Source organism: Nipponia nippon, unplaced genomic scaffold, assembly GCF_047370975.1.
Source record: "Nipponia nippon isolate SJK-2023a ecotype South Korea unplaced genomic scaffold, ASM4737097v1 scaffold_25, whole genome shotgun sequence".
In the NCBI taxonomy this organism is placed as follows: domain Eukaryota; kingdom Metazoa; phylum Chordata; class Aves; order Pelecaniformes; family Threskiornithidae; genus Nipponia; species Nipponia nippon.
The window spans coordinates 5398872-5536417 of NW_028262342.1; the positions used below are offsets into that span (position 1 = coordinate 5398872).

A 137546-nucleotide genomic window follows, 5' to 3' on the forward strand; every position below is an offset into this window, starting at 1 on the left:
CACATTTTTGCGCTTGCTGCAAGGTGCAAAGTGAAATCATGAATGAAGGAAGAGCAGAGCACCCTTAAGACAGCAGCATCAGTTGGTGCGTGCCATTGCTGCTCAAAAAGATCCCGCAAGCGTTTGAGAAACACCTTCCTTTTGCTTCTCCTGCCCTCGCACGTTCTTCCTGGGGCAGCAAGAGGCACAGCAGGGGTTTTTCACATTCTATCAGTTAATCTTTTCAGCCAGTGGAGCAATTACTTCTTTAACTGCTTTGCAGTGACTGCTCTATAGAGCTTCCACCCAGAAGCCAGATTTTTGTTCAGATTTGCTGTTGTGATGCTGGCATCACTTCTCTTAGCCCAGTCTCAATACAGTGGGAAAATTAAACTCTAGTAATAGATTTTCTAAAGGTTTCCTTGGGGTGGAACCAGCTGAGGCCATACTCCCATACGATGGGTTGAATTATTCCAGGCTGCATGTAAGATGCTCAGCAACCCAGCATGAACGGGCCGGGCAGCTGGAACAGCAGCACGCGAGAGAGGTGTTCGCCTCATGTATTTCAGGGCCAAGAGTTTCAAACCACGGCGTGCGATTTGGAAAGCTTAGCTCCACTTCTAGGTCAAACATTAGCCTGAGATCTTGGCCCAGTTCTTACAGATCCTGTAACGCTTATCTAAAAGGAGGAAGCGCTCACCTACACATTCTCCTATTGTCCAACTTAAATAATTCACACACCCACTCCGGTTTAGCTGGAATCGATGTGCTTCCTCCTTTACTGCACTAAAACTGTGGCAGAGGAGGGCGGGCTGCCATGGAACGACCAGGCTGAGCCTCCTGAAACGCACCCATAATTTAATGACACACCAATAATCTTGTGGAGGGCAGCAGGTATCGCCCCCGCTTTGCAGATACGCTGAGAGACCCGGGGAGCGATGGGTGACCTGGCTTGAGCATCCTTGTGAGGCAGGAGGATGCCCTAAGGGACACGGGGCAGGGAGGTCACGGCTATTTGGGCGGCCGGGAACATCCAGAGGCCAGTCGGGTCCGCGGGCGGAGGATGCGGGCTGGGGCAGCTCGGCAGCATTCCCCTGGATCCAGCGCCGGCAGCTGCCGCCGCAGTGAGACTGGAGGAATGAGAGCGGCAGATGGAGGAACTGGTTTCACAAACAGCTTGTTACTGGGGCTCTGCCCACGCCAGTGCCTGAGCGTGACTCAGGCAGGCTGGGCGCTGGCTGGAGGTGCAGCCCGGGGAGGGGAAGGGCATTGCCCCCTTCCCTAAACCAGCCGCCCATCGTCTGCGGGCTCACACCATGGGTCTGGCCCTAAAGATCCCACAGGTCCCCCCGTACTCCATCTCTGGCTCTTCCCAGGTCCCCCGGACCCGGGTGGCTGTAGCTTCTCTTCAGCCCTGATGGGCCAGAGAGCAGGAATATGTAAAGGGCACTGCCGTGCTGAATAGCTCTGGTCTCAGGGAGATTTTTAGCTGCTAGCGCTGCGGGAAACAGGGCTCCCCTGTCCCTTCCCCAGCTCTGCCCTTCAGCTGCTTTGCAGCCATGGGCTGGGCATGTCAGCTCTCTGCGTTATTTGCCTGATAGGCTTATGGCAATATTTGTTTAGGGCCTTAGGATCCACACAAGGGACCACAGAAACATTTTCCTATTGCGCTCAAGTTCTTAAGGTCTTGTGTTTCAGTCCCCTGCAAAGGTCAGGTAGTGGGCAACTCCTTTTGCACTAAGTCTGTGTCTGGGAGTTTACCACAGCCAGCCAAAAAACGCCCTGCTAGCAGGAGTGAAAAGGAAAGGTGTCCTGGAGCCGCACAGAAAGCAGCTGTGGGGAAAGACTCTGTGGGAAGGCACAAAGACGGCACGGCACGGGACGGCACGGCACGGCACGGCATGGCACGGCACGGCACGGCCGCGGTCCGGCAGCCTGCCTCCCCTGCGCGCCCACCACGGAGCAACTCACCGCTCGGGAGCCTGCCAAGGGACCTGCGCGCCTGAGACGTCGGTGCTACCTAGCTGAAATTCAAAAACAAAGCGGATCCTTCTCCTACCAAAAAAAGAGAAAAGAGAAAAATTATATCCTGTACAAAACTATCCTGTATTCAGTGAAGTTTATTGTCCAATCTTGGCTTTGGAGCATTCACAATACAACTGTAATATAAGCCTTAGCAAGAAAATGAGCACATCCACAAAATAGTCCATGTCACATCTGAAATACAAAAATTGAAATACTCTTATAAAACAGACACAAGACTGATAGATGGATACAATCTTTTATTCTTTTTTTTTTTTTTCTTTTTGTACCTTTCCATTTATTCCAGAAAAACTTTCTATAAAAAAATCATTGCTTCTTTTGGAATAAATCTTTAAAATAATTTCTTTTAAAATGCATGTTTCATTTGTACAACACTAGTTAAATATATTATTGGTATTCTGCAAATGAATCACACCAGAGAACATTCACAGTATGTGTATCCTGGCCGCTTGGATCTATTGTTCCTGCTGTAGGACAAGCATGATGCTGAGGATGAAAGAAGGCAATGAAGAAACCAGAAAGGGGGTTTCATAGTGTTTGTGGCCAGGCACGGCTAGCGGGGCGTGCTGCGGGGACATCCAAACGCCTCCCTTACAGGATGGAGCGTACAGAGACAGGAGAGCGGCGCGGTGCGGCGGGAGCGGCACAGCCAGGCAGGCAGCCGCAGCTTTTGGCAGGTGAGATCGTGCCACTTTTAACCTCACGTATTTCAGGATCAAGACCCGATGACCCTTGCAGGACCCGCTCGGCCATCGCTGGCTCTGTGCTCTGAGCAAACCCGGGCTTGCGTGGCTGCGAGACGCCAGATTTACACTGGTGAAAGCAGAGTTTGGCCGCCTAAGGCTGGGCAGGCTCCCACCCCCAGGTCCGGTCCCTTCCCCGTGCCCGGGGACACACACACTAAGCCTTTCGCGTTACTCAGCCCAGCGGGTTAGGCTCCTTCTCTAATGTTTTCCCACCTGCCTGTTTCTAGCCTGCTCCTGAGAGCTCTGGGCTCCCATTTTATGCTAGCCTAATTTCTGACCGAAGATAAGTCATGGGAAAAAACCAAACAAAACATTTGAGAAGCTTGGGAAAATGGCCTTCTAATTTTTTTTTTTTTTGTCATGTGTAAGGGAGAGGAAAAAATCCACTTATTTTGTCCTTAGTCTCCAAGAGACAATGTACTTTTGTTATTTAAAATCTTAACATAGATCTGGCAACGGGTTGGGCCAGGAAAGGCGTGTGCATGTCTGTACGGAGAGGGTGAAATTAAATAGCTCTGCCTGTAAGTTTTATTGTTGTCCCATAACATGGACCGACCTTGCTTTACACATTATTTACTTACATTTCTTTAACTACCCATCAGCTGGAGATGAAAGAATACAGCCTTTCCTGAGGGCACAGCCAAAACTCCATTTTCTACCCAAACTGGTAAAAAAAAAAAAAAAAAAAAGGCAAGAAAAATGTCTGGAAGACAAAGCAACAGTTTCCTTTTGTCAAAACTCCCCATCTGCGAGGAGTGCCAGCTACTCCGCAAAGCGGCGGATGGGAGAACCCACAAAACAAAAAAAATGCCGGAGAGCCACAGACATTCCCAGCATTTTCATTAGCGCTACTTTAAAAATCCAACTTAGGAGCCGGCTGGCGCTCCAAAAGCCGGGGAAAGCCTGCCCGGGGGATGAGCTGCCCGAGCCCCGCTGCAGGTTTCTCCCCTTGCAAGCAGGGAGGAGCGGGGCACGGCTCTGCTCGGGGCTTTCATAAACTGGGGGGTCCAAGGGATGTTGGTCCTCCTAAACCCAGCCAGACCCCGTGGTCCTCAGGGGAACCGTAACTCCATCCGGGAGATGGAGAAGGGGGATTTGGCTCCGGGCTCTCATCGCTGCCAACCTGCAGCTCCTTTTCTTCGCAGCCGGGAAGGCTTTGGCGGGCAGCGTGCCGTGGGAGGTCAGACGCTCGGGGCTCTGCCAGCCGACACGTGCAAGTGCAGCAGCGACGGGAGCTTATAAATCAAACCTTGATCAGCGGGGCACCAAATATTTACACACGCTATCGCCCTCCTGAACAGGAATCAAATATCCACTAAATGCGGTGGAACAAAAGGGGTTATCTTAAATTCGGGCTGGCACAGGGCTAATAGTGTCTCCTTTAGGGAGGATTTGTAGGAGGAAAGGCAAAGGCTATGAAAGAATAAAGAGCAGCTAACAGGCCCTTTGTCTTTGCTATCTGATCCTGGGTAAGGCAGTCCTGTCTACACGGTCATTGCTAGGTCTTTTCCCCAATGTTTCTCCCCAGCGGTTTCCGTAGGTGACCTTGACCTTCAGCAGGAATACTTCTCTTCTGAGGGGAGAGCTGAGACCACACAGACCCGGTGTGGGCTGCCTCCATTCTCCCAGTGTGGAAGCGGGACGGCTCAGCTGGGCACCCCGTGCCCCAGCAAGCTTTATGCCCAAGGCAATCTCAGTGCATGGGGATGGTAACGCCAAGCAAGAGAACTGCACAAAGACAGGGCAAACATGTCCCGAACGGGCTTCCCAAGAGCGGGTGGAGGGGTTTCCTGCTCCCCCCGGTCTGATCTGTGCTCACGGACCGCAGCGGGGGCTCTGCCCCCCGGGCACGCCTGCGCTCTTCGCCCCAGGACCTGAAGGTGCTGCCGCAAGGGCACGGGAGACGCTGCGTCCGTGGGCTGCCTGCTGAGCTGCTAATTCCTGACGGGAGCTGGCTGCCCTGGGAAGCGTGAGTCTGCACCACAGATCCCTGCCATGCCAAGGAAATTCCTGTATAAAATGCCTTTGTGAAAGAAAAGATGACAGTGCGAGAGTTCAGCCTTACTCCAGCCAACACCTCCCTTTGGGAACCTCCCTACTGAAAAGCGCCGTGCAGCGGGAGCCGGGTGTAGGAAACCAGGCAAAACACTACCCTGGCATCAGGGCGAAATGCGTCACTGGTGGCTGATGGCTATTCATGCTCTTCCCTATCAAATGGAAACAATTAATGAACTATTCAGCCTGCTGTATGCTGGACATACTGAGAAGGGAACCGAGCAGGGATGGGCAAACCTCAAACAATGCAGACGTCTGGATGCTTGTCTAGGACAAACCCGAATTAACAGCTTTGGTCTGATGGGGGAAGCTCAGAGGGTGCAGCGCATCAAGCACCGGCACAGGAAGGGGTCGCCGCAGAAGCTTTGGGGAGCTCAAGGGTCTCCTCACGTATCCTCACGCTTTGCATTTTCTGAGGATGACAGAAGGAATCCTGCACAGCAAAGCACAAAACGGAGCCCTCACTCCTGGCTCGATGGGGAAACAGCGGCATGGAGCGTTACCGTCCCCTGAGCAATGCCTCCCAGGCTGGAGCGCGACGGGTTAAGACATCAGCACGTCCTGCCAGTCCCAGCGCCAGGCGACAGTCCCAGCGCCTGCCAAGTCCAGAGTCTCCTGGCCACATCCATGGGCTGGAGGACCAGTGGGTGAGAGGACTAGTCATCCGGGACAGCCAAGAAAAGGATGCGAATATTATACAGTAGAGAGACTTCTTGCAACGCTCACACACTTGAAGACGTTTCAGGCTGTTTGCAGGCTGTGGGGGAGGTGCAGCAGGGCCTCTTTGCTCAGGATGGATTTGGCACGGTCCTGAAGTGTACGGAGGGGAAAACGCACCAGGAGCAGTCCTCGTCCAGCAAAGCACGCTCAGGTCTAAGCATGCACCTCAGTCCCATGGCATCGATCTGAGTCAGGGCTGGTATGATCTGGCATCAGCTACAAATGTAGAGGCCAGACGATGAGGTTTGAGGGATGATTTGCTTCTCTCCGGGTCTATTTCTGGTCCCCACAGCTGAGCTGTGGGAGGTTTGGCACCTCTCCCCCTTCCTCTGGGTAGAAATGCACTGAGGTGGGTGTGTGCAACACTTTGGTACGGAGCGGCTGCGCGGCTCGGGCTCTGCCACATCGCGTGGGGCTCGGCGACGGGACGGGGGGAGATGCGCTCCCGAGATGCCAGCTGGGAACTGTGTCCTGCCCCTTGTGACGGTGGCAGAGAGGGTCGCGGGCTGGGGGGGCAGCAGGCTCAGCAAGGAGAAAGGGTCCGCTCCATCGGTGCCTGGGAAAGGCTGTCCAAAGGGCTCGGCACAGCAACGGGAGGCAGAACGGAGCCAATGCTTGTTTGGCCCCGCTTCTGCACAGCTCTCCCAGCAGGTACCTGCATCTCAGGCGGGGTAAGCCAGCCTTTGCCCTCAGCTCAGGACATCTCTGGGGAGCAGCCAGCTGACTGAATTTGGAAACGCAATGGTGGCAAGGAGGGGGAGATGCTGGGGGAAGCAATGGAAAGCCCCCTCCTCCCAGCTGCTCTGTCCTTGTCAGGATTCAGGTACCAAAGATGGGGAGAGAAAAAGGGGTTATGCAGGCAGAGGCAAGGGCAAATAAGGGCACGCTGCCCCGGTTTTTGTGCTTCAGGTGCAGTCTCTCCAGTGCCAGGCTGGGTCGTGCCCCTGACCCGTAACGTGGCTGCAAAGTGTCTCCCCAAGAACCAGGGGGTGCAGAGCAGGTTGTCTGAGCAAAGGTAACGTTTTCAGAAATGCCTGCCGGGGCCAAACGCTACGACCCACCGCCCAGCTTTGGAGATACCACCCTCTGCTCACAAAACCTCCCCGTGCCCGGCTCACCCCCCAGGGCAGCGAGCGGCTCCCTGGGGCAGCACATAATCCCGCGCTCCGGGCAATGCCCAGGGCAGCTCCTCGCTAGGGCAGTGGCACAGAGGGTGGCAGCTCACGTCTGATGGGGGCAACATGAAAATAAGAGGGGAAAAAGGCCACAGGTCCATCAACAGCAGCTGCTAGGGGCTGTGGTTGTGGGGACAGGCAGGGGAGAGTCTGCGGCCGAGGGCGTTTCAGCATCGTCCTGCTCGAGTCAGTAATTCTGCGGTGGGTCAGGTGGGAGCGTGTTGCCATCTCCTTTCTCAGTGCTTTGATCTCCATGGTGACAAGGGGAACACGAGATCCAAGTTTAAAATATACTCTGCCTCCTGTTCTTCCCTCGGGCTGAGGAAGAGAGAGAGAGATGGGTCAGAGAGGTCAGACGGCGAGCGGCACTTTGCAGAGAAGCTGTGCCCCGCGGTGCTCTGGGTTAGGAGGTTACAAGCCCACGGCGTTCGGAGAGGAGGGAGCTGCACCTCAGGGCACCAAGATGTGACTTTGGTACCAGGGCAGGTGACAAGCAAGGATGCCCAGGGGTAATTTGTGGACTAAAGCAGGGAGCAGGGAGCAAGTTTGGCTTTTTCTATGTGGGACCCACTGAGAGTAACCCCAGTGCCAGCACGGTCCAAGGCACCATCTAGGAGAGGTCAGCATGATTTTCCCCAGTCCCACCTGAGTGCTGAAAGGCTGAGCCTCGGTAGCCAGGGTCCTTTTGAAGCTGGATCTCCTTCAGGGAGAAGATGGAGACGTCTAGGCAGAGGGGGCAGAGAGAGAAGCATCAGTCCAGCTGGCTGAGCCGGCAGCGGTCTGCAAACCCAGAGCCAGGAGGGACGGCAGCGCCCAAGTGCAGCACAGCACCTCATCAGAGCTTTGCTTTCACATTCCTACTCCTACTCGACATTGTCCTACCCAAATTGTTTCTTGCTGTCACAGCCACCAAGCTCCCACCCCACCCTGCTGCAGGAGCACCTCTGAGTGAGCAAAGACAAGAGGCATCCAAAGAGACCCGGCTGCAAACCACCACCCTTGGGCTGCACAGCAGCTCTGTGCTCCACATCCCCCAGGCAAGGAGAGCGTGCACTTACTGTCGGGCAGGAGATGCACCCGCTCTCCCAGGCTCTTGAAGTAAGCGTGCCGGAGGGCTGCCTCCGCCGAAATCCGGCCCTTGGCTTCGTACTGCACAAAGCCCCAGAGAAAGGCAATTATATACAGTCTGCACGTGCGAGATGGCATTCAGTGGGCACAGAGGCCCCATGCAGGGTGTGCGCACATTTGTGCGCCTACACACATGTAAGTGCCCAGTGTTTTCGTGTGCTGCATGGGTGACAGTGTGTCCAAACACTGTGCACACCGTGGGGCTGTGCAGGCAGTCACCAGTGCCATTTGCATGTGCGCAAGGGACAGTCAGCACACACTGTGACCAAAGGAGCGCACCGGCCACATCGTACCTTACGGATCATCAGGTTTGAGTCCTCTCACTTGTGTGAGGAGACACAGGGTGAAGGATGGCTCACTGTCCTTAATGGGTGGTGGTTTGGGATAGCATCTACAACGCCACAGCTGCAGGGCCATGGCTTATTCTGCAGTCACAGCTCCTCTCCTGCCTGGCTCCAAAATCAGCGTGAGGGCAGGCAGAGGACCTTCACTGCAAATCCCTTTGCCATCCACCTGAACTGCTCTACCACTCACCAGAAGGAGGTTCATCAGCAAGTCAATGCCTTCTGAGTCCAGCCTGAGAGAAGGAGGAAATAAAAAACGGAGCATTATTGCACCCAGGAGACATTGCCACCACCAATGCAGGGGACAAGTGGCAGCTGGGGCCTCCAGTGCACGGCTGCATTCAGAAGCTGCCAGCACCACAAGGAGGAAATGAAACCGGTCTCCCCAGGCTCCCGATTACGGCCAGCGCAAGCCCACTGTGCCGTACGTGTCCCTGCTCAAGGAGGTACCTTGGGGCGTGATTTATTAACGGCTGGGCTCGGTACTGCGTGAAATTGTAAGCCTTAAACTCCTCGTTGGATGTTATTCCAGGCCAGGTGTCTTCTGTTGGGGTTCCTGGGAGGGGGAGAGAGGGAAACCTGTCACGCACGTTTGGTGCAGAGAGAAAAGCCTCATGCGTGCGAGTGTGCGCCCTGCCCCGGAGAGAGGGCCCGAATTTCCCCAGCGAGCTGGGACTCGCCCGCGCATCCCACGGGGCAGCCGGCGAGGAGCTCCGCGCCCTTGCCCCTCTGCTGCCCGCAAGGCTGCGGGGGGCTGCGGGGGCTGCGGGGGGCTGCGGGGGCTGCGGGGGGCTGCGGGCAGCCTCTGCCCACGCCTGCCCACGCCACCGCAAAGCTTTGCCAGCCGGCTCCCGCCAGCTTTCCCAGGCTGCGCTTCGTCACCGCTCCTGCAGTCAGCCACTGCCCTCGCGTGGGGACCGGGGAGACGGCAGAAGGCTCACCCAGCAGCCTGAAGATCAAATGCAGCTCTTCTTTCACGGTGGAGCCGGGGAACATGGGCCGTCCGGTGACCATCTCGTAGTGGATGCACCCAACACCCCTAGAGCAGCAGCAGAGGCTCTGGGATTAGTGAGGGAGAAGCCCTGTGGATGCCCCACCACCCCTTGGCCAGGGCTGAGGTTCCCGCAGAGGGAAATGAGCTTCGGGAGCCGTGTCCCTTCTCTGCTACAGGTAACCATTCACCCCTGATGTGGACAGTGTGCTCCAAAGACCCTGAGCCCCAGGGGACATGGAAAACAGCACGGCCTCTGGAAGAGCCCACCACCCTCAGGTGTAACCAACACTGTGGGCATGTATGGTGCTGCACTGGCAGAAGGATGGAAATGCCCAACCCACCGCCTTGGAGACCCGGGAAGCTCGGTTTGGAGCCGTGGCTCACCACATGTCGATGGGTGTGGAATATTCGGTAGATCCCAGCAGGACGTCGGGGGGCCGGTACCACAGCGTGACCACTTCATTGGAATACGTTTTCGTAGGGACTGACTTGGCTCTGGCTAGTCCTGAGGACGAAAGGGATGGATATCAAGGAGCTGCACCTTCTTGCAATGCTGCATCTTCCCCAGAGAGGCCCACCTACCAAAGTCAGCCAGCTTGAGCTCTCCTCTCTCGTTGATAAGCAGGTTCTGGGGTTTGAGGTCTCGGTGCAGGATCTTTCTCCCGTGACAGTAAGCCAGACCACGCAGCAGCTGGAACATGAAGATCTGTGGGGAAACGAAGGGGTTTGCATCTAGCACTGGGACACAGGCACCAAAAATGAGTCTGTCTCAAGGGCTCTCAAAGTCACGGCCAGGAAAGAGCCCTGCAAGCTGGCCTGGGGTGAGACGCACTGCAGGCAAGCGCTCAGGCCCATCACCAGCAATCCAGAAGAGGGGCTGAGCAAAGTCTGCACGCACAGCGATTTTATTTAGGGTGGCAGTGACTTGAGAAAAGCTGGTGGAACATCAGAGCAGGCTGAAAAAGGTCAAAGAAGAGTAAGAAGGCTGAACTGAAGGGAGAAGGGGTATCCAGCCTCACCCAGCCCTGCATCACCCCGGACTGCATGCAGGGTGAGCTCCCCGCATGCGAGGAGAGGCAGGGGTACAGGGTCGCAGGCAGCACCGTCTTACCTTCACATTGTGCACGCTCATCAGGTTCCCACAGTTATCGAGGTACTGTTTGAGGTCGCTGTCCTGCAACGGGAAGCACACGTCAGCCTCTCCCTCCCTCGGCCCCCATCACCTGCCCGCAGAAAGGCAGCCGTCCCCCCGCTCCCGCAGAGAACCCCCGCAGACCCACCAGGTACTCGAAGACGAGGGTGAGGGAGCGCTCCGTGTGGATGATGTCGTGCAGGGTCACGATGTTGGCGTGCTTCAGGTTCTTCAGCAGCGACACTGCAAGGAGAGGAGAGGGCAGGTTGGGGCAGCAGGATCCGGGCACCGCGCGGCAGCGCGCTGCTGGGACTGCAGGTACACGCGTCCACCGGCACCGCCCGTCCCAAATCCACCTGTGACCCAGCACTGCTCACCAGGGCTGTGATGGGGAAAAGCCCCTCCTGCCCTCACCTTCCCGTATGGCTGTGCAAGGTGCCCCTTCCTCGTGCTCCAGGCGGATTTCCTTCAGGGCAACGAGGTTTTCGGTCAGCTTGCTGCGTCCCTTGAAGACAGTGGCGTACGTGCCCTGGGTGGGGAGAGAGAAAATACACGCCATGCAGACCATTTGCCAGGGTGGCACAACATGGATATACCCCATAACATTGGAGGAAGGATCACTTGAAGCTACAGGGCCAAGTCTGAAGTCCACAGAAAAGCTTGGTCTAAAAATTGCTAGATATTGAAGAAATTTGGCTACCGTCTGCCTTTTGCACTTAAAGCTGCCCTTCTAACTTAATTTAAATCCTTTACAGGGGTTTCACAGTCTACTCACCTCTCCCAGTTTGTCCAGTTTAACATAGGTTTCCAGCTTCCCAAACCCAATATCTGACTGTAAGAGAGAAAGGAAAACATCACTGGAAGGGATCTCATCCAGGGATGGCTTCACCTCCAGGGAGAAGGTCAAGGACACTGGGCAGTAACAGCTTTGGGGGCAGATCAGTCAAGGCAGGTGTTTGCATGCAGGAGCCCAGCGGATCTAAGCACATAAAATCCGTTACTTTCCTGGAGAAGCCGTGCAGGCGACCAGGCAATCGATCAGAAAACCTTCACAACCGACACCGGCTGCTTCAGCACCTGCACCCCGCACCCCAGGGCGGCCGCAGCCTGCACGCCTGCCCCTTCCCGCTGCAATTCCCCCTGCAATTCCCTTCTCCCCCCCACCGCCCGGAAACGCCACCAGCAGCGGCCGAGTCGAACAGGAGCGGTGATTTGCAAAAAGCTGATGCCCTTTTTGTTGGAGAAGCCTCGTGGGAGCCTACTGCCAACACCCAGCCTTTCCTGAGTGCTTTCCTATGTCCCGGTCTTTACTGTGACGCCGTTCGTTTCTCTGTGTGCTGTTCAAATCAAGCGTGAAAGGGACATTTTCCCATTTGGAACGGTAACTCTTTAACGTATTGCTGAGACCTGCTCTCATGTACCCAGTGAAAGAAGGGCAACCACTGCAAGGCCACAGATTTAGGTGTCAGCCCTAGCAGACCCCTGAAATTGCAGTTTTCTGTGGGGACAGAGACGCCTCCGCGGTTAGTCTGGATTATCTGTGTGCCAGGGCAGGGGATGGTTCCCAGCACAACTGGGCTCAAGGCCCAGGGCAAATCGTTGCTCCTTAAGGTGAACAAACCGGTGTAATTCTCCCACAAAATACGTTTGCATCGGCGTAGTCCCAGGCCAGCAGCCAGCTCTGACTGCAGCCCAGCAGCACCGCTCCCTCTCCCGAGCCAAGGGCTCATGCCATGCCGCTCGCCATCAGCAGATGGAGCTGGATGGACAGCTGTCAATCAGCAGGCAAAGACTCGGGCTGTGCAGGGAAAGGGTCCCCTGGGGGAGGCACCGAAGGAGCCCCTTGCACTGTGCCCAGGGCTCAGCCTGGAGAACCAGCAGCCCCAGGTCTGGGGTGCTCCTGCAGCCTGCCCTGCTCACCAGATCTGCCCCACGGGAAGGTTCTTCCTCACAACAGGCACTGGGCAGACCACCAAGCTCTCACAAGCTGCCACACGCAGCGGGGAAGCCGCTTTCTTGCTCACGCAGCAGAATTTGGACCGGCAAATCCCAGGGGAACACAGTGGGTTTTTTTACTCCATTTTGGCTTCCCCAAGGCCTCTGCGTACCCCGGGAACAGATGTGTCTTGAGCAGGGAAATGAAGCTGCTGCTGCAATCTGAGGTGCTGTACACCCCCAGAGCCACACTGCAAGTTTTGCAGGAACATGCCTTATTCATGGAGGGGACCATGAATATTAATGGCACATTGCTCTGGCTGTGTCTATTTTATTGATTAGACAGAACAGGCAGGTAAATGCAAGCTCTCCTTTTCTCCTCCCTCCCCCTGAATAGGCATGCCAGATCTGAAGACGCCTGCTGAGACCTTGCCGTTGTATCTGCATAGCACGGAGCACTCCTGGGCAGCAGGACACATGCTTGCACATTTGTAAACAGGGCACCGGGTTTTTGCTCCTACATATGCTGATGCTCTGCAGTAAAGAAACTGAAATGCCAACACTAATGCAAAAGCTAATTCATTATTTATTGGCATTTGCATTTCAACTAGCAGAGGCTCCAGCACTTGCTAAACCGCAGGAGGTTTTCCACCTCCTCCCGTTTGGAAGGAGCCAGGCCAAGAGGAAAGCCAGGTATGCGCAGAGGTGAGTGAGGGAATGTGCAGGCCTGGGGATTTGCACAGCAGTACGCAGATGTGCATGTGTAGGAGCAACATGGGGGAAGAGATGCCTGTGTGCATGGTGGGGGGACGTGTACTGCTGCGAGTGTGCAGAAAGGGATTTCTATGGGCAGGGACGTGTGCGTGCGTATCTCCATGACACACGGGGGGTACGAGGGAGCTTGCACAGCCGGGCACGACTGCACGGGTGGGTGGCAATCAGCACATGCATCTGCTGGCTGGGACTTGTGTGCATGAAGCGAGATGCTGTGCCCAGCACTGCTCGCTTTGCACGGTGGGACTTACGAGGGAAGCCCGTCGGGACATCCTGCTGAGGGGCTTGGGGAACTCCGGGCTCTCCATCTGCAGCTTCTGCAAGAACTCGGGGGGCAGGCGGATGTCCACGGGCAGGGAGAGACGCTTGCTGACATCCTGCGGAGAGGGCCAGAAGAGCGGGTGATGAATGCATCTGATGAAAGGAGGACTGTACAGAAACATCCAAGGGGAAGTGCTCTCCAACCAGAGCTGGTATTAATGGCGAAGCACCGGGGGCAGCATCTGTGGGACCCTTCGTCAAAGGAAAAGGGAAGGTGTGCGTGCGTGCGTGCGTGCGTGCGCATGGGGACGTGCACTGGGCTCTGTCAGGTACCATGGGAGTCATGCTGAGAGCACCCAAGAGGACACCAGGGCTCGTGGCTGAGACTGCCAGGTCCCCAGGAACCAAACACCGGCTTTTCCAGCCAGCAGGCAGGTGACAACCAGAACTTGCCACATCCCTTCTGCCGGCTCCAGCCTGCAGCAGTACTTGCCTCCATGGAGAAACGGCGCTGGTTGTTGTTGCGGTAGCGCACGGCCATCGGGGACTGGCCTTCCACCTCGGAGGGGGAGATGGGGCTGGTGTCTGCTCGGAAGTCCCTGCCCAGGTGCCCCAGCTGCAGGTGCCCTTGTGCCAGGTCTGAGGACAAGGAGAAAGGAGAGCAAGCTGCTGGAGTGATAGCAGAAGTGCCAAGGCCTAAGGCACTTGCTTTGGAGAAAAGAGAGCGAGAGCAGGGCAGGGAAGCCCAGAGATGCTCTGGGGTCACGGGCAAGTCTTCTTCCTTCTCTGTATCCCGGAGGCAGAGGGCATACCTGCCTTTTGCTCCAGACTCCTGGTGCATCGCCACCCACGCAGCTCTGCTCAGCGGCACCCCCGAGGCGCCCGCGGGCAGCCCCTGCAGCGAAGGTCTCTCTTGACAGATGGGCAGGGGGATGCAGAGAGGGGAACTGCTTCACACCCAAGGCCACCCACATCTCCCACATCCCCGTCCAGTGCTCAACCCGCCAGGCAGCTTTGCCAAGCAGCTCACCCCTCTGTAGCAGCACCACCGGGTTTTGCATGGGTAAGTATTTATCTTAACTTCCCAGCCTTATCTTCATTAACGTCACATTAGACAAAACACGATTTGCACTTTAGTAACACCTAGATGTCTGGCCATGGCTCTGGATCCTGTTGTGCTAGGTCTGTACAAAAGCAAAACAGAAAGAGAGCCCTGCTTCTGGGGAGCTCACAAGCACACGTACCTAATCTGCCGCAGGAGCACCAAAACCAACAGGCATCAGGGTACTTTCCTCCAAGGATGTGACCGTTTCTCAGAAGGTGTTTGGGATTAAAGGCTGCAGAGTCACTTATTGCAAAACAAAACACTCCAGGCTTTCCTGCCCCAACCTGCTGCACTTAGCCAGAGACACAGTCCCGAGAAGCACAAAAGCTCTCTTGAAAACCAAAGCAGCTCAGAAAAATAACTCTTCTCTCGGGACTCCAGGTGTGAAGCCTCACTGAGCCCAAGAAACCCTGAAAGGAGCAAGAAATCAGAACAAAATGAGCCATTGAGCTCCCTCTGGTCTCCAGTTTGAGGCTTGCACTTAAACCTCCTCACTCTGTAATTAACGGCTGGTTGGTAGGAACACCCTGGCACACACAGACCCAGACAGCGGCACAGCGAAACACTGACGAGTTCAGTGCAGGTTGCCGGGACCCCAGGGAAGCGGATTCCCCCGATTCGCGCGGATGCTGTTTCCAATGGGCTGTGCAGAAGGAGGCAGCGCTAACTGGATGCGCTGGGAGGGAGGAGGCAGTGCTAACTGGGTATGCGGGGATGGAGGAGAACCACCTCCCCAAGGGAGGGATGCATCTCCCTCTGAAAAAGCGTGGGGCCAAGCAGGGACAACCGTTTTGTCCCCTTCCCGGTGGCCATACAGCTCTCTCCCTTCTCGTCTAAACTTTGCAGCTACGCTCCAAGTTAGCAAGGCCTCCAGGGTCCAAGGGCCCTGCCATAAAGCACCGGTGTCCTTCACGCATCCAGGCACCCTGCAGCTATTTCCCCAGAGCAAGGAGGAACGTTGCAGGAGGGAAACTCCCCAGGGAGGACCTGGGATGTCCCCAGCTCAGCCACTGAGCCCTGCCCCTCGTCAAGCCCCTTCCCTGAGCTGCACAGCGACAATCCCCTGCTATGTCTAATGCAGATTTCGGCGCACAGATCCCAGTGTGCGCAGGCAGCCAGCGATGATCTCATTGCTGAAGACTGGAGAGGGAGGGCTGGCTTTCACGGGGTGGTGAGCAGGGCTGGGACCTGGCTGCAGTCTGCTCATCTGATGGATGAGAGGTGGCAGGCAAGTGACCTGGGAAAAGATGCGGTTTCGTGCCATGGTCACCGGGGTACCAGGGGACCTGCGAGCTAAGGGATGCAGGGTGTCCTCGACAGACAGCCCACACCTAAGGGACAGGTTCAGCCCATGCCACTGGGCCCGGGAGCATCTGAAACAGTGCCAGGAGTTTTTGGGCAGACAGGCAAGGAGGAGGCTCAGAGCCACCCCTTCTCCCAGGACCGCTGCGGGACGCTGGTCCCTGTCCCTTTCTGGCCATCTGTCTGCAGGAACAGTTAGGAAACTTACCCTGAATTAACCACAGGTATAAAATTAATGTAGATCAATTAAACTGAATCAAATCTTTTTAACTTGCTCACTTCCTAAGCAAATTATCTGAAAAAAAAAAAGAAACCATTTAAAATCTGACTGAACGGAGTTCAACTAATCCACTTTAAACGACAGTTCGGGTGAATTTGTGCTGGTTCCCATAGGTAAACAAGCCCAAAGACTTGGCAAAAGATGCAGCCTGTCCCTGAAAGGTGCAAACCAGCAGCACTGTCTCTCTGACCCGGCAGCCCACCAGGTTAGCATCAATCTCTCGTCATCTACAAGGGCACCAGATGTAAAGCCAGCGGTACGATGACAACCTGGGCATCCTAGCGCACGCAAAGGGGAATGGGGTACGCAAAGGATGCAAACTACCACATGATGGGAAAAGCACATAGAAATACACAGAAGACTTGCAGAAATGAGGGGAAAGGTGTTTTGGCTGCCCTGGGGCCAGGGAGTGCAGGTGGGGTGGGCCAGCCCAGTCCATCCTGCGTCACCGCGAGGTGCCCGCAGCACCCAGGGATACTCGGTCCCAGAGCAGAGCTGCTCTCGCAGGGCTGGGGTTGCCCCCGGGCTTGGAGGACTTTGCCGGGTGCTTGCGGGAGGAGACACGAAGCTGTGGGCGTGCAAACGTGAGGGCCTGTTTGATTCTGCTCGGCATTTCATCTGGATGACAGTGAGCCCTGACACTCTGCAAATAATAAGGCTGCATGGGATATCAAAGCAAATTAAAGTGAGACCGCAGACATGGTGGCTGCCTTTGACGAGCCTCCCACCTTTTTTTATAAATATATTTAAACACTGCCTCTGCCAAAACAAGCTTTGATCTCCCAAGGAAAGGGGCCAGAACCCTTCACTGCTTGCCTGACTTACAACTTTTAATTACTTTGCTAAGTGTGAACTCTCTTCTCAAAGCTCTGCTACACTCATGAGGCAGGGCTGCACTCAGGTCTTGGATTATTCATCCTCCTTCCTCCCCCTCACCATTACTTCTTTGTGGCCTTTCACTCCAAAGGCCAGATCTGGCTCTGATTTATGCCATTGCAAACTGGGAGTTACGCAGGCTTTGCAGCCTGAATACTGAGACCTTATTTGGCCTCGGAGGACAGAGCAGGCAGTAGCTGTTGGCATAGATAGGAGCTGTCGCTGAATGCCACCAACTCTTATCAAAGAAAATGGTAGACACCAAGACCCGATACCTCTGAAAATCTGGAGTATGGAGAGAAACGCGTGACTGGGAAAGCCCAGGAAGAAAGAAAGGAGCCTTCTTGCCTTCAGCCTTAACGTGAGGGTGGAGCAGCCATCTCTGAGGATGTGGAGATGGTGCTGGCCTTTGTCAAGGATACCAGATATTGCCCAGAGACCAGCCAGGGCTCTCCTTACCCCGGGGGCTTTCTGCCACCTCTGCCTCTGCAGCTGAGCAGCTGCCACGGCCGAGGAAAGGCCGTGCTGCCCAGGGCAGGGATGCGCGGCAGGGCGGAGGCGTGCTGGACGCCCCAGTTCAGGCTGTGAGTGAACTGGGCTCTGACCGCAGGCACCCCCTGTCCCTCTCCACATCGTCAGACTCCATCAAGGTGACATTACTGGTGACGGGATGTGTCCAGGCTGGAAAGCTGTTTGCTTTTCCATTTGCCAGCTCGGCTTTTCTCAGGCCTCGTTTTATCAGCCTCTGCGGGTGAAGTCATGAGAATTACGGGATGAAGAGGACGGAGCTGGGGATTTCCCACCGCACCACCAACAGACGAGGCAGGTTTCTACCCACGAGAGGGCCTTGCCTTGTCCTGTTGCCAGAGTCAGAGCAGCTCTGCACGTGCTTTTGGAGCATCTAATGGAAAGGTCTTCTGGCCTCTGCATCGCCCTCCTCCCCAAGGACAGGGGGAGGCACTCACAGCCACCGAAGTGAAGCGTTTGCAGACTGCCATGACCTGTGAATGCTGATAACCTGTGATTTCTGATGCTGGAGGGAAAATAAAACCTGCAAGCAATTCCCTGAGGAGCTGTGCGAGGTGATGAAAGAAAAAATGACATGCTGATCTCTGCTGTGATTAGCACTCTTTTCTGGAGCGAGCGATCACAGTGCCTGAACTGTCCTGGGCCATCTGCTCACCAGGCGAGAAGCGCTCACAAGCACAAGCACAAGAGTGACTGCCATGGCTCTAGTCTCAGCTCTGCTACCAGCTTTCTGCACAACTGTAGCAAAGTCATTTTGCCTCTTTGCACCTTGCTTTCTCCATCTGTGAAACGGAGCAGACCAACATCTCAGAGAGAACTGCTGCCTCCCTAAAGTCAGAGCCCTCTCCAGACCAGGCAGCTCCCACGGGGTCCAAACCTCACCACCAAACCCCGCAAAAGAGCAACTCGCACATAAACACCCTTCTCATCCCCTCTAGCACCACCAAAACGATCCCGTCCCCCTACACACCTGAAGCTCACCCTCCCACGCCATGCCCTAATGCCTCCTCACCCCGGGGTGCTGGGGCTCCTGCCCCCCTGCTCTGCCCCCCGGCACCGGTGCCTCCACCTTCCCCTGCCGAGCCCCGGCCAAGTCCTCTTGGCACAGGGCTGCGGGCAAAGAGCTCCCAGCCACGAGGGCTTTATTAAACGGCCAAAGAGATGCCTCAGACAAATGTGGTTGTCAGGGCTCTTCATAAACAACAGCCGCAGCCTGCAGGAGACGGAGATTAAGGGCACTGTGGAGGTGACTTCTCGGGGTTGTTTACAATCCCCGAGGGAAACTTAATCAAGAGATCTTGGGCAGGAGGGAGCAGGCTCGGGGTGGTGGGTACGGCGGGGTTTTGCCTGTCCTGCGTGGGAGAGGGCTGGGGTGCAAACTGGGAACCGTGCAGCAGGGAGCAGGGGGCACCAGGGAGGGAAAGCTGTGGCAGAGGGCCAGGACGTGCCGCATCCAGGCAGGGAGGGACGTACGGACCGTGGGGGCCGGCACCGGGGCATCCCGCAGCAGCACATGAGGAGCCGTACCCCACGGGGTGGTGCTGGCAGACCCCGAGCCCCTGATGCATCCCAGGTCCAGGCGGGAGGATCTCCTAATCATACCATGTCACAGTCTAGTACTGGTCCAGCCTCTGGTCTGGTCAGGAACACCCTCGGTCCTGGCCCCAGGCTCAGTCTGCTCTGATTTTGCTCTTATTCTTTCCTGGCTACCTCCGGAGTGAGACCAAAAGCAGGGGGGGACAGGCAGATGCTGCATGCACTGGTTTGCCATTCAAGGGCAAAGGAAGAACCGTGACCGAAGCTTCATTAAAGCAGAAGAACGGGGAAATCGCCTCTCCGAGAAAGCCTCGGTTTGCTCGGCGGAGATAACGAGCCCAGGCTCAGACATCCCAGAGCAGAGGTCCCCCAAGGAAGGCAACAGCAGCAGCAGCTGTCAGCGCCCAGGACTTTCTTAGTCTTGCACCATTTTATCCCCACAGCTCCTGCACATCTAATTAAGGGCTCAAGTCTAATTATAGCCCTCGCTGCTTGCTAGGGTTTGAGGGGAGGTGTGGGCAGGGGGGAGCAGGGAAGGAGGCTGTGAAGGGATGCTGTTCAGGGCAGCCTGGGTGTCTGGAGGGATAAAAGCAGCGTCAGGAGCTGCAGGAGTGAGGAAAGCCAGCTCTAAATTAGGTTACTGCATCTCTTCTTTCAAGCAGGTTAGCTGGCAGAGAGACGATCCCTCCCTGCTGGGGCAGAAGCGAGTGCCAGGCAATTACATCACGGCCTCAGCCCCTGCTTGCAGCAAAAGTTTCTAGCAATTGTGGCTGCAGGGTGAGGGGAAAAAAGCCTGAACATGACCCGAGTGGAGCTGAGGGCACTGACACATGAACGGGCTGGCCTGCGGCAAAGCGAGTTGTTTTGGTAGGAGGCAGCAGCAAACGCGTGACGTGATCGCCAGGAGCGGTTCAGCCTTGCACCCGCAGCAGCGAATTCACCCTTGGATGAATCAAGTCTAACTTTATCAGGCTTCCAAACGCCTGCCTGTCAGCGGCTCTGCCTGCTTGTCCATGCACAGCCGCCTCGATGCGATCTGCTCCCGGTTTCTGCCTCAGGCATTGCCTCTCCCTTGATATGGCCATAGCCCGAGACAGCAGAGCCTGCCCCAGCCTGCAGCGAGGCGGCTGCTCTGTTTTCAGAAGGGATGTGCCCCATTCTGCTCATGGAAGTGTTAACCCTAAACCTCCCTGCTCCCTGGGACCTTGAAAACTGCATGCCAGGAGAAGGCTGGGGGTCCCGGAGCCAAGGACGGTTCAGCGAGCCCCAGGTGCTCCCCTGAACAGAGAGCAGCGCCTTTGGCTTGGTGGAGGTGTTGCCTGTAGCCCGGGAGAGAGGGCCCAAAGCGCACTGGCACTCTGGGGCAGGCAGGAGGAGATCCCACGCTTTCACACTCTCTACCTTAACCACAGATGTGCCATTCCTCTCCGGTTTGTGCAAATACCGTTCCCTCCTATAAGGCTTTCCTTATGCAAGTATAAATCTCTTTTCAGATCAGATTTAAATCTGCCATTAATGGCAAGGTGTTATTAATCCTGCTTGGATAGATGGGGAAAGCAACACTGACAAAGGGGCAGTAATTTTCCACACATCAACACACCCAGAGAGGCCAGGGGGGCTGGAGTGGACATGCTTGCTGGCAGTGCTGACCCCAGATGCTCCTGACCAGCCCCAGCACCGTGGCAGGGGCCCGGGGGCTCCTTACCTTCATTCCTCCGGTTGTTGAGCTGGTTGAACTGCTCCGTAAACTCCGTCAGCGACTCCTCGATGGTCTCTGTCCGAGGAACCGAGAGTGAAAACCTCCGCTTGAAATTTTTCATCTTGTTCATTTTAGCTGGTGCTGCGAGGGACGGCAGAGCCCTGCGGGGAGGGGGAGAGAGCGGGCTGAGAGGGCTGGGCGATGCACGGCCCGGTCCCCAGCCCCACAGCTCCCGCTCTCTGGGGCTGGCAGCACCCCGACCCGAACGAGCCCCGGGGACATCATCTTCTCCAAGGCACCGCTGCTGCGTCGGGGCAAAAGAGGAGCCACATAGTCACCAGGGGAATCAGGTTCCTCGTGAATTTAAGAGCTGAGGTGCAGGGGGCTTCTTCTGAGCTAGTTATCAGAGATGAGCCCAGGGCCGGGCTGTGTACACTGAATCACGAGTACCAACACAGGCTGTGCCTTACAGCATCCTTGGAAACTCCAGGAATGCCTGGAGCAGGGAAAAGACAGGGTAGAAATAGAAGGAAAGCAAGAAAGAGTAAACAGTCACAGAGAAGATTCAATACCACGCTCCTCCCTGCGCAAGGAGGCACCTCTGCCCCGGCAGTTTGGGCTCTGCTTTGCCCTTGCAAGAAAGACGTCCTGAGCCAGCAGCAAAATGCTGAGCGGAGCCAGAGCCGGCCAGGGGATCCCCGAGAGCCACAGCACGGGGAGATGCTTCCAGCTCACAGCTTGCTCACAAGCTCCTGAATGACTCATCCTGTATGGGCATTAGAATCGCCTTAGCCAGGGATCTGATTAAAGCAATAAAACCCTTAAATGAAGAAAACCCTCAAGGGGCACACGGCGAAGCGTGCCGAGTCTGAGCAGCCACACGAGCAGGCTGAGGGAGCTCGCTCTGGGCGCCCCGGAGCCACACGCCGCTTTGCCTTTCCTACCTCGGCTCTTGCCAGGCCTGCCTGTAGCTCAGCAGCGCCGATGGGAGAGGGCTGCAGGAGCTGTCTGTGCAGGGCTTGGGCTTCAGCAGCAGCCCCGCTGCACTCGGGTGTTATTCCTCCTGCTCAGCACAGACCTAGCAAACAGCCAACGCTCCCCAGACCTGCAGACATCAGCATCTCACCCCCAACCAGCCCCAGCTCTGCCCCTTCCAGTCCCAGGCCCGAGGAGGTTTGGGTCTGTCCCTCTCCCCTTCCCAATCTGATGAGCGTAGGGCTGCTCCTCCACCAGCCTTTATCGTCTCAACCCTCCAGCCTGTGTGGCGGGGGCTTTCCATTTAACAGCACTGGACTCTAATACTACCCTCAGCCACCAGCCCAAGGGAGGATCTTAAAGGGAAAATCATCCTTTGGTACCAAACAGGCATCAAAAGCTACACAGAGCAGTTCTTTCCTGCACCAATGCACACATCCCATGGCTTCTCCTGCACCCCTGGAGCAGGTCGGCCCCCCGCTCCCGGGTGTCCCCACTGCAGCCGAGCAGCCCCCTTCCCTGGCTCTCCCCGCTCCTTCCCAGCCCCCTCGGGGCTTATCCGCACAAACAAACGGTGATGGTGATCGCATTCCAGACCGATGCGATCAGACTGATGCGATCAGACACAGCATCCGGGAGCTAATGCATCGTGTCGCCAGGGCAACGGGAACTCTTGGGTTGACATGCCTGCATCTGAAAGCTTAAAAGATTATCCGTCAGCAATATAAACACTCCGTTTGCGTGTCTGCCATGCTCTGCTGTGAGGCATGGCACCCTGCTGTGGGTGCAATCCCCTGAAAATCCCTGGGATTCACCTGAATGCTGGGGACTCATGCCCCTCAACCATCCCCACCCATCTCCCACCTTTAATGCTGCAGAAACCCAAAGCTGAAGGCTTGACTGGAATGCTTGTGTACACAGAATCAGGGCTGGGGTACTTGGCTGGGGGTGGGAAGGGAGGCTGGAGGCTGCTTTGAGTTGCAAAGCGAGGCAGGAGGATGCTAGACACAGCCACTCCAGGCTTCAGACATTCAGATGTTTTCTCAGCACTACAGAAACATGCTTTGACAACAAAGATGCTGGCACTAGTGAACGCTGCATTAACAAAGTCTCCATGCTGGTGCTTTCCTCACGGCCAAGAATAAAGTCTCCAAGCAGCGCCATTCCTTCTGAAGGAAAGGCAAAGCTTGACACTTGCTTTGGAGACCATTTTCCCAGCCCGTGGCTCCGATCTGGCTCCCTACCTTGCAAGCTAAGCGAGTTTTAACGAAGCACTGCTGATGTGTGGAAATGCCGCTAGTGTTGCAGGCACCCAGGGAACTAAACCCGCCTGCAGTGGTTTGCTCCAGCTGTGCATGCGGACACTGCTCCAGTGGCACTGGTAAAAGCTATGGAGGCTCCTGTGCCAGGCACTGTTTTACTCCCAAAGAGGAAACAGGAGCCCAGGGGAAACCCGCGATGCTCCCAGCAGGTACATCCGAGGCTCAAACAAAAGACAATCTTTCAGCATTAATGTTCAGATAAGCCCCGGTGATTATCCTTTCAAATTAGGGCATGAGCAAGTGTGCACACGTCTATGGTGAAGGCTACACTAACGAGCTGCACGCTGGCGGCATCCTGAGCCACCCTTGCACACGTCCGTAACCCAGCGAGCGCCGGGACGCGCTCGCAGCAGCCCTCCCCTCCTGCCGGCACGGCATCCCGCGCCCGGCGCGCTAGAAGGCTGCGGCACATCGCGGGGGCAGGCAGCGGGGGTCCCCAGCGGGCAGCACCCCGGGGTGTGAGGGCTTCGTCCTCCCTCCAGCTCCGTTTCTGCTGAGAGAAGGCATCCCCTTTTACAGCCAAACGGAGCAGCCCACCCCTCTCCCCAGCCATGGATTTCAAAGCAAGAATTGCTCGCCACTGCCTCTTGTTTTCCACCAGGTTTCGCAGGAGTGTACCGAAGGAAGTGGAGGCATTTATTGACTTTCCGAGAGAAAGTGACACTTGCTAAGCAAAGCCATGACATCACTTGTTTTACAGCCTGAAGGATCTCGAAGGGAATTACAGCAACCCCTGAGCTGTAGTCATCTCCGGGATGGAAGAAGCCGGCTGATTAACAACATGCAGAAACATGACGTTGCATGGTAGGACACGACGGGAAGAAGCAGTCTAAAACGGCAATAAGGAATTTAGGCATCAACAGGCAAAAATGAAATCACTCAGGCTGGAATTTGGCCAAGGAACAGGGACTAAAGCCAGCAGTGTGAATGATCTGCATTTACTGTAATACAGTCACATAGTAAATACTTGGCTAAAACACTTCAAAGAGCCCAAAGCTGAATCCCGTCAGGAAAGCTCATCACATGATCAGGACAAGATGTTAACGATTCTTTAAACTGCATTCAAAGCCACGTTCGCTGCACTAGCAATAACCGCCCTCACTATTTTTCAGTGAACTGTTCCCACAGGCATTCGGGCTGCCACTATCCACACGAAGCTCTCTTGCATTTCTACAGCGAAACCCTCTGGCTCTCTGCTGTGGAATTCAAGAGACAGGTATTTTAGGCACAGACAAGCCCTCGTCAGCATATGAAACTGTCCCCTTTCTCCTTCAGCATATTGCAGGGGCTCGGAAGCAAGGCTTTCAAGCAATAACCACTTTATTGCTTTTCACAAATGATAAGTGGCTCCATTTTTTTCTTACCATCTTAACAGACTCCTGCTCCCGTTTCCCCGCTGAAAGGGTGGAAGGCTTGGAGGGAACAGTATGCTTTTTTTAAGCTTTTTTTTATCCCCAGAGAGATTAACAGTTGTGTTTACAAGGCAAAATGAACAGTCCTATTCAGCAGTTACGGCTCACGCTTCTAGCTATTAGGTAGCATTGATTCACTCCTGCAAGTATCAGAGAAATGGTGAATTCTGCTCGTAGAGCCTTATTTGCTCTGCAAACACAGCTATCATGCAATGCTGCACGCGGCTACAGGGCTAAACAAACAACGAATCGAGGCACCCGTTGAATACGTGCCCCTCCTCGCATGGCAAGGCATGGAGACAAAAGTCAGACCCAACACAAGCTCACCAGCGTAGCCCATGTGCCAAGCGGCCCTCGCCACCGGCCAGCGGCAGGTCCCTGGTTTGGCCCGCTGATGTGCTCCCTCCCAAGCTCCAGCGCCGAGGAGGGGCAGAGAAAAGTAGCACGAGCTGCCAAGACGGCTGCGCGCAGGCGATGGGAGAGATTTCGGCCCCTCCACGGTGCACATTCCTGTGCAAACAGGAGCTCAGCACAACCCAAATTCCTCCTCCCCTCCGAAGTTCCTTGGCAGGGCCAGAGCCGGGTCCTCGGGAGATGTACGGAGGGGACGGGGAGAGATTCGGGGCTGTTCTGGTGAGTCAGAGGGAAATTACAGCATGCCGGGGATGACTAACATACACCAGGGGCGATGCCGAATTGTCTGCAGCAGCTGGGAATCCTACCGGGGCAAGGTCGGAGGGGCAGGGAAGGATATCAGCCCCCGACCACCAAATGAACATCTCCCCGGCTGCTCAGCTGTCGGCATGAAATCCTGCCTAGGGTAACAAGCTCCTGGCCGCTCCTTCCCCATGACAGATGCTGCAAAGCACAGTCCGAGTGCCCGGGCAGATTAGTTCAGCCGACAGAGGCTGCTCGGAGCTGCAGCGAGGACTGGCATGGCCCTGCAGAGCTGGGGCCGCATCCTGCTCAGCCTCTGCGCAGGGCAGCGGACCCTGCCCATCAGACAGAGCACTCTGCAGCAATTGCTGTTCCCAAAAGGTGAGTGATGACGGGAGAGAGCGAGGCCAGCTCTCCTCCCTCCACATTTGCCTCCCGCTGCTCAGCTCTGCTATTCAGGGGGCCCGACATTTCCCTCCTACACAGGGAGCAAAGCCCCTGCCAGGAGGTCAAGGTCCTGCGGGGAAGGGAGTGCAATCAATTCATATTAATCTACAGGAGCCCTGTAGCAAACAGCAAGACCATCATCCCAGGGCAGCGACTGTGCTGGGCACGATTGAAAAGGGAACTTTGGGTCTCCAGGGAGTCAGTCCATCCTCCCATTGCAATTTTTTTTCCTCCTGTACTGCTGGCTTCCACGATTACAACAAATGCAGCACACCAGGAATGTGATTACTGCAGCCAGGAGATCACTGTCCTCCCTTCTCACATCTGCAGCTCGGAGGAGGCTTGGGAGGAAAAATGATCCTGTAGCATATGTGCAAGACTGGCTTCCACGCCGGCTCTGACCCTCTCGGCATGCCTCGGTTTCCCCAGCTATAAATGAAGAATGATGATGCGTCCTTCCTCCCTCCCAGTTCGCTTGCATTTTCCTCGGTTGCGAGACCCTTGCAGGCAGCAGCCTGGTTTGCGGGGTGTGCAGCGCCCAGCACAGCGGGGCTTCTATCCCTCATTTGCAGCACCACAATTACTCCTTCGAAGTTGTTGTTAAGAGGCAGCGACGCAGGCAAAGCACAAGCCACAGGGAGCACGTATAGATCTCCGAGGCTCAAACAGACACGAAGATAGCCTGGGAAGGGCAAACGCTATGGAAAACCTCCTGCGAGCCCAGCCTTTGGAGACTTTATAACCTGTACTTGATGCACGGGTGAGAGTGGGAAGGAAAGCCGTTTTGCTAGATGCGCATTTCCACTCTGGTTTGCCCCAGTCCTGACAATGAGCCCAGTAACAAGAGCACACAAAGGAGGTTTGTTCTGCCTTTGTATATTTTGCCTTTCTCTGTGTCCACAGCCCTGTGCGGTGCAGTCAGCAGTTCCCACTTGGCTCTTCCCTTCCCGGCTCTTGGTGAGATCAGGGCAGCTCCGAGGAAGGCATTAAAATGACGGTCATTATTCCAGCAGCCTCAAAACACTAGGCACTTATTCCTCAGCCGAGGCTAACCTGAGAAAAGTGTCCAGTGTTCGGCTGGAGCAACAACAGACTGCTAATAGCCAGTCTGTCCACCAGCCACCCTAGTCACGGGTGGGAGCTCAGTGCGCACATTGTCTGGGAGCTGTGCTGCGCCGCCCTGAAGGTGGTCGTGTCAGCGTTTCTATGGTACGGTCATCGTCTTCGGGGCATGAGCGGTCTGGACCCGCAGCCGCTGTGGATCAGCGGATCCCCGGCTCCAACTCATCCGTCACTGCTGGTTTACACCAGGAGGGCAGGCAGCGGGAAACGAGTCTCAGCAAAAGTGCACGACACAACTGCGTTTGGCTGAGACAGAGACGCTCCCTTTGACACTCTATTTTGCTATGGCAGTTATCTAAGTTATTGAGACTTAATTTACGATCGCTCGGGAATTCAGGGCGCGTGTCCTACGGGCAGCGCTCGCCGTGATGGCAGCGCTGCCTCGCTCCTGCGGCGGTGCTAGACCACGGCCCAGGACAGCCGGGGTGCAATGAGACGCTTGGGAGCAAAGAGCTGTGCTGAGATTGCTGGGACAGCAGCACTTTACAGCTCAGGTATGCTCCTGGAGGTGCTGCTGATCGGCTGCATGCTATTTAGCCGTTCTCACCCCTTGTCCATGACTCACTTTCTCCTTTCATCCTTTTATCACACAGCGGGCACCTCCTCCACAACAAGCATCGCACTACGTGTATACCAAGCTCCTAGCACAGCGAGTAGCTCCTGCAATATCAACACAAGTAATTACTGAAGAGGAACGCTACCAGCAAAAGCCAGCCTGGTCCTTGCCTTTTATGACACTCCACCGATTACTGACTGACAATTAACGAGCACAGCCCAAGCTGCACCTGAGGCAGATTGGCCCTTGCTGCTCCACGGCAGGGACCTCGCTGCGAAGGCTGCCTGCTCTCCACGAGCGCCCTGGAGACCCGATGTCCTGTGCTGCCCTCTCCCCGCATCACCGCCCCGTTACCTGGCTGTCATGTCACGCCCCAGAAGTGACAGAGGCTCCTGACTATGCAAGCATAACCAAGAAAGTGTTCACGGATCCTGCTGAATGCGAGACACTCCAGAAAGACAAACCAAGCACTGTCACCCCCGCAGCTGGCAGCCGGCATTCCCGGGTGGCTGGGAGAGACAGCAAGGAGGGTGCCAGCTTCCAGCTGCCAAAGAAAGTCATTCTCAGTAACACAAAGCCACTTATTTTCTCTCCCAGGAGTGTTTAACCTGTGGCTGAGGCTGTCAGCACCTACCCTTCCTTTATTGCTAGATGGGAAGGAGGATCCACACTATGGGAGAAGATCCCTGGTGCAGGAGAGACCGAGTCCCGCTGAGCCTCTCCCCGAGCCCCGTCCCCGGCACACCTGCAGCTCCGTCCCGCTGCGTGAAGCTGTGCGACGCTCTCACCCACACGCTCACACAGCATGGCGTATGTAGGGTCTGCTGGCTTCTTAATTGCTATTTTCTTTCCTCCTTTTCCTTTTTTTTTTTTTTTTTTTTTTTTTTTAAATTAGAGCTTTCGTTCTTTCCCCAGCCCACGCAGAGCTCCCAGAGCTGCAAGCTTGTCTGCGATTGCCACACAGATGAGAGCTCATGGAAAGCCAGGATTCACTTTCCCTACAGTGGTCAGGAGGAGCCAGGATAAGCTGTTTCCTTCTCTCTTTAACAGAAAATACTGGAATTTTCCTCCTGCGACCCATGATTTCATCCTCCACCCAAGACCTCACTTCTGGCACGTGAGAACAAGGCTGAAAGGATGGTATCGGTGCAAAACGAGGACCGGGGGTAATTCATTTCTTCAGCTGCAGTGTGAAAGGCAGACAGGGGAGTCAGCTTCGACCGGCTGCCCAGGGCCGCGGTGACAGCTCAGCTGGCACCACGCTGCCTCGGCTCCGCAGGGACAGCTGAGCAGGGCGATCACACAGTTCTGCTGCCCGAGCCCCCTTTCTAAAAGCATTCCTAGGGATGGTATTTAAAGAAACAGAAATTACATCCTGTACCCCCGACAGTCACGTGGAATTTGTGAAATGCAGCTACCTCTGGTGCAAAGAAAAGGAGGGGGACAGCAACCAGCGCACCACGAAAAGGTCAGATTCTCGTGAAAAGTCTTACCGGGGGACCCTGGTATCGAAGGATCTTGACAGGACCAAATTTCCCAGAAAAACAGAAAACCCTTTTAATATAAACAGAAGCGCAACATTTATAAGAAGCAGCACCACCACAAGCACTCAAAGCAATTAAAAGCTCAGCTCTTCGCCACGCATTTTCTAGGAGACTAGAAATACACGGGGTCCAGCTTGCCCGGCTCTACCCTGATAAACCGCACTTATAAAAGGGCTGAGACCTCTGCCAGTTATGCTCTACAATCCGTAAATACCTGGATTTCTGTGCCACGCAACCCTGGCAATGGGAGGAGGAGCTGGAGAGACTGTACAAACCCCTTCATACGGGATTAATGCTCCCTCCTCCCCCAGCAAGCTCCCAGCTCAGATCCAGCAGCTCCTTGGAGCCAACACCACCAATAAACCAGCCCCCCCCCCCGGACAGATCTTTCTGCAGTAACAGGAAAAGACAGGAATGAAAGGGGACGGTGCTCCCGACCTACTGCTCCCCACCCCAGCACAGTTTACAGTACCAGCTACGGACTGGGTTTCTCCCCAGGACTGGGCTCTGGAGCAGCGGTACCACTGTTTGGCATTAGGCACATAAAACTCTTTGCAGCAAGGTTTCCAATCTGATTTAAAGCTCTGGAATAGTCACAGGGTAGCAAGGTAGAGAGCAAACACTGCAAGTCTACTTCCCTGACAAGGACTGCACTAATCTGGTATTTAATCTTAAATCAGTTGTGCACCCATCCTTGGAGGGCTTGGCGCACGTGTGTGGATGTATTTCTCCCTCAGATGGGAGGGAAATGCAGGCACACAGGTAGGGAGCATGATGAGCCAACGCTTGAGGAATCAGAGCATTTCAAAGCACAGCACAAACAGTAATTACTTTTGGCATCCCCATCTCCCCCATAATGGGAATATCTTTTATCCGAACCCTTCCTTATCATGATTACCGCAGCGGTGCTTAGAGCCGCAGCCAGGGGCGAGATGTGCAGGTGGGCATCCGTGCGATCCTTCTGGCTTGGCTTTGCTTCCCAGATCCAGAGCCCACACCTCATCCTCACGATGAGAGAAGGGATTGCTCAAGCCCTCGCTCCAGCTGGCGATCAGGGACTTCTGCTCTACTAGGCTGCTGTCAAGGCTGGAGGAAGGCAGGAGATGTAAAAAGCCTCTTGAATCAAGAAGCGGCTGCCAGGGATCCCAGTGTGATAAGAGCACTGTTTTGGGGGAGCGAACTTGCAAGAGCTCCGTGTTGCTGCCTAGCTGCCAGGTTTTGAGACACCCTCGCACCAGCATGCACAGCCCCCAGGGCCGGTCCTCCCTCGCCCCTGGCCTGTGCACATGCATCACCTCGAAAGCCCGGCAGCGCTTTGCCTGCCGCGGGGGGATGCACCACTCGTGCCCTTCCGCTGCAAACGCTTCAAGCTGCTCCTGTACAGCAGGATTTCACCTGCTCTCCTGTCCCCCGCGCTCTCTCCCCTCTCCCCATTTCAATGTTCAAGTTTTTCTCCGTAATCTGAAGGGAGCCAAGCGTCGCTGCCGTTCCTTCTCTGGCTTCTCAGATCTCAGCGCTGATACCGCCGCCAATAACACTACACTCCTTATTTCTGCACATGAAGCATTTCCACTTTGCAAAGAGCCAGGGGTTGGGCAACACAGTGAAAACCAGACATTGTCTGGGCCACATGCAGGGAAGGCATAATGCAGAAACAAACACCAAAAGAGATTTTCTCAGTAGCAAATGTCTCAGGGAACAACTAGTGAAAGCAAATGAAGCGGATCCTCAAATAGTCCTGCTCCACTTAGGATCTGACTAGCGCAATCGACATTAAATGAGGGGCTCCCCCAGATGTACGGCAGCTCCTGGGATCTGGGGGTTGCCAACCAGCTTGGACGTGTGCTCATATGGCAAAAAGCTTCTCAATAACTGTCTTGCCTCCTCCACCAGCTTCCGTAGAAAGAGCTGGGGGAGCAGAAAGACAGGAGCCTGGTCTGAGCTGCAGAGACGCTCCCTCCCCTTTGCTCCTCATCCTGATGTCTGCCGCCGTACCTGCCTGCCCCTGGGCAGCCCGGGACAGGGACGTGCTTGCAGATCAGACCGTCCTGCTACGTCCGTGCTGTACCGCCTCTGCTCGGGAAGCTCTCTATCAGGTATTTTGCACCAGCAGCACCATTTTCCTTAAACACAGGGGTGCTACAAGGAGGCTGTGGGGTTGCCCAAGAGCCCAGCCCAAGCCCTGCGATGGTGCAAGCCCTCCAGGATCCCAAACCCGGCGAGATGCTGCCTTCCAGGAAACCTCTGTCCCTGAGAGAGCAGCACATCTTCGCGGGGCATCCTCAGCCGTCCTTCTGCACTGCCTGGAGTCACCACCTGCCTGACACCCTTACCCCACCGCAGCTAAGCACCACCACGACTGCGACGTTTTCGTGTTAAACCAAACATCTGGATACCAAATAGAGATATCCTAGATGAAACACGTATAAACAGATTAAGCATGCCTCAGTGCCTGCAAACCTCTGCTCACTTCCCTATGGAGGGCAACATTTCATGCATATCTGGGAACCTGGCAAGCGCACACTGTTTAGATAAACCTTGTGCCTTGTTAAACTGTAAATAACATCTGTTTTGCCAAGCCGAGCCGAGCCCCAGCTCGCCGCTCCGTGTCCTGAAAGCTGCAATGTCAGTCACGGGAATGGCAGACAATGCAAGTATCTTCGGTGGGTTTTAAAATAAAGAATTTATCTCTTTTTTTTTTTTTTTTTTTTTAAGCTCATCTTTCCACTTCTCTCTTCACTCCCAACCCACCTCCCCCCTGCACTTTAAAAACTATCGCAACTCTCACTGCATACCGGTTGAGTCCCCCCCACAGCTGCCCGCAGCTCTGGTGTCCTTGACAAGCGAGGTGGGTTTCTGCACGAGCCTTGGAAACTGGGGGAGATAACAGAGCCCAGCATGAGATAAACAGCGAAAGAGAGCGAGGGAGAGCGATCTCTTGCAGGAAAACACATGGCTGGACTCACCAGTCCTTGGACACTGGTAGGAAGAGATAGCTGCTGGGCTGCAACGCGCGCTGACCCGTGGCCTACCGCCGCCCCTCTGTAAGGCAGCAGAAGCACATCTGGAAATAATTCCAAATATAGCCCCCCCACCCCCCAAATCAAAACACAGACATATTTCCACGTGGTTTTCAGTAACAGGCCACGAGAGGCAAGGAGGCTCAAAGCTCAGACAGCGAGATGAAAAGGGACTACGTCACGCAGGGCTGTTCAAAGCTCACTTGGTTGTATTCAATGCTACTCCTGCCTCACGAGCTGATAAGCTGTATGCTTCATGGGAAATGCTCCAGATAAGAAAGGATTATAATCCTGAGACCCAAAGAGACGAGCGATTTGGCCTACGTTCACACAGCAGATCATCGGCAGAGCTGAGATGCCCCCCTCTCAAATTCTTATCTGGTTTTATACTGGTGGGGTCGCTTGTACGCGCTGCAACGAACTGCGCTTGCAATGCTGCTATCATAGTGCGATTAGTTGCACAATTAATCTTTAATAAGAAGGGATTGAAAGGGATTAAGTACTTAAATAGAACACGTGCTGCTAATGTAATTTATAAAAACATGCCTTCTCCCTCAGATACTGCCACATTTTCCTGGAATGAAAATGACTCAACTGGACCTTTCCTCTGCACCTCCCGCACAGAGGAAAGACCTGTTTCCATCCCTGCGGAGCTGCAGCTGGGGTCCGAGAGGAATTCAACAGCGCGACGGGCATCCCTGCACATCCCAGCCATGGCTCCCCAGGGACAGGGCAGCAACAAGAGCGACGGGAAAGCTCCTCACTGCTATTGCTCTTCCCAGGGGCTTTGAGAGTTATTGCTAAAGCAAGGGGATCACGGTGGAAGGGAAGGATGTGAAGGTGGTACTGGGAGGTGCATGCTGGGGTGTTGTGATGGCTCATTTAATGGAAGGAGCAGTTTGGGGACACAGAGGCACTCCTTGCATTTTTTCCTGTCTTTTGGACGAGACACAAAACAACCCCTGGGTATGCCCAAAAAGAGCATTAAAACCACTAGTTCTGCCTCCTCTTCAGATTCCCAGGCAGGTAATGTTGCTTCTCTGCCCCACACGTACCAATTTACATTTCAAATGGTGTTTGCAAATTCCTGCCTAAACCCCAGGTACTAGGAAGGCTGCCCAGGCGCCCCAGACCTTCAGCAGCCTTTCGGGGACCCTTCCAAAGAGCTGACCTGGCTCTGAGGCGCCTGGGCAACGCAAGGACTGTGGGGCTCAAACTGCTGCTCCTGCAGCTTCAGTTCCCGTGTCCCCATCTCCCTTCGGCTACGGGCACAGCAGCAGCTCTTGATGCTGACGATGATTTGCGACGGCCCCGACAGCCCATCCTCCCCCACCTCAGACCCACGTCGGAGAAATTTTCTGCCTTGAATCACAAACCAAACCAGCGGAAAAATAAACCCCTTGGCTCCTCTGACCAGGGCAGTCCGAGGCATCCCTTAGAGGTTTCTTGCCTTGACCACACAAGCCTACAGTGAGACTTGGCCCTGCACAGGTTTCCTCTGCGCTGGGCAGCACTTCAGACTCTAGCTCTTCCTTGAAAAAGAAAACACGCCAGCTGATGGGCTCAGGCGCTGTGCAGGTTCTTCCCCTGCTCCATCTGAAGCTGCTGTGAGGGGTGACATGGGCTCTGCGCTGTCCCCCAGGTCCCACGGACCCCACTGACAGGCAGGTCTGCTCAGCACCCCCATCCCCAGCGGGCCCTGGGGACCGACTCGGTCACATCCCGCGCAGGAGGTGCCTGCAGCCCGCGGCACTCCGGTGCGGCACTGCTGGCAGAGCAGCTCCCCGCCCGTGCCGAACCTGCTCCTGGGATAAACAGAGGCTTTCAGTCTCCAGGGTTGCTAATTCACCTCCTCTGGCCAGTGCCATGCTCAGGAAACACACAATATCAATGCCTTTACTGTAGAGGCGGATCGCGAGGGCTGCAAAGGCTCGCCCCTAGATGTGGTCTTCTTCAAGCAGGACAGGGAACATTGGCAACCTGCAAAAGAGGTCCCCTCACAGCCACAGTCCGGGACGTAGCTGCTCCCTGCTCTGGGCTAACACTGGCCTTCAGTCCCCTAATTGCAAACATGAAAAGCAAACAGCACACAGAGGTACCCAGCCACAGGCTGACTCGTTACGTCCCTTCTGAGAGCTTGATGGGCAGGGCTGTAAGTCAGATATAACCACGATGGGCAAAATACAAAGGACAGATAAGAAAAGGCTGGGATTTGTGAAATACAGTTTGTTCCCGACTGCCCATACTTCCTGTATCCTGTGGCACAGCGATTACTGTGCAGTAATTAGTTAATAATTACAAGCTGACCAACCCTCAAGAATATCTGTAGCAGATGGAGCAATATATGCTTTAGGCTGAATGCAGATTTTTCTGACTGCTTCTCCCTTGCCCTTAAATCGCTGCTTCAATTTGAGGCATGGAGAACAGATGCCAGAAAGGTTATTATGTCCACAGTAACACAGGAACAGTTCCTCGCCCTTCTGTGATCACTGTTTGTTCAAGGATAGCCAAGCATTTCACTAATACCAACTGCACCTCAGCCTAGCAGTGAATTTGGCTGTTATCCCCCCCCAGGGAGAGGAAATACAGAAGTGCAGAGACGGGATGGGACTCACCCAAGGTCAAACAGCAAGTCAGTGGCACAGCCAGGAGAAGAGTCCCCGAGATCTGGCCCTGGGTCCTACCTCCAAACCACTACTGCAGCACCATTGCCTTTGGTCTGTTGTTTATAGATCACCGCTGCCCAGATCTACTCTATCCAGACTGGATCCTGAATTTCTGAAGCACACTCTCTCCCAGGTCACCAGTGATGCTGGACTGCAGAAATGAGCTATAGTTTCTAGCCCTCTGTGCTATCTGGGTGACGGCAGAGATGACACAAGCACGCATTACAGAAGAGATCCTGCTAGGAAACTAGAGAGGATTTGTGACACTCACAGCCTTGGCGGTGACAAACTTGCCGTGTCTTGAGCTGCGGTGGGTCTACGACTTCAGCGGAGCGATGCTGACTTACACCACTTGAGCATCTGGTGAAGTAAGGCAGAAAGTGGAATTTAACCTACCAACATGGGCAGATGCAATAGGAGGATGCATTTTCTGGGTGAAGAGAGATCACTTTAGCTGCTATTATACCCTTCAAACCAGATTTTTAAAGTCCAAAATAAAAAAACCCAAACAAACCAACGTGCTATTGAAGATCCCTGCAGGTCCCTGGCTGCACCTTGGGTATCTACAGATCAGCAGCGTTTGCTCCAGCATAGGCTCGGTGCATAGGCTGCTAGTCTAAGAGGTTTTCCATCAAATAATTCAAGTCATGCTAGAAGGCATAAAACCAAGCTCCAGGTGATGTTCCACCCTGGAATACAGAAAAAAACCCAACGCCGATGAATTTATATGCATGTGCATGTTCACAAGCGCGGAGTTAAGGCTCCCGTTCATAAACCTTGTCTGATTTAGTAACTAAAAAAAGCTACGGCTTCAAAAGCGGGCAGTGCTGGGGAGAAGCGGGTGCGAGCGGGGGGGTTTGCAGCTAAATCTAACGGGGGTCATGAATCATAACCCCTGAGTGACCAGCATATTAACACTTACCAAATAATTAAATAGACCGAGTAAAAATAAACTATTTAAATCAAAATAGAGAAATAGCAGAAATAAATGGAACGTTTGGAATGTTTCTGCTTCCCAAAAAAGGCACATTTTTATTTCCTCAGAGGTTTCAGTGTCTATGGCCAGCTTCAACAGCCTCTCCTTTTTAATTTAGCAATTCAATTAAAAGTCACCAAAACAACAGCAGCACCCCACGAAACTGGTCAGATACAGCCCCCCGCCCCGCTCCAAAGCCCCTGGCTGGGGAAATTTGGGTTGTTTTAAAGGAAAAAGCTGAGCATTTCAGAGGTTGGGGAAGAAAGAGAGGGAGGGGGAGAGGGTTCACGTAGAAGTATTCAGTAATAAAAACATGACTGCATGGCAGGTCATGAGCAAAAACTGAAAGGGTGCCCAAAAGACAAAGAAAATTCATGTCACCGCAGAGCACAGCGGGAGACGGGCTGCTAGCTGCAGACCGGCACAAACAGCACATGTTGGAGAGAGTATCGGACCGCAGACCCGGGGATGGGACCTTGCTAACACCAGGAATACGCTCCTTGCCTCAGTTTCCCACCTGATAAATGAAGATGATAGTACGAGCTCCAGGGTGGTGCGAGGGTGAATGGTTTGGGTGTAATTAACAAAATTAAAAAGTAAGAAAAGAATTGGATGGAATGCACCATTAATTGGCAATGAAGCGTCTTCATTAGCAGCGCCCTTCCTTCCAGGTGCAGACAGAAGCTGGGCACTTTCCCTTCCCCAGGCACGGACGAAAGGGCAGCAAATGCACCACCGCTCCATCCCGTTTGCTTCCTCCTCTATGCATCACAAGCATAACAGCTCTGATGATACCAGGTGTTCCTGCACCTCTGGCAGAGGTGACTGGTACCAGGCACTGACAGCTCTGTAGCAGAAATTTGCTGCTCAAATAATTTATTATTTTTGTTATGGTAGTGCCTGCTGGCCCCAGAGACTGAGGGCTCGCTGTGCAAAAGGCAGCAATGAGAAATTGTCCCTGTTTCAAAATGCCCCTGATTTAAACCCGCAAAGGAAGATAAAAGGGCAGCAGAATACAGGGCCAGGCTCACGGCGGGTCAGCGTCAGACCCCGGCTGCCTGTGCACAGCCTGAGATGCTCTGAAATGGCTCCACCTCAGCTGCTCTGGGAGACCTGGTTCCCAGAAAGCAATGAGCATCCATCTTTGAAAACAGCAGGTCAAACATCCCCCCCCGTTCCACAGCGTGAACACTTTTAGAGTTATTTATCCTCCCAGCACCCTGCTGTGGCAAGGATGGTACCTGATGTAAGACGGGAGCACAGAAAAGCCACAAACAAAAGCAGAAAAGCTGGTGCTGGCATCTGAAGCCGACTCTCTGAAGCAAGTGCCCCAAAGCCTGGAGCATCCTTCCGCTTCACGAGCTGCCTTCCCGCAGGTCCTGCCTACCCTTGAAACTGTGCTGCATTATGCATTCAGCACACGAGGGAGAATTTTAACAAGAGCCCAGCTGCTGCTCAGGTGTGAAAAGAAATGGTCAGATTTTCAGCAGAGATCAGCCCTGTGGGCAGGCATGCTGTGCTGAAGATATGTGGACATTTCCCAGTGGGAATGTGGCGTGCCTCGCCTCCCTGCAAAAATCTAGCCTTAATTGTGGTGGCTTGGAGCTCATCCCTGAAACAGCGAGGAAACCCGAAAGGCAAGAGAATACAGATCTCAAGTTGTGACGGGAGATACAGCAAGAATAAGCCGCACGAAAGGAGGGAGGCAAAGAAAGCACAAGAGAGATGAGAGATTGCAGCGGTGTCAGCAGCACAGATGAACCCCAGCCATCTCTGAAGGCTTGCTAGCTCTGCTCGCTGGCTTGAAAATAATTTCACACCAGCTTCTTTTCCAGCCAGGCTGGCTAGACAAAGATACGAGCTAAGATTGTGAGCGACTGAGCAAACAGGCAGCAGATGAGCAACACTGGCTGCAGGCAAAATGCTACCTGAAAAGAAACCCTGATTAGAAATGTAAAGAGAGAGCAAAAGATGCTCCATCTGATTACAGATCGACTCTGCAAAGTTAATTGTTCACCAGGTTGTAATGTGGGCTTTCGCATCCATATTAATCAACAGGTTGCTTTCTGCTATCAGTTTTCCCTTTACAAACAGCAGAAGCAAGTTAATTTAGAGAAAAGCAAACCCAGCAGGCCAAACCTCCGCATGGACAGAGTTTCCTGAAAGCAGCTGAAAGGCTTTTTTAAAGAGAGACCTTTTATTGTTTTCCTACCTGTAAAGATGCAAACTGAGACCATGCCATCAACCAGAGCTGACCTTTCCGGGCTTCAGTACACTGATTACCCAGAGCAAAACTCACTCCAGGCTGGGCTGGGATCTTTTCTGAACTCTGTCGCTGGCCCCAGAGTCAAGACCCCCGTCCTGCTGCCTGGAGAAGCTGCTTTCAGTTTGCCTCAATTTCCCTGAGTGTGGAAGGAGAATTTGGGAGGCTCTTATTGAGTATAAACCCTCCTGGAAACTCTTACTATTATTTGGACAGGACTCCAAACACGCGTCCCAGATTTTCTGGAGATTCTCAGACCTCCTGGCCCAAACCTCAGGTCTGTATGGAAGCCAGAGGAATGTCTCAGGGTTTACAAGGATTGACCAAACATTCATTTCTCTCCAGAAGGCCAGACCAAAGGGATGGCCTCAGTGGAAACTGCAACGTGGACATTATAATGCATACACAACATATGGAAAGTACATATATGGGTTTCTGTCTCACCAAGCGGCAGGGTGCAGCACGGAGGGATCCTCGTGGACTTGGGAGATCAAAACTCAATTCCCTGTGCTACCACAGGCTCCCTGTAGCACCTTGAGCAAGCCATTTTGTCTCTCCACTTTCCCATCTGCAAAATGAAGCTGCCTTCATCTATCTTGTCTAGTTACGGTGCCAGCAACAGAAGGCAAAAGCTGCCTGCTCCTGCACCGTGCTCTTGGCACAGCGGGGCTGTGCCCCAGCCCGTGCCTAACTGCGATGCACAGGACAGCAACAACGGCAATACATGCATACGAAAGGCAGCGGCTAAAGATTTAAAGCAGCTGGTTTGGAAGCCAGGACAAAGCAGCCGGGCACGTCTGCTGCATTTCAGTCACCTGTAACGTTCCAATACGTGACACCACCCCTTCACTCTTTGTCACTCGCTTGCAGCGAAGCCTATCTGAAGGGTCCATTCACGGACCACAAAGAGTGCTTGTGCAGTGAAAGGGGCCTTCACAGCATCGAGACAAGTATTTTAGTGCTTCCACGCCTATCTCTGCCAGCATCCCAAAGCTCTGTAGATCTCAGGGAGCAAACCTCTGAGAACAAAGCAAGGTCAAGTGTTAACAGATGGGGGAACGCAGACGTGGGGATATGGTGACGTGTCCAAGGTCAGACAGAATCCATGGCAAGGCCAGGGACAGGGTCAGATCTCCAGAGTCCTGTTCTTTAGTTACAAAATTTCCTCTCTTTTCCAAGCAGGGTAAGAGAGGAGGAACTCCCAGCCATTGCTGGGGAGGTTGTTCCACTACTCATTTATTAATTGCCCTCATTTGGACATGGTACCAATGCTTTCCTGCATTAGTGAGTAAGCCTGGGCTCTTGGAAACAAATCTGTGAAATCTGCAAAACCTCCCATCAAAAGTGGTCCTGCCTGGAGAACGGGCACCAAAACTTGCACAGCAGTCTTCTGGCATGACAAAGAGAGTCTAAAAATCAGCAAACTGCGAGCTGGATGCCTCACACGTACACACACAGATGAAGTTTCATGGACGGGGTACCAGCGGGTGAACCAGGTGCTCTCCTTCTATTCCTGCCTCTGTTCCTTCTTTGCACCAGGCTCTTGGACATGTCACGTCCCATCGATGTACCTGTATCTTCTCCAGGGAGGAAAGGATGCTCTAGACTACAAATGCACTTTGAGATCTCAGCGTGCCACCGCCGATGAGTTCCCGCTGACGCTAACTGATCTGATGGCCTGCTGTTTGCATCAAGGGAATCTTTCCAGGATCATGGGAACTGCTTTTCATGACCTCTCCACAGATGGGGTGACCCAGATGCCCTTGTCAATGCCTGGTGAGGCTGGAAAACAAGACTCTGCTTGCATTTACCACATTTCAGCTCTGTGTGTTAGCGCATGTGGCAGATCTACACGCTGCCCCATGACCACTGAGGAAGAAATTAATCCCATTTCCTTGCAGAAGAGGGTCCTGTCCGAAGGCACTTGCCCTTTCACAAATCTCATCTGGAGGCACTAACTTTCTGCCCGCCGCTCGTTCAAAGCGCTTCCCCTTCGGGCGCCTTCCCCGACCCCCAGCACGCACACATCGCACCATTCATCTGGTTGATGCAGAGCACAAAACCCCGATGCCAGCAGCCCCAGGCCTGACCCTGGTGCTTTCTTCTTTTCAGAGCTAATGCCACCATTGTGCCCACCAGCCAGCATGCTCGTTCCAGTTTGTTTTCATGGAAAGAAGAGCCAGTTTATTAAAGCCTGGCTTTAGAGGAGCTAGTGCTGGCACGGCAGGGAGACCAGCTCTGAGTGGGCGGTCTCGTCTGGGGAGCTCCTTGCCAGCGAGGAGGGGGACAGGCATTTTGGGGGCAACGTCTCCACACCCCTGGGAACTTGTCAGAGCAACAGGCGCGTTGGAGAGACGCAGCTGATACCGACACCCACAAAAAAATGCAGCACAAGGAGAATGCCACGCTGCCGGCCAGCCAGCAGCAGGACTCCAGCCTGAGCAGGGGAACCCACCCGACAGACCCTGGGTGGCAGCCCCCCTGCAAACTTTCACGCTGGAGACAGAAGGGTCCCCCCAGGTCCTTCACAGGGGGACTCCTGCCAGGGGTGTCTACCAAGCAGCACATGCTGGAGAAGCCGATAGTGAGTAAAGGGCTCCCTAAACCACGTTTAGGACCAAAACATGCGCAGGGATCTCCTCCACCAGGGAGAAGACAGGTATAAATTCTCGCTGCGTTCGGTACAGAGCTGAACCCTCCCTCACCCCATCTCCAACTTCAGCCATCCCCTCCCCTAGCACTTTCTGCCCAAAGAGTCCTAAAGGCAGCCGCAGTCCCCGACCCAGCGCTGCCCGGCCGGCGGGGCTGCGGGAGGGGAGGGCCGGGGTCCGCCAGCCCGCTCGCCCCGCTCGCCCCGCTCGCCCCGCCGCCCCGGCACTCACCGGCCGCCGAGCAGGTTCGCTCCGCTCCTTCCTCCTTCCTGCCGCCGCCACGCCGGGGCCCGGGGAAGAGCAGGGGCGGCGCTCCGGGCTCCGCACCGGGGCCGGGCTGGGAGCGGGGCCGCTGCTGGTGCTGGGGCAGAAGCGGTGCCGGAGCCGGAGCGGGGCCGGAGAGGGTCGGGAGCGGGGCTAACGCCGGTGCTGGAGCGGGGCCGGGGCCGGAGAGAGTCTGGAGCGGTACCGGTGCCGGAGCCGGAGCAGAACCGGGGCCGGAGCGGGGCCGGAGCCGGAGCAGAACCGGGGCCGGAGCCGGAAGGGGTCGGAGCGGTGCCGGTGCGGGTGCGGTGCGGATGCGGGACCCGGCGCGGTGCCGGCGCTTCTCTCGGTGCGGCTCTGGCTCCTCCCCGCCGCAGCTCCGGGATAAGGAGCCCGCTCGGCCCCGCTGCCCTCGGAGCCGGCCCCGGGGTCGCGCCGGGACGGCCGGGAGCGCTGCGGGCAGGAGCCGGCCCTGCTCAGGCTACACGGCGGGGAGCCGGCCTGCTGCGGGCTGGGGAGCCGCGCACAGACAGACAGACAGACAGAGAGACAAACACACGAGTCAGGGGAGTTCCCTCCTGTAGCTCTTCCTCCTCGTCCTTGAGGCTCCTGGCAGATGCATGTGAGCAGCCCGTGAAATGGGCGCACTGGGGAGCCGAGGGCTGCCCGCAGCCCTTGGGCAGCCTTGGAAATTTCAGCCTCTGCCGCTCCAGTGGGGTTATGTATTTAGCAGCAGCTTCACCATCCAATCCAGCTATTTATTGTCTTATATTTAGCCAAACATTCTCAGTTTGCCAAAAATAGACCAGCCATGGAAATAAATCAGGCTGACTGGAGGTGCCAACACTGTCTGTCTGAAACTAATTAATTTCTTATATCCCCAGCTATATTAATCCTCGCCTTCCCTCTACAGACCATCCTGTCTGTCAGTAGAGTTTTTGTAATTAGTGGGTATTATGCCTGAATCTGGGGGATGTGCAGGAGGTTTAACGTGGCCGGGGGAGGCAGAGGGGTGCCAGCAGGACGCCTGGGCAGGGAAGGAACAAAACCCCTTTGCACAGCGTATGGGGAGTGGGAACCCGGGGGACACAGCAGAGCTGGTGAGGAGGAAAGGGGGCACAAGCTCTCCGGGGGGAAATCCTATCGCAGGGTAACATATAGGATCTTCTCCTTTCCAGACATCTGAGATTCCACAAGGAAGACTGTCCAGAAGACACAAATTCAGGCTTCCTTAGTTCTGCTGCTGCCAGAACTCCTTTTTCCCTTTTCCTTTTCGAACGTGGGAGTCTCGGGGGACTTGCTGACTCTCATTTCTTATATTAGAACCATCAAGTTTGCTGGGAGACACTGCGAGGAACAGGGAAGTGGTTCACAGATGGCATTGCAGAATCGTAAAAGCTGAGCCCCCGTGGCGGAAAGGGACCTTTTACCAGGCTCCATTTTATTTGTTCACTTTAGCCTGTCCCATGGCAACACCCAGCCAAGACTCGAAGCCCTTAGCAATGCTTGTCTGCTCTGTGAGTGGGGTAAACCATTCGATACCAGCTCTTCAGTCAACTCAGCTAGCAAGCACGTGAGCGAAGACTCGTCTGAGCACACGGGGCTGAACGGACGGGCTCTGAACTGGAACTGCCCCTCCAGAAGCAGACGTGGAGTTCGAGCTTAGGCACATTGCCCCAGCTGGGGCACGGTGACTTTGCAGCAGGGCTAAGACCCGGTCCTCTGTGACACAGGGCAAGCAGCTCGTTTCTCACTGCCCTGAGCAGCCTGCTTCTCACCTGCATCCTGCGGATTTGCATCCTTTGCTCTGCAGGGCTCGGGGAGGAGCAGCAAAGGGTAAGACCCAGAGGCACGATGTGCAGGCTGGCTCTCGGCTCGCGTGAACGACTGCCCTGCCTTAACCCCTGGTCAATGAGTACCTGGTCATGTGGGCTGCAAAGTCAGCGGCAGCTCCGGGTGACGTTAGCCATCACGCTCCCTTTATGCCACTGGCCGCAGAAGCTGGCACGTTGTCTGCAGCCCAGCGGTCCAGCCAGCCTCTGGCATGCCTCTGATTTCCATCCTCCCCCGACCCCTCTATTTAAAGGGGAGATGTCTCGAACACTTATGTGCTGTTCGCAGCACAGTGCCGCCCTCGGTGTAACAACTACTGCCACGTGCCACAGCTATGAGACCGCCTGGCACTGTAAGTCCATTTTAAAGCAGAAAGCAAAGGAGATCCCCAGCAAAAGCTATGGCTGCTTAGGGAGAGGAAGCCCCCAAACTGGAGATGGACAGAGAAACCAGCCCTAAGAGAAAGAGCAACAACGTGCAAGGGGCAAGAATGTTATAAGCGATGAGCAGACAGACACGAGCTCAGTGGCTGTGTCACACAAGCTGCTTATGGGTGCGTAACATTCCTCATAAACATGAATTACAATAATCAGCATGCCAAGGAAGGGATTGCTGCAGGCCTGACAGGGATGGCTTCGGGAGGAGGATGTGGAGAGGGAGAGCACCCAGCTGCTGCAGCCAGCAGGGAGTCCCAGACGTGTGTGTCCGGAGACCGGGGGGGGAGAGGAGCCGCGTTACGGAGCGATGGGCATTCGCCAGCATGTGGGACAAGAGCACAGAACATCTCCCTGGCAGACCGATGTGGTACTAATGAGACTCTACACTGTGTAATGGGGCTGGGGCGGTTCCACCAATAACAGCCCAAAGCAAACTGTCCCTTAATGTGTGCTCTGTGAAGGGCAACATGGGCTGAGGTCGCCCGTGTTGAACTTGGCACCCACCCGTGGATGCCTCTGCAATAGGGAGCAGTGCATTTGCAAGGCAGTGCCTGCAGGGCGTTTTTCAAACATGCCAACTTAATGGCTGAGCAAAAGGCGCTTGCTTTTTGTGAGTTTTTTCTGCAATTACTTTGGGTTCTGGGGTTGTTTTTTCCCTTTTGTATTGTCACAGTGAAATCACATAGCCTCATGGAGTTCCAGGGGAAATCAGGTGTGCAAATGGGCTCATTGTAGTTAGGAGTATTTAATAAAAAAATGGGTCTGGCTGGGACACTACAAGACTTTGCGTAAGTAAGTCCGTGGTTGTGTTGACCTCAGCTGGTGCTGGGGGAGACTTTGCTCAGCAAATCCTTGTCCTCCTCCTCCAGCGATGGAATTCCTAGGGTGTCCCTTGCCTGGTGCAGCCGGGGAGCGCTGGTTGTGGCCCACAGCTGTTCTCCCTTTTGATATAAATGGCATCTTTTGAAGATACACAGGCTGTGCTTCCTCACCCCGGGCCCATCTGCTGTCACCTTCCCGCAAACAGCACCTCAGCCCAGCTGCGCGTTTGGCTGGAGAGAGGGGAGAAGGGGGAGGTGTGGAGGAGAGAGGGCTGCAGCAAGCAGGGGGTCAGGCCTGGCAGAGGCGTGCGTGCTCCTGTCCGCCTCTGTCCAAAGGGGCACCCCTGGCTGGGTGCTGTAACCGAGCAGGGCTGTGATGTATGTAACCCGGGATGAGGGCTCTGAGCTGTCCATGCCGTGGGCACGGTCCTAGGACTTCCTGCAGGTAGAAGCGATCCTGATTCTGCTGTACGCCAGGACATCACGCACCCTCTTCACCCCTCCTGAAAAGCCACCCGAAGAAAGACACCGGCCAGAGCTGCTGAGCTGGGCCCCTTTGCTAGGCCAGGGGAAAATGGTACCTCTGTTTCACAGGCTGCAAGCAGGCTGGAGTGATTTTTCAGGAGCAGCAGGGAAGGCTGCAGCATCCTGAGCAGCATTTTAATCACAGACCCAAGGGGTTTGCTAGGGCTGCTCCTCTCCAGAAACTTCCCTGTCAGCCAACACGACTGCAGAGATGTGAGAGAGGGACCGCAGGATGCCGAGGGGTCAGCACAGCCGCGGGGCGGTGGGGAGAGCAGCCCCAGCGCCACGGCCGACGCGAGGGCGCGAGACTCTGCTGTGCTCCTCTTGTCCCTGGGCAAACCTGTCCAAGGACGGAGCTACGGGAGCAGTGCATGGACTGACATGGAGCTAGAGCCCAGGCAGTGCCTCTCTTGTAAAACTGCGCCCTGCCCCAGGCGTGCTCCCTGCGTGGCTCCTGGCCAGACCCAGTAAATCCTCCCGTTTCTCCTGACATGGTGAGGCCCCGGTGGGGACACTGCATCCAGCCCCGGCGCCAGCTCCAGGAGAGTGCCCAGGGCAGCTCGGGGGGGACAGCCAGAGGGCCAGCAGACCTGCCTGCAGCAGAGACCGAGGCAGTTCAGGCTGTTAAGCCTGAAGGGCAAAAAGCTGGGCAGAGGTGGTAGCAGTCTCCAAATGCAGAACAGTGGAAGGAAGCAGCCTGTCCTTTGTCACCACGGTGCGAAGCATCCTTTGCAGACAGCTGTAAGAACACCTAAGTTTTGCTGTAAGCTGCTGGCCCCCGTTTAACACCCCTCCCCAGATGGGGGGCAGCCCTGCCCGCCTGTCCCACTGCCGGCGCCCCGTGCGGCGCCCTGCAGAGAGCCCGGAGCTCACCTAGGCGGTCTCCAGGCTGGGGGGGCTGGAGTCAACGCCTGAGCGGGAGTCGTTTGGATGTGCCTCGCAGTGAGCCGAATGGAGCGAAGATGTCAAAATGCACCAAGCCATCACTGTCTCCCTGGAGAGAGGTCTGGAGCGCCAATCTGCAACCCAGCGCTCTCACATAAGAGTCCTGGCAATCCCAGTAAATATAGGACATATATTAAATCTGACAGCCTAGACTGGAGTGGTAGAGAAACGGCAGCGACATGAATGTGTCTGACTTCTCAAGGAAACGCAGGTCAGCTCCAGGGGGGTTTCACCTCTTTTCTTCCTGCAGCTCCTCCGGCCTCGTGCCCCTGCCGCGCAGAGCGGTGTCGGAGCTGCAGATCCCTCCAGATCCCCAGCAGCTCACAGGCACGTTTTCTCCACTACTAAACTCACATGGGCATGCATGTGTGCTGCTCCAAGGCAAGCGGCTGTGTGTAGGTCTGCAGGGAATATTTCACAGTCACTGCATCCAGGCAGCAGTTCCCTTCCCTGCTGCCCTGACATTCAATAGTAACGCAGGCACCGAGTCATGGAAAGAAAATGTGTTCAATGCCTCCCCTGCCCGTGGACAGTTCTCCCTTGTGCACACGCAGGCATGTGGAAATCATTGCCCGGAGACCAGCGCTGCATTTCAGCAACAAGCGGAGTGCTTTAGTTTAAAGGCTGGCTGCTCAGTCAAGGAAAACTGGCAAATGGGCCCCGTGCTTAACTGCCCAGCTCGGCACGTCAGGATCTGCTCATACCGAGTGCTGGAGAGGCCAGAGGCACCCGCGGCTGTCACTGGGAGGGTGGCTGCCACTGCCTCGCAGGGCTCGGCGTGGGCCTGTGGCTGTGCACGGTGCTAACGAGGGGTGCAATGGCTGTAGGTCACCCCCGTTTAACAGCACCCCCCACCAGTTACATCTCTGTTGGGCATCTGCAACTCTACTGACTCTGAACGTGTAAATGGGCAAGACAAAAGGAATATTGTTATTCCCATTTTACAGGCAGGTGAACTGAGAAGCAGGAGAAATGGAGACAAGGTCAGATCCCCTTGTTAACGCAGACTCGTGCTTATTCCCAGAGCTGAGGGAGTTCCTCAAGATCCCACTGCAGATCTCTAACAACACTGATAACCGAGCCCAGACAAACTGCAATCTGCTCTTGTCCCACACAAGGACTGACTCCCTGTGAACACCAATCACCCGGAAACCAAACTCAGTGTAAATCACTGCAGAAGTCAGCGTGCTGCATGCCAAATAAAGTCACCATCCACAAAGTACAGCTGGCCAAAGCACGGCTGACTGTGGCAACCATCAGGCCAATTGCAAACCAGTGAATCCAGCAGCATCTCCTCCTAATTTTGCCCACGGAGCATCACCATAACAACAGATCCACCAATCCACACCAGAGATTCATGCACTTAGCAACCAGAAGCTGCCAAATTATTAAAAAAAAGTAAAAATTATGCACAAAGTATTTCCTCCGCGATCCTACTGTAAGTGTGCAAAACTCCAGTAGCACGATGGGCAAAGCCAGAAAAATGCAGAGAGTACAATGGGCACCAAAACTTCTCCCCCAGCAAGTAGCTCTGGAACAGAAGCATCCATTGCCGTGCCAGCGGTATCTCTGGAAGGTGAGTTTGGCCTTTGGTTTTGGCATTTCACTTAGGGCTGCCTGCACCCTCCTCCTGGTCCACAGCAGAGGAAGGCAGCCTCAATGCAAAGGTCAGGCTGGCACGCAGAACCAGGGCTCACGCTCCCCAGCAACGCTGATCTTCACCCAGCCACGGGACCTGGAGAAACCGAGCAAGGCTGCTCTGCTTGAAGGCTTCCAGGGGGGTTTAGCAGTTGTTTCACAGGGGTTAAAGCACCTCATCTCTGCAGAGAGGAGCCCAGGCGCCAGTGCTGCCATTCAAAAGTAACCAAACGCCGTCCCCAAAGGAGTTTGCTCCTGTGAGCGGACCTTGTCCCTCATCGCCCTGTGTGAAGCAAGTGCGGGGAGGAGATAAGTTGTTTTTCAAAGAGCAATCCATCTCTCTCCCACTGACTCACTGACAGGCTTCCCCTTTCCAAGGCAGTTCACGGGGTGAGCTGTAGGCTGAACAGTCAGTCCTCTCCACTGGAAAGAGGTGAGTAAGTGCACCGAGGGCTTCAGTCTCTGCTTCCTCGTGGGAGCAAGGAGCACCGGGGTTAAAGTACTGTAGGGGAACGTGCCTGGGCAAACCTAACAGACCACATGCTTCTCTTCATCAGCACGCACCAGAAACACCAGCAAAGTGTCTGGGGCTTTCCTGCCGACAGAAAGCGGGAGTCCCTACTTGGACCAAGACGAAGAAATACCCAGTAATTAAGAACAGAGCATCAGATGGGGTTTTCCAGCCCAAACCAGTAAGACCCCTATTACCAGGATGCAATCCTTTGGCCTAAGCAGTGCAGGAGGTCTGGCCTTTGGCCACAGGGAGGGAGGGAGGGAGGGATGGATGGATGGATGGATGGATGGATGGATAGAAAGGGAGGAGCCACAGCAGCGGGCTGGCACTATTCAGCAAGAACAGCTTGGGTGGCACCAGAAAGGGACTCCCTCACTGCTGACTATGACAGCCTCAGGATGCTAAGCCAGGATTTGCTGCCTGCCTCACAGTCTGTTAGCTATTTTCAGCCCAAATGAGGAATCCAGCCCAGCTTTGGCTTCCCATCAATGCAGGCGGAAATTTCAGCGGGTGTTAGAGGGATGATAAATGCGAGAACATTTCCAAAAGAGAGAGACAAGAAGGAGCTTGAACTGCAGTGCTGGACGCATGCAAGGTGGGGCACAGAGCAAAGCATCCCTGAGAGGGCAGGAGGGGTAGGGATATGCCCAAGAAAGATGCTTGGCTTAGCTGGGAGCGGAGTGGGCGCAGTCCCACCTTCACGCACATGCCAGCACTTGTGCCAGCCGGGCTCGCGGCGTCTGGGAGCCTCCCCAGCCCACACGGGTCTATCGAGGCCGCTGGAGCTGATGTTCACCCCACACCGCCTGCTAACCAGTCTGACATCCCCCACCTCTGCTGTTATAATTAGGGAACTGGAGCAGATGGCAGCAGAAATAGCTGAAAAGAGGAAAATCTCATACACAGCTGCCACTTGCTGTGAGCCAGTCCTTCCCTCTTAGACAAGTCAGGAGGATGACAGCTCCTGTGATCAGAGGGGGAGCTGCTGGGGCAGGGTGCTGCAGCGACAACATCCCCCACAGACTCCCAGCTGGGTGCTGGGGGCTGCTGGGAGGGCGAGCACAGGGTGTGAACCACAGCGTGGCCAGTGACAAGGCACCGGTGGCACCGCAGCAGCCCCAGGCTCCTCTTGCTGCCCCTGAGGGGCTGTGTGGGCTCCTGCAGGTCCACGCACCTCTGTCACCTCCTGTCTTCATCCCAGCAGGCTTTATGGAAACCTGCACTTGAATACAACACGGCTCCAGTCTTCTGACTCCACAATAAACATTTGCACGCTGCTCTGTGCTGCTTCTCCCCTGGGCGAAAAAAAAAACCCTGGCTGGCACAGGCAGGGCAGACAAGGACCTTGCCCCCTCCTTCCCAGCTAGCAAACATATGTGCGTGAGCAGCAAAGGTTATGATGGGCAGAGCGAAATTCCTGGAGGTGAGACTCAGTGGCAAAGCCTTGCAGGACAGCCTGCACCCCAGGGAAAACCCTGGGCATCCCAGGGGTAGCACACAGCACTGTGGGGGACGGCAGGGGTCCTGCTCCAGGCTGTGCAGGGAGGGGAGATGGGCGGCCTTTAGGGTGCTTTAACTGGTGCTGGGGCATCTGCCCAGGAGGAAACCACCAGCGGGCTGGTGGTACGCAGCCCCCTGCAAGGCAGTCTCTGGGGAGAATCTATAGCACAAGCCTCTTCCTAGCTGAATGCACCTATTAGTTCATTAGCGCTGTAATTCCCCAGCCAGTAAGTGCTCTAATGGCGTGTTGAGTCTCCTCTTCTGCTCACATGCTGCACACCTGCTATAAACACAGCCCAAAATCATCTTCCCTGACAGGCTGCAGAGCAGAGAATCTTTCTCAATGACTTCTGGCTGGAAGAGGCTCAAGATTCATTCTGACAGATGCTGAGTGCTCTGTGGGCCACAGCCCAGCATGCTCCATGGGTCTCAGCCTGATCCTGCCCTCAGTTGGTCTAGTTTTCTGAGCGCTGAGCCTCCAGCATAGTGAAATCCCTGGAGCCAGGGCTCCTCACCTCAGCAGCCCATCCACAGCATCACCAAAGGGCTGCCAGGACTGTTGATGTTCTGCTTGTAGCTGTGGGGCAGCACTGTCTTCGCAGTCATTTCTAGCTCTGGGGTAAAGCACGAGCCGGTTCCGTTGCGCACCATCCCTGCCTATCAGATAACTTGACCAGGAACCTTTCTAAATCCTGAAGCTCAGAAAAAGGGCTCTGGAGGCTCATCCAGCCATGGTGCTTCGTACAGTCTAGATGCTCTGAACCAGAGCAGGATGCCCTAGGACTGGAGGCTGCACTTGGTCATTTAAAGCCCTGCAATACAGGCAAAGAGACCACCACCCAAGAGGCCTCACAGCAGGACTTCGGAGGACCCCACATCGCCTCTCATGCAAGCTCTGCCGGATGGAGCGGGCTGGAGGTGGTGGGTGGGATGGTACACGCATGGCCCCTGCCAGTGCAACCCTTGGGAGGTTTCAGAAATCAGAGCAACCCTGGTGCTGCGCTTTGCCCTCCCTCCCCTGGGCCTTGGAGAGATCCAGCACTGACCCACCATCTGCCAGCACAGGCATTCCTGTAGGCCAGCCACCGATGCCACTACTTTTGACTATGTACGGCACTTCCAAGAAAGAAAAAAAAAAAGTGAAATACGGGTTTAAGGCAGGACTGTTCTGGATAAATCTGCTCTCTTGTTGTCTCACAGATTAAACCAGTTAGCACCACAGAAGAGGTCTGCATTTGCAGATGCTGAGGCTGATTCTCCTTGTGCTCTTGCTGATTCAAGTCAGGAATAAATAAAGTCCGTAAAATTACTTTGATGTAGAAGTGAGAGGAAAATACCAGGTCTGTTACCCAGCATACAGCCTTTGCTTTCTTGGTTTAGTGCTACTCAAAAGCCCCTTGGGTATAACCAACTTATTTTTAGCTGTTTACTTATTAAACAAACACAAGGGAAGGCTAAATGTCAAGGCATTTTTGCATACCAAGTGGGACTCTGCACATTTATTCTCTCACATACAGGGATGCTGGACCAAACTCCTTCTCTGCTCGGGAGCTGGGGGGCAGCAGGGCCAGCCAAGGAGTGTGGGTCCTGCCTAGAGGCTGGTGCTGCTTGTAATCCCCCCCAAACATCTGGAAGCCAAGCATCTCCTGACTGCGGGAGCATCTGTCAAAGGAGTGTAGTACTCATCTAGCTGGCTGTATATGTGATCTCCTCCCTGGTTTTTACCATATTTAACCCCTCCACACCCGCAGCTAACAAGGAAATGTCCAACTCCAGAGTCGCAAGTGGAGAAGAGGTGAAGGGACTTGCCCAAGGTCAATGGGATTGTGTGGCGGAGCACAGCACGGAACAGGAGCCTTCCACAACAGAGGCAAACCTCAGTGCTGTTTCACTGCTGCTAAGTCCTTTATCCTCTCCGTGCCTCACTCATAATATATTTCAGGGAAATGTGTGCTTTCAGCACGTACACTGAGGTTTTGCAGGAGAGTGGAGTGTAGTTGCATGGGCTGACGGTCATAAGAAATGACATTTACAGGGGCTCTGTCCAGCTTTGTGCTGGACCCTGGCTGGCAGCAGCAGAGCTCTCCCGGCTGGGGAAGCACCAGCCGGCATCCCCCATGTGCTGAGACAACCTCCCGGCGTGCCGGTGCCTGGTGTTCAGCGGCGTGCCAGCGATTCCTGCCCGGCCGGGAGGGCTGAGTGGGCCGGAGCGGCTGTCTGCTCACCGGGCTAGATAAGGCACAGCTGATCAGCCGTGACTCAGCACCCCGAGCCCATGTCAAGCATGATGAACAAGCCTGACACCGTGCCAAGTGGCAAGCCCTGCTCCTGACTGTGATACCCGGCCACTGCCGAGCCCAGATGAAAGCAGTGGTCCTCCCAAGCAGGCAGGGGCAGGTCCTGTCCGTGCTGCCTCCCTGGGGCTGAGAAGCAGAGAGAAAGCGAGGCTTGCAACCTGGGGGATGCTGGTTTGATCCTGGACTTGCTGGCTCGGAGCAGCAGGACAGGGTGCGTGGGGAGGCAGATAGACAGGCACCTGGATATCTACGTTGGCCCTCCCGTGAAAGGGAGTAGGGAGTGGGCTGCACAGAGCTGCCCCAAATTCAGGTGCCCAGGAGTTGTGTTTAGAGGAGGGAAAAGAGGCGGCTGGTCACCTCTCCAGGCTGTCTGGGCTCAGCATCTGGGGCCCAGGAGTTACACAGAAATGACTGCCGGGCAGGCCATCTGCACGGAGCAAGCATGGGGGGTCCAGAGCGTGGTGCATGGCCCTGCGCAGGGGGGGGCATTTCTCCTTCCGAGGTGCAGAATACAAGACATTTTTCCCTGGGTAGTGGGCAGCTAACATCGGGGATAGTTGCAGGAGCCTTTGCCTGGAGAAGGGGCTTTTCCCCTTGTGACCCGTGCCCCTGCTTGACCCCTTCTCAGCTCTTCTCTCCAGGACACAGCCACCCCTCAGCTCCTGGGCTCCCCTCTCCCCCCTGCTCAAGTCAGAGGCAGGTTGCCCCCAGGCTCCGAGGGCACCGCAGGAGTTTTTGGAAAATGCCTCCACCTCGTGGCCCTCTGGAGCAGCGACTGGCCGGGAAGCGCCAGCCCGCACCCACGGCGCCCCGCCGCGACAGGCAGGAACGAGCCCACGCCACCCTTTCTGCTCGCTCTCTTGCCATCACCCAGGCTGAACTGGGGTGCCCAGTACCCCTGCTCCGCCCTGGCACTGATGCGCAGACCACGCCGTCAGCGATGCACACGCCAGCAGCGGAGCAGGCAGCGGAGCCCAGGCTTCCCAGCGCGCAGGGACCAGCCCTGGCGTATCCCATAGGATAAGCACGGACTTCTCCAGGGTTGCCCTGCTGCTGCAGGGCTGAGGAGGAGTTAAAGCAGCCCACGGTCGCTAAAACACCGTTCTCCCAGCCCACGCGTGCACACGCGCAGCCACACAAGTGCTTGCAAAAGCACCTGAGGCACCGGAGCTGCCGAACCCGTTCTGCCGGGGGACAGCATCGCCACTCCTGGTTCCCCTCCAAAATCTGCCTGAGCAGGCAGGTGGGGTGGGGAAGGAGTGGAAAAGCCTCGAGCGCACGGTGGTAAGCGCCAGGCACCTTGCGACATTTAGGGCTTCCCCACGCAATCTTCCCTGGCCAGTGGGAAACACGGCAGGGAGAGGGGATCGCACCCCCGTGTGGGTCCCCATCCCACTTCTGCCACCAACACCGTCTGAACCGCTGGGCAAGTCACTTCTGCGCCACTGTGGGAGCTACCTGGGCTCTAATGCTCCAGGAAAAAACCATCAGCTTGCACACAGATTTCCCCCTAGGACACAGAGGTTTGGGCTGGTTATTGCACAGGATCAGGGTGACACATCTGCGGTTTTCTTCTGGGTCACAACTGTTACACTTCACGTTAAATGTTTTTAAGACAAACAATCCCTCTCTTGCAATTCTCAGGTGACATCTCATTTCTGCCATAAACTGCCTCTCGTCCCGGTGCCCGCTAGTGGGTGAATTTTGGAAAAAACACTTAAAAACCTGGCAGCGCTTTCCCCACGTGCTGCTCCAGGAGCCAGGTGGGCCTTTGTAGGAGCACTGTGGTTTAGGGCAGCTGCATCTCCCTGAAATATCCCCAAGGATGGACAACTATCCCTCGTTTCTGCCCTCTGTGGAGCTCAGCAAGTGCTACAGAAATCCAACTCAATGTGTGTATTTCAGAGGATATAACCACTCTTTTACAAATAGTTTCCTCAGCATTAACTACAGCTGAGCTGCACCTCTCCCGTAGCTTGCAAGGCTGTAAAACTCCTGCAGCTAGGGCTGCATTGCTCGGCTGTGCCGGTCCAGCAGCAAACACAGTCTGACCACGTTACCGATCGCGTGACTGTCGGATTTCTCGCACTACACTGCAGTGTTGCAGGAACTCACCATACTGTTCATCCAAGTGCTGTGCTAATGTGATCTGCCCCTCACGAGCAGCATCAGAAATGGCTGGTTGTCAGCAGCTTTCCCTGCTCGTGGAGGTTTGCCTCTGGCCAGGGCACCAAGGTCTTTAACTCCAGGAACAGCGTCCCAGGTCCAGAGGTGCTGCCAAAGTCTTCGTCCTGTGCATCAAACAAATATCAAAGTCCTTAGTTCCCACACAGCTAGCGGGATGCTCCTGCAGCTTCGGGGTCTACTGAAGAACAAAACAAACAGAAGGATTTCCCCGATGGCATCTGCTGTCCTAATGATCCCTTCTTTGCCTGGACAAAGGTGAGTGATTCAGTGTTTGCTAGGCATGAGCGAGACTCAGCTTTGTTTTGTCACAGCAGCAGCAGAAAGTGATTACATTTTTAGTAGTTTTTGCTTTTGTTAAGAAACAAAGTCCATGAAGATGGCAAATCCATTTGCCATGCTCCTTATGTGCAAAACGCAACGCTGTTTTTCCTTCTAACGCCAGCGAGAGGACCAGAGTGCCACGGCGATGCTGCAGCGAGACGGCAGAGCTGGATTAGAGGTGAGAAGCGTGCGCGTCCTCACCGAGGCAGCAGCCGCTTCTCCACAATCCTTCATCGACCACAAGCCACCAGGCGAGGGGCTCCCTGCTCTCCGGGCTGCCTCTGCACCCGGGACCACACGCAGAAGCTGTAGGGCCTTGCTGACAGGAGATGGAGTTAGAGCAGCGACGTTCCTGCTGTCGCAGCCAACACCGCACACGTTAGAAACCTTTCAGTGGCAGAGACAACCAGGCTGCTCGTTGCCCATTTGTGCTCAAACCCACCATCCCCGACCCAGCCTCAGTTTGAACAGCTATTCCCCTGAGGAATCAGTAATTAATGCAGAAGAGTGAACAAACCTGTGGCCAATCTGCAAGCACAATACATGTTGTTGCAAATGGTGTCTCTTACCCAAGAAACACGGAGCAGCTCCTTGTAATCATGCAGGCATTTGTCAAAGGGGTGGACTAATTTCTCATGTTATTAAGGACCTCAAATTTTGCAAGAAAAGTGGCTGGGAGGAAGCTTTCCCAGCAGGACCTGAGTGAGACTCAGTGACTCCACCTGTGTTTGCAGAGAGCCTGAGAGAGCAGCCCTGCAGAAAAGCTGGATTCTCGCATTGCCGCTGATTTAAATGTTCAGCTATTTCACTTGGCAAGATCGATCCTGCACGGGGCTGACATGTAACAGGTAGACAGGGTTGGAAAAAGGGTTATAGCTGGGCCGCTCTTCCCAGCAGCAGATCTCACCTGCCATAACATGGGAAGAGGCAGGTTTGAAGGCAGGACGCCGGTCTCGCTGCCCTGGCTGGGGCTCAGATGAAGAGCTCCCTGTTAATGAGAAGGAAGTAGGGAGCGGTGGAATTGGGAAGCGCTTTGTTCTGCCCATACGGACAGTTGGCACGTAAGGATCTACCGGGGGTTAATCAAAGGCCTGCTAAAGCGCGATGAGAAACCTGCCAGTCACCATACGAGCCGCCGTTCCGAGGAAATTAAAAATCACGCACCATATGCCGCGCGGCACGGGGAGGGAGCGGGGCGTCTCGAGCAGCGTTTGCATCTGCCCGAGCGGCCCCGTGAGGGGGCAGGCGCGGCTGCCGCGGGGGGTTCATAACCTGGCAATAACTCGCCGCCTTCCCCCGCCTTCCCGGCACCGAGCGGGAAGGACAGTGATGGGGAAATAAGGGGAACGGAGGGGAAGGATGACACATGTTCAGCCCAGCCCAGTGGCAGAGCAGCCGGGGAGGCAGAGCCAATAGCTGCTTTTCATGCTCAGTGAGTCCGTCCACCTCCACCCCGCCTCGAGTCCTTAAGTTGCAGCTTTTAACTACCTCGGTGTTCAAAGAAAATATGATGCTCAGCGTGAACAGAAGGAAGAGCCTGCTGACAGGTAGACAGCATGGACACTGATCCCGGCAGGGCCGGCTGCTGAGAGAGGTACGTGCCTTCCAAGGCAGGGATCCGAAAACAATCACATTTGGGATGCAAACTCAGAGCAGACTTTAATTTTCCAGCAGGGGGAATATGGAAATCTGTCTGCCTCGAAATGATTCATCCCCCCTTCCCACCACCGCCACCTCCCCTCCCCCTGCGTCCTCTCCCCATCCCTCCCAGCACAAAACACTTCACTGCAGTCTCTCCATCTGGGTGCCTTAATGTTGGGTGCCTTAGTGTTCCCGCGTGTGCCGAAGTCGGGAGTGGAGGCTAAGCGAGACCTGGGGAGAGCCGCAGGAGAGAGCGGGTGGTTCCCGCGGGGTTGATGGGCTCTGGACCCGGGGCACTAGCAGGTTGGCTCGTGCCAGGCGCTGAGCAGGGATCCTGGCTGGTAAGAACCGTCCTTGGGGAGCCGGGCACTGCCCTGCTCAGCACGCGGGTGCTCGGGATGCAACCGGGGCTCACCCAAACGGGTGCCTTTCCCCCAACGAGTGTCAGGCGCCTGGTGCTCCCAGGGGAGGGAGGGAAGGGGAGTGGGGGAAGGCAGCAAAGCAGGGACATCGGCAGAGTTAGGCTCCCCCCTCCCGGGGCTTTACACTCAAGGAGGACCCTGAGCCAGCACTGCGCTCATCTCACCCAAGGCCCCTGCCCCGAGCAGGCACTGGTTTGGGGAGAGGGGAGGAAGAGAGGCCTGAGTGAAGGGTGCCTCTTCCATGCACTATTGCTGGTCGTGCAAGCCAGGGCTGCTGTTTGCTGCGTCGGGGGAAGACCCCCTCCGTTGGGCTGGGAGGGCGTCCGACCTGCTGCTTGCCTATTGCACCTGCAAGGCCCCGACAAACGTCTGGGTGGCACCTCTCTGGGGAGGCAGGGGGAGGTGGTGGTGACACCGGCGTGGCAAAATCCCTTGTCTGGCAGTAGAAGAAAGTGACTTCTCTCCCATTGCTCTGTGGGAGGTGTTCAGGGCTTGCTGCCCCCAGGATTTCTGTGTAATTCAGTCTCACGCTTATAAACACGGAGCTGTTTTCTCAGGCACGTCAAGGAGAATTCAAAAGTGGGGAGTTGTGGGGATCCCCCAGCTGGGGCTAGCAGGATCTGCCTGCCTCCTGGGTAGCTTGAAAGAACTTTTGTGGTCTTGAGAAGAAGAGAGCAGCTGGCGCATATGTTCGCTGAACTCAGCTTTGGTCTGCCCCATCCCGGGGACGAGCATGGGCAGGGTGCTGAGACCAAGGCTGCTCTCAGCCAGTGGCCCTGTTTTCCTTTTCCACCCTCCCTGGTGCCGGAGCTGGTTCCTGTGGCTGTGCCGGTATAAATATTGTCTCACGAACCCTTTCTGGAGATGATGCCGTCAGGTGGCGCTTGGGAATAGGCAGCATCGCTGCGGGAGTCCGGAGAGCAAACACTTGTTGCTGCGCGCTGCACATTGCACGGGGCAACGTGGCACCCAGAGCGGCTGGCCACCCGAGCCGCTGGCCACCCAGTCCCATGCCTCTGGCCCCGCCGACTGCTGGGAGGCGACGCAGAAAGGGAGCAAAGACTTTCTGCAGGCGCTGGGAGGGACGTGCAGAGCAGTCGTGGCTGCGGAGATGGGGGGATAAGCATGAAAAGCTTTTTCTCTCAGATCTGGCACTGAAAAGCGTGATTTTAATTATAGACTATTTCTTCAGATTTAGCCTTGTCCGGCATGTGACTGCAGCCCTGTAACCTCCTTGGCAGGCTTTGCTGGTGCGAGTGGCTCTGTGCACGCAGTGTGACACGGGTCTCTGAAGGAGGCTGCCCAAGATAAAAGTTTCCGTGCAGGCTAGAGAGCTTTTGTACACTCGGGGACAGGTTTATGGTCAGCTGGATGCATGGGGTGCAGAGCAGAACTTGTCTTGATAAACTGCTGCTGGAGTGGGGCTGCCCCAACCCGATAACGCCCAGGACAAAACCTGCAGCTGGGCCAGCCTGAACCATCCCGAAGGCCAGAGCAGAACTGGGCTTGGGCAGCCACCCGTCCCAGGGCACGCAGTGAAGTTCACCAGGAGGGTCCGCACATAGCAAGGTCCCGTGCAAAGCTCCCCAGCCCAGGAACGGCTGTGGGAGCACGCAGCGAGGCACGGTGCTGCCCGGGTTTACCTGCTCCTTCCCACGTGCCACCTCCCCACACCACGGGAGAGAATCGGCCCCGGTACTTGGGGACAGCATCAGGCAGAGGCAGCTGGGTGGCACCCAGGACGGGAGCAGCTGGCCACCTTCCAGTCGGGTTATCTCTGTAGGGGGCTGCTCTCTGCTTCCAGGGTCAGAGAGAGTTTGCCATCCCCCAGGGCAGACACAGCCCAGAGCACAGCCCAGCCCTCCTAACCTCAAGGATAACCCTCCCACTGGCTTCAAAGACCAGGCATGCTTGAGAGGACAAAGAGAGGCATTGTAACTGATAATGCTTAGGGACAGTATTAGGTACATAAGTTGTTTTCGGAGATCCCAAATGCAACAGCATTTTTGCAGCCTAGCCGAAGTGTACAGAGAACAGACAGAAGCTGAGGAAGAAAAGAGCTGCTCAAACTCAAGTAAGAGCATCCACATCAGGGTTTGCATCCAGTTTCACTAAACTAGATCCAATGCAACTTCCACTTGCAGCCAAAAAATCACAGGCACGATCCCAGCTCAGAGGTTAGAGAAGACAGTGGGGACTGGGCACAAGAGGCTTCTTGCCTGCCACAACCGAGCCATGCAGCAGCTGAACCAGCACCTTTTGGGGCCCTTGGTGTGGTGGAAACCACGGGGCAAAGCTGCCTTGCTCAGGCAGGGCCAGCTCTCGCTCATCCCATGGGCGCGAGCAGGCTGGCGGCATCGCCCGGGCTCTCTGCGGAGTGCGATGTTACCAGCAGCAGCCCCGGTTCCAGCGCAAGGGAGCACGTCCCCTGTTAATCAGCATTTAATTAAAGGACATGCTGACATTTGGAAATCAGAAACAACTCTCCTGTGTGGGCTGCCTCTCTCTGCTGCTCGCCTCTTCTCTGAATCACTCCCTGACATTTTGCCAGATTAGGATGTGACTCTCTCTCTCTCTCTCTCTCTCTCTCTCCCTCCTTCCTTATAAAAATAAATTGAAAAGGAGATGCAAAGCCACCGCTGCTCCTGAGGAAGAGGACGTAGGTGACGGGGTTTCACTGGGGAAAAACTCCCGTTATTACTGATGCTGCATTGGTGTCCTACAAAGACCCTGACTGCGGGGCAGGTTTTTGTGTGGTAGGTGCTGCGGGGATGCTGAGGCAGGGGGTACTGACCGTGCTGGTGTGGGGCAACTGGTCCTCCCTCTCCAAAAGCACAGAGAGTCCTGCGGGCATCTCGGGTCCCCACACCAGCCCCAGGCGATGCGCCTGAAGGAGCCAAAAGCAGATGGTGTGAATGCTTTGCAGGGGAACAGGGAGTCCCTGGCCGGCCCAGTGGGAGCAGGTTGGACCCATGGGTGAGGCAGGATGGAAAGCCAGGGCCAGGGAGGCATTCGGCATCTCGGCCTCGGAGCGGTCTTGCTGACACCGTTGCTCCTCAAAGCGGGAATGACTGAACCCAGGCTGAGGGCAGGACCGCTGTGCCCTGGCATGTCTGCGCGGGGAAAGGCAGGGCACCCCTGCAGCCAGGTGTGGGGGACCCCTCTCCCCACATATGGACCCACCTGCCCCCAGCGGGACCCCCTTCCCCTCACGTTCCCACCCACCTGCTCCTCATGGCCGGACCCACTTTTCCCTCGTGTGTAGACTCACCTGCTGCCCCCCGCAGACCCCATCCTGCGTGCAGCCCCCCTGTGCCTCCCCATGTACCCCCCGCGGACCGGGGTCCCTTCCCCGCCCCGGCTCCGGGGGTGGGGGGCGACCCCTCGCCCCTCCCTCGCCCCTTGCGTTACAGGAGCCATAGCACAGCAGCATCCCGCCTGCGCCGAGGTGCCCCCCGCCTCCCGCACCTTCTGCTGCTCTTGAAACGGGGCCAGCCATTCTGTTTATCTGTTAGCCCATGCCAGAGCTGGTAAAATGCAAACAGCAGTGAGGGATGGGGGAGGAGGAGGGGTAGTGGGGGGGAACCCTCACCGTTCGCTTCCCCTTGGCTGCTCATTTCAACCTTCTTTCAAGCAGAAATTACTCACATTAATCAAGAGTGAGAATGTGTTTGCAGCCCTGCAGATTTGGCAGCGCAGAATCAAATTCCATCAGTAGCAGCAGGAGGACGGGAGCCTGTATCTCTGCTGTGCACAGCCTAATAGAGCCATTGCCAGAGGAAATTGGATCTGAGAGCTCCCCTAAATTAATCTACCCTTTAAAAAAATGCCAGGAGATCTACATGACAAATGAGCGTTTGCAACGGAAACTGATGCAAACATCCAGCACATCAGATCAGGATGGATCTGCCCCTTGGCCAACATCTGCATGGGAAGAGGCACACGAGCAACCCCAACGAGCGTGGGTTCCCTGCAGCCAGGGCACGTGCCGGGCGGAGGAGCCCTGACAGGCAATTCGGGCCACGAGAGCTGCTGGGACAGGGGAGAGGTGCGAAGCAATGGTTGCCACTTGGCTGCTGCAATAAGCCCCTCTCCTCCTTCCAGCAGGCAGGAGAGGTGCCAGAGGCTCAGAGCTGCACGTGCAGCCGTGGCTGAGCCGCGGGGCAGCGAGGAGCATCTCTGGAGAAGCCCAGCGAGACAGAGCCGGGGCCTGGCAGGAGCGCGGGGCTGTGGGGCAGCAGCCGGTGCTGCCGGGCCGGCTCCTGCCGCCATCGTGCCGCGGCAGCGGGGCAGGTGGAGGCTCCCAGGGTTCTGGCTCGCGCACGCCGCGGAGCTGGGGCGCAGGTGCTGCAGCTCGCTCCGCTTTAATAGAGCTGCTGCTGCTCCAAGGTGATTGCTACTTTATTGGCTTATTTTTAGCCACGCGGCTGGGCTGAGAGTAAGATGGATGGGTCTTGTCTTGGGCGAGACTTTTGCTTGCAGTCGGAGCCTGGGTGCAGGGTGGAAGTGACCGCTTTGAAAATTGCCTTGAAAACAGCCAGGGCGAAGCTCCCCGGGGCAGAGCAGGGAGCTTGCCGGGCCCCCGCTCCTGCCCGGGAACGGTCCCTAGGGTGGGCATGGACTGGGCCATGCCGGGTATGAGGCCGGTATGAGTTGGTGTGGGCTGGCTGCTGCTGGGCAGTTACCTCCGATGAGGGACCCCCAATACAGTTTGCTTGCAGCATCCCATGGTAAAATCCAAACACCCATGCAGCAGTCAGGGTCTCGTCTGCCCTGAGAGTCTCAAACCCCAGGTCTGTCTTGTCCCCCGTGTTTCTCGGGAGCAATCAGACAGCAGGAATGCCACTGAGCCCTGGCTCTAGGTACAGCCACGCACTCCCTTGGGAAGGGCATCCTCCGGCGATCCCTGAGGTCGATCGGGTTAACCCCTCTGCACCGCACACTGCCTCACTCTCCGTCGGCTCTGCTCACGCAGGTGTGTCCCCTGCGCCCCTCCGTCATTTTTCAATCATGGACAATTGAAAGCCTTAGCATCTTTGCTCTGCTCTCAGTAGCACCTGATGATTGAATCTTGACCTTTATTTCGTAGGTTTATTAATTCCCTGCCCCTGTACGTGTGGACTGAGCAGGGCCAGGCGGCGATGAGAGAAGGAGCATTTCCAGTGCTGCCTCGGCACTGCTGGGAGTTTGCACCGGAGAAAAGCAATGCCCAGCTGGGCTGGGTGCGAGGGCTGGGTGCGAGGGTTGGGTGCGTTGGGCACGAGGGCAGGTTCTGGGTACTGAGCACTTTGGCCAGGCTGGTCCAAACTGCGTTGAGGAGCCGAGCAATGTTCATAGCAGAACTCCTCACTTCTCTCTGCTCTAGAGGGATGTCACTGCAGAGGGAAGCGCCTTTCTCCGTGCACGGGCTCTATTACACTGCGTGTGAGTTACGTTTGCAATCTAAGTGGGGTTGTGTGATTGCACTGGGCAAATAAGGCTTTCTGTAGTGATTTTTGCTCCCTGAATAGATGCCCTTCTGTGGGGTTTTGTTGCAGGAGGTTTGCTCAGTTGTCTACAGAGAATAAGCAGCCAGGTGTCAGGATATTGTGGCAAGGGGAAAACAAAATACCTGGGTAGCCAGATGAGAAGGAGTGTGAACTCGTTTAAAAAATCATCAAGCCTGTGTAGAGAGTGTGTGGCAATAACTGGGTGTCTCTGCGCCCCGCAGTGCCGTGGGGAGCCGTGCTGCCCAGGGAGCAGTGCCCGGGTGTGCCAGCACACGCGTGCGGCACACAGCCCGGCGTGCCCCAGTGCCCGCCCCGGCTGCACGGCTGCCTGCCGGCATGGCGGGAGCTGCGGCCAGCGAGGCCACAGGGAATATTGATTAGTTTTACAGTGTAACCTGACAGAGCCTATTCTGGTGATGTAATGAAGATGGATGATCCCATCCCCTCGTAGCGGTGCTTTGGGGAAGGGGAAAATTATTTGCTGCATCCTGGAGGGATGCTCTGCGGTCCTCCATGCCTTGCTCCTGTACCTCATCTAATTTCCACCTCTCTCGCTGTTTTTTTCTACTTTCCATCCTTATGGCTCTCTGCCTTCCCTTGTCCCAGCACCCCACCGTCTCAGTGGGCGCCAGGAGGTGGACGTGGTGCTCATGCTGGGAGGCAGCTGAGCCTGGTCTAGACAGGCTGGGGTGCAGACCTCACCACTGGGACGACCTGAGAGAGGACTTGTTGCAGATCTTGGCTGCCCATGGAGGAAAGCTCTCCCGCTGGGGCTCCCCGCAGCCAGAGGCGTGATCCAGACTCATGCCACAGCTCACCTCTCCCTCCTCCTCTGCTTTCATTCCTTGTCTCTTGTTCTTCACCCCCTGCTTTTGCTTCCCCCGCAAGCGCCCATCTGCACGTGCGTCTCCTCCTTGGGGCCGCTGCCGTGGATGAGGCAGCCCAGCAGCCCCCAGTGCCCGCCTGCCAGCCCAGTTTGCTGCAAACACATCCCACCTCCGACTCCGACTCGGGCGAGACCTCCGCAGAGCAGCCCAGCTGGGAAACCCCATGCGTGAGCCAAAAGCCTCATCCCAGGACCTGTTAAATGTCAATTAAGCGCAGCTCGATGAGGTTGACGAGCTCCTTTCACAGCCTGATCTGAGCATTTCGGAAACTGCAGGCAGTGCTTTTTCCTCCACTGACCAGCAGTTGTGAATCCATCTTTACGGTAACACCAGGCTTAAGCATTCGCATGCCAGAAGGCAGTTATGTACAGTCATAAAAATGATTTAAAACTCGTCAGGGTTTTAACAGGAAAAAAAAAAAGAAAGCTCATATGTTATCAGGTCTTTATTTCTCTTCTAGCTTTTACCCTTTAGGATTCATGTTTTCAGGATTTTCTCAACAAACAACAGAGTTGGAAATGCTAAAGCCTTTTTATATAAGAGCTGAGAATCCTCCAGAATCACAGGGCTGCGGGAAGGAAAAAAAATACCAACTGCTGTAATGCACGAGATACGCTCTCCAGAGCTGCCAGCACCCTCTGCAAAGTAACCATCTCCTACTACGTCTTCAGAAACCTAACGAGTCTTATTGCTGTCTTCCATCAGATCCAAACCCCATCGCTTCACAGACCTGCTCTTCAGAGGGGATCCTCTGGTCTGACCCGATGTGGGGGTGATGACCAGCGGCTCCCTCGCTTCCAGCTGAGCTCCAGCCTAGGAAAACCTCCCATCCCGGAGCGAAGGTCTCCAGGGATGCAGAGCCCCAGCGATTAATTGCAGCCTCTGTTTTAAAACTTTGAGCCTGTTAAGGCTGATTTGGGGTGGGATCTGTGGCGTTCCCATCGGGGCCCCGTGCACCATCCAGCCAAGTTCTTTGCGGTGATAAGTAAATTCTTGCAAAACCAAGGGGGAAATTGTCCTGTAGCAAACACGTGGTGCCTTTCCAGCCTCATGAGTCCCCTTGGATATTCACAGCAGAGCGATTACTCTTTTTCTTAGCTAAGGGAACTACTTTCATAAACGGTGCAACTCAGCTGCGAGTGGAGAGCTGGCCACAGCGTTAGGGAGAGGAGGAAACCACAGTGCCCCATAAGTTTGAAGAAAATACATCTAAAATTAAGGCACCCCAGATACCTGCTTGGCTGTTACTGGATGCGAACACACTACGAACACAGCGATGAACGTTTCTGCGGTCTGCAGTCCTTCCACCAGCACTTCACCAGCCCACTTTGGGGATGACTGTTGGGGAAGAGCTTTGGAGGACCAATGGGGGCAAACCCCAGGCAGTGAGGAGCACGTCCTCGCGTTTCGCAGCCACCTTTTCCTCCTGCTCCCAGCTCACAACTTCAGCCTAAAGTCTGGCAAAGTTGCGTACCACGGGCAAAGCAAACATCGCTGCTTATGGCAGGCCAGGCTGACGGTTCCCGTGAGATCAACCCCGTGAGCATCATTTCTTGGTGATAGCTCGCTCACAAAGGAAAGAAATGGAAGCAAATCTTACATGACACATTTATTTTTGTCATCTATTTATTAGCTCTGAGCAAAAGTCCTGCTGCGCTGCATTATGGGGATTATGCAAATGAGGGACATCAAGACAATTAAAAAAAAAGCCCAAGTGAGCACAATGTCAGAGCCGAGCAGATGCTGAGAGACGGCGCAGCCCTCCCCGCCCGCTCCTGGCCTGCCGCAGCCCGGTGGCATGGCTGGACCGCCTGCTCGGGCAGCCCCGTGCCCAGAGCCAACGTGTCGCCCTGTCCAGATGCTCCTGCTCCTCCTCCAGCTTGCGCAGACAACCCAGCCGAGCAGGTCATTAGGCCGTCAGTTAATGAGCTGCCCAACACATCTCCCGGAGCGCTGTCCTCCCACGGGGCTTCGTCTGCTGCCTCTTCCCTGTTCGGGGGAAGGATGCATGGAGCGGACCCTGCTGCATCCCCATCCCATCACAGGCGCTCGCTGCTCTCACCTAGACCGATGCAGCCAAAATTGATGGTTGGACTAATCCCGGGCAGAATTTGGATTTACAGGGTTGCTGAGGGAGCTACCCACGAGGCAGAGAGCAGAAATCATCCTTGCTCCCTGCAAAGGACCTCCCCATGGGAGAGCAGCCCAACGCCCCGTGTCCCGGCACGAGGGGACCGGGTGCGGGGTGAGGTAATGCCGTGCTCATGTTCGGTCAGGCGCTGCCACGGGAGGAGGATCTGGCTCGCTCCACGGGTCTGAAGCCTGGCTAAATCCCCACTGAATCACCCGTTGTTACACTGACAGCTTGGGATTTATGAGAGCTAAAGTGGATGGATAGCAATGAGCGGGGGGGGGGGGGGGGGGGGAAGTCCCAAATCTGACTTGTCTTTGCTTCTGCAAGCCCCAGAGGACTCGGGATGTGTGTTTGGGGATTTAATCGTGTCTGAAGCCCTCTATTTTGAGACAGAGGCGGAGGGAGAGCTTAAGGCAGCTGAAGTGCATGTCGATAGCTGCATCCAAGCACAGCTCCTGCCCCGGCAGCTCCTGGAAGTGGAAAAACGCCATTTCCCAAAAGCCTGTGGAAGGGCACAGGCAGGCTGGTGCTTGGAGACACAGAAAGATGCAGGCAACAGCAAGGGAAACACGCTTCCATCCTCGCTCTGCTAATTACACTCATTAGGGAAGGAATGCTGCCTCTGATTTTGAGCTATACCAGCTATTTTTAATTTCCCTGCCTGCTGAAAGCACACACCGGAGCACTCGGGTGGGTTTTTTTCTGGAAATGGGTATTTCTCCTCTCAGGTCAGAGGCTCTTTTGTGTCTGCCTGGCTGGGAGACGGGGCTGAAGACAAAGCAGAAAGGGAGAAAGCGGGAGAGAGGCGAGATGGGGAGAGCTGGCATCCCTGCCCCAGCTGGGGGGCCCGCGGGGGGCCGTGCCCCGTGGGTACCGGGCATCCACGGCGGGCTGTGCGGGGAACGGGAAGCTGTCAGCGGAGCGGAGCAGCGGGGATGCAGACGTGTGCGCGGCTCCGCGACCCAATGGGGAGAGCGCGAGAGACGGGAGATAATTTATGCACTAACCTCAGATTGGGGTTGCGGGCGGCCGTCCCCAGCCGGCGTGGGAGGGAGGCCTCTTCCCATCGCCCCTTCCACCCGCCTCCTCCCGCCCTGCAACCACACACAGCCACACAATCCCCTTACAATTAGGAAGACACCTATTCAGCACCGCTCTGGCATTGCTGGGCTTTTGTTCCTTCTCTTCTCTGCTGGCAAAGCTCTTCGTCCCCTCCGCACGGCTGTGCGCGGCGCTCGGCGGTTTGTTAAGTTGCTTTTCATAATCTCCACCAAAGAATTGCAGTCCCGCTGAAGTCCTGCGATTGAGGCGGCGGGGAGGAGAGAGGAGAAAAAAAACAGGAGGAAAAAAAGTAAGACAGCATTGTTCTCTTTCTTTCTTTGTTTGAAGTCTTGCCTGGAGGAGTTGTGTGTGAGGGAGGCAGTGAAGAGGAGCGGGCGCGCAGGCTGCACGCTCGGTCCGCGGTGGGCATTTGTAACGAGCACATGCAAACCACCCGCAGCCACCTGCAGCCCTCGGCCCCTCTGCCTGCGTTACCTGTTCAGCTCCGCCCGGGGACTTAAACTCTGCGGGCAATGCCTGCCTATCTCTTTCCCAAAGACATTCAAGCCCTTTATCTGTTTATTGTGTATGTTGAAAATGTGTTTGTGTATGTGTGTGTGAATATATATATTTACATCTGTTCACACTGTGTTGTAGCTAATGTGTGGCATTTGCTTGCAGTAGTTACATTCTTGTCGATATATATGTGATGAGCTGAAAAAAAATAAATTCTCTTTGTTTTAGGTGAGAATAACCACCAAATAGTCAAAATTCATCAATATATGAATGTTTGTGAAGATGCATATATATATATTCACGTGTGTTCACATTACTTATGTTGACACGCAATTATGTGCAACACATGTTAACGTACTTATCAGCTACATTAAGCGTAAGCTCTTTAACTGTTGAATTTCAGTATGAAGTGTGCACTCGTACGAGTGTTCCTGTGTATGAATATAAGTTCGTTTACACACAGGCTAAGTTTTCTGCCTTACTCAGGTAGCAGACAGGTGAAGTGGGGGTGTTTGTGGAGGACTGGGTATGCCTGCGTGTGTGCAAACACTTTTGCATTGTTTGTAACATATAAAATCCATGCATCACCCCCGATTGCAGGCAAAGAGAAGCTCTGCCTGGTGCAGAAGTGTATTTTCCTTTCTGATGCGTGCGAACTGAAGGGCGAAGAGCAGATTTCTTAGTGCTTGTGCCTTGCTGAATATCGCTGAATCCTGTAAGAAAACAGCACGGAGCGCCGGTGGGGTCGGAGGAGCGGGGTGTGCTGGTGGAACCGCATTTGAGCGATCCTTCCTCCGGCTGCAAACTTGCAGCTCCCACAGCAGTGCTGGTATTCGGCACAGTGGAGAGGGAGGCTCTCCGGGTTCTCGCCGATGAGGTAATCCCGAAGACAGATAAGGGAAGCGGTGCATGTATTAACCTGAACGGTGATGTCAGCGAGGGGGAAGGAAATTAATTACTTTGAGATAGGAATTGTCTTGATTTCCGTGTCATTTGATTCCTGCCGTTATTTCAGACGTGCTGGGGTACTGAAACCAAAGGGACTCTGGCGATGGGGTCCTGAGGGCTGGCGGGGTCTGGGGAGACCAAATGGTTCCCGGTGGCTTGTGCAGGGATTTGGGTAGCGGCGTGCAGAGACTGTGTGCGTGCTTGTGTGTGCGCAAGTGCCTGGGTGCACTCGCCTGTCTGGACTGCGATAGCCCATTACGGAGAACAATAATTTTTCTCTGCTGGAAGCTTCAGAGACAGCGAGGAGAGGGGAGGGCAGCAGAGCCCCCCGAGCCCCCTCCAAGGAGCAGGCTGGGGGTGCCCGAGGGACCCGGAGGGATCCGAGGGATGTCCCCTCCTGGTTTGTGCAGACGTCTGTGTGTCCCCAGGGAGCGGTGGCAGACCTTCAGCAGCGGGGCTGGGTGGGACCAGGGCTGGGATGGCTCCAGGCAGAGAGAACAGGCTCGGGTATGGGCTTGGGGCACCTTCACACTGCGCTGATGGCGCTCCATGTGGGGTTCTGCCCCCCAAGCGTGGCTGTCCCTTGGGAGGGAGCGGTGGGACCCCGGTGCCCTGTCCAGCAGGGTGAGCAATGGAGGAGAGGTCTCCAAAGTGGAAAAGAGACACTTTCTCCACCTGAATTTCTCCTCATGCTAATAGGTGTCACATTATGTCACGAGTCCCTGACGACTTGTCAGCAGAACATGACAAATCACTGGTGACAGTGAACAACAGGACCAGCAGCAGACGAAACGCAAATGTCTCACGTCTGCATCACCTTGGACCTGCCACGGAGGATGCATCCACGATGCTCCCCAAACCCCGCCACTCAAGCCGTACAAACCTGCCCCTAGGCACAGATGCCACCATTCCCTCTCCAGGGGCTAATCCATGTGCTGTCTCTTATTCCAGCCCCACATTTCCTACTCTCAGGGTGCACTGCCCTTGCACACTGCCCTTGCACGCTGCCCTTGCACACTGCCTGTTGCACTGAGCTGCCGATGCTGGCAGAGGACAGCCCATGGGCTGGGGTCAGCCCGAGCTCGGCTTTCAGGAGGTCTTCCCTCCAGAGCTGCTAGCTCAGCACGACCATGGCAGAGACCCTGCAAAGCCCAAAGCAAGAGCAACCTAGACCTCTCGGTGCCTAGACGTGGTTCACCAAACCCCGGGAGGGCGTGAATAGCTGCATGGGGCTTAACCACCCTTCTGCCTTGCACACGCACAGGCGCACAACGGCAGCTCCCATGTGGGTAGACCACCAACCCATCCCATTTCGGTCCCAGTCACCCTAGCTTTGGCTAATCCTCTCTAAACGGCAATGGGGAGCACCAGTGGGGTCATGCAGGGAGGGTCAGCCCAGCCCCATGGCTCTGCCAGCATCCCTACCACTTCTCCTTGCCCCACTGGCCTCACCCGCGCATCCAGAGGGGAATCCCCAGTGGGAAGCACACCAGTGTCCTGTATTGCAGCCGGACAGGGTTGCACAGGACAGCCTGGATGGGAATACCTCCCAGGAATCCTCCGTTGCATGCACAGGTTAAGTCAGGGGAGCTCTGGGGGCCAGTGCCGCTGCTGGGCAGGAGAAGGGAGCACAGCGTGGGGCAGTGGTGTTTGTAAAGGAGGCTGCAATTTCTCTTGCTTGTGCCAGCACAAATGCCCCGTGCCAGCGAGGAAAGAGCCTCGGTGGATACGGGTGGTTAAACACCCTTGAAACACGGTGCGAAGCTGTGGTGTGAATTCCAGCTGAGCGCTGGCGGCTGTCTCTGCTCCCGTCCCAGGAGGGAGCCAGGTTTGGGCTTTATAGGAGCTGTTTGAGCTTGTGTGTGTGATGGTGAAGCCACATGCAAAGGGGGTTGGGGGGCTGGTCTGTGAGGGGAGGGGAAGGGCACCTTAGCGTGTCCGCTCCTCCCAACACTGCCTGTCGTCAGTGGATTCAGCCCTGATTTATGATGGTGGGAGATGGGTTGATCTCTTTTCTTCCCGGGCTTGTGCCCAGGGTGATGTCCCTGAAGTCACTGGAGTCACCCGAGGCAGGTTTGAGCCAGGAAAGTGGCTCCCCAGGGGAGTCGAAGGGGCCACACTGGTGCAGAGGTGATGGATATCCAGCCGTCACTTTCTACCTCTGGACAAAGTGACCCCGTACCCCACGGGGCTCCTTCCTCACCTTCGCCCGTTCATTCCTCCATCTCTTTGTTCCCTCTGCTCTAGCTGCTGCCAATCACTGAACCGTCCCCTACAGCCCGCCGGTTTCCCTCTCCCTCCATTACCAAGTCCAAGTCGCTGGAGATCCCAGGGAGCAGCACTCGCCCTCCTCGCACGCCTCCGAGCCCCTGCACCATGCGGGACGCTCGGGCTGCAGCCCCCGCCTCATCCCCTGCCTTACACAGACCATTGCTCATCAGCCCTGCGCGCTCCGCCGACAAATCTAGACAAATCCCCCCCCGGCTGCTGCAGCATCTCCTGCCTCGCAGCCCAGATTTAATTACAGCTGGGGCTGCGGGAGCTGAAATATCTGTGACCAGGAATGTGCTAAAAGGCCCTGGAGGATCTTGTTAGTGAGTGACTTACCTGGATTCCTGAGTTGCATTTGCCCTCTCTTAATGGGCTGTGTGGCAAATTGATGGCTAGTTTGCAGGAACAGATCTGGGTCATTATCTCGTCCCTTCCCTCTGCCTCTCTCATCCCTCCACCTTGAAAAGAAGCCGGAGGAAACAGCAACGCTCCGCGGCGTGCAGTGGGGCTGAGCAGAGGCAGAGCGGAGGGGTTTGGGGTTCGGCAGGATCATAAGGCACACACAAGGAACCGTCTTGGGGTCCTGCGGCCAGATGTCCCCCTCCAAGGGTGGCTTGGTTCAGATGCAGGTCCTCTGCGGAGGACTGATTTGTTGGTTTGCAGAGCACAGAAGCACCGAGGGGTCAAACCAAAATGAATTTATTCTGAATTTTTTCAGCAAGCTGAGGAACAAAATCATCTGGGGCTGGAGAACATTTTGTTTCACCTGAAGAAAAACTTATCATTACATTTCCAGTCACCTAAAATACGTATTTTTGGTAAGAGCGAAGGAGAGCTGGGAGTGGCATGCTGTTCCAAATGGAAAAGTGGGAAGGAAAGGTTGCAACTTCTCAGAGCTGGTTTTGTACCCAAAGCCGACTGCTACAAACTAACTGGATTTGCAAAATTTTCCTCCTGGCTCAAACTTGCCTGTTCCAGCAAGAATGTTTCTGCTTGCCAAAGCAACCTCAGGCACCCATGGAAAAGCCAGTCCTTCGGGAGCCCAGTGCCGGGCTGAGCTGTGCCGGGGCAGCCGGAGCCCGGCTCTGCACGCCCTGTCCCCCTCAACACCTCGCCAGCCCCAGTTTTCCTACCCGTGTCCCTGAGTTAGGGAAAGCCAGGTCCTGGAGCACTGGTACCCACGGGGAGGGGAAAACACAGCTCAGGGGCTGCCAGGGGGTTGGGGAGAGGCTGCACGAGCGATGTCTGCTGTTCTGGAGCGAGGTGGGCTGAGCATCCCTGCGGGCAGAAAGCAAAGTGCAAAAGTAGCCAGAAAATGAAAGGATTTCTTTTCTCTCCTTAAAACCAATCAGACCAGTTTTATGCTGTATTCTGTGCTTTGGAGGGAGTGTATGATTGCGTGTGCACCTGCAATATTAGGACTATTTTGGACCTTCCCAGGCCTGTGGGTTTTCTGTGGCTGCCAGAGCATCCTGTGAAGGGAACCTGGGCTCCGTCTGGCCTCTCCTTAATGCAATGCTGCAGCGCTCGCAGCCAAGCGGCAGCTGCTGTGCACAGGCTGCGATGCTGCGATTGCTGTTGTTGCTGCAAACACGGGTTTGTTGAACACATCTCTCCGGTACGTCTTGATAAGGGTGTTGTAGACAGCGCGGTCTCATCATCAGACGCCCGCTTTGGGGAGTGATGGGGAAGCAGATCTGCGTTGCTTTCCCGAGCTCCCCATTAAGGATGCACTGCGTGAGCTGGGCTGTCGCTCAGCTTACCTGGCCTCCCTTTTTATTGCCTGTAAGAGTTGGGGGATTTATGTAGTATTCTGGAAAGATTTGGGTTATATCTCTTTTGTTAAAGCAGCTATCAATACAAAATCAGGTGATGAGAAAGCTGATTAAAATCCATAAATAACCCCAGTATTACCCTATCCATGGGACGTACGAGTGACAGACAGGGTGCACCGTTAGCTGTACAGAGCACTGATACAACAAATACATTTGAGCCTCCTCTTCCCCAAGCAGATATTTCTATAAAGCCAAAAAGTCCAACCATAACGACTTGGAGGGCAAGGTAATGCACGCTGAAGGCTGGGAAATGACATTGTTACAATGACAAATATTCTCCGAATACCCAATTCATGATCCTGGGCGCCTTATAAATGTGATTAGTAGATCTAATCTTGCTGTGCTGGAGCCAGTTGTCAAGACAGCTTGAAAATGGATCGTTGCCCAACTCTGACTTCAACTGCTCCCCAAGTTCTAATAGTTAATGTTTAAAAACTGAACAAGAGTTGGGTCCCGCACGCCCTGCCCTGGGGCACGAGCCAGCCTGTAGCTGGGGAGAGAGGGGCTGGGGAGGGGGGACCTGCAGATGATCCCCTAAAAGAAAGGCTGATTGCACCTTCTTGGGATGCAACTACTATGGATCTCTGTGGAAAACAAAATCATTTAGGGGTACTCAGCTTGGCTGGTCTCTGATCTTGAGTAGCTACCCATCCGTTCGTCCATCTGTCCATCCACCCTCTCCGTTTCAGTTGTTGGTGTGTATTATTTCTCTCCACCTTGCGGCAGGGATGGAGGCAGCCCTGGAGAGGCTCTGTGCACGTCTCAGCTCTCCCCGCACCTGAGACATGAGCAGGGAGCCGGGGAAGGAGGGGATGAGCCCTGGGAGAAGGCGAAGCAGCGCTGAGAGCCCTTGCCTACAGGGAGGCTTCCTCTTGTGCTGTAATTTTGGGTGTGCTCCCTTTGGGTACGGTCGTGTGGGCACCCCAGGGGCCTGCCTGCTCCAAAGGCGATGCCCACATGTGCCTCTCTGGGTGCTGGTGGGAGCTGCCAGGCGCAGGTTTTTCTGCAAACCAGCTGGAAAGGCAGGAGAAGAAGATTTCCAAAAGCACTCAAGTGCTTTTGGGTAGCTGGGATGGTTTCCAGACAGGTTGTCACAGCATCCCAGTGCCCCCCGGGACTGGCAAAACTGGGCTAAGCCCCGAGTGCCCCTGGCTCCCGGGGGAGCGAGGCAGGCAGCTTGCTGAAGGCAGCAAAGTACTTTTTAAAGCACCACTCTAAGCACTGTGAGTCTCTAAGGTGCGTCTGATGCCTTCACCCAGGATCTTCTGGGGGATCCTGGTGGGGACGTGGTTTCAGAGCAAGCAGGTGCTGTTCAAGCTTTTGCATTTTTGGGGCAGCCTGGCCGGGGCGAAGGCTGCAGGGACGTCGTGAGAGAGTCCCCAAGCTCCCACCCGCCTTCCCCACCACCCAACCTGCCCAAACGGCCCCCACCTCCCACAAACCAGCGCCTGGGACGAACAGCACGGGGGAGGCTTTGAGCGTATCCAAGATACAGCGGATTTGGGCACCCTGTCAAATGTTCTCATTGTCTGACCCTTGTCCAGATGCCAGTAAAACCCTTTGGGAAATTCCCCCTCCACCCAGCACACCGGCTTTAATTACAGAAGAGGAATGCGAGGCAGAGCCCTGCTCCTCCCGCCTCTACGCTCGGCTGAGCCGCCCAGGGCAGCGCTGGGCGCCCGCATGTATCCCCCGAAGTTTGGGGTCTGGGAGGGTGTCGGGGCTGGGGGACGGAGGAGGAAGGCAGAGGGGCCATGGGGAAGGACAGCGGCGGAGGCAGGCGCTGGGTGCCCCTGCCCGGCGCTGGCGGGATGCTTCCCAAACCCGGGGTGACGAGCGGGGGCTTGTCCCCCCCGTCCCACTCTGGCAGCAGTACCCGAGCAGCAGGACATGAGTAATATACATCCCACTGGGGGAGTTAGATCAAAGGCAGTGAAGTAGATACAAGAGGTTTCTGCTTCACAGACCAGAGAGGCTGCAGTTCAATAGCGCCTTTGTTACCAGCTCTCCAGAGCTGGGGATGGAGAAATACCTGACCCCCCGCTCCCTCCCTCCGCTCCCGGCCCCTCGGTGCACAACCATTTCAAATATGCGACCGTGCAGCGAGGCTCGGCAGGGACATGGGGACAGGGCGCTGGGGATAGCAGCGGGAGCAGCCTGCAAGGGAGGGATCAGGGCTTCAAAAATGAGACCCCCCCGTAGCCGGCTGGGGCTCGGAGGCAGTGGGGACGGCCGCCCCGGGCAGCGCTGGGCACCGCTTCCCTGAGCATCGCTGCGGCACCTGGGTTTTGCTGGCGGGGGCCAGGGCGGCGCGGGAAGGAGAGGAAGGTGTGGGCGATGCCACGGCAGCTGCCTTCCCAAGGCCCGTGCCGGCTGGCATGGTGCCCTTCCCATGGAGAGGATGCCACACTGCCAAAGGTGAGGTCAGCCGCGCTCGGCCGGCGGCTCCGGGCTGTCCTCGGGTCCCTGCGGTGTGGTTTGGGGCTGGTGGTTCTCGGACGGGCACGTGTCCTCGTGCTCCAGTGCTGGGGAGAGCAGCCTGGTACTGGAGCCGCCCTGCATTGGGTGCGACCTCCTTGGGAAGGTCTTGGGTGCCATAGCGGAGCCACAGGGCCATATCCCAAAGAGCCATTAAGTCCGGCTTGACAGATTTACCCCTCGAATGTGCGATGCGCAATGCAATTGGGGCTGTCTCCTTAGTGCACCCCCGGGACCAGGGGTTGGGTTGGTGCAGAGCTGGGGGGCAGAGACCCACACGGGGTTCCTGGCGTGCACGCAGCGCCCACGGGCACGCACCGGGGCATTCGCCTGCAGACCTCCCCAGCGCAATGCCTGCACCCAAGGGCATAACACTGGGGCCAAACAGTGCTCGCGCAGAGCTCGGTGCGGCGGGCTACCCGCGGGGTGCACCGTCCTGCGGCTGCCACCGGCAGAGCAAAAGGGCCGGGAAGGGAGCGTGACTGCGTCAGAAGGTGGGGCACACCGTGGCCTTTTTTTCTTGCCATTCATATATGGGAGTTAAAAGAGGAAAGACCTTGGGAAAACGCCAGTTCAGAGCCACCCGTGTGCTTCAGAAGTTTGGTTTATAGGTCAAAGTCGCGCTCACTGCTATTACGAACTGCAGGGTGCAAAATCCTTCCTACTTCCAAGCCTGGTTGCTGTATAGTTTTAGAAACATTGAATTTCCCAAGGATTCTTGCTAGGGCAACAAGAAAGGGAGTTTCCAAGACTCAATAGCAGAGCTGACCTCATCAGCTCCTGGCAATTAGCAGTCGCTGTTGCTGAAAGAGCCGGCATCCTGGCAGGGGAAGAGAATAAAGGCAGAGGCCAGTGCTTTCCCAGAGACAACCTGGGCAGCTTTGGTGCCGCCGGAGGAGCTCCCCCAGGTGCGGGGAGGTGCAGAGGCTTTTGCTAAAGAATAAGGTCTGTGTCCGGCTCTCGGAGGAGCTGCTGGAGCAGCTGCTCCCCATGAAATGCATCACCTTGTCCCGAGACACCTCTTTTGTGGGTATGAAGATGGAGACTCCCTCGAAAAGGCAGCAGGGGAAGGCAGCAGCTGGGGAAGCGAGCGGGAGGCGGGTTTGCAGCCAGACCTTTCTTTAGCCCTTTGTCTCAGCCGACAAAGGCGGGTCTGTTGGATGCACCTCTTGCTGCTGAGCATCCGCCGCCTCTGCAGCCAGGTGAGCTGCGGGGGCAGTGGGGCCAAGGGAAGGTTTGCGGTTCCCGGTTCTGCCGCTGAGCGGACTCTGTGACTATGGGCAAGTCCCTTGGTGGCCCGGAGGGTCAGATTTGCAAAACAGCTACGGGACAGGGTACAGCTTTATCCCGAGGTGAGCACTTTCCCCCCTTGCTTGCAAAAGGGGTTTGCCTTGTGGGCTCCTGGGCCGCTGCAAGGGAAGAGGCTGCCAAACAGCAAGATGGTCGCCTATGGGAAGGGGCACTTGATCTGCAGGTGTACATTTGTGCTGCTCCATTTGCAACCAATCTGGTTTATAACTCAAGGTTTATCAGGTTTGAAAGCAGCACAAAAAGTTGTGATGGGGAACACCTAGCACTTACCGACAGAGATAAGGTGTAGCTGTGGCCAGGACACTGGCAGAGTGAAAATAAACCATTTCATTGCCTGCTGCTTGGGCATGCTGCCATTGATTCAGGCTATGGCATGTTGTCTTTTAAGTATCACCTCTGCTGCAAGAGACTGTTGTCCCTGCAATCACAGTTCATTACAGCCTTCGGAGCAGAAAAGGCAGGGCGCTGGGTCCTCCTCTCGGGGTCAGGCCACCGCGCTGGCAGGTTGCTGCTGAGGGGACAGACATGGCAGGTTTGGCTCTCTCCTTCCTTCCCCGGGGGTAACCCAGGATAAACCACCCTGCGATGCCACGGAGCTGAGAGGTGACGGGCGCAGAGGCCGTAGGGGTGCTTTGGGTGGGAGGTTCCCCTGTTTTTGTAGGGTCGAGCTGGGGGGGCTGCGGTCCCCGTGCAGGGATGGAGCGGGTTGTGCTCCCAGCTGGCCACCGGGAGGGAGGACAACTTAGAAGCGGGATTACTTTTTTTCCCCTCCTTCCCCTTTTTCCTTTTCTTTCCCCAAAGACTGCTGGCTTATCCTGGGTAAGCCCTCTGCTGTGGTCTATGGCTTTTTATTCCTATGTGATTGCTTTTCCTAACTCATGTAGGGCGAAAAGCCATGGGCTACACAGAGGAGGGACTCCACCTTCCAGGCACCTCTGCAAACCGCACGGACTCCTGATCCCTTTTTAATCACCCATATTTATTTGGTAACAAATAACAAGTGAAAGGGGGCACTGAAGCCTTGCAGGGCCTCAGAGGTTTAGCAAGACGGATGGGGCAGGGGGTGGCGAGCAGAGGGAGGCACAAAGGGGGACGGGGATGGTGGGGGGCACGGCCTTTCAGGCGCCGTCGTCCCCATTCAGAGCCGAACGGGCGCTCGGTGGCGCCGGGTGCTGGTGAAGGGGGCTGTGAGGGCGGCGGGAGCGGCTTTTCTTTGCCAGCGAGCTTTTCTCACACGCTTCAAAGCATCCCCACCTGCAGCCCCGCAGAACAAAAGCATCAGGCGGAGACCAAGGGCATTTCCAAGGGCCGCGGCTGCTGCCTTAACCCAGCACCGAAACGGCTGCCAGGTGATGGCAGGAGCCCTTTCTGCTGTTGTTGGCTCTCCTGAGCAGGGGCTCGCAGGGGGCTGAGAAAAGCCCGAGCAACTCCAGCCCCGTGTCCTCACCACGCCGTGCCCCTTCCAGGGGTGCTGCAGACCCAGCGGGTTGCGCAGAGCCTGGAGCCACCCAGTTTGCACCAGGCAGGATCCGTCCCTGCAGCGCCCGCGAGGCCGCGGCCAGACCCCGTTGCCACCAGGACGTCGGAGGGGAGGCGGTGGTCGGGAGCAGTGAGAAGGACAGGTTTGATTATACAGCGGGACTTGGCAAATTTGCACTTTTTCAATGTGCAAAGGCAGGGTCTGCGAGCATGGCAGCCTGGCAGAGCTGGGCTGGATGGGGCGGGAGAGGAGGGTGCCGCTGCAGACCCCGCCGCTGCAGACCCCACCGCTGCAGACCCACCGCTGCAGACCCCCCCACTGCAGACCCCACCGCTGCAGACCCCCCCACTGCAGACCCCACCGCTGCAGACCCACTGCTGCAGACCCCCCCACCGCTGCAGACCCCCCCCACCGCTGCAGACCCCCCCACTGCAGACCCCGCCGCTGCAGACCCCCCCACCGCAGACCCTGCCGCCTCTGTCAGCACCGGACCAACGTCGGGGGTTACGAACCACCCTCACCAAGCAGGAAGCGAGCAATTTCTCTATTCTTTTTTTTTTTCTCACTTCCTGAGCTTTGAGTCATTAGGTGTCAGGTTTTCAAGTTTATTTCACCAGCCTGGAATGCATCTTTAAAAATAATAGTCATTGAAAAAAATAAAAGCTGAGATTCAGCTGTAATCCCATGACTCAAGGAGGTGTGGAAGGAAGAAAATCATGAAATCCCATGAGTTGCAACAATGAAAGCATGAGAGCTGGCAAGACTGTGGCACATAAATCATCAAAACTAAACACCATCAGTCAAAATGAAAGGAATTAAGCCAATCTCACCAGGCTGTTTTAATTATTTTTTAATGAGGATTTGCTCATTCAGAAAATTCACCCATGACAATGGCCACCCCGAGCCATTCACGCTGAGCAGGGCCCGTCCCCATGGCGGACACGCATGGCTTGGCCCCGCCGCTCCCGCCCCGGGGCTGCTCCGGACCCGGCGCAAGGCCGGGGATGGGGACCCCGGAGCGAGGGTGCCATTAACTGCCAAGAATGGGAGAGCAGGGCAAATGAACCAAAAATAGATGAGGAGTCCCGTTTTTGCCATTCACTTTGTTGCAACCCAAAATGTTGCTCTGGGGAAGTAATGAGCAAAATCCTCTCCGGCCGGTCCCGGGGGGTTAGTGGGTGCTGTGCTGCGGTGGCTCCCCGACGGGGGCACAGCCCCAAGCCCCCGGCAAAGCCAGGGGCATCACTGCAAGCGCTCCCACAAGCACTGGGGGAGCGGGGATGCTGGTGCTGGGGCATAGACTCCATCTCTGAGCGGTGATTGCCTCTCGTCAAGAGACTGCAGAGGGATGCTGGAGCGGCAGCAGTCCCCATTAATATTTCGGTGGCTGTTGGGCAAAGCGGCTCAGAGCAGGATTATCGGCAGCCTGTCTGCACTACGCCGACGAGATACTCCACCCCTGAGACTTGCTCTCACTACCCTTTATACTATTGATTTTTCTTTTAGCAAGGCAGGCTTTAAGCAGGAAAGAAATGGAGGGAGCACGAGCCACTGTGTTTCTGAGGTGCTGTGCTGAAGAGCAGCTGGGACGGGAGGAAACCAAGTGGGCACGTTGGTCTGGGTGTCTGGTGGTCAGGGGCCAGGGCTGGTGACTTTCTGCCAAATCTCTTTCTTTCTTGCCCTTGTTTGTCCAGCTCCAGTACTCCCTGGCAGTGCACAAGGGCTTAAGCAGCAAGATTGGACTTGTGGTTCTCAGTCTGTTTGGTCCTCGGGGGGACATCCAACCAGGGCTTGCAGGAGGTGAGGGGGGAGATGTGCACGGGACAAGTGTTTCTATGAAAGCCCTGCCGTGCAGAAGGCATTGGCAGAGACCCCTGGAAAACGTCCATCGCGGAGAGAAGATGCTGCCAGCGCCAGGTGAGCTCTCGGCTTGTCTGGCATCCAGCTCCCAGCAGCAGCTCCAGTCACCTTTCAATTAGCACAGCCTCTGCCCGCGGCCCCGTGCGGCTGCGATTACTGCCCACGTCCAGGGCCAGGCAAAGCAAAAACCCTCAGCTGCCATGCTTATAAAATATTCACAGCATTAAATAAAACAGTAGATCAGGTTGGCATTTTCAAAGCATCTTAGAGAACTTAGGCACACACCTATTTTTAAAAAGGCAGCTATTCAAATCCCATTCCTGGTCCAGAGAAGCAAGCTCGAGGAAGAGCTGCTGCATGGGTACTCCTGGGCAGCTCCATCTCCAAAAGTGCCTGGCAAAGGTGCTGGAGCAGTCGGACATCCCCAGCAGTCCCCGGTCCTTCCTGACCTCCCAGGAGCGAATGTGCAGAGCAGGAGAAGCCGCTAATTGCAGATAATAACTGCCATTTATGAGTGAGGCATCCACCGTCCCCGGCTTCCTCCAGGAGCTGGGCGTGGAGCTCCCGTATCCCAGAGCCGCCGGTGGGTGAGGCACAGGCTTGTCCTGCTCTGCCCTGCAGGGAGGAGAAATCGCAGCCACATGCCCTGACACAGAGCCCTCGCGCTGCCGTATCGGCCCCCGGACATCCCTCGTGGCAGCAGCCCTAATTTTGGCTTCGGGCATGCGAGGGCCACCCGGCTCGCACATCAGCTCCTGAACACCGCCGGGGCGAGCGGGGTTTGCTTCCCACTTCGCAGCCCATGGGCTGGGGTCGCTGCCCACTGCTGCCTGCGCAGGGCTCGGGATGGGGTTTGCCTCCATGCAGCGTTGATGGTGCGCTGGAAGAGCAGCAGAAGCAGCACCAGCTTCTTGCTGGGTTGCTCGGCCCCATGCATGCTGATCCCAGGAGATAACTCAGGGAGAGAGTGCCAGTTATTAATATTTTAATTACAGCCAGATGATAATGAACTGAAAAGCTGGGGTTTTTAATCAAAGCTGTGACGGCACCCAGCCCTTACGGGACACAGCGGGACGCCCAGCGCCTCGCCAGCAGCCCCCGGCCCCCGGGAGGGTTGATGCACACAGGGGGCTCCGGCACTGGGACCTCCTACGGAGGGGATGATGCTCAGTGGGAGCCCAGGGAGATTTTAAAGCTCGGCCCTTGTGTGGGATGCCCAGAGAAGGACCAGGGCGTTAAAAACCACGCTGCAGCCCACGTCTCCAGCAGGCAGACCCACTGGGTCTGTGCTTTGCATGAACAGCTTCCCCGGGGTTTGATCCGTGCCTGGCTATGTGATATTATCGTTGGGTATTTACCAGCCCTTTGCACCAGAGGGTTCAGTTCCTCGAGTGCTGATCCCACATGAAATCCAGGTCACTTGCCTGTGCCAGCGCTTTTGAGAAAGCCTGCCCCCAGTTAGCTGGCTGAGAGGTGGAGGAGGTTTGCACAGACAATTCACCAATGGGACAAAAAGAGACAAATCCAGGACTTGCTGGGAATTATTTATTCAGCTCTGCTCTTGGCAGGGAATTACAGATGCGCCGGTTGTGCCACAGAGCACCTTCCTCCTCCCGTCTGCTTGGAAATGGGTTATTTAGTAACTGGTGAGGCCACTGGTGCTGAGTCAGCCCACAGCTAATGAACACCCTGGCTGCCCATTTGAAATTTATTGCACCTATTAATTACAACCATTAGCTGCAGCCAGTGAAATTTTTATAATGAGGACCCTTGCGACTTTGCCTTCCTAGCAGCAAATTAACTGTGTGGGGGGAAGAATCAATGGGATCAGCATACTTTACAGAAGCGATGTTTTAATTAGCGATTCTCTGCAAACATGCCAAGCAACAGCTTCGCCATTCATTATCTCTCCTTAAAGGGATGGTGCTTCTTTTCAGGTTAGTTTTATCCTGGTCTCGTCTCCTCTGTTATTGGGTTTCTAATGCACTGCTGCTCATTATAGAAGCTGCTTTGAAGTTGGTTTTATCTTAGGTCTGGTTGTAAGCAGCAAAATGTCCAAGGTTTGGGCGGGGGGGGGAAGCAACCCTAGGAAATAATGGGTTTGAAAGCTTGGCTGAAAAATAGCTAAATTGGATGGATCCTGTGGCTGTGAGGAAGAGGGGGACAGGGAGTGTGGGAAAGGGGTTGTGTCCCCTCGGGGACAGGCTGCCCCGGCAGCGAGCCCCGGGGATGTGGGACCTGCATCTCTGATGCTCAAAAAAGAAAGGACCCGAAGTCCCAGGCGAGGCTCCCCCCATGCAGGGAGCGTCGGTGTTGCACGGAGCTGCCATGCTGCAGAAGAAAGTCTCTGCGAGTCCCGTGAGCACAGGGCTGCGGCCCCAGGCGCTTCTCCGGGGGCTTTTCCAAGGGTGTCTGCTCAGTGGATTTTAGAAAATCAGGCTGGTTACCCCCAAATCATCAGCCACTCCTGAAAATCTTGGCTGTAGAGGTGGACGGACTAGCTACCATGAAAGGCAAATGAAATGGAATTTCTGGGAACTTTTCTACATTTCATTACAAATTATTTAATTCCATTTGGCTCCCTGCAAAAATATGGGACCAATTTCCATTGCAAATGATCCCATTTCCCAGGAAAAAAACGACATGCTGGTGGAAAAAGGCAGCTTTGAAATTCAGGGTTTAAAATGCAAAACTTAATGTTGTTTTTTCCAACCAAGTAGCTAAAAGTTAATTCAACGGCGTTTCTCAGAACCAGAAAAGCTGGGGCAGAGTAAGAAAATCAGCCGAAATGAAAGCTCCCAGTGCTTGAGGACGCCTTCCCGGGGCCGGTGGCCACTGGTGTCACCTGGCAGCCCCAGCCCATCGCTGCAGCACGGCTGGGCTGAGCTGGTGCCCAAGGCAGCATCTCCGGCTCTCGCTCCCGACCCCTGTCTGCACCCCTGTCTGCACCCCTGCCTGCACCCCCGGCTCTCCCTGCCCAGGCCCTCCCCTCCTGAAGCTGTCCTGTTTCGGCTGCCAGCCGTGCTGCCGCGAGCTGCCCAGGGAAATGGGTAATTGCTGGGCTAAGGAATAGACTCTGTCCAGCTGGTTCAGAAAGACATTTTTTAGGGCTCAGGGAAAGTGACATTATTAAAGTGAGCATGCTGATTTCAGACAGCTCCCAATTCATCACTGTGACAGTGACAAACACGGCCCGGGGTTATGCAGTTGACTAAAGAGAATTCTCTAGCTTTACATTTTTAATGCTCCTCGCATTTTCTCTGCTGCAGTGGAGTTTTATCCAACGGATCTTCTCCCTTGAATAGAAAGGGCAGCACGGGTCTGTGAAGCATGCCCAGCCCTTGCACATCAAGCGGGGCTTCTGTCATCACTGCCCAAGCCAGTTCATTTATTTTTTAATTATTCCTTGCTCCTTCAGGATCCTTTTTCTACCTTTTCAAGAAGAACAGGAGCGTCAGCCTCAGCTGGGCTGCTTCTATTCTCTGGGGCTCATTCATCATTGTCTGCTGCCTGAATGGGAGGCAGAGGGTCAGCCTGAAAAGCCTCCGCGTTACAAGCTCCTCTAAATATATCAATAGGTCCCTAATGGATGCTGGGGTCCCAGCCGGACCGCCCAGGCGCTTGGGGCGGCTTTGTGTCTGCAAGGGGGAACAGCCGGGCCGGGAACGTGGGGTGGCACGGGACAGCGGGGACGGGCACCCATGGGGAGCGAGGGCTGCTCAGCCCAGGCTGCCTGGGAGGTCTGGTGCAGCCGTGTTTGCCTGGTTAATGCAGGGTGTTAAACAGCGGGGACGGCACTGGGCGGGAGGCTGGGAGCCCTGCGCGGGCGAGGGTGGCGTTTGTCAAATCTGGGTTTGGCAGTGCCGGGTCAGACCCAGCGTGCCAAAGCAGGGTGCCGGCTCCCAAAGGCTTCTCCCTGCCAATCGTCCCTTCCCCGCTGGCAGTGGCTTTGCTCCGCTCCAGCTGAAGCTGTGCAAAGCCGGGAGGGCGCAGGGGCCGGGAGGTGAGCGGCCCCCCACCCCAGCGGGCTGGCCCCCGCGCAGCCCCTCCACACCAGCCATTCCCTCCAAAATCCCATTCTTAGGCTGGTAACAAAAAGCAGCAGCACAAAGAGAGACGCGGAGACCTGCCGCTATGCTGAGAAGCCATTCAGAACGGGAGACTCATTAAAAAGCCTGTTGTCATTATTTGTGAGCTCCAGAGGTAGCCTTATTTAATTTGGGAGCTACTACACAGGTACCCAGATGGCTGGGGAGGGGGGCAGTGGCAGAAGTGAATTAAATGGGATGCCGCTCGCTGCTGCCGTTCACTTTGTGCTGCAGCGGGGCCCCTTGGAAAGCGGGAAAGTGGGAAAGTGCAACATCACTGCTGGTGAAGAGCATGTGGAGATGGGGGACCGTGGGCCCCACCTGCTTTGTCTTTTTTCCCTGTGGTTGATTTTCTCCCAGCTGTCCCTGCTGTGAATTAGGACTGCTCCAAACTCTGCCAGGGTTGCGGGCTGCCAGCAGCGGGCTGGGGGCTCTCAGCAGTGCCCGGCTGTTGGGGGGGTCACTCTTTGCTCGCTACTGTCAGTGGCCATGAGCTTCAGGAGGTGACAGTAGCTCCTACACTGAGATTTCCACTTGGTCCTCCAACAGCTCAAGCATCGTGTCCATTTCACAGATGGGTAAACTGAGGCCCTGAGATGTTCCCTGTCTGTGCTGGTGCTGACAGGGAGCACATGCCGAGTCCAGGCTCTGCAGGGAGCCCCAGGCAGTGACCATGCTGTGGGTGCTGCGGTCCCTCTGCTCTCTGCACGGCTGGAGGACGGCACAGTTGTGGTGGTGAGGATGTGACTGGCTGGGCAGTGTGGCGCTGCGTGGGCTGGGCACGGCTCCCTTTGAGCACCGGCACTGCCTCTTCTGGGGCAGAGTTAGAGCTGGATATCTGCAAACTGTACAAAAGCTAAATATTAAAGTAGGAAGAAAATGAAGGTTTGCTTCAGATAGTATTTCTGCGAGTATTTGTTATCTATTTAAAAAAAAAACCCAGCGTTTCATTTGCATAATTACATTTTGCAGCTGTTGGGCCACAATGTGGGCTGTGCTTTGGGGCATTATTTTATCTGTTGAAAACGGACACAAAGAGAGTGAACTCTGCTCTCAGCTGTGCCTCATTGTGCCGTAACCGCTGGTGCTGCCTCTGCGCCGGGGTGCTCCCAGGGCACCTCACCTCCCGGGCCCTCGCATATGCATTAGGCGCTGCAAGCTGTCCCCACGTCTGTCCCGATTGTTCACTGCTTTTGAGGAGAGGGGCTGGGGGGGAGTTTTAATCTCCTCGTCTCTCGCTGGGTGGGGAATTTGGGAGTGCGTGGCTGGGGGCCTTGGATGTGGGGAAGGAGGGGGAAGGGAGATGTGCACTGGTGCAGGGTGATGTTCCAGTTTTGTGATTTTGGGGATTTGTCCTGCCCATGCATCCCCCATGCATCTGCAGGAGCTGCCCTGACTCCTCTCCCTGTCCCCATCCAGGTCTCCCGGGGGTGCTTCCACGCCTCTCCGGCTCCAGGTGATGCCCCAGTTCACCTTTGCTTGCTTCTGTGGGCTCCATGGCTTCTGCAAGATGAAGAGGAAGAAAGAGGAGTCCAGCGCAGAGCAGGAGACAGCGGTGTGAGGGGCAGACTCGTGTGTGTGCCCTGCCGAGCCATGCCTCGGGACTCCGTCCCCTTCCCATCGGTATGCTGCGACTGCCATGGGGATGTTTGCTACGACTGCTGTGGGGATGTGTGCTGCCTCCTTTCTTCTTGCCTCCCCAAGGACCAGCTCCTCCCGGGCATCACCCTCTGCCTGCGCTGTCTGGGGGTGCCTCAGGAGGCTGGGGGGCTGCTCGGCTGAGCTGGTGTGCCTGGGGTGGTGCTTGGCAGGGGAAGGGGAGCCTGGGGCTGAGCAATAGTTTTCCTCGTTGATAGCAGCAGCGGGCTGGGAAGAGCGTGGAGGGAGCTGGTTTATCTGCTCTAACACACTGATCCTGCAGCTTCGCTCATTTTCTCTCCCCTCCCTCTTCCCAGATACTTGTGCGGCCAGGGGAGAGCCAAAGCACTGGAATGACCTTGCTGAGAGGCAGAAGCAGATGCTGCGGACGTTATCCAGGTGCTGCAGCAATTCTGCCTGGACCCCCAGCCCAGCCGGGCGCTGAGCCCTCAGGACCAAAGCAGCCGGTGTCAGAGGGACCCTGTGTGCCAGCGGGGTAGAGATTTCCCTCCTGAGTGAGCTGATCTGCCCTTGCTCCACCAAGTCTCAACAGACAGACCCTGAAGGGGTTTTCAAAAGCCGGGGCCAGACCTTGTCCTTCCTGGAGTCGTAGTGCCGGAGAGGCTGGCCCTGGCTGGTAAGTTGTCCTGCTGCTGCAGAACTGGCTGAACGTAAAAGCAAGCTGGTTTGGGGTTTGTTGCTTTTTTTTTTTTTTTTAAAGTCTGGCTCAAGCAAATGTCTGTGACTCCAAGAAGCCATTCTCCGTGCCTCTGCCCTGCCTGGTTCCGCGGTGCAGCACACCAGAGCGTTTCGGAGGCACCAGACGCACTGACCCTGCTCGGACGCTGCTCCCTGTGCGACTGGTGCAGATCGAGAGCTCCCACGCCGTGGGTGGGGGGACACCTCGGTGCCTGCCCCCCACCCCCTGCACATCTGAGCCATGATGCTCAGTGGGAGCCTGTTCTTGTTTGGCAAACGGGTCAAAATCCCTGAGCTCCGGACACCTGAGATTCACTCTGGGGACATTTCTAGCACAAATGTGTCCTCTGGAGCAGAAATCCTTATATTCTTCCATACAGCGCTTCCCTTCTCCGTATGAAGACCCCCTGACCCTGGGGAGTCTGACCCCCAGGTTAGTCCTGCTCCTGCCACCGTCTGCTCCCATGGCGGTCACGCATCTGCCTTGCATCGCGTGGCTGTCCCCACGGCCCCACTCGCTCCTCCACCCTGTCTGTGCGTCCTTCCCACCCACCGCTGAAGCCATACGGGAGCTCCCTGCGTGCTGTGCCTTCCCGGAGGCACTGGAGGTTTGGGGACCGCTGCTGGGGTTTTGGTGCCCGGTTCCCCATCCCTGAATGCACCCGGCATTCGAGATCCCATTTCAGGCACCAGCAGCTGCAATGGCTCCGGTGCTCCTGTTTGCAGGCTGTGCTGGAGAGCAGCGGGGACAGCCCCGAGGAAAGGGTAAATGCTCGGGGCAGCCGTGCCCGCTGCCCATCGGTGCGGGCAGGTATTGGCCTGTGCAGATTGACACCCCCGAGAAGCCCCCGCTGCAGGGGACCAGCACACTCGGAGAACAAATCCTCCCCCTGTGATCAACTGGCTCGACCTTTCCAGGGTCTGCCCAGAGCTCCCAGACCACTGGGCAAACAGAGCTGTATGTGCCACTGACAGCTCCCCTTTGGAGGAGATTTGTTGGCTCAGCCAACATCCAGAACCAACACGGCTATTATTTTATTTTCTTATCCAAAGGATTTAGCACAAAAGCCTGGCCAGGAGCACCAATAACACGAGGTGCAGCTAAGGAGCTTTAAATCCTCTCTGCTGGGTGCCTGTTGTCCGGGCTGCTGTGGGAAGCAGCTGACTGGTGCGGGATGCGCTGCTGGAGCCGGCTCGGAGGTGGCAGCCAGCCAGGCCCAGGCACGGGGGCATGGACTGCGCGTGGTCTCCATGTGTCAGACCCCGGGGTCAGGAGGTTCGGGGCAGGCTGTAGGGTCTCCTCTGGGACCTCTGGGCTGCATCAACCCTTTCCTTAGGCAGTGCACGAGTCACTGCTTTGCCTAGGCACCAAGGGTGGCTGAGGTTAATGCTGATGCACCCATGTTTTGGCTTGGTTGAAGGTGCCCCATTCCTGGGGGCACACAAGCTGGGTCCCTGGTAATGATGATCCGAGCAGGGATCACCCTTGTCAGCGCAGCCTGGAGAGCTGGGGCTGTTGTGGCAGTGGGTGCGTGCTCCAGGGAGATCGTCAGAAGCAAAGGTTTAGGGGAAAATCACAGGCAGCTTCACTCAGTCAGACTTTACAGAAGCTAAATTATTGCCGTGGGGCGGCAGGGGTTTGGCCCAGTTCATCACCAGGTAACCTGTGCTGCTAAACCTCTTGGATTACAGATCCATTGTGGTTTGGCAGTTAAAGATGTGCAGCTAATGGCCACCCCGAGATCTTGTGTCTACGTGGAGGCTCAGCATTGCACTGAGACCAGCCCTGGAGATGCGGCTGGTGCATGAGGGGACGGTGCTTCAGGGGCTCACGGTTGTGGTGGGCATCCCCCAGGCTGGTCTGGGATGAGCTGGGAGCTCTGGTGGAAACACACCGTGCTCACGCTGTGCTTGCACTGTGCATGCTGTGCACGAGTTGTACGTGATGCACACGCAGTGCACACGCTGTGCTTGCACTGTGCATGCGGTACACGGTGCACACCCAGCACACGCTGTGCTCACCTTATGCACATGCTGTACATGGTGCACACCCTATGCACGCACTGCACACGCCGTGCACACGCACACCGCACACCTTCGGGACTCGCTGCACGCTGGACGTGTGCGGCAGCTCTGTGCCTGTTCAGGTCTTCCCTGTGTCTCGAATATTCCTGTTTCCAGTGAGGGGTTCCCAATCCAGGTGTTTAATGAATGTAGCACGTACGATTGAGACAGGCAGACACTCACCCACACCCATGTTATGTGCATTTCAAAAGACAAGAAATGAACCAAGTGCAGTCTGAACGCAGTTAAAGCACTTGAGCTACAGTTATTTTTAAAACGAACTTCCCACCTCCCTGGATGGATGTAGCTCTCACATCAACAATATGTTTTCCACCATGGCTCCGAGCAAAATGGTTTGCTCCTAGATTGACCTCTATTGTGTTCATAAATGGCTTGTGGTGCTTTTTGATTCCCCCGTCATAATGACTTGACCTCTAGATTTATGGCTGAAGGTCCTTTCATCTGCACACAGTTTCCCACCAGACTCCAGCCCGGCGCTTTGCTGTAGCAAACCTGCCAAGGGCTGAGCCCCGCACCGCTCGCCCCCCGCGCCGCTCGCCCCCCGTGCCGCTCGCCCCCCGCGCCGCCCAGCCAGCTTCCACCGGCAAATTCACAGTGGGCAAAAGCAAACAGGTTTTTTTCTCTCTCTTTCCAGTGGCAGCATTTTACTAGGGCAGCGTATGCTTCTGAGACTGCAAAGGCTGGGACGTTGACAGCTCCTGTCACAGTACAAACACTCTCTCTCTCTTTCTCTCTCCCACACGTTTGCACAGCCCCTGGCATTTTTATAAACTAAGAGTTTGCTTATTGTTCAGGATTTCCTCTTGCCCACCAAAGTGACAGGCACCCTGCCTTTGACTCTTCCACCTGGCTTTCGCTTCTCCGCTCCAGAAGCAACGGGACCTGAGCGAGACTGTAGTAGATAAATCTTACTAATGTTGGTGGCAATGAGCTGTAAGCTGGAGTTGTCCGTCCGGTGGTTTCCAAGTGCTTTTCCGAGGCTTTTCCATCCTCTGGAGAGAGGAAAGGAGGTGCGGGGACCCCCACGGCTGAGCAGTGAGCTCGAAGCTGAGGCTGCAAAATCACCTGTGTCCTGGCTGCTCGCGGGCATCCTTGGGGTAAAGCAGACGTGTGCGACATGGAACTCGTCCTCTCCGTTACAGAGCCGGCTCAGCGTACAGCTGGGCTCTCTGCAAAGCCCCCGTTAGGACACAAGCCTTATCTGTACTGTGGGCTCCCAGGGTTTATGGCGAGAGCCTCCACCTCCCTCCTCAGGAAGAGGAGAGTGGTGCTCCCAAAAGATGCATTTGTTCCCACCAGCAATAATCCCTCTTTAATCCTATTACACTAAGGAAAGCATCCAGCTTCCCTCGAAGCGGATGGTGGGATGCATGGAGGAGGGAGGCCCCTCTCGTTGTGGGCTGCAGCCGGTGCCTGCCCTGGCCGGGTCCCCGCCGGGGCTTTGGGGGGGACGTCCTGCGGCTCAGCCCCTTCCCGTGCACCCCGAGCTTTGCCACCAGTGCCAAAGGGCTGGAGAGAAGGCGGCAGCAGCCAGCGACACCCGCACACCAGCCCTGGGGATGGAGAAGTGACATCGCCTGAAACGAGGAGCTGCCTGTACCAAGGGTTCAGTGTCTGGAGCTGATGCTGAAGCGTTGGGAAAAATCAGTTTTAATGATCAAAATAACCAAAGCATCGCCTCAGGCTCACTTCCAAGATAGGCAGCATAGCCCCTTTGTAAATATTGGCTTATTTGGGAGCCAGGGAGCCTACAGATGTTTATTTGCATGACAATAGCCGGGTTGGGGACCAAAACATGTGTGTGCGGGGGCGCGGGGCGCAGCCTCCATCGGCAGACCTCCCTCGGCAGACGGGCTGGAGACGGAGGTGGTCCTGCCAGGGGAGCTTGCGCTGCGCCGGTTTGAGATGAAGAAATGTTTGTGCAGTGAGGTGGAAGGGTATGCGCACAAATTGGAGGAGGCAAGCCAAGAAAAAAAGCTGCAGCTTGAACTCTCATCTTCTAACAAATATGTTCGTAAAGGTTTTGCTGGAGATGTGAAAAAGGACCAGAAAAATAACCCCGGGGATCCCGAGGCAAACGCTCTGCAGCAGGACAGATGGCTTCCACCCAAACGCCCTGCACGCATCGTCTTGACAGCGCACTGGACTTTAGACGAGTGCTGTGTTTGCTACAGGCAGGGCAATTCCTGCATCCCAGGTGGTGACCAAGAGAAAACTGCTTTTTTTTTACAGAGATCACCTGGTCAAAGCTGCCCTTTCCCCCTCGCGTGGGCAGGATTTTCTTCCAGCTGCTCGACATTCCCGTGCTGACCCACTGCCCTCCCGCTAGCGAGTGCTGGGGGATCGCGCAGAGCAATACCCCGGGCAGCCCGATAAAATCTGCAGTTCACGGTCAGTCTCGATCCTCCCGGCCCATGCCCGCTCGCCTCCCCCTGCGTTCGTCTTCCCATAGTTCAAAAAACAACCGGTCTTTGTGGCTGCCCCAAAACACCACGTTTTTCAGAAGGTTACTCTGAGGACAAAGTACAGGCAGTTTCAGGCAGCTCCAGGTGGGCACAGGGAAGCACACGTTGTTTTGGGAAAACGCTGACCTTGTTCTGTTCCTATTTTTGCACAGCAGCACAGCCTCCCCAAATCAGGGTTTGCAGCCCCAGTGCTGTCCTTGGCGAGGACCTTCGGATTTATCTTCGGGCCAAAAAAAAGAAAGTTGGTGAAACACAAAGGGTATTTCTTGAATGTAACTTTATTTTTGCACAGTCCTCCTGTAACGTGTGGTGACCACACGAGCAATGCACTCATGGACTTAAACCACCAGGGATTAATCACTGCTCTGGAGTTTATTACAAGTGTAAAGATACGGGTCCAATTCAACCTTCTGGTATAAATCCAGAGAGGCAGTTTGTACGCTGAGGTGTCTACAAAAATAGTAATTATATGGAGATGAGCTTGGACTGGACGCCAGTGCTCCCAGATTTCTCCTCAATGTGTCTCAGCCCCATCCCTATGCAAAAGCACGTAAACAACAAGCACGAGGAGGCAAAGACAGGCTTACAGCGGGCACAGGCTAAGGAAGCCCTGACTCAACAAAGCCCTGCTTATATTTAAGTGTTTGCTTTGGGGTTTTGCTCGGTCCAATAAATTTGCCTAATTCCCCCCTAATAAACCTGGATCCATCACTACAGAAGTGTGCAACAACCAAGCAGAGGGAAAGGCAATGAACCGTCCTCGCAGCATCTCCCTAATGTTGCCTAACGAGTATCAAAGCATTAAACCTCTTTTTATTTTCCTTTTCTTTTATCCCACTGTCTGGGTTTCATCATGAAGGGACCTACCCAGACATGTTCCTCAGGAGTTTCCCAGCCCCAGTAGCCATAGAAACCGGCTATTTTTAGTCTGTTTTCATGATGCCAGTAAATGACTTTTTCTCTACTTTGGAGAGACAGAAGACCAGGTCAGCCTTGCACGCTGGCGGATGGTAAATGAGCATCTCCAGCAAGGCAGGCGGCCTCTCCCGTACCATACTGTACGTTTGAGAAAATAAATGTGGCATTTGTAAATAAGAGCACGTATCTATGCACAGAGCAGATTACTTTCTATTGTATTTCCTATGCTAGAGAAAATCTTTGTAAGAATTTTTAGACTATGGATTTTATAGATGTTTGGAGATCAGGGTTTTTGGTATATGACAAGCTTCCTCCTTTTCTGAGCTGGTTCTTCAAAAGACCCCGTAATACAAATTACCAGGGTTTGGAAATGCTATCAATGCGGGTAAGAGCACAGTGGTACTTAAACCATAAATCAGCCCCACAACAATGCCTTTCATTCCTGGGGTATCAGCAAGACTCGCAGCCAAAGGCTTTTGAAGTCAGATGGAAAAACACATTTGTCTGAGTAATTATCAGGCTACATGCTAATGAGCAACACTGGCTGGGTAATTCAGCAAGGGAAGGGAGCTGGGGCAGAGCATCGCTTTCCTGGAGGGTTTTCTTAAAACGCCCATCGTCTCCTGGGATGTTACCCCTTCCCGGCAGCCCTGCGGCAGGATCCGGCCCACGGGGGCATTTCCCCAGCTGCTCCCTGCCCTCCTCGGGGGCACAAATGCCGGGCAGCTCCTGGGTGCAGGAGCATCCCAGCCAGCGCCGTGTCCTCAGGGAGCACCGTGGGAAGGGATCAGCAAACCTCTGCCGAGCGGAGACGATGGAGACCGTTCCCTTTTAACGCTTGCCAGGTATCCTGGAGCTGTAAATACACTGAGCCCGATGGCTTCTGCTGTAAGATATCTAGTTTACAAGATTGTACTATAAATTATAGATGCATATCATGACTGCGGTTTGCACTGAGAGACTCACCTATTGATCTGTCTCCTGCTGGTTAATATTCGGGACTGCCACGGCCCTGCTTTCGGAAGCAGCGCGCTGTGGCGGGTCGTTTGTACGTCTCTCCGTCTGCACTTGGAGCGAGCACTTTCCTGGCCCGACTGTCGCAGCAGGCGGGGAAGCAGCTACGGCAGCTGCTGTAATAAACCAGCTTTACGATACCCCTGCGAGAGACGGGTTTCATTTCGTGCGTGCTGCTTGTGGCCCTGACCCGCAGTGGGAGCAGAAGGGGAGGTGGGTTTGGTGCAGCTGCGGTGGGGGACGGGCAGAGGTGGGGGGAGACGGACTCCCCTAACCCCGCTCTCTTCCCACCAAGGCCTGCGTGCGGCTGGAGAGGCGCGCTGCAGTCGCTCGGCTACACACGCGCAGAGCAGGTGCAAAGCAGAAGCTGCAGTAAAATCCAGTGGCGGCAGCTTTATTTAAAACAGCGGCTGCTGGGATGGGTTCCCAAGTCCCGCAGGTACAAAAAAAGGTGACACTCGCAAGGGCAGTCAAAATTATATGAACTCTAACAGATGCACACGGAAATAGGCAGCAAGAGCGTCCTGCGGTGTAACAGCAACAGATACACCGCTTCACCGCTGCCGGCCGTGGGCAGCGCTCCAGCTGAGGACGGCCGCCCGGCCCAACTCAGCGCACGTAAGAAGGCTCCCTCTCTCGGGGCTGGGCCCCTTTAAATCCGGGGGTGCGGGGGCTGGGACAGACCAGGGGTGGCGGGGGTGGGGGGGTCCCACCCCGGGCCGCGAGGGCGCAGGGGGACCCTGCCCGGCGCCGCGGGGCAACCCCTCCCCAGGCGGTGGTACAGCCCACGGGGGGCGTGGCCGACCGGGGCGGGCGGGCGGCTTGAAAGCCGTTAGGCGGCCTGGCGTGAGGGGCTGCGGCCTGCTCCGCCGCCACCGGGGCCGGGCCGGGGAGGGGAGAGCCCAGCCCAGCCCCGGGGACCGGCCCAGAGCCCCGGGGACCGGCCCGTCGGGGCCCGTTGAAGCCCGTTGAAGCTGCGCGGCGGCGGGGCGGGGCGGGGCGGGGGGGGTGTCCGGCGGTGCGCGCATGCGCGGGGTCTGCGCAGGCTCTTGCAGGCAGGCCGGAGTGGTCGCTGTCGAGACCTCGTGGCGCAACGGTAGCGCGTCTGACTCCAGATCAGAAGGCTGCGTGTTCGAATCACGTCGGGGTCACGGCACCCGGTGGGGTTCCCTTTTACCCGCTGAGGGCAGAGCGGGGCGGCCCTCGGGGGACCCCGGGGGGCGCCGGGCTGGGAAGCTGCGGGGTGGCGGGGCCGCAGGCCTGGCGGTGAGGGCAGAGCTCCAGCGGCCCCTTGGCGGCTCTGGCTCTTGCTCTGGGTGGGCTGAGGTGCCCGCGGCCTCCCGGGGTGCTGCAGGCCGGGCGGGCCCTCGCCCCGAATTAACGAAACCGAAACGCTTCTGCGCTTCACCCTGCTTAAACCGAGCGGGTGCTGGAGGCGGGGGGAGAGGGGCGAAGGGTGCGGGGGAGGGAGCGGGGGAGGTTCGGAGAAGCGGGGTGCCCCGGCCTGCTCCGAGGGCGGCTGTCCCCTCCGAGTCGGGTGCGCAGCGAACTGGAGGTGGCACCGAGGCCGTGTCCCAGCCCTGCCGGTGCTTTGCCAATTTGGGTAGCTTTAAAAGCCTGTCTTCTTTATAAAATGTAGCAAAGAGATTAGTGACAGAAAATAACTCCAATTGCAGGGGGAAAACAGTAAAAATGCCTCAGTGCTGCTGTTAGGGGCATAAGTGAAGAAAATCTGGGTGACACATATTTCACTAGGATTTTTTTTCCAACTGCAGGTGCTCCTCCCCACGACAGTGTAGGAAAACGATTTTAGATGGGATAATTTTTCAAGTTGGTAGAGTTCAACTGCTTTGATACCATTGGGAGATGCCCAGTCTTTTCAATAGACAGCCATGACCCCAGCGTGCGTGGGCAATGCGAGCGGGGCTCGGTCCCGGGGGACGCTGCGGTGATCCGGAGGGACGCCATCAGCTGGGAGCCTCTCGCCGATCCAAGTAAGATTTTAGGAATGTTTTTGTCTTCTGGCGCTTGCGTTGCAGAGACTCAGCGGGAACTCTGGCAACAGGCTTTGAGAGGATAAACAGAACTGAACCACTGGTAACTGGAGCACAGCTTTTAAACAGTCCTGGGTGACGATGCCTGTCTACTGCGATGCTACATGAAGTAAGTGGTGCCTTTCTTTTTGCTAAGAAACCTGAGCAGTAGCTAAATTAGATACTTTTTTAGAATTAAACATAACACACAGTGCTCTGTACATAACTTTTTTCCTGCCTTTTTTCCAGCCTTTTTTCCAGAAGTAGCTCTAGCTTTGAAGCAGACATGCGCTTTGTTATTTTAAACTACTTTACATTTGGAAGGAACAATAAAGGCAAAGTCTAATCTGCAGGATGGATAAAGCTTCTAAGTGGTCATTAACTTTAACTGCTTCAGCCTGTTTGGCAGATGATGGGTTGCGTACACCTGAGTTCCTGTAGTCTTGATCTTTGCATTGAATGGCTTTTGTCTTGACTAGCTTTTCTTCTGAACTTCATTGCTATATAATAGCACATAGGAATGATGCTTTGAGCTTCTGTTGCCACAAAGATTACCTTTATGTTGAAAAATAGCACCAGACTAGAAGAAAGAGAAATTGAGTCTTTATTGTCCTGCACTGCCTTCACTGATACAATTTTAATTAAGGAAAAACGGCTGGGCAAAAAATGACCTCATATCTGGAAGTTTATATCCTGAACTGTGCAATGTTAAAGCCATTCATAAGGTGACATCAGGATATGTTTAAACCTCACTCTGGAAGTTTGAATAAATGTTACATGTGTTTGCTATGTGGCTACTAATTAAAATGGGTGTGTAATTGGTTTGGGATTTAACTGCCCCGTGGGAAGGGATGGATGGGCTTAAAGCAAGTGACTGGAACCCTTTAAAAGGATAACTTGTAGAATGTGAGTGTTTGTCTTCTCAGTGTTCTGTTACTATTTAATATTTAACCCCCTCTTTTTTTATTTTTTTGCTAAAAAGCCCTTCAGGTTGCTGTTAAATGGTTTTTTTCCTTTGATGGGACAACTAGGTTTGTTTTTGGTTTGTTTTTTTTTTTCCAAAAGATGACAATTGTTTAATGAGAATTTCCTGAGGAAGATATTTGTGGCTTCATGATTAACATTTGTCTTGATCTAAATACCAAATGTGATGCCAAAATACCTGGGTCTTGTGTGTGTATTTCACACACACATTTGTGAAACAAGGAGGGTTCTGGAGCTGCTGTTCTCTCAGCTGAGGTCTTTACTGAAGCACTCAATGCTGACTGAACAGGATAACTTCATACAATAGAAAATTAAAGTTATTGAGTATCTACTTGGTATTTAAAAATGTAGTTGCAATGAAAAGGCTTCTCCATGTGTGTACTCCTTAATGCCTAGTGCTTAGTAAATGCTTTTTTTCTGTTTAGAGATTACATCTGTCTGTTTCAGGGTAAAAGGACCTGTAATGAATTCTGCAGAAAGTACCTCTTCCTAAGGATTTCATCACTTCAAACTCTTCTAATACGAGCTAGCTCCAGCGAGCTTGGGTACTACGCAGCTGAGGGAGTGCTTCAAAATGGCTTTCCACGCTCTATTTCCTGTCTTTTAATGTTTTAAAATGAGTAAGTATACAGCATTGCTGTGATTTTATGCCATCAGCTAACCGTGTCTGAGAGTATGATGGTGCAAACATCTTCTCTCTCGTGTGATCTTCAGGAATCAGGCTTATTCCTTAAAGGTTTCAAGCATAAGGTATCTTGCTCTTTTTTTGGAAAGACTGTTTTTATAGTGTAATTAGTCTGAAAGAACTTATTTACAGTCATCCTGTCCCTACTGTACATTCTCACCTTGCTTCACCTCGCCACCTTAATCAATCTTTCTAGTTTCTTAATTATTTTTGATGCTCTCTTGTGTTCCTCTGCGTTGCTACTGCACCTGGCCCTTGCCAGCCAGGCAGGGGATCCCAGTAGCTGTGGCTCTGGAACCAGCTCGTGTTCCGGATCCCTTGTGGTGTCATACAGGCTTACCTCTCCCTCATCCACAGTATGGTATTTCTTTTTGTCACTCCAAAAAAAACCCAAACCCGAAACAACAAAAAAAATCTAGTATTTATTTTGCTTTTGCCTATTGATACATCACCTTGGATTTTTCCAAGAAATTGTTGGTTGTCTCTTTCCAATTTTTCTCCTGTAAGAGATGAGGGTTAGCTCTTTCTCAGATAAGCTTGTTTAAACTGTATGAGATGTAACTGTTATATTTAAGCTCATGATACTGATGGCATTTCCAACTTTTGCTCTTCCAGGAGAAGGATTTTCTCCATCTCAGTGAAATTTCTTTCCGATTGACTTCACTGCTGGTTGCCATGGGAAGTCATGACATCAGAATAACACCAAACAGCAGGGTGAGGGAAAAGACACTGTTCCAGCACCCTTTCTCACTGCTTTAATTAGCCATCAGGACTCCAGCTGATCATGTGAGGAGGTAAGTGGCTTCCTCTGAAATGCTGGAACCTTTTATTTTGGATAAATGTCCTTTTATTTTGGATAAACGTCCCCACCTGTGAGCTGGTGTGGGCACAGCTGAGGTCTGTGGGCCATCGGAGTGGAGCTGCAGCGGTGGTGATGGACTTTCCCTGCTGGTCAGGGCAAACTTGTGAGCACTGGGAGCTGAAATGGTCTTTTAGAGAGTGATTATGTGATTAAGGTTGGTAAGGTCTAATTATTTTGTGGAAGAATGACACCAGTGGGACAGAACTTCTTGTGGAAGTCAAATGTACTGTGTTACATGATTTTTATTTGTCTTTAGTCTCACCAGAGAAAAATGAGATGTGAAGGTAGGTATAGTAAATATGGACTGCGACATGATCTCCTGGAGTCTCAGTGGTCTGTTCCTGCCGTGATCTGTGGGGGGCAGTGCCCATCTTTCTTCTTTCCTCCCATATTTTGTCGGCTGATAAATAGAGGTCCCTGAACCGGTGCCAGGGGGTGAACAGCTTCCCTGCTGTGATGCAGCCTCGCCTGCCAGCCTCCCTGGGCTGCTCCCGAGGCTTCCTGCTGACTTTCATGAAGAGATGTTGAGAAATTAAATGGGAAAATTGCCAATATTTGGTGAGGCTCTAATGAAGGGAGTGCTGATGCTGAAGGGGCTCTGTTTATATAAAACCTCATCTTTCTAAACCACCTTTCATCTGAGTATTTGCTGGTGATGTTTGTCTATACCTATGACTTGGATTTGGTGTCCTCTGAGACAGGTATCTATTTGTGGCTCACAGAAATAGAAACAAAGACTGTGAATGTCACTGAGGTCGTTTCATTTTATCTTGTCCCAATTGCTTCACTTTACTAGTGTAGAGTGAGGAAAGAGTATTGTTCCAGAAAACAATCTAGGAAGGCATTAAAGAGCGGATCTGAAGCCTCCATCCTTTTAAGGGGAAGCAAATGAGGTGTGGCTTTAGGCAATTTTGCTCCTTAAAATAAACAGTCTCTGATCTCTGGAGTTTTTTATTTCCACCCCATCCCCCTAATCGGGATGGCAAATGTTGTAATCAAAATCGGGTCACAGAGACCAATGCACAAGAGCAGCTGTTGCATGCAGTCATGCACAATATTTCTGTGCTACAAATGATTCATTTACTCTGTGTAATATATATGGAAATGTGCTGCAGGAGCATTGCCGAAAATAACCTATTGTATTTGTACGGCCCCAACAAAGCTGATCTTTGATTTGTGAATTTTACATGCCTTTTCCCTTTTATGATAAGTCAAATAAACACGGGCAATCTGCCTTTGAGTTGGGTAGCATTCCCTGCCTGTATTTAATCGGTATGTATGTGCTTCTTTTAGACTGACGTACCTGAATGCAATACCTTCAGCACTGAAAGCATAAACTAAATGAAGGCTACAGCAGGGAGTTGTATGGAAAGAAAACCAAATCCTGCTGCAGAAGCATTCTGGATGAACAGATAAAGGAGGCGGAATAAAGAGAATGAAGTGGGGGGACCATTTCAGAGGTCTTATAATATTTGGAAAAAATCTGATCTGAAAGGGCTATTACTCTTTTTACTCAAGTAGAACATTCTGTGTTTTGATCTCAAAAAGCCTTTTGGGGAGTTCCTTAGTACTAAAAGCTGTTTTGTCCCCACCTTTTCTTTATTGTTATGTCCTTTGAAGTTCTCTTCAAAGATGAAGCCAAACTTCCCATTTATTCTACAGACTGTAATTAATATCCAGCTTTGTTTAAGCAATTAGCTTGGTGGGGTGATTTCTGTTGCTGTTTAAAAAAAAAAGTTCCAAAATCCTGAGCGGTTTAGACATGTTTTGAAAAAACACTAAGCCAACAGCTGTGTATTGGACTAATCTGACAGTATAGCAGCTGTCATAACAAAAGCAGAGCTGGTTCAAACACAGCTCCTTTGTATAGTGATTGAAAATGATTTAAAGGAAAAGATTATTTACTGGTTCTACTGTGCTGAGCTGTGGGACTGGATAAGTGACTGTTCACTTGGTTTTGGTATGTGACCCCCAACAGATGAATGGGCTCTTAACCACTCCTTTAGCTTAGAGACTCAAATGTGTTTCGATACGCAGCTCTGTTTCTTGCTGCTGGCTTTGTTTGCAGTCCCTCTGTTTCTGGAACCACCTTATGTAGGTGCCTCCCTGGATGCTGCTTGGTTGATGGCGAGCCATTTCAACGTGCACACAAACCACGTCTGTAAGCAAAGAATGCTCCAGTGAATGCACAAGAGGATAATTAAGCAATGTGATTTGTAAAGATGTCCTGAACTGTAGTTTTCTTAAAGTATCAAATTATGCAACCTGGTATAGATATCTTAGGCTAATTTGCAGGTATTTTAAGGCCCTTTTTCCCCCCTTTTCTCCTCATTCAGACAGAAGCACTGGAGTAACCTTTGAAACAAAAGACTTCAAAGTGACAGCAGCCTGTGCCTCTGGCTATACTGAAGTAAGGAATCTGCTAATGCATGAATATCTTATGTATCTACAGCTAAATGAAGGAAACTGGAAGTTGATATAAACTGATGTGCTTTGTATTAGCTCATGACAAATGCAGCAATTACCTCCAATCCGTTAATTATAGCATCCTTCTGTGGCCTGCCTTCCGCTTTCTTGAGCTTTGTTTTGTAAGAGGAGTGAGTATTTGTTAAACTCGCAGTTCTTCTCTAGCTGCTTCACTGAAGAAGTACTTTCTTGTTATGCTATTGGAAAATGTATTGACCCTTAGTACCATAATGAAAGTCATTGGTGTTTCCTCAGTCCATCTTGCTGCTTTCTCTTTTCTTTATAGTCTTCACACCTGGAAATGTCTGAATATCGTATGAAGCTGCTGTTGCCTGATACAGATTACAGTCTTGCTGAGATAATAGCAGAGGAAAGTATTTGTACTTGTTATACATTAGTTTTGTTAGGCCTTTGCACATAGCAATCCCTAAATCTGGAAGTGAACTTAAATCGGACTTTGATCATGATTTGCTGTCTCCTAATTATGACTTTCTAGCAATGACTTTTAAAGGAAGCCAGGTACATTTGTGGCAACAGAACATTAAACTGGGCTTACTTGTACTCCGTCTGTTTGGATGATCTATGTGTACTAGATATAGTTGTAAGAATAACTGTGAAACTAGTGGCTAACAAATGAAAATTGGTGCCACTTTATGATGGGCCATCTCTCTCGCAGATGTTAGATTTTTAAATATAAAAGAATTAGATAAAGGATTGCTAATGAAGAAGAGAGTGCATATCAGATGACTAATAAGTGTAAAGTACAAGCTATCTTGAGGATTGCTTTGCTCCTCACTTATGGAATGTAAATTATTTCAGGCTTTTAGTTACATTTAAATCAACTTTGCATTGTAACTGTATGTGTAGACTTGTCACACGTGGAAAAATTGTAAGAAGTTTCTAATTTAAATCAGTACGAATAATGGGACACAGTCTGTGTTATATGGCATTCAGGACTTTGTGGTAACTCACGATGAGAGGCTTTAATTAGGTGCCCACAGCCTGCATTAATGAGTTTATCTTGAAATATAAACAGGTAGAACAAATATTGCCGGAGGATGAATTGCCAATAGACCAGACGCAGGGACAAGAGAGATCAGCTGGCAGCAGTCCCCACGGCAGTCTCACGGCTGTTTGCAGGAAAAGGGTATTATGGCATTGTTAACTTACAATAGTCACCTCTCCGCACGTCCCCTGGGCACAAAACACTTCCAAGGTACAACCCTCAGACTCCCGCCCCATCCGAACGGTACGAAGAGTCATGGAATCTCATTTCACTTACTGACACAGCAGTACAGAAGCACATCCCTTGGTCTTAGTCTTAAGCTTAGAAATCTTCCATCTTATCTGAATTTATCTAACGTGCACTTCACAGTGCAGTGTAAGGATTCTGAGTCAACTCTGAGCAAATGAGCTTGCTCATACCAGAGGAATTCTGGCGGGGTAGCCAGATGTTCCCCTCAAGGCATTCCACTTCCTTCTCAGCAAAGGCTAGAAGATGGCTATCTTAAAGAAGATGGTATTCCCTTTTGAAGAGAATATTTAGGAGAAGTTTTTGATGTAGGATAAATTCCACTTAGCATTTGAAATTCAGCCGTGGATCATCTTGAAACGGGAGACTGAGTGGATCTTTTTGCCCAAGCACTTACGTGTGTCATGTTAAGTGTAATTTATCTGTTGAAAAGTACAGGACTTAGGCTTCAGCCCTGGAAATGGGCCCTATTGCATAATGTTAAAGAGGGTGGCTAAATCTTTGCGGGGCATGGCCATCAATTGCTTTGGCACAAGATTTCTGTCCCTTGGTGGCACCCAGCACAATGGGACTCTGGTCCTGAGTGAGGCCTTGGACCATTCATGTAACAGGGAGGTGGATTATAGCACTGTTTTCCTTGCATGCAGATGAGTTTGTTTGAGCTGCTGCGATTAGATGATGCGTCCAGAGGCAAAATACCATTTATTGTGCATTACTCACTGACTTGTGCAATAAATCAGTTTAAAGTAGTATTTCTTTTTCGAGCAGGATGAGAAGATGGTGGACAAGAGTACAATGATATACTGAACACCAGTTAATATTCCAGAGGCATCCATCTTAGAGTAGACCGCAGGCAACCAGCCTTTATTTTAACCTAATCTTTTGGTGATTTTAAGTACTTCCCAAAGTGTGGGTTTGGGGTTTTTTGCTATCCGCTGAAGAACAATCCACTTTAAATGAGATTATTTCAAGGCAGTTTCCATTCACTGAATCACTTCTCATCAAGAAGTAACATGGTGTTTCTTATATCTGGGCACCATCCCCATTAGACTCCTGTGATCATTGACATGCATTTACACTTTCTCGTTAGTCCTGTTCGGATAACGCCAGGACCTCAAAAGATGAAGCATCCTCCCCCTTGAAATTAAGGCGGCCTTGCTCCAGTAATCTGCAGCTTGTTTGGTAGCTTTGCTTGCTAGAAATGAAAAGCTTATGCATTCCGCTCATTGAATCTCTTGCCATACTTTCTTTTTTGATCAGACGAGTGCAATATCTAGCGATGGAACTGACGATGATGACCAAGGTGAAACTTGCTTTTCTGATTCTTTGCCTCCCGGAGGACTCAGGTACTGTGTGCTTAACCTGTCTTTTCCTCTTGTCATCGACCACCTTTCCTTTGGCTTGTTTTCCCATTTTGGAGAAGTTGCCTCATGGTTGTCTGCAGATTACCATCTTTGAAAGCACAGGGTTTGTAGACACTCTTGCTTAGAAAGAAAGCTTTAGCAGAGAAATCTCTGGAACTAGATAAAGACTTTCTGAAGTTGAAGAGCGCCTTAAGGGCAACATTTGAGTTTCACTTGGGATTCCTGTGAGCTCACTGCCGTGTGTTTATAACAGCAAAGAAACTGCGTGGCGCTACTGAATCTGCCAGGCCATCCAGCAACTTCTGCCCTTCTCCGCATCTGAGCAAAAATGATGCTTGTGCAGACTTGTAACAGCACTTTTTGATGTTCAGAAAAACTGGTTTCTTATAAAGGCACTGTCTGGCTGATGGGACATCATTGCAATAAACCTGTTTCAAGAGTGTGTTGAAGTGAGATATTAACAATTGGTGTGTGGGGGGAAGAGGGTCACTTCCTTTAATGGATGAACTTCAGGTAGGTTGTAAATGTGGGTGGCCTCTTTACAATTTACTGCTTAGATACTGAAAGCAGGGTTGTCTCTGCAGACTCCTTAGAGTCTCTTTCAGGTTTGAGCTCCTTTTTACAGCTTTGTAAAAGTACACTTCTATTCTTCAGAGTTTTGCGTGGACAGAAGAGAAAACCCTGGGAGACTGTCTCCTGCTGCTGTCAGAAAATCATGAAAGTGGGGTTTTTTCTTGCATGGGAGTACATGAATCAAAAGGGGTCCTGACCTGTAGATCTTGCTTCAGCTAGAGGCCAACCAGAACAGCGTGCTTTTAGTGCTACTTTGCTATCAATTCTACAGCAGCAAATAGCAGGCAAGTCCCAGAACGCCGTTCTTGCCAATTCCTTGCATGCGGCATCCAGACACCTTGCCTTGGGTAGAAGAGGTGTCCAGTATGAGAGTGGAGCAGCACTGGGTTATCCCTCTGTGCCGGTTGCCCAAAGGTGGTACTTGGGTTAATTGCAGAAGATCGTTGGTTTATAACCAGAAGATTTGCTTTGTGGTTTGTTTTTTGCTTATTTCTTTATTCTGCCCTAATTGCAAGATTCCTTTCTCACTTATTGGTAGGTTTCTGTGTCTAAAAGATAAGAGATGTTGGCTCTGTAAGGTCAGCAATGGGAATTCAGGTTACCTGAAACAACTTTTTATTTTCCCTCATAGATCCAGCAGGAAAAGGCCAAAGAAAGAGAGGAGGCAATCACCAGCTTGGAAGAACATGAAGACAGCTGAAGTGGAAAAAGAGACACCGATGCTGGAAAACGGGGAGAACCGAGCGGACGTAGCACAGGAGGAGACCGCTCAAAGTTTGATACCCACGCCTGTGAGGATCGTGATATTTGCCATCTTTGTGTTTGTGATCTTCATGCATGTAATTAATGGAGGCTAATACAAACGGTCTGCTCCTAAGCCTCATCCTGGGAAGAAAATAAAAGCACTGTCCTGATGACATAACCAGTGTTTAGCAGTGACTACAAAACTGAAGAATGCACTTTTTTTTCTCCCTGCTGCTTGTGAACAAGCTCTTCAGGTGGTGAATTAAAGGCTAGTACAGCCTGTGACTTGTCTTTGCCTGGTGTTCATTGTATATAGTAGTTCCTAATTCTGGGAAATGTGACTTGCTATGCAGTTTCTCCTTTGCTGAAGGCAAGTTTGCGCATTTTGTTCCCCAGCTCGAGTGTTTAGTTCCCCAGAGGTGTTTGGAGTTCCGCATGGCTTGGTTTTTTCCTAAGCTGCCTGTGGCTGGGATTACTGCATTGTTGAGAACTTACAGCTTCTTTGAGCTCTGGTTGTCTTATATTTGAGAAACACCAGATACAAATTGAGGGAACAAATTGCTTGCCAACCTGGCAAGCCAGGTAATGGCTGTAGGGTAATACAGGCCGTGAGGGATGAAGGGAGGACTTACTGTATCTTAACCACTTCTGAAAAAATGTTCTTGCCCCTTCAGGTCTATAACTGTTACTGGAAAGGGGGAATGGTGGAAATGAGTGTCTCCCATTGTTGGCCTGCCACGCCTCATCTGAAGAGGACCTAATTTTGTGTGCAATAACGTCATAAATCATGACATGATAAATTTAAACTTGACTTATGGGTTAAGATCAAGCTAAAGCCTTTTGGTATCTTTTGACAGGAGAAATGGGGACCTTTGAGCCTGGCGTGTAATCTGAAGAGCACTGCAGCACCTTAAAATTGCTGAAGGCACTTGATTTAAGAAGTGCTGATTTTCTCCTGTTGTCTGTGCCTACTTTGCCACGAAAGAAAATTTTATATCCTTAGATTTAACGCTGTTTGCTTTAGAAGGAAAATCCTCCCTGTGTAAGTCATGACGCAGTAAGCTAGGGGTGTAAGAAACTGAATGGGTTCCTGAACTCCTAAGACATTTCGCTTCATCTTTAAGATGTGTGCACTTCACAATCTTTACCTCAAATCTTGGCCATAGCTTTAATGTGAGGTAAGAGGTTACCCCTTTCTAAGTAGGATAAGTGGTAATAAATGAAAAAGAGGAGTTTGACTCCTGTAACAGTCTTAAGTGGAATTAAGGTAGCTGGCTTTCCACCAAGGTGTGGTGTTAGCTCTCTGTTCTCAGATGTTTCCTGCTTTGTGAAGCTCATTTTCCAGTTTAGCAAGTGCGACGAAAGCTGGAATGTGCTATGTTTTTACTTGATGTTGCATTCATAGGAAAATAATTTTTAGCCGCTTCAAATTGCTATGTAAATGCCATCGCGTCCCTGTCGAGTAACCGATAGACCCTGTCGGTGCTGCTTCACACTTCAAGGCTTTGCTCTTTGTGGGTTATGTGCCCCCGCTCTGTCCCCTTCCTCTGCAAAACCCCGTCTTGAACGATCCAGCTGATGCGTGATGGCTTTGATCTGGTTACTGCGGGTGGAGAAGGGCTGTGTAGTCGTGCCCGTCCTCCCAGCTAACTTCAGAGCCTTGTTCTTACTGGGAAGCAAAGTTATCATTTATTCCTCTCGTTTGAACATGCATGAAACAAGGTGGAAATCTTCTTTCTTAGCATCTGCTGTCTCACCTGGAGGGCACCGTGGGGCACCCGACATCTATTTTCCCCTTTTTGTTTTTCTGTTCCAAATGTAGTGAATGATTCTAGTCCTTCCTTTCAGTTGAGGATGGCAAAGCCTCGGCTCTGGGGATGAGGATTTGTGGAAATCCTCCTGGCGATGGAGAACAAACATTAATCCCCTGCTGTTCAGCATGCTTAGGGGTGTGTGCGCTCGTGTTGAAGGACATGTGCTGTTCTGATACGTTACATGAAATAAGTGTGTTACTGCCCAAAGCTGTTTTATTGGGTCTCTTCTTTGATATAAATGCTCAGAGGGCAAATGTTCCTAATCACTTATCTTTAAAAAAAAAAAAGAATAAATGGAGAATTAGACCAGGCTCCTGGGCACGTTAGGTGCTGCAGCTTAAGCCATGCTTGGAAAAGAAACTCCCACTCTGGCTCTTGTGTAGCGCAGGAGGTAGGCTTGCTGGGTTTGCTGAAAATGTCGATTTTCCCCGGTTTCCTCCCAGCCTCGGGTGGTGGTGCTGACTCCTGATACTGCCTGACCTCCTTCAAGAAAGTTGTACCGAGCTGTAAGTCTCATTAATATTGGGTTTGGATTAAAAATGCGTTCCTCTCACCTCAAAATGGGAGACACGAAGAGCTTCTTCCACCCCCAGAGAAGCTCGGTTTGTGCCAAGACTCCTCTGGCTCAGTGGAAATGCGTACGGCAGTGTAGCGATCTTAACAGAACGGAGCAGGGACCAACCGTCCTTCCCTGGGGAGCGAGCTCCGCACGTATCGGGCTTGTTCACTTTATTGAACTGATCAGTAAAACAAACCAACCAACCTCAGGTAGGCATTGCCTGCGCTGGGAGAAGGCAAATTGTGCCCCGCTCCGCCCCACCTCGTGCCCCTGCTCCCAGTTGCTGCAATACCAGCCACTCGAAATTACAGTTACAGGGAGTGCCTACTTTTTGGGGGACTGTCTTTAGCATATAGGATAGTTAAATGTTTTCTTGGCTAGCAGCAGTAGCTAAGGTGCAAGGTAAGAAAATAAGGATGCAGCACTGCTCTGTTCTTGCCTGCTGTGTGCAAAAGGGGGTATCGAGGACTGCACTGGGACCGCTAGCGATGGAGCCGTGGGCCAGCGTGTGACACAGCAGGACGCTTCCGAATGCAGCAAGGTTTCTCTGTAAGTAAAAACCCTACACAGATACTCTGCTGTCTAGAAAACAGATCCATTAATTCATTTGGAAAAGTAGACGTTGAAAGGCCTCCTGCCCTCTTCTAGCTGGGTGCTCCTCTTTCCCGCAGCGTCTCTTAGCAGAGCAGCTCTGCCTGCTGGCTTCGGCTCGGTTTGCTGTTAGGAAGGCACAAGGGAGAGGACGGTGCTGCCTCTCCAGAGGTTACAGGCTTTGGTCTTCGTTGGCAGGTGCGAGGTCTGGATCCACTTTATTTTGAGAGAGGTAACGAACAGTTATTAGCTCTTCTGCTCTAAAACTAGTGTGGAGGCAAGGCATTATCTTAGGTGATTGGGTTGATTTTCTTAATGTAAAATGACTTTACACTTACAGCATACTGTGATTCAAGAGGTCACCATGAGATTTGCAACGATGGACCTCACGGAGCCTCCAGCCCTGCTGTGTCTGTAGCTTGCACTGGTTTCCCAGTGGCTGGAAGCAAAACATCCCCATCAGCCCCGCTCAGTGCCAGGGCTCACAGAGGTTTGCTGTGAGCCCCAAGTGTAGGAGATCGATTGATTTGGCAAACAAATGTAGCTCAGCTCTGCGCAATCTCGGGTAGCTCTTGCTATATCTGGGAATTTCAAGAAGAAAAAGAAAGAGGGTGCCGGTTTCCTGGGCTGCCGAAGGCTTCACCCCTCCTTGGGAAGCAACCTTGCATTAGGCTGTTGTAGGAATGGACTTGCTGCCTCTTGCTGAAACTGTCAGCACTTGGAAATTCAGCCGTTACAGCAGGCGTAACCGTAAAAGGTTTGTGTTTAATAAACTGGTAGTGCCTGAGAGCACTGCTAGGCTTTTCTTATAAATCTGTTTGACAGGGTTGTGAGCCCTTACGGTGAGCGCAAGGCGCGCTGACGGGCCACGTGCCGGTAGGAACCTCCAGCGGGGGACTGCTCAGCTTGGCAAAGGTTGCTTGTGTCCCCGCGGGGCTGGGGTGGGGACGGCTGTGTCTCAACCCAGTTCCAGTTGTTGGCATTTAGGATGAAATCTGCATGCGGCATCATTTTCTGAGGAAAGATGATGATACTTAAAACTGAGCTAGAAGATCTTACCCTAAAGGAGGGATTTAAGTTAAATGGTTTGGTCTGGAATTTCCTTTTTATCCAGGAGGTAGAAAACCCACATGTATTTTCATTCTTCCCTGTAAAAGAAAACTCTAGTAGGGTGTGACTTACGGAGACCATCACTCTGGGGATCTGTGCCCTCCGCATGTGGCATGGCTAGATCTAAAGGAGAATAGGACTTGGCACCCCTCTCAGATGGCAGCAGAGAACATCCTTGCTCTGATTATGGTTCTGTATTTTTTTTCCTCTTCTTGCCTGAACTGTCTCGCTTCTCAGTCCTTGCCCCAGCCCCTCTTACCCCGCTTTGCTAAGTTCCCTTGCGAGCGTGGATAGCATTACCGCTGAACCGACCTCCCAGTGCCGCCCGCGTCCTGCAGCGGAACAGCTCAGCCCTGCCCTGCGCCGGGGCCGAGCCGGGCATCTCACGCCTGCCCTGCTGCCCGGGGCCCGCCGGTGGCTGGCAGGCTGCTCGCCCAGCGCTCTGCCCCGTGTCTCATTTTACACGCTGCAGCCCTTTCCACTAGAGACCTGTCAGCAAGGACCTGTGCTTGGCAGAAACAGCTCTGGGAGCGTAATGACAGCAAAATGGGTGCTAAATAGGGAATAGCAGAAGTGCTGTAGCGGTGAGGTCAATTGTAATCAACTTTCCTGTAACACATCTCTCTATTCTCGGAGACGCCCCTGGATGGGCAGCAGCTAGGGCTGGGAGATGTCTGGAGAGTGGAAGCTGCAGAAGGCAAGATGGTTGGATGGGTGAGACAATCTCATCGCCTTCTGCATTTGCCTTGTGCTTCCTGGGGATGGCTTTTCTCCGCTGTTGCAGCGACCTGAGCAGCTCAGGACCCTCTCGCCGCTGCCCTGGGCCTGACTGGCCTTTAGCTATGTGCAACCATACTCGAGATCTCGCAGGTGCAGGAGGAATTTTGCAGCCAGTCTATACGGAGCAGCGGTGGTATAGGGAGACACTGGGCAGAGCTGCTTGCCAAGCAGCCACGGTCCAGCCAAGCTGGAAATGGATGACTGGGGATGGACACACGGAGCGTTTTGGTCACTTGTCACAAAAGCCTCGTGTGACAGCGCCAAGAACAGAGCTTCTTAATCCAGGGAGAATTGGTCAAAAATACATTGTTACAGATTAATACATTTGCCCATGCACTTAGCTCTGGGGATCAGCAAAACAAGAGACAGACGGGTTCTGAGAAATAGAAGTGTTTCATTATGGCAACCTTTGAAAGAAAGCATCTTGGCTTCTGAAAGCATTTCATTTTCAAACTGGTCTTTCTTTTCTCTTTTTACATCACAAGGCTTCAATGTTTAACCCCCAAAGGAAAGAAAAACGATGTTCTCTGCAGTTTAAATGAAAAATTTTGGGGCAGATTAGGAGTTAATTCACCAAAATATATTAAAAATTATTTCTTTTATAGAAAATGAGAACTATACACTGACATTTTTTACCCACATCCCCCTTTCAAATCCATTCTTTACACAGTCTGCTCTCGTCTCTTATCGCCGCCTGGTCCATGAATGATTAACCTTGGCTGCCTTTGAAGACCGGGGAACAAAACACCGCGGTTCGAAGTCCCTTTTCGTGCTCAGGCGTTCAGCCCCTGCTCAGAGCTGGACACGCTCTGCGGCAAACCCCAGGCACTTTGTACCCTGCACTGGAATACGCCGCCTCTTGCCGGGCCGGTCGGGAAGGCAGATGTGATCCTCTGTTAAACAGACGCTCTGGTGGCGACCACGGAAGAGATGCAGCCTGCGATACCAGCAAACCGCTGCTTTATTTCAGAGGTCTATTACTCTGGTGCCGCTGCGTGGAGATCAGCTGTTCCCAGCGCTGCTATGTCTGGCATAAACCCTCTTCCTGGGAATAAACAGCTTTTTTTCCCAGTTGTATATAAACATGGACTTTTGTTTTGTTTTTATAAAAAGCATGCAAAGCCAGATGCAGCCATAGCCTGACTAGTTAGACAGCTTAAAGCTCTTTCATGCTGCTGCTGAAATTCTTCTAACTAGCTAATTTTGAATGTTACTGTGCGTGTGTGGGGGTTTTTCTGTTCGTTTTTGGTTTGGTTGGTTTTTTTTTTCCCCCCCCAGCAACTGTCTTTTCAAAGTGCCTGTCCGCCCTGAAATGATGTCTCTCCGTGTTTGTCAAAGGGGCAAACACAGCTGGTGGACTTCTCCCCCGGGGTTAAATATTCTGATTGAGAGATCCTGAAGCTCTTGGCTCCTGTCTCCACATATTAAGGTGACTATCTGCACTGTAACCAGCTCAGGGCCCTGCAGGAGGGAGAATTAATTAATTAACTAGTTAATTAACTGTCAGGTTGCCAAATCTCTGGAAGAAATGACAGGGGAGGACTGAATGCTGTCTCCAGTCCCCCTGCATTGCTCTCCACTGCTGGTGCCAGAGCAGGGTCCCCGGTGGGCAGCAGCACCGGGGGCTGCTGGCACCAGCCGATGCATGGGCAGCTCTCGGTCCTCTTGCATGTTTTTCTCCTCTATCTGTAAGTTCCTGATCTCTTCTAAAAGAAAATTTTCTCACTGGGGCTCTGGGGGTTCTTTTTGCTGCTTTTTCCCTCCGGGCCCACTTGTTGCAGCTCAACACGCCTTTCCCAAACACTTAGGAGAAGCATTCTGGTCAAGAGTGCTCCTTGGATTGCGTTGACTCAACCTGAAGTGATGCAGGTAAGAAAGAAGAAAACAAAACGTTACTGTTTGGCTTATTTGTGTAATTTGCAGGAAGTCCTGCAACTCTCCTGCTGTTCCCATGGAAACAGATGTTGAATTGCAGGAAACTGCTACAGGTTTTCAGGACTATATTTTTTTTTTTTTTTTCCTTTACAGTGATGCCGCCTTTATCATTTCTAAGCAGCCTGGAGAAGTTTTTTCCCTTTTCAAGGTGCAAATCTGGAGTGTCCCTGTGCCTTCCACGTCCTACAAGTTCTTCAGGAGGTCTCCTTAGGCAGCAAGTGAGACGCGGCCAGGTAAAATGCCATCGGGAGGAGGGTAAGCCCCGCTTCCCTCGTGCTGTTGGCCACCTGGCGATGGTGGCTCCGCTGGCCGAGCCGTTGGTGGTGGCGGGGTGCGTCCCTCTCCAGCGCAAGCCCCGCGCCGCGGGAAGGGCTCGCTGGCCGTAGCACCACGCAGTTTGCACTGTTCAAAAAGCGTCTGCTGAGCGCGGCCAACGCCTGCCTTTGTACGAGGGCTCGGGTCTCTGCAGCGCCTTGCGTAAGCTCTCTCCTTCCGAGGCAGACAGTTATTTTCCAGCCCGTCGGGTCTGACTCATCCACCAGGCACTCGGGGACTGAACACCTGGGGCTTTACAGCCAAGCTGCTGTACCTGTCTCCATGCTTTTATCCAATTTAAACCCTTCCTCCTCCCCTGCCTTCGTCTCTCATTTCTCTTCTCTTTTGCAGGTGTTGACGTGGCGCAGACTGTTCGTCGTGGGAAGGTAAGGCTGCTCGCATTGATCTAAGCAATGGCACTGGCAAGTGAAAGGTCATCAAGGGGTCCCTTGGGTTTACTTTGTTTTGTTTTTAATGGGGTGAATTAAATGCTTATGAAGATGAAAGAGTGTTTGTTTTAATAACAGTTGTTAGCATCAGATACGTAGGACTACGAGGACAAAGATGATCAAGGCTTCCTGGCGGAGTTCTGCCAGGGCCCTGCTCTGTGTCAGCGCCGTCTCCGCTCCCCATTTTATCACAATCCATTGCGTTTCTGCTGCCAGCCGGAGGCCCCGGCTGACCCGAGAAGCCCGGTGCTCGCCAGGTGCTGTCCGCACAGCACGGGGAGCCCAGCCGCAGCCACGAACCAAGGGGTGAAACAGGCAGACAAAAAGCGGGAAGGAAAATGGAAAGGAGATAAAGGGCTCGAGATCAAACAGCAACGTAAAAAACCTAAAACCAACCAAACAAAAAAAAAACTCACAAAAATTACCCAACCAACCAAAAATCCACCTGGGACCAAACCCAGTGTCCTGAGCCAAGGTCCTGTTTGGGCCCCAAATGGTTTGAAACCCCAGCCTGCTGCTGTGTTTCAGTGGGCTCTGTAAACCACAATTTCCCACCGGTTTTAGAATGGAAACCACTGTGTAACCCGATTGCAAGGGCCAGCTGCGGTCTGCAACAGCCCCTTCTCCACCATCATCTGTAAAGGTCACCCATTGCTGGGCAGCGCGGGAGCCCCGTGGTTTCATGGCTGGAGTGAGGTGGGGTCGGTCTCTTCTCCCCAGTAACAAGCGATGGGACGAGAGGGAACGGCCTCAAGCTGCGCCAGGGCAGGTTTGGGTTGGATATTAGGAAAAACTTCTTCCCCGAAAGGGCTGTCAGGCCCTGGCCCAGGCTGCCCGGGGAAGTGGTGGAGTCTCCATCCCTGGAGGGATTTAAAAGATGGGTAGATGTGGTGCTGAGGGACATGGTTTAGTGGTGGGCTTGGCAGTGCTGGGCTAACGGTTGGACACGATGATCTTAAGGGTCTTTTCCAACCTTAACGATTCCATGATTCTACTCTGAGAGGAGCTGCCAGCCTGTGGCTTGAGCACCAGCGCATCTCATCGGCTGCCTCCTGGGGCCTCCCCTCCTTCCCCGTCCTCTCTACCCCCATGAAACTGAGCTTTCTGCGCTCAGCTCTTCAGTGGTCTGAGAAAACCTTTCCTGACATTTCTTTTTACCTCCTGGGTTGTAAGCAGGGAGCTTGCAAGCTTGCTGGAAACCTTCGTTCAGAGCTGCCTGGACTCATCTGTGAACAGTCTGGTAAATAATAATAACTTACAAATACTAAGTGCCCCAAAATGCCAGACTGCTAATAGCCCCCCTGTTAAAATCCAGTTTGATGGGGTCTTTTAAAATTTCTTAAGAGGTGAATGCCTTTGTAATGAACATCTTAATGTTAGATTGGCCCTGCACTTGAGGTTTTTATTTAAATGCAAATTGAATCCTCCCACTGGAAAGCTAACAGGAGATTAAAATAGCTGGTAGGGGATGAGAATTCGCTTTATGTAGAGTTATTTGACTCAACTTCTTGTTGATTTCCTCATTTTTCTTATTTTATGGCTAGAGCTGCTTTAAAATAGTTTCCTGTCTCAACCAGCATGAGCTATTGGCAAGAATAAACCTTGTCTGGATCATTATGGGCCTGAATTGGGGTCAACACCAAGGGGCTTTTGCAAGCCAGGGCTGGACTTGAAACCTTCTCTGGCCACCTCTGGAGACCGTCACTGGTCCAGGCTGCAGAGAAGTGGCCACCGGAGAAGCGAGTTGCTCCAAGATGAAAACACGAGACTCTTCCAGCTCTCGAAGTTGCAGGTTCGAAGGCTGTTGAGTGCTCGAGCACCTGATGCTGCTGCACAGGTACCGGCCGTGCCCCGAGTCAGGCGTGCGCGTTGCTCTGCGCCGGCGGGGAAAGCTGTACGAGCACAGCGCTGAAAGGAGCAGAAATCCCTGGGGGTGTCAGGGACTTTCAGAGCTCAGGGGGTTCCTGAAGGATTAGAAACATCTGCTGGGCTGAACTGCAAATGCGTCTCTGGGGAGGAGCTTTGAAGCTCGATGGAAGACATGTTGAAAGGATCTTTCTCCTGGCTTTTGCTTAGAAATGATTTTTCTGCAAAGTTATTCTGCAACACCTTTAGGAGAAGAATAGAGAAGCGGGTCAGGGAAGCAAAACCCCAGGACAAGCGGCAGGCTGGAAACATCTTCCCTGGAGAAGACCAGGGCTCAAAGGGTCCTACATCCTAACGCTGCCTCTGCAACCTCAGAGCACGGCATGCTCTTTATGGGACATCTGGAGCCAGAGCTGCAGACAGCAGAAGTCCTGGGGTCCAGCTGCTGCCTGAACCCCCTCCCTGTGCCCTCGTTACCGCGGGGTGGGTGCCTGTCGGACGTGCACACCAGTGCTGGGCTCTGGTCTCCCCGGCCGCAACTGGGACCCAGCCTGGGGCTGAGCCCCAGCCCTTCCCAGAGCAGGTCCTGCCGCAGCCCAGGGAACGCCGCAGCGGTCTTGGGTCTCTGCCGCTTCTCAGAAGCAGCTCCTACTTTTCAGCTCCTATTTTCGTCTGTCTGCCTCCCTTTTCTTGGAGTTTTGTTTTTGCAGGCGGGGAGGGCTGGCGGGGGGAGAGCCGCTGTCACAGCCCATCCTGTGCAAGCGTGGGGAGCCATAAAAGGCTTCAGTATGGGTCTGGGAATGCAGTGTGTACGCACGCACGCACAGCCCCGGCTGCCGGCACGGAGGAAAAGACCAGATGGGGAAACGCTCTCCCTCTTAATTGTCCTACATCTCCGCGAGGGTGAAGATTAGGGCCGCTGGATTTATGCTAATTCTTTCTCTCCCCTCGCATCCCTCCCACGCAGCCCTTCCAGCCCCGGCTGCTCCCATCGCCGCTCGCGTCCCCCTCGCCAGCGCTGTGGGGTGCAGGGAGGGACGGAGGGTGCGGGAGGCAGCCGGGGAGGAGGGGGATGCTCTGTGGGTACTGAGGATTTGGGTGTTGAAGAGCGTTTCTAGCAGAGCGCCATGCTCCACCTGGACTCGGCGCGGCTTCCCAGGAGCTGTGAGTACACCCGCGCTTTCCAGGCTCTCCTGGCAGGAGGGAGGGTGTTTCTGGCTGGAGGTCAGCGGGTTACTGGGGGGATGCTTTGGAGGAGGACAGCTTTCTGCCAGGGGCAGGCCAGGCTTTTAATAAGCAACCAGAAACAAAGCTTTGAGTTTGTGTTCCCCTCCCCCCCCCAAAAAAAAAGTGGGTTAAGGAGGATATTTTTTTTCCTTACTTTTTTTTTTCTTCCCACCCCCCCATAGTCCCCAAATCCCATCTTTTCAGCCTCTCTCCCTGAGCAGGCCCTGGCAGCTCAGGCAGCGATGGGGGTGTGCGCTGAGCTACCCCCAGCTGAGATGTGGCCCAAGCTCTTTACATTCCCTGCGGAGGGATGCAGCCTAAATACGGAGTAGCAGGAGCTTTATAAACATAACCAGAGAGACTGCAGGGCTTGAAAAAGACCTTCTGTATTTGCCCCGTGCAAAAGAGAGAGGCTGTTTGTGCAGGGAGCAGAGGCAGCCGGCAGGGGCAAGGGGAGGGGATGCAGGATGCTGCGGGGAGTGGGACCAGGGAAGGGGCACCCTGCCGTCCCGCGGGTGGGGTAGCTTTTGTCTTGATGAAATTATAACTCTCTCTTGAGACGAACTGCCACGTGAATAAATCTTCCCTTGTTCTGCTGATTCTTCAGCCCACCCAGAAAAAAAAGGATGGTCTGGGCTCTTTCCCTGTGCTAATGAGCGCCAAAAAATGAAACCTCTTTTCTCCCTGTCCCGGGGCCTGCTAAAGCTCCTGGCACCCTTCTGATGCACGACGGCTGTGCTGTTAGCTGTGGAATATTTCCTTCCATGACCTCCCTGCCTTCCTCCTATTAGCAACCTCAGGAAATTGCATTTGGCATGATGAGGCTGAAAAGGCTCTCGAGGGACTGGTAACGGGGGGAAGGGGTGAAGCTGGGGAGGAGGTCAGATCGGTCACAGCCCGCCGTCTTCGCGTTCGAACCGCACCTACGTACGTCTGCAAAGAGGGATGCTCAGGAGCAGAGGGAATGAAACGAGCTGCTTGTGAGTGCCGCTGCTTTTTCTTTGCTTGGTACAATTAATTCTCTTACAATTGTAATGTGTCTTCTCTTGCCTTCTAACTAAACAGGCTCTTCTGCCAGCTGGGTAGTTTGCAGAGAAAGGCAGGGAACTAGTGGATTTTTTTTGTTGTTATTTTTCTGGGTAGCTGTTACTATGGCAAGGAAACTTGATTCAGTGTGAAGAGAGGTCAGAAATACCAGACTGAAAATTTCATGCCCGTTCCGTTTAAAGCCTCAGCTGCCAGGGTTTCAGCAAGGGACAAGTAAAGGCACCAGAGTCCCCAGTTTTCAAAGGCTTTTTTAAAGCCTTTTCTACCTAAAAGTTGGAGTTACTTGAAAACCTAGACTTGGTATTACATGACCTTGTGGGCTGGGACTGTGTTAGTTAAATAGTTAAAGCTGATAGAAAGGCTGTATGTATCTTGTTCTGAGTGCCACCAAGAAATGAGAGCGACTATTTGGGACGAGAGCTTGGGCTTCTCCCATGCTGGGGATGTTACAAAGGTGCCAGACTTTTCCAAAGACCCTGATCCCACTAAGAACGTCAAATAAGCAGTGAGGGTTTGGAGAGAGCCGTGTCTGTGGGGGTGCCGAGCTCTCTGGGCTATTGTACGAAGGGGTTTTGGGGTGCTGGGCTCCTCTGAAAATCTGTTCTTCGTAGGATGGCTGAGAAGTGAGCCTTCTCCCTGGAGCAGGAGGGATCTGTGGGTTCCTTCTGGGTGCTGAGCGGGGGGAAACGTGGGCTTAGAGCTTCCTGGAAAAATCTGCCCCCGTGAACGTTGTTTCTTGTTGGCTGTGTCTTTACATATAAGGATGCTTTTTTTTTTTTCCTACAGCCAAGGTTGGTACCTGGGCCCACAGGGACAGGGCCTCTTCATGCTGTGCTAATCTATCTGGCAGTGCAAAGGGTAGTTACACCAGGACATTTATGTGCTTCTAGGAGGAAAAGCAGCTGACTTCAATTACAATGATTAACGGGGAGGTTTAGGTGCTGCTCCCACATCTGAAACTTTCCGATGTGTTATTTGAGATGCGCTGTATCCTGCAAACCTCCAGCGTAGGTGAAAACAGCATAAAGCAAGCTATCACCGTGTTTACCCTCCTTTCTCATCACTTGCCGGTTTTTGTTTTGATAAAACCCCTGATTCTAGCCAATATAGGATGTTTTGGTGATATCAAGCGGCTCCAGCTGCAGGTAGTTCCCTTGGGTTTTTGTGGAGGGGCAGATGTGGGGTCCCTACCTGCCCCGATCCCAGCTGACCTGGGAGCAAGCGGCTTCCCTGCGTGGGTGAAGGAGCACCCAGCCCTGGAGAGAGCAGGTACCAAGGTGCCAGGAGAGCCTGGGCCTTGTGCGCAGCATCCCGGGCATCCCGTACCTAGCACCCATCACCTCTCTGCCCCTCGGGGCAGGTGAGCAGTGCTGAGTGGCCTGGGGTCACGCTGGGAGCAGAAGAGCTGAGCCACAGAGGACCAACACTTCCCAGGGGCCGGTCCCTGCTCCAGACTGTGGACTGGATCCTGGAGCAGCACTGGGAAAGCACCCGAGTGCTGCTGTAACCTGGAATTGCACTGGGAAGAGAGTCAGGAGCAGGCAGGGGGGAGCTGGGCTGTGCCTGGCACCCCTCCTTGGCAGAGGGTGCAATTCCTGGGGATCTCTGCTCCGTGTCCCCCCTCCTGGCCCTGTACCATGACTGTTCCTTGGGACAGAAATGGGTTCCCTGCACTGAATCATCTCCTTTTAGCTGTCTTCATCGAGTCTGTGCTGTGTCATCTCTCCCTGCTTTTTATTTAATAGAGTGCAGGCAGCCAAGACAGAGCTGAAATGAAGCTGCTCCCTCCTGCCTGGTGCTGAGGGGCAGGAGCTGTGATTTCGTCTCGGCGTTTGTGTGCTATTTCCAGCATATTGTCGCCCCTGTTCCTGCCTCTCTGACACCCGGCCCCAGAGCGGTGGGAATCGTTGCCGCTCTGGCTAGTGGTGCTGGCTGGATGTCAGGCTATTTTCAGCTCAGCTTTGCAGCTCCTTTTCTTGTGTCGGCTGGCACACGGCAGGACTGCCCTGTGCTTATCCGAGGTGACATTTAGGTGAGTACAAGAGCTTTTTCTCTGAAAGGAGTAGTTTCTTTAATAGGCTTCTCCATCAGGCTGGTGGCTGTCTGCGTCTCTGTTTTAACCTGCTCCTGGTGACAGCAAGGAGCACATGGGTGTTTGGCAGGTGGGAGATGTGGGGAGCAGGGATGTTCTGGGAGCACAGCTCCTGATGGGGCTGTGACGGGCGTCCTGGGTCTGACCCGTCCCCAGGTCCGGCGATGGAAATCCAGGGTCACACTGCTGAAGTCAGCGAAGCCGCGGGTCAGCTGGATAGGGCTCGGGTGAACTTGTGACGGGATGCCAGGAAGAAGCACGGTTGTCTCCTGGATCTTTGTGGTGTCCCTGAAGCGAGGGTTTGAGCGGGTGATGCTCGGTGAGGCACAGCAGTGATCCGCCGCGGGGGCTGCAGAGGTGCCGGAGGCTTTTCAGAGCAAGTTGGACAAACGTGGTACAGGATCCGTTCCTAGGGAGCTGTATCTGCCTCAGGCTGGGTGAGGAGTTGGGGTCTCTTTCTGTTTCTAGCCCTGAGCTCCTCCCTGGAGGGAGTGTGTGTTATGCCTAAGTGTGGCTGGGGGGGTGTACAATGATGTCTTGGGGGTAGATATCCTCAGCATGAGCACTAAAAATAGAAGATTTGGGAGTATCTTAGTGGCTTTTCATCTTCTGGGGTCTTTTTGCATTTCCTTCAATGTGGAGAGGTGTAAATAGGACCCCTTTCACTCTGTGCTCGTGCAGTGGCGTTGCAATGCAATATTTAGGGTAGTGCACCCTGATGGCTGGAGGGCGGAGATCTGGGCTGGGGCTGGGCTGCGTGCTGGCCCCCCGCAGCTGCGCACATCTCCCACCTGGAGCGGGAGAACTTCCAAATCCTGGAGAGAGGCGAGATGGGAAGGAAAGCAAAAGCAGCTGCACTCAGCAGCACCAAGATCTCTCTCCCCTGTTCAGCCCGTCTATCACTTTAATACCCACCAGTGTCTCTCTTTTATAAATCATAAATCATTGCAGGTAATAAATGCCACTAAACCAGGAGCTCTCTAATAAACCAGGAGCTCTCTAAAATGAGCCTGATGTAACCCGCGGGGTGAGGAATGGCCTCTCCTTGGAGGGAGCATCGGGGTGGTACAGTGCAGGGAGCTGAGCCCCATGTGCCGAGAGGTCCCCCTCTCCCACCGGAGCCCTGTCCCCCTCTCAGTGGGTGCTGTGGGGCTCTCCCTGCCCTGTCCCCCTCTCAGTGGGTGCTGTGGGGCTCTCCCTGCCCTGTCCCCCTCTCGGTGGGTGCTGTGGGGCTCTCCCTGCCCAGCCATGCTCCATAGCCCCTTGACAAAGACCCTGGGGGCGGGTGGGGTGTGGGTGCTGTGCTGCTCCCTGAGCTCTTCAAGCGGGGGTTTCTGTCCTGCAAGGGTAAGGGCTGGGTGCCAGAGCGGGCTCAGCACCGTGCCTGCCATCTCCTCTGATAGAAAAGCAATTACCATTCATTTTGATTTTAATGTAGCCATTTAAGAAAAAAGTTAATGCTTCCAATTTGTTTGGTATAATGAAGTGATAATTCCCTCTGCCGGGGAGGAGAACATGGCTGCAGCGCACGGGGGTGTTTGGTCAGCACATTTTGACAGCTCCCAGCTCCTATGGCACAGCGCTGGCACTGCTTTCTAGTGAGATTCAGGTGATGCTGGAGAGACGGAGACAGAGGGTGTGGGTACAGGGTTTCAGACTGACCTTGATTTTCTTTAAAGAGCATGAAAGAGAAGAATAGCAAATTACGTGTATGCCAAGGCAGCTGAATTCAAGCAGAGCTTTGCATTGCTGCTGCTGAGGGTGGTGGCTCTCTGGATCCGCTGGTTCCTGCTGTCTGGGACCAGAGCTGGGCTGAATTTGCAGGTCTTGGCTCTGCCTGTTCTCATGAAGGACCTGCCCAGCACTCCACAGTAATACTCACCCATCTCCAAGGGCTTTGAATCACACCCTGTGTGCTGCTATGTTGAAAAAGAATTTTTAGGCAATTTTAGACAACTATGCTCGAGCTTTGGATAGCCTTAATGACAGCGGAGAAACTGTCTGGCACCAGCCATGAGGTTCTGCTTCTGTCAGACATCTGAGTGATGCTGATTGCGTCTCATCCCAGGACTGCGCTTTGTAGTTGGAAATTGAGGCACAGGGCAGGAAAATGACTTCTTGGAGGTCAGGATGCAAATCTGTCACGCTCCTGGAAATAGGAGCTGGCTCTGCTTTTCTTGCTGGACCATGCTGAATTTGTCCACGGTAATGCATGAAAATTCACCTGGAAAGAAAATAAATTATTCATGAAAGCAGTAGTCCAGAGCTGCTTAGACTGCCAAGGCAAAAATCCCTGAGCTGCTCCAGCTGCGGGCGGCGATGCCCATCAGATCGAAGGGAGGGGAGGCCAGCAGCTGCTGATCTAGCCTGTTGTTCACCCCTTTCTCCTCAGCTGCTGGGACGATGGGAAGCGTGGCTTGACTTGCTGCTGCTTTTTATTGCTGCTTTGTGTTCCTTTGTACCGCAGCCCCCGCGGTGCCGGGGATGTGCGCATGTGCCCGTACTGGGTCCTGCTGCGGGAGGGCTACAGCCCAAGGAGTGCTTACGGGTTTATTAACCACGTTCTTTATGCAATAAAAATGATGTTTAGCTGACTACTGAAATTTATTTAGGGGAATAAGTTAAAATAAACAGCCCTACTTGGATTGATTGGTTTTCATGCCAGCTCAGATTTGTACATGAAGTGATTTTGACGGATCTCAGTCCAGTTGTCTGAGACGTGTTTCACTGATGCTTTTCCATCACCCTCCTCTAATTCACACTTTCAGAGGAGGTGTAGGAACTAACACGACTGTGGAAAGTGATCTCCCCTTCAGCTGGGCCCTGCAGGCTGCGGTCCTTGCAGGCTGAGCCCCCCAAGGCAGAGGTGAGGAGTTTGTGGGGATGCTGCGCTGTACCTGCCTGAGATAACAGCAAATGCCCTGGTCCTGGCTGCGGCCCGAGGGCCACCTCTGTCTCCCCACTCACCTGATGAACACAGCAGGCATGAATTTATAGGAGAAATAATGGCATCCCCAGTGTGCTACACGCAGGGTGAGTCTGGGGTACAGTAGCAACAGCCCCCTCTGCCCTGCGTGCAACCCCGTGTGCCCCCGGGCTTCTCCCCTTCCAGGGGGATCTGCATCATTGCTCCATGCTGTGGTCCCCAGACAGCATCAGGATTCCCGGCCGGATCATCCAAAGTGACGGGTGACGAAAGGCGGCTGTAGGTGGCTGTTGCTAAGCTACAGGCTGTCTGTTCCGGCTGTCAGAGGGCTCGGCGAGCCAAAGGGCTGTGGTCAGACCTGAGGAGCAAGTGCTGTGGTGGGGTGCGGGGGAGATGACCTGTTCCTGGGCCAGGGAGTTATGCAGAGCCCGCTTGTTTACTCTCTGCTCCAGCTGAAGCAGCAGGAAACAAGTCTGGTTTTCCTTTTGGGGAGAAGGACGTCCATTCCCTTAAGAAACCCAAGGGCCATGGCAGTTGGTTGCTTTATCTGTGCTTAGGTATCTTAGATAGGAGACAGCAAGTTGGCTCTTTCATCCCACCCCACATCCACATTGCTGTATCAGAAGAAAAAATAACCCCACGCAGCAGATGGGCTGAGGCGCTGGCCCGGGGCTGGGTGTCAGCCAGGAGGCAGAGGAGTGGGGCCAGGAGCCAACCTCTGCTCCAGGGACTTCCAAACCACGGCCCACAGAAAAGCAGAGCCAGCCCGCCCTGCTCTGCTGCCAGGGAAGCTCTTCAGGGGCTCAGGGGGACCTCAGCACCCAGGGGGAAAAGGCTCAGGAGTCTGTGCCTGGGGAGAAGAGGGAACAACACTGTCCTAGACCAGGAGCGTGCCGCCTTTGGGGGTTTTTGGCGGCGGCTCCCTCTGCCCTCCAGCCCTGTCTCCAGATGTGTGCGCAGACAGCGCGTGCTGCGTCTGCAAGGGAAAAGAGAAATCTTACTTTGTTTGAAGGGCAATTGTTAAACCACCCCAGTTACACAACGAAGGCGGAGATGCTCAGTGCAAAACGCACCTTATTCCATGCTGGGTGAGCGAGCAAGCTGCCGCCTTTGTTCCTTTCCGTTTGCCCTCTCTCTGTCCTCCTGCACTAATTAATCTCATCTGCATGCTTAACGGCCATTCTGAGAGAGGAGACGAGAAAAAGACCGTGGGTTTCCAGCGAGAGCTTGTGCCTCTCCTCCCTGGGCTGCTCGCTGGGTGCCTTACAGCTCCGTGGTGCAGCCTGGGACTCAGGGCTGGAGGGGTGAGCGCTGCCCTTCGCCTTTCCCAGCCCAGGGCTCCTGGAGCGGGTCCTCCCCGGGTCTGCAGGAGGGAGGTACGCAGGGGTCGGGAGGAGTAACCAGGTCAGGGAAGGAGGATGCAAGGAAAGTTCCCAGCAGGCAGGAAAACAGCCAGGGAAGTGAGCAGACGGCTTGCAGCCTCCTCGGTTTGAATGTCGCTTGGGGGCGGGGATGCTCAGGAAACAGGATAACAAACTGACTCCAACCTCTCTTGCCTTTTTTTTTTTTTTCCCCCTCCCTTTTGTTTTGTTTTATTTTTAGGATCGGTCTCTGCATGAGGCAGATCTGGAACTGCAGGATTAATGGAGACGCAATGAAAGGTACCGGTCGCTGCTGCTGTGTGCCGGGGGGTGGCAGAGGGGACTGGTGGCTGTGGGAGGCTGCCCGACAGGGATGCTCCCATCCCTGCTCTGCTCCTGGCTGCCTGCAGCCCTGCCAGGGGCAGGGTGGCATTTGCACTTCGTGTTTCTCTGTCAGTTTTCCCTGGCACTTCTCTGCTCTGTTTTGCAGCGTAGCCAGCCCCCTCCTGTGCACAGGGACCGATGCTGCCTCGCCCCGCCAGCCACCATGGAGCTAGCTAACACCAAAGACTTCCAGTGGAAAACCCTCGCCCCGCTCCCGAGCCGCAGGGTCTACTCGACCCTGGTGGAAGCTGGCGGGCAAGTGTTTGCCATCGGGGGCTGCGATGACAACGGCATCCCCATGGACTGCTTCGAGGTCTACTCCCCCGAGGCCGACCAGTGGACATCGCTGCCCCCCATGCCCACGGCCCGGGCAGGGGTGGCCGTGGCCACCTTGGGCAAGCGGATCATGGTGATAGGAGGGGTCGGAGTGAATCAGATGCCACTGAAGATAGTGGAGATGTACAACATAGATGAGGGCAAGTGGAAGAAGAGGAACTCGCTGAGAGAGGCGGCCATGGGCATCTCGGTGACAGCAAAAGGCAAGGAGGGTTCAATTCTTACTGTGTCCTTCCAGGGCAGGGAGGGACGCCTGCAGGGAGGTGGGATGGGGAGGGTTAGCAACGGTTGATGCATCGGGCACAAAAGCTTTCTGGGAAATGGCACAGGGTTACGTTGTTCTCCAAAACCTTTTCTGTGCTTCTACAAGTTGAACCCCGTGTATGTTTCATATCCCACCTGCTAAAGATGACTGTTCTGTGAGCGGCCGAAAGCAGATAAACCCGGGGGTTGCTCTGTATCGTCAGCCCTGGAGCCACGAGGGCCGTGGCTGTGCTGGTACCCGGGGGTATTTTGGACAGGTTCAAGCTCCAGGGTCTCAAATCAAACTTCTCCAGGGTTTTGTGGCAAATTCTGGTCACTGTGTGCTGCAGATCCTGGAAAAATAGGAATGGTGCTGCTGGCTGAGCGTAGCCAGGCTGGGAGGACCTGGCTGAGCTGCAGGGCCAGAGGTGAAGGTCTCAGAGGCAGAGAATAGCTTTGGTTTGAAGAGAGATCTCTGGTCCAAGCCCAGAACCAGCCAGGAGAGGGTCAGCTTCACGGTCATGGGCTCAAATCATTGCACAAGGAGGGGCAGCAGCTGGCCTTGTGTGGCGTTCCTGCGTAGCTCCCCTCCGAAAGCTTAACCACTGCCTTAAAAAGGGCTCGTTAAATGCCTGTGAGGCCCTGCCTTATCAGCCTATCTCATTTTTTAGTTTCTAAGCGGAGACGTGGAGCATTGATTTCCTTTAGCGTGCTTTGCCGTGCTTTGAAGAGTCTGGGGCTGGTTGCTGTGCTCCCGAGCAGCGTGCCTGAGGCCAGCCAGCTTCCCGCCGTGCCTGAGATTACGAATCTAATCTCCAGGCAGCTTCTTTGAAAGCCGCTTGGTTTGTTTGCTTAAGTGGGTTTAAAAGCTACTGTCAAGGAATGTTTAAAAATAATGTTTACCATCTTGGAGATGATTTTCTCTCTGAGTATAAGCTTGCCTGACTGATACGGCAGGGTCAATTTGGTGTGAGAGGCCAGGAGCAGAAACAGCCGCCCAAATCCTTGCAGCGCGCAGGCTGGTCTCTGCTTTTTCAGCTGCCTTGTAAGGCTGCTCACAAGGGCAAGGCTGCTCTCGCTGCTCTCCTGAATCTTGTCTGTGGAATGAAGTGCTTGTTGAAGGAGATAACGTGGGTGCTGTGCAGGTAGAGTTTTGTTTTGGAGAGCCAGGTTTGCCATTAGCCAGAGATGGATACTGCTGATACGGATTTGGTGAGGAACAAGTAGCCTCAGTGCCTTGTCTCGGCTCTGAGCCCCCCAGTCCGGGTCGCAGAGCCGCCATCCTGTGCCAGACCTCGGAGGGGCAAAGCAGGGGCTGAGCTGAGGAGCAGCAGCCCCGGACGGGGGAGCGGGGCTGGGGGAAGAGCATCGGCCTTGCTGCGGGGACCGGGAGGTTGGGGCATTCCCCTCTGCCCCGGGGCTGGGAGCTCAGGACAGACACGGGGAGTGGGGTGGGAGTGAACGGTTCTGGTCCACATCCTATGACGGCACGTGCGTTTTTGCAGGGGGGTATTTCTGCTGCTTTCCCATAATAATTTTGTGGGATTGTTTTGCTTCTTGGCCCTGTCCAGATTACAGAGTCTATGCGGCTGGTGGGATGGGGTCTGACCTGCGGCCACACAACTACCTGCAGCACTACGACATGCTGAAGGACATCTGGGTGTCGCTGGCAGCCATGCCCACACCCAGGTACGCTGCCACGTCCTTCCTGCGAGGCACCAAGATCTACGTGCTGGGTAAGAAGCAGTCCTGCCTCCTCCTCCTCCTCATCAGGCAGCAGCTCCTTTGATCTGAGCGCTGAGGAACCTTCCTGGAAGAGGCTTTTGGGAACGCTCCTCTCCATCCCTGCCTGCTTTCTCATGCATTCAGGAATACCAATCTTGCAGCTGTAGGTTTTGAGTGGGGCTGGTGTTGGGTTTGGATTTACGCTCCACGGCAAGCAGCCACGAGAGCCCCTGAACGCCCCGGGAGCTCGCAGGTCTTGCAGCAGCTCTGTGCCGGGCGAGTGCCCTCCCCTGTCCCGGGCCCATTCGTGGCTGCTGGCAGCCGAGGGCACAGCTGCTCTTCGCCTGCTGAATTTGCAGTCCTGCAACTGCACTAAAAGCCCTTGGACTCAACTAGTGAGTAAAAATACTTCTATGCATTTTATATCAGCAAAGTACCGCACAGCTTCACAAAGGGTCTGCCTTTGGCAGAGGAGCGACCTGCTGTAGCTGGGCAATGCTGGACCAAGCCTTTTGCAGGGGACGATTTTCATTAGTTTTGCCTTACAGAAAGGGAAACTAAGGCAGAGAAATGTTGCTGTTAGCTCGTGGCCAAATGGCATATCAGGATCAAAACGCAGGAGTCACGATCGCTCAGACTGCCAGCCAGCCCTGGCTCTCTTTAGGGTTACCAGAAAAGACACTTTGATCTATTTTGCGGTTTTCGTGCTGCTGGCAAACAGTTTGTGGGCCCAGTAGTGAGCACAGGCTCTGCCTTCAAAGGCACGCTGAGCATCTGAGCTGAGAATAGCTGTATTCATCCGCATCTGATGGGTGGAAGAATAATACGCGTCTTTGGCGGTGGTAGCAGCAGCTGCTCTGGCTCTGCCGCTCCATCAGGAGCGAGGCCGGGGCTTGCTGGATCGCACTGGCGCTGAACTCATCTGAATTGCAAAGGCTTCCTGAGCGCTGATCCCTGCTCTGCTGTGAATTTGTCTTGATTAAACTGGTGCATACTAAACACCTTCCCGTGCCAGCGACCCGCTGCTGCTGGCGTGGAGGGAAGGGGAGGGTGTGATGCGCTGAAAAATGAAGTGTTGTTATGTCATGAACCTGCAGTTAAAGGAGAGGGAGCGCAAGGGTGGGAAGTTACCTGGCTCAGCAGGCCCTCATCCAGGTGACTTGAGACCTGAGGATGTCATATCAGCTGTGAGTCAAGCCGACCCTTTTCTTTCCATCTCCCCTGCCCCAGGTGGAAGGCAGTCCAAGTACGCTATCAATGCCTTCGAGGTCTTTGACACAGAGACCAGGTCATGGACCAAGTTTCCCAACATCCCCAACAAAAGGGCCTTCTCCAGCTTTGTGCCCACAGAAGACAAACTCTTCAGTCTCGGGGGCCTGCGGCAGGGACGGCTCTACCGGCAGCCCAAGTTCATGAGGACCGTGGACATGTTTGACATGGAACAAGGTGGGGGCTGTCCCAGCTCTGTCCTTTCCAGAGGAGCAGGGTGGGTGGCACGCAAGGCTGTGCTTTGGGGCTTTGCTGTCCTTGCAGAGCGCAGAGCTCTCATCTGCCGAATCCTTGGGTCGCTGGTGCCTTGAGCCCAGCCTAGAGGAAGTCCTGCAGTCAAGATTAACAAGTCAAGGCAGCAGGGGGGAAAACCGTGGTCCCAAGGCAGCTGGGTTCAACAGCTCCCTCCTGACACGGTGGCGAGGAAGCTGACCCCGCTGTCATGGGGTTTTGTTACCCCAAGGTGCAGCAGCAAAACTGCACTTCCATAAGCAAGTAGGAGGTCAGAGAGGCAGATGGTTTCCCAGGAGCGGATGCTCCTGCAATGCCTGCTCTGTCCTGTCCCTCCCAGGTGGCTGGATGAAGATGGAGCGCTCCTTCTACCTGAAGAAAAGGCGAGCAGACTTCGTGGCTGGCTACCTGAAAGGCAGAGTTGTCGTTGCTGGAGGACTAGGTGAGGCACTGGGGATGGTGGTAACACTTGAAAGGCATATGTGAGTCGTGTGATTGTTGTAGAGGGGAGAAATCCTGGTCCTGGATGGCCTGAGGGAGCAGGGAAAACAGACCCAATAAGGGGATGGGGTCCTGAGTACAGACGCTGTCCCGGCGCAGATGGGGGATGCTTGCTGGTGCCTTCCAGGTGACCCAGTGCCTCACTTTGTGCTTCCAGGAAACCAGCCGACCGTCCTGGAGTCCGCGGAGGCCTTCCACCCCGAGAAGAACAAGTGGGAGAGCCTGCCCCCCATGCCCACCCCGCGCTGCGCCTGCTCCAGCATCGTGGTCCGGAACTGCCTGCTGGCCGTCGGCGGGGTGAGCCAGGGCCTGAGCAGTGCCGTGGAGGCCCTGTGCCTCTCCGATTCCTAGCTGCACCCTGCCCCTCGCTGCCTCCAGCAGCGGTGGTGGTGGTGCCGGGCAGCCCCCGGCAGCGCTGGGGCTGGGTGAGCACCCCCTGAGCTGCCCTGGCAGCTCGGCTCTGCCTGTCCGTGGCTAAACCCAGCCTTGCTCTGCAGCCGCGGCCGGCAGGAGCCTGCAGCCAGGGCTGCTGTTCCTCTCCATCCCGGGCGCTGCCGTTCCAGCCCCACAGAGGGAAGGAGCACTTTGACCAGGGGTCCCCTCCAGTCATCTTCAGTGCTCTACAGGGAAACTCAGATGAAGGAACTGCTCGCAGCACTGGTGTGCAGTGTCTCCTGCCAGAAGGAAGGACTCTGGAGATCAGGACAGGGGCAAGCATCTCCCTGCTGCCATCCTGACCAAAGGCAACGGGTTCGGAGGTGTTGGGAGCACCCAGACAGGCCAGTGGTGGTTCAGGGAGAACTGGTGTGATGCTGCCCTCTTCAAGCACCCCGGAATCTATGCGTGCTTCCCTGCACAGATCCCCTTGGCTTGCAACAAGGGAAACTCCTAACCCGCAGCCAGATCCAGGGGATCGTTCTTTCGCCTTCATAGCAAGGCTTCTCCTGCAAACCTGTAGCATTTGACTGTCACCTTCCCAGGAGCTGCAGCGAGGGGCTGCCGATGCTCTTGGGAGGGATGAGTGCCCGAGGGACTGTTTTGGCTAGAGGGAAGGCCTTACTTTTGGCACAGGACTAGCACAGATACTGCTTTTGCTGGGTTTCATGCAGAGATGGCCTCAACCTACAATCTTCCAACCTGATTTTTAGCTCCTTTAATGATTTGGGATCTTCTGTTCAGCCCTGGGAGAAAGGAGCAAAACTGAGCCCTGCCTCTGGTTCTGGAGCGCTCTCACCCCCGGGGCTGGGCAGCGGCTTTGGCCATGGCTTTGTTGGCGGCAAAGCCAGCGGCCCCCGGCCATCGCCTCCTCTGCGCTTTCGTTCTTCCCGGGCAGTTTGCGGGAGGGCTGTCCGAACCGTCGGGTTACGATTCTAGCTTGTAGCAGTTGCACCATTAAAAGCCGTCTTCAGAGAAGCCCGCTCGGTGCTGTGGGCTGCATCAGGGCTGTGATTGCATGAAAAGGGGGGACCCAGACGGGAGGGGGGGCCAGCGCAGGCGGCCGTGGCTGGGCTCGGTGATGTACCCGTGCCTTGGGCACTGCCCCGTCCCTGGTTCCTTCCCCAGGTGCCACGTCCCTCTTCTACAGCGGTTCCCGGGCTGAAGGTCCCGGTGCAGCCCCTCCGTGCTGCGGGGCTCCGCCGGGGCCGGGCCTGCTCCCGCCGCCGCGGAGCTCCGAGGACACCGTGCGGCGGCCGCGGCAACGGCAGGGGCGGCCCGGGGGGGCCGGGGCGGGGACGGGGCTGCCTCCCTGCCGCTGCCCGGCCCCAGGCTCCGGGGATGCCCCGGCCCCACAGGGACCGGCCCCCCGCCTGCATCCCCCGGAGCCGCCTCCGGTGGGAGCTGGCCGGTGCCCTCGGGGCCGGCTCCTGCCCCTTCCGTGGGCGGCGGGGGCCGTTCCTGGCCGTCGGTATTCCTTGGGAAGCGGTGGAGCGAGTGGCTCCTTTTGAAGTGCAGCCCTGTCAGCTCCAAGTCCCCTCTCTCTGATCTCAAAGTGCCCGGTAGCTCAGATGAAAGGGGAACGGCACCGACTCCGCCGCTCACAACCTGCTCGCTAATTATTTACATCCCACCTGCCTGTCTCTGGCCGCGCACGCAGGCATCGCAGTGGCTGCCCCATCCCCTGTCGTGTTCCCATCTGTGGTCCTGATGCTTTGTGCCTTTAGGCACCGTGTTTTGGAAGGTTGTATAAACGCAAATACCTAACTGCAGAAAGGAGCTTTACCCCGCGGCAGACGCGCCGCTCCGGCCAGGGTGAGGAGCTGCCCGCAGCGATGCTGGGTTGTGCTCCAGGCCCCTGGCGAGGAGCACGGAGCCCAGCTGAGATAATCCTGACATAGTGCAGTCGGGGAGGGCTCCAGGGTGAGATCTGCGGGGGGTGAAGGTGCAGGGAACGGTGAGCAGGGCTCCGGGGCCAGGCGCTTCTGTCTAACGGCATCCCTGGGTGATTAAAGTCTGCTGGGTCTAGCGGAGCTGAGGGAAGGTGCTAAGAGCACCCCTCTCTGCGGGTGCTGCCTCCTGACCCCAGAAGGCTAAGGAAACATCCCTTTGAACTGTAAAAATTGGAGGAGGGTGGAGGAGGCTTGGAGGGAGAGAGGGAGCCTTCTACTCTTCTAGAACAAACCCCCTGTCTCCCGGCACAGCAGATTTCCATTTCAGCCGCCTCTGCGCAGCCGAGAGTCTCTAGCTATTAATGAAGCGTTTTCCTTTGTCCTTAAGGAACCTTTCCCACACGCAGCACAGCCTGATGCTCCTCTGCTCTTGCTTTCTCATTAGCCCTGAGCCCTGTTCACTGCAGCGAGGCCGCGCTGGTCGAGGCGCAGGGTTCGGTGCTGCTGCGCTGGCTTTGTTAAGCTGGAGCAAGGGGAGGAGGAATCCGCTCCCTTTGTCTGGCTGCAGCACAGCTGGGGGCTGATCCTTTGCTTTCTCCCTCCAGAAAGGCTGGAGAGAGTGACAGACAAAGCAGCGTCATGGGAATAAACCCGTTCTGGGACTTAATGAAGAGATGTCAGGGACTGGGGACAAGGCTGGGGGGAGACGGTCAGTAATCAAAGCTGGGGATGTGCCGAGCATTTAGAGAGGGAGAGAAAGAGGAGCCCTCCGAGTCGCAGCACAGAGATAAGGAGGTCTGGGTCAGCTGCCTTTGTAGTGAAACCCCAGCTCTCGTCGCCAAGCAGGACCCCCGCCATGTCCCCAGAGCCACCGCGTCCCCAGCCAGCGGCAGGTCACTCTGTGGTGCTGGGTGCTCTGGCTGGGGGTGCTTTTCCCCACGGCAGTCCTATGCAGAGCTAAGTTTTTACAAGAGCTTGAAACCTAGATGTTGTTTGGACTTTCCCAGGCGTAGCTCCCACCCTGAGCAGCTCTCCCAGGAGTTCGTTTCCATGTCTAGCCGGATTTCAGGGTCTGGGAGGCTTCCCGAGCAGCCGTGAGCTCTCGCTGTGACCCCCAGCGCTCTGCAGCCACCTCCCCCTCTGTCTACTGGCTTCTCCCCAAAATCTGCCGGGAAAGGCAGCTGCTGAGACTTCAGACACTTGCAGCACGCCTCCGCTGCACCGTGCTTCCAGATAACGCCCACTCGGAGACCTCTGTACCTGAAGAATTGAAGCACTTTCCCTAGTAATAATGTTGTTTGCTTTTTACCAGCGGATCATAAATGGCTTAGCAAACACAGCGAGGTAACCAGGCAGCGGGAAGGTGAGAAGAGTCGTACTCGTAATTACGTGGTCAGCGGCAAAAGCTGGGATTAGAGGGTAGGTCTGATCTGTCCCTGCGCTGGGCTCTGCTTGTGGGAGCCCACCGCCTCGGTACGGCCCCTCCGGGTTGGCTTTTGGTGGCTGGAGTTCAGCCCGGTCCCCGATGTGGCTACGGGGCCTCCTGGGCTCTGCCGGTGACTGTCCCCCGCTGAAGGAACCTGCCTGTGTTTTCAAACTAATCTTCTTCAGTTATTTCAAGAAAAGGTTCAAACTTTTAAGCATCCTTTTGAGCTGTTCTGGGTGGCAGAGCAGCCCAAGATGGGGCTGGAGGAGCTCTGCTAATTAATCGTAGAGTAAGAGATTTAATGAGGCTGCTGCAGAGGCCAGGGAAAATCAACCCGTAATTCAAAACACTGAGTACGTTACAGCCTCTTGCCCTGAAAAGGCTATTTGAGTGTCCACCCCGGGCGTCCACGTACACAGTGCGAATGACCCTAAGCAAAACCGACCTAATTGCAGGGACTCGGAGGTAGGTAAGTATGCATCCATCCACAGCACTTGCATTGCACCCCAAAAACGGCTCGGTCAGCACCATTCCTGACCCCCCAACCCCTCCTGGGCTCCCCTGCTATCGCTGGACTTCTCTGGGGCCTCATCCATGGATCTCCTCTGGACCAAGGACATCTCTCTCGTGGGGATGATGGGTGCCCAGCAGTCAGCAGGAGCTGTTAGGCGGCACCAGGTTATTTAAAGTCGCTTCTAGGCTCATCAAAGACTGGGAGGAGACACTGTGGGACTCCAGCAACAGCCACCTTCTCGCCAGCCACCCTGCCTCTGAGAACCAGCAGCCCTTCCCTGGCTCCCCTTGGCTCACGGGAAATCCCGTCTGGAGGGCTGAGATTCTCTGCAGGAGCAAGGGAAGTCCTCCAAGCTTTCCCATTACCTCTACGGGCTCGATGGTGGCATTCACTAGTTCCAGCATGCTGGCAGACACGAGCTGCAGGATTAAGTCTCCCCACTGCTGGTTCTCACAGCTACACCTTGAATCCTGCCCTTCTCTGTTGTTCCTGCTGCTGTGGGAAATAGGAGGCTGCAGGAGATAATCTGCTCTTGTTTGAAACAAAAGGGCCGTGCCTGCCCTCCAGGTGATGGAGATGTGACCGGGAGCCAAGGCTGCGGAGCAGGGAGGTGCTTCGGGTTGTTTGTTTTTTAGCAGTGCTGCGCTTGTTTGGGCTGAGCGGTGCTGGACGGGTTCCCATTCTCCTCCCAGTGCTCTGAACGGCAGATGGCATCCATGGGCTGAGCCCAGGCCGGACCAGCACCTCCCAGCAGGCATCCTGCTGCAGCCGGGGCTGGACCATGCTGGTGGGACGGCAGGCGGGCTCCAAAACACCATTTTGGTTTGTGCAGGGATCCTGGCTAATAGCACAAGGATCCAGCAAATAACTTGATGTGAAAAGGATGTTATGCATCTCCGCCAGCATTTCGTTCCCATGAACAGGCATTGCCTCTGAGTCCAAACACCTTGCAGGAGCTGACAGCTGAATTCTCCTCTCAGGCCCCCAGTGTCTGATGCTGCTGCACGGTGCCAGTCAAGGAAATGTCTCTGTGGTTGAATTCTGCTCTCGCTCCCACTGCTGCAGCTCCCTGAGGTCTGCAGTGAATTTCTACAGATCAGATAGCTGCAGAGTTTCTTTCCCCAGATGCGTGTTGCATATGCTTTTCAGCAGATGGTGCTGAGTGCTTCCATCTTTGAAACCGATACTTGATGGATCCCATTGTGCCTGGAGGGACAAGGTAAGGCCTCAGCTGGGAGGTTGAGCCCAACGATCAAACGAGCTCCGTGGAACGGGGTCTTCGATGGGAATTGCCAGCAGTGGTGGGTGAGCTTCGGCGGCTGCGTGGGGCGGACGGCCGCTTCTCGGGGTGAGGAGAAGGGGGGTATGTCTGTGTACATACAGGTAGACAGAGGGGAAAGTCGCGCAGGTGAGCACAGTTGGATGCATGACTTGGTGTGTGCAGACACCCTGCGCTGCCAGCGCGGGTGTAAGTTGGCACACGCGTCCTTGGGACCGGGTTCATGTGTGCTAGCACATGGCGCTGTGTTACATCCCAGGGTAACGGCTGCAGCCGCGCTGTGCTCCCGGGGGACGTGAGCCAACTAAATTACCGCTGCGGTGAGCAGGTCGGGGAGCCGGCAGCTTGCAGGCTCACCCCACAGGCTGCGCCCACGGCTGGGTTTGTCCCGTGTTACGAGAGCACATACCTGTCAGCCACCGTCATCTCCAGCAGGCAAGGCTGGCTGAGCCACAGCCGTGAGACGGAGCCGCTTCAAGGGATCTCAGGGAGGTACTTGCATGCATTCACACGTTGCCGCGGCTCGGTGGGTGACAGGCACGCACCAGATCCTGCTGCACCGTCCTGGGCTGCGTCGTTCCTCCCTGCTCTGCTCCAGAGGAGCTGCTGCCGCGGCTGCGGTCGTCCTGCTCCCGCAGAAGAGAGGCTGTGGCCTGGGCTGGCTGCTGCCGCCCTGGTATGCTGTCAGGGTTTGCCAAGGCCGACTGAAAACAAACTGCGGTGTTTTTTCTTCAGGGGCAGGGAATTCAACGAACTGTCCACCTCGTCTCACATCATGAGGATTACCGGTGTCTGTGTCTGACATTGAAACCAATTTAGATGCCAATTCCATAGTGTATTTAAGAGGCGTGCTCAGACCTCAGCATAGGAGAAGACCTGTGGGTGTCAAAGCACGTTTGCTGAAGCTAGCCCTTAAATCACTGTAACCGCTGTGGATGGTGGTGCAAAAGGAATCTTTTAGAAATAAAGCAAAAAAATATAGAATAACTGGGTTTCAACCCAACTTTCTTTCCAAGATATGTAGTAAATTTGACTTGCCTTGGAGAATTGCTGTCAGCAATCTTGAGAATGGATTGGCAACTGTCTGCAGAATTTTTATTTTTTTTTTTAATGTATGTATTAGCTGTCACAGAGACTTGCATTGAAATGGGATCACATTTCAGTACACCGAGTCTTTTGAACGGTGCGCCGTGGCATTCTTTCTTCCTGATCTCCGGTAGATCTGTCAGGCCGTCCCTCCTGTCTCCGGGGAGCTACGAACAGCTCGGGGCTGGTCCTTCTGACCCAGCCAGCCCCAGCCTCCGCAGGAGCCCTGCGCCCACCAGCCTTCTCGGCAGTCGCAGTCCGTTCCCTGTGCGCCTTTATCTGAAAGCCAGCTGAGCTCCTGTAGTTTTCCAGCTACCTAATGGGGCTCAACAAATCCTGGAGCTGGCTGCAGCCGTGTCCTCGCCTGACCTCCCGATACTCGAAGTTGTGTTTACTGAAAGCCGGGCTTTTCAGTACCAGTGCCCGTGGCTGCTCCGACACAGCAGTGCCGAGCTGTCCTGTTGCTGATTGCTGTGCCAAAAAGCATCACTTTTCATTGTCCCCGAGCAGATTGTGTCTGCATAAACAGAAAACTTCCTTAGAACAGCCTCTAACAGACCTGGGCGTGGAGCAGAAGTGACTCCTGTCCCTTGCCACGGGCCCATGGCACACAGAGCAGTGCCCCGCTCTGCTCGGCCGGTCCTGGCCCTCGCGGGAAGATGCTCTTTGGGGTCAGTGCTGCCCTTTGGCATCAGTTGGCCAGCCCTTCCCAAAAGGAGACCTGGCGCAGCTTTGTGTGAACGCTGTTGCACAGCTTCAGTGATGAGTTTCTCTTTGTCTAGACAGCTGGGAATAGAGCTCCTCCGTGCTGCCAGAGCTGCAGCGGCACTGGGAAACACTAGGGCCCCTCTGTCGCTGCCGTCCCTGTACCCCAGGGCTGTGTGTGCTGCCCTGGCCCCGTTAGGTCCCCAGCCCCGCAGGGACGCCAGCCACCGAGTCGCAGCCGAGCCGGCCCCCAGACAAACCCGCTCCATCGGCATCCGCCGGCACTGTAACGGATATCGAGTCACTACCCTGGAACACAGACGCTTCCTGCCCTGGAAAGAAAAGCTCCAGCTTTTTTTGAGGAGTTTGCTTATTTCTTTTATAAATGCCTCGGCATTTCTGCAGCCCCGCGTGCTGCTGCAGGCTGTAACCTTCCCCGCCGTGACCTTCCCGCGCCTGCGAGCGTATCGCAGGGCGTCCTGGGTCATTTGATTTGTACAATCTGTTTGATCTGTGGCAGAGGGACCCTGGATGAGATGGTATAATAGAAGAATAATATATATAATAATGTATTTTATTTATTATACATAGAATATTTCCTTTCCTTGGTGTGGGTAACTTGTGATTGCTGCTGTCTGCACCAAACTCCCATTAACTGTATGTTAGGGCAGGGCGCTGCATATACCTGAGAGGAGAGCAAAGCCTGGAGAATTGCCCCAAACTTACCAGTACAGGAGAAAATTGTGTACGGGTCCCTGCTCAGCCCTTGCCCCCACTTTTCTGGGGTTTGCTGGTTGTAAGTGAGGGCTTCAGCCATAGGGGTTAACATATATTGTAGCGGTTGAAGTACACGGCTTGAGTTGGATGGGGGTTGCCATTTTGGCTTTTTATTCCACAAACTTTTAGATTAAAGTGTAATTCAGGCCACTGCACATCTCTCTTACCTATCCAAAGCGACTTCTAAGGTAAATACCGTACAATAACAAAGATCATGTTATCACCTGATAATGTGGTGATTAAAAATCCAAAGAACAAGTTCATACTTTGAAGCAGCTGGTTCCTGGGTTCCTTGCAGTTTGGACTATAAAGCTCATAACTTTAGCGATTAAAGGAGGTGTGTGCCACTGGCCCGGGGCGGCTCGCTCCGTACCAGCGGCCGGGGGGTGAGGTCCTGGGCCCCTGCGGGGCTGGTTCAGCTGCAGAGCGAGCAGGGCACCAACCCGGGGGCCTCTCCTTCCCCGCGGGCTGCACCCCAGCGGGGCTGTGCCCGCACAAACCGGGTCACTCCTAATTGCAGTTTTTCTTTGCTATTTTTCTCTTCTTGGTGTGCTTCATCGCTCACGTTTCTACATGCAGAGCCCCTCGAAGAGCGATGCTTTTTTCTACTCTGCCCAGCTGAATGAGGCAACGTTTCTGCTTTCTCCAGTCGCGATCCATCCTTGGCTGCAGCGCATCCCTTGTCTCCGTAGCTCCACGCAGCAGGGAGCTCCCGTCTGCTCCCCCCGCCGTGCCTCTGCCTACGCTGGCAGCGATAAGGAGGGATGGCAGGAGCTGGGCTCACAGGCACCGCAGTGAACGTTGCCAGGCTAATGGGGTTTTGCAAAATGATCCTTATGAATTACTAGCCTGGGCCCAAAATCTACCCGCTGAGTAGTTATCAAGGTGGAATAAATGAGCTGGGCTTTACCCAGAGCAGATGTATGTCCTGAGTGGGTGGGTGGGTGGGTGGATGGTGGCTGGCCTAATCCACAGCTGTGGTGGAAGCCGGTGTAGAGGTGGCCTCTGCTGTAATCATTTGATAGGCCATAAATCACTTTTCAAAAGGCTCCTATTGGTGCTAATGTGTTTCCCTTCTTTTGCTGATGAATGGGGCACCCAATCGGGAGGATCAGAGCAAAGTTTGCAGGGGAGGAATGGGTTTCACACCTGCCCGAGCACTACCCAGCAGCAGGTGAGGAATGCTGCCAGCTTGGAAGACCACTGACGAGAGGTGATCATTAAACTTTTTGTTGTCTTTGGCATTTTAATGCCTATCAGAGCTCTTCCTTTCCCTCTTGGAGGGCTCGCTGCTGTAAGTATGTCTTCTGGGGAAAGTTTATTCCTTTACCAGTCCACGAGCAGAGGTGAACAGAGCCTGTTGCCACCGAGGCCGATGGCAGAGCCGGAGGTTTTGACCAGGATGTGGATGTTTTTAGCACTGAGGTAATACTGTGGCATTTATTTTAAAATAATAAATAAATAGAACGCTAGGAGCCTGCAAGTAAATAGAGCTTCCGTTACGACAAAGCATCAAGCTGATTAGACTAGCTTTGAGCAGGTTTGCCTGACGTCGAGCCAAATTCCTTGTAGACTTTCATGTTGGTTTTAGCGGACATGCACTGGGGCCTGTGGTACAAAGGGCTGCCGCTGGAGAAACGCTGGTTAGGATTTCTAAGGCTGCAGCTGGGGGAGGCAGGGGGAATTTTAGTGGATTTCCCCACTGCCGAGAAAGCAGTAGCAATATTGCTACAATAGAGGATCCTTATCAGTGGATTCCAGTGGACTTAGATCTGTGTCCCTTGACATTTCCATTAAAATAGGCTTCCTGAGCAGGTCTAGAACAAAAGCATACCTAAGCCTACGTATCAGCGACAACACAGAAAACTGCAGAAAAGAATTTATCTGGTAGAAACAGAAAGAGAAGCTACCCAAGGCTCCGCTTCCTTTCATCACAGGGAAAGCCTCTGGAAGGCATCCTTATAAATCAATGGGAGTATTAAACAAGCGCTTAAAGTTAAATGCGTGCTCGAGCGCTTTCTTGGACCGGTGGGCTAAACCACCAGCGATCCCACAGCTGCTGACAGCGTCACTCTGCGGGCTTGCAGTGTCCAGGAGACGCAGATACTTTCATCTTAGTCGAGTGAAGTTGCTTTGTTTCTTGCAATAAGGTAGGCTTGTGCCTTCCCCCTTCAACTCTTCTGCAATCTCTGGGCTGTGCCTGAACAGGATCCTATCAGTTTACTTTGACATTGAAATTGCAGCAGTGTAGTTAATCTCATCTACGCCTTGTTTATCTCCCCTATGGGCCCTGCTGGCCACTTGCAGGTTGAAATGCCGCTCCTGTTACTGCACAGTAAATAATTCATTATTGCAACTCCGCTTCAGCACAGTACCTTCTTCAGACATACTGGTGGGAGATGACTAATTTTAAAATGGGGAGCGAGATTTGCTCACAGGTTACAATGTGTTCAGCTTGAGGAGAGGTTTGAGGGCGGAAAGGGTGCAGGACCAGTCTGAAGCTGCAAGAAGTTATCCATCCCTGACATCTTGTGAGGAACGGAGGTGCCACACGGCCACAAAAATCAGGGACACTGTCAGGACGAGATACCGCTGTGCCCTAACTGTGTTGAAATGGTATCTCATGGGCAGTCCTTCCAGCACCGAGGCAGATCACAGCCACGGATGAGCAGGAGTTTGGTGCATGGTTGTCTCCGTGACCTGTAGTTACACCTACCCTGCAGGGTGAATGTCCTCAAGAGGTCATTTTATAATCTCAGTCCTCTAATACTCAGATTGCAAAACCAGCCAGGGGACTGCGATGCCTGCCTGGGTCTCATCCTGACCTAGAGACATGGCACGGCCATGACACAGCTCCGTCCTGTGCCACCTCTGTGCTTGGGGACACAAAGCCCGCAGAGAGGGGCCGGTGCTGGATTAGACCATCCCTCGCACACGCTCGTGAGCCCCTGCTCTGCCTGAGCCCCTGCTCTGCCTCAGCCCCTGCTCTGCCTCGCCCTGCCGGGCTGCCCCGAGCCGCTGCAAGTGGTGGGAAAATCCAAGTCTGAGTGCGGAGATGAGTAATGCTGTAGCTATCTCTTTCTTCAATCAATACGGTGTGTCCGCGCACATGCCAGAGCTGGGCAAGAGCTTTTGTTTTGGCTGCTTTGGGAAATAATTGCATTCTTTTAATATCTCAAAACAAAGATTTACCACAGGGGCAAAAAGACCACACGGGAAGGTGCTGCAGAGTTAACCAGAAATGTCTGTAAAAAGCCTTTGCGTGGGAGCGCCTGAGCAGCCTGCAGCCGTTTCCCGCCGGCTCCGGTCATGGAGCACGCTGCTCCCTCCCAGGCCCCGTGTCCAGGAGGGCAGAGCATCGTCCTGCGGCGAGCGTGGACAGGCTGCGCTTGCCCAGGCCTCTCTCCGATTTTGCCCTCCATGTGTACTTTATTCTGAGAGAGTCCTGGGTGCATCGTGGCTCCTTGCAGCAAACCACGGCTGTGTGTCTGTGTGTCTCGACCGCCTGTACGTCTGTCTCCCTCTGTCCCCGCATCTCTCCAGGCGTGAGACACCCGGGCGCTTCGCTCCGCATCCTCCCAGCGCTCTGGTCCTGCGCCTCTTCTCAGCCTTTGGATGCGAGTCTCTCCCTGCCTCATCTTCTGCAAAGTCCTTAACCCCCCCAGTCTGCGGGACACCCCTTCACACCCCCTGCTCCCCCTGGGGACCCGCTTTGTCCCCGGGTTGCCTCTGCCCCCCCCGTGCATCCTCCCTTTGCACCCAGCCTGGCAGCGCCCCGCCGCCTGCGCCCCCCCTTCGCACCCGCCCTGCCCGCGGGTTCCCCCCCGTCCCCTCCACCCCTGCCCGTGGGATCCCCCCGCCGCCCGGGCCCCCCCTCCCCGCTCCAGCCCCGGTTCCCGGGCGGGGCGGCCGCCGCCGTGCGGCCAATGGGCGGGGGGGGGCGCGGCCGGCGGGGCCGCCGCATTTAGCGGCCGGGCCGGGCCGGGCCGGGCCGCACCGGGAGGCGGCGGAGCCGGGGCCGGAGCGCGGCATGGAGCGGGCGGCGGGGCCAGGGACGGGGCCAGCGCTGGCCACCTCGCTGGCCGAGGGGCTCATCAAATCCCCGCGGCCGCTGATGAAGAAGCAGGCGGTGAAGCGGCACCACCACAAGCACAACCTCAAGCACCGCTACGAGTTCCTGGAAACGCTGGGGAAGGGCACCTACGGGAAGGTGAAGAAAGCCCGGGAGCGCTCCGGCAAACTGGTAAGGATCCGTCCCCGGTGCATCCCCAGCGCGAGCCGGTGCGGGGCCCCTCAGCATCCCCCTGCTCGGAGCAGCGCGGCCCCGGTGCATCCCCCCTCCCCTCGCCCCGGTGCATCCCCGCCGGTACCCGGGAAGGCGCAGCCCCCGCCCGGCCCCGCTCCCGGTGCGGCGTGCGGGGAGGCTGCGGCGCTGCCGTCCCCGGGGCGGGGACGGCCCGGAGGGACCTCGCGCCCCCCGGGGGGTTTGCAGCTCCTCTCGCCCACTCGACCTCCTCGGGCTTCCTGGTGAAAGGAGCCTGCAGGTATCCGGCAGCCAAGAGCAAACATTGCACTTGAGTCTCAAGGGTTTTCCCCTTCCTCTCGCCCTGGTTCATGGTCGGTTTTGCGTGGTGGCTCTGGGCAGCGGTGTGTGGCACGCAAGCAAAGCCGAGCCCCTCTGAGCCCCCAGTGTCTGGCTGAAATCGTGACTCAATCAACGCCTCAGCCCCTCTGAAGCAAGCACCTGCGTGCGATGCACGGCTCAACCCGGAGCACAGCGATCCGGAGGGCTGGAAGTGTGCAGGGAGATGTGGGGGGCCCTCACCCCCAGGAACATGGGGTGCTGCTGTCCTGCCGGCCCTGTCCTTTGGGAACCTGCAAGGGTTCAAAGGGCAACCTCAAACGGGATTTCCCTGCCCCTGTTCAGTCCCCAGCACCCTGCGGTGTGGGATGGGACCCAAGAAAGGCACTTGCACACCAGCC

General features: G+C 54.5%; 5 protein-coding genes and 1 non-coding gene across 17 annotated transcripts in view; 5 read left to right on the forward strand and 1 right to left on the reverse strand.

Moving 5' to 3' along the window:
* Positions 1 to 2081: 2081 nt before the first annotated feature.
* CDK18 (cyclin dependent kinase 18) lies at positions 2082 to 41056 on the reverse strand. Of its 2 annotated transcripts, XM_087762220.1 has the most exons (17): positions 40455 to 41056; positions 34605 to 34693; positions 20619 to 20773; positions 13780 to 13925; positions 13277 to 13402; positions 11092 to 11148; positions 10731 to 10845; positions 10465 to 10559; positions 10296 to 10358; positions 9767 to 9890; positions 9569 to 9689; positions 9132 to 9229; positions 8641 to 8746; positions 8381 to 8423; positions 7777 to 7867; positions 7364 to 7441; positions 2082 to 7036 (listed from the first exon to the last, which is right to left on the reverse strand). In XM_087762220.1, the coding sequence occupies exons 3-17, from the start codon at positions 20740 to 20742 to the stop codon at positions 7002 to 7004; spliced, it is 1422 nt and encodes a 473-aa protein (XP_087618346.1). In that variant the 5' UTR covers positions 20743 to 20773; positions 34605 to 34693; positions 40455 to 41056; the 3' UTR covers positions 2082 to 7001. The 2 variants fall into 2 exon arrangements, with proteins under 2 accessions (XP_087618346.1, XP_087618345.1); XM_087762219.1 differs by lacking the exon at positions 34605 to 34693.
* Positions 41057 to 54982: 13926 nt separating this feature from the next.
* On the forward strand, positions 54983 to 90865 carry BLACAT1 (BLACAT1 overlapping LEMD1 locus). 5 transcript variants are annotated; one of them, XM_087762350.1, is made up of 3 exons: positions 54983 to 55099; positions 83326 to 83529; positions 83862 to 90865. In XM_087762350.1, the coding sequence occupies exon 2, from the start codon at positions 83366 to 83368 to the stop codon at positions 83465 to 83467; it is 102 nt and encodes a 33-aa protein (XP_087618476.1). In that variant the 5' UTR covers positions 54983 to 55099; positions 83326 to 83365; the 3' UTR covers positions 83468 to 83529; positions 83862 to 90865. The 5 variants fall into 5 exon arrangements, with proteins under 5 accessions (XP_087618476.1, XP_087618478.1, XP_087618477.1 ...); XM_087762352.1 differs by lacking the exon at positions 54983 to 55099 and adding an exon at positions 55319 to 55487; XM_087762351.1 differs by lacking the exon at positions 54983 to 55099 and adding an exon at positions 64932 to 65429.
* A 901-nt stretch (positions 90866 to 91766) lies between these two features.
* Positions 91767 to 102005, forward strand: LOC148055268 (uncharacterized). Of its 3 annotated transcripts, XM_087762361.1 has the most exons (10): positions 91767 to 91885; positions 92501 to 92888; positions 94190 to 94362; positions 95043 to 95221; positions 96583 to 96749; positions 97626 to 97699; positions 98042 to 98129; positions 98796 to 98902; positions 100268 to 100353; positions 101576 to 102005. In XM_087762361.1, the coding sequence occupies exons 5-10, from the start codon at positions 96725 to 96727 to the stop codon at positions 101799 to 101801; spliced, it is 606 nt and encodes a 201-aa protein (XP_087618487.1). In that variant the 5' UTR covers positions 91767 to 91885; positions 92501 to 92888; positions 94190 to 94362; positions 95043 to 95221; positions 96583 to 96724; the 3' UTR covers positions 101802 to 102005. The 3 variants fall into 3 exon arrangements, 1 of the variants encoding a protein (XP_087618487.1); XR_015705768.1 differs by lacking the exons at positions 98042 to 98129; positions 98796 to 98902 and adding an exon at positions 101026 to 101228 and having other exon boundaries at positions 96583 to 97699; positions 101576 to 101705; XR_015705769.1 differs by lacking the exons at positions 96583 to 96749; positions 98796 to 98902; positions 100268 to 100353; positions 101576 to 102005 and having other exon boundaries at positions 97626 to 98177.
* TRNAW-CCA (transfer RNA tryptophan (anticodon CCA)) lies at positions 91805 to 91876 on the forward strand. Its single transcript has one exon. It is a non-coding gene; the product is annotated as a tRNA-Trp (tRNA).
* Positions 102006 to 108684: 6679 nt separating the features above from the next.
* On the forward strand, positions 108685 to 125863 carry KLHDC8A (kelch domain containing 8A). 5 transcript variants are annotated; one of them, XM_087762065.1, is made up of 9 exons: positions 108685 to 108710; positions 109144 to 109178; positions 120002 to 120060; positions 120251 to 120683; positions 122295 to 122459; positions 123679 to 123894; positions 124289 to 124390; positions 124607 to 124746; positions 124947 to 125863. In XM_087762065.1, exons 4-9 carry the CDS (start codon positions 120308 to 120310, stop codon positions 125184 to 125186), a joined length of 1239 nt encoding a protein of 412 aa, XP_087618191.1. In that variant the 5' UTR covers positions 108685 to 108710; positions 109144 to 109178; positions 120002 to 120060; positions 120251 to 120307; the 3' UTR covers positions 125187 to 125863. The 5 variants fall into 5 exon arrangements, with proteins under 5 accessions (XP_087618191.1, XP_087618190.1, XP_009463868.2 ...); XM_087762064.1 differs by lacking the exons at positions 108685 to 108710; positions 109144 to 109178 and adding an exon at positions 111276 to 111590; XM_009465593.2 differs by lacking the exons at positions 108685 to 108710; positions 109144 to 109178 and adding an exon at positions 111926 to 112271.
* Positions 125864 to 136526: 10663 nt separating this feature from the next.
* The window catches only part of NUAK2 (NUAK family kinase 2), an 11657-nt gene continuing 10637 nt past the window's right edge, over positions 136527 to 137546 (forward strand). Inside the window, exon 1 of the mRNA XM_087762000.1 lies at positions 136527 to 136806. Within this exon, the coding sequence (XP_087618126.1) occupies positions 136594 to 136806 (213 nt within the window). The 5' untranslated portion in view covers positions 136527 to 136593. The remainder of the gene's footprint in view (positions 136807 to 137546) is intronic.

Bases quoted from the DNA above. Each gene is read 5' to 3' on its own strand.
- CDK18 (XM_087762219.1), bottom strand. From the start codon at position 20,742: ATGAACAAGATGAAAAATTTCAAGCGGAGGTTTTCACTCTCGGTTCCT. The intron at 11,149-13,276 runs GTAAGTCCCACC...TCTCTCTTACAG, and splicing joins TGTCCCGACGGGCTTCCCTC to TCAGATATTGGGTTTGGGAA. The intron at 9,690-9,766 runs GTAGGTGGGCCT...TTTCGTCCTCAG, and splicing joins GCTCAAGCTGGCTGACTTTG to GACTAGCCAGAGCCAAGTCA.
- BLACAT1 (XM_087762348.1), top strand. From the start codon at position 73,082: ATGGAGAGGATGCCACACTGCCAAAG. The intron at 73,108-83,325 runs GTGAGGTCAGCC...GTCCCCATCCAG, and splicing joins AGGATGCCACACTGCCAAAG to GTCTCCCGGGGGTGCTTCCA.
- LOC148055268 (XM_087762361.1), top strand. From the start codon at position 96,725: ATGAAGTGGGGGGACCATTTCAGAG. The intron at 97,700-98,041 runs GTAAGGAATCTG...TTTTCTTTATAG, and splicing joins GTGCCTCTGGCTATACTGAA to TCTTCACACCTGGAAATGTC. The intron at 100,354-101,575 runs GTACTGTGTGCT...TTTCCCTCATAG, and splicing joins TTGCCTCCCGGAGGACTCAG to ATCCAGCAGGAAAAGGCCAA.
- KLHDC8A (XM_087762065.1), top strand. From the start codon at position 120,308: ATGGAGCTAGCTAACACCAAAGACTTCCAGTGGAAAACCCTCGCCCCG. The intron at 123,895-124,288 runs GTGGGGGCTGTC...TGTCCCTCCCAG, and splicing joins CATGTTTGACATGGAACAAG to GTGGCTGGATGAAGATGGAG. The intron at 124,391-124,606 runs GTGAGGCACTGG...TTGTGCTTCCAG, and splicing joins TGTCGTTGCTGGAGGACTAG to GAAACCAGCCGACCGTCCTG.